Raw genomic sequence first — 127181 nt, 5'->3', positions numbered from 1 at the left:
TCCTTGTAAAAGACATTATCTTCTTTGTTTTCATCTTCCTAGAACCCCATAGATATTTGTTAAATGAATGAATAAAATCTACATTAGATTCTCAAAAGAGTTTTACCCTAACAGCTGTCATTTCAATATAGATCACTTTTAATCTCTGTTTTTGTCATTCTGAAGTCATTTTTGGTGAGAGGATAGCATCTAATGATCCAATATTCATATAGAGCAAGACACAGCAAGCCTGAAATTTCTCATACTGCTATTTGGTCATGTCTTGTCCCTCTCAGATGTCTGTCCTGTTTTTAGTGACACTGTGTAATAACCCATGATGAGAAGCTGTGTTGCATCCTAATGAGACTTCCTGACTAAAACATCTGAGGTTTGAATTTATTTCCCATAAGTACCATTTCAGCTAAAAGTTTGCTTTCCCTATGGCATGAATGTGTTATTATTTGTCATCTGCTAAGTGCCCCTACCTTCCCTTTATCTGTATTAATCTCCTTTGCATTCAAATACTTTGGAGAGCTGACTTATTAGTAAGCTTTTCTATACAATTTTCTTCTTAGAATGCCTAACTCTTCCTGACTTCATATCTATTGTTCCCAAAATAGAATAGTTTACTGCTTCAAATTTCAGCTTTACTGTCTTCAGTGATTTAGGACAAGTTTCTGCTCTTCCTCAGAATGATCAAATTCCATACAATTCAAACAAACAAACAAACAAGCAAAACCCCAAACCTGCCCTGTCATTTTGTATGGAGTAGTGTTTTAAAATTAGATGTTAGAAGCACTTCTTTTGTATACCAGAATACAAGTAAATTGACAATTTTAATGCCTTTGTATCAAATTAACTGAAAGCAGTGCAGGTGGAAAAAATAATGCTGGTCTGGGAAACAGAAAAAAAAAAAAGGGAGGGGGTTCCAGTGCTGTTCTCCAAATCCCCTCACTCTTCAGGCTGCAAAAGAAAGGAAAGGAGTGGGACAGGATGACCTTCAAGTCCTCTTTCAGATATAAAATGGCATGGTTCTGGGCTTCCCTGGTGGCGCAGTGGTTAAAAGTCCACCTGCCGATGCAGGGGACACGGGTTCATGCCCCGGTCTGGGAAGATCCCACATGCCGCGGAGCGGCTGGGCCCATGAGCCATGGCCGCTGAGCCTGCGCGTCTGGAGCCTGCGCTCCGCAACGGGAGAGGCCACAACGGTGAGAGGCCCACATACCGCAAAAAAAAAAAAAAAAAAAAAAAATGGCATGGTTCCTTAATGAACCTCCAAGTGGTCATTCATTCAACATTGTTGAGTGCCCTCCTATGAACTTATGCCTTTTGAAGTATAGTGATTTAAACATCAATCCAGACTGGATAGATAACGGAATGTTTTGGTTAAGGCAGTATTATTATACTACATAAACTGATGACATGTTTTTAATATTCAAGCTCTAGTTAATAGTGAACTATAATGAAGACAGTTTCATTGAGACTTTGGTGAGCCAAGATTCATGGACTGTTGGAGTATTGCAACAAGACCACTAGGAACATCCATGCCAGCATTCGTGGTCAGCTGCTTGTAGAAAAGCAGTGCCCTAGAGTTCTAGAACCTAGTTCTGTCCTTAACCTTGCCACGTGGCTATGGGAAAGTCACATGACATCTCTGGGCTGCAGTTTACTCTTTTGTAAAAGGAGGGAATGATACCTTGTAACTACCTTAAGGAAGTAAAATATTAAGTCAGAAAGAGGTTCTGCCGTTGTCTGAAAAAGAGACTGGGTGATTATCATGAGGATTATATTACCTCTTGAGGACAAGTAAATTAACAACAAGTATATTACCTCTTGTTGCCCTACAGGGAGAAACAATGGCATAACAACAACATGTTCTTACTCCCAAGATTCTAGGACACAGAGGCAGACATTCACTGCTCGCATCTTAAAAATGAATTGTCCAGTTCACTGTAAAATACTAAGAATAGGGAGTTAGGCTAGAAAGTCCATTGTCTGTGTGTTAGTGAAGAGAGATCAATCTCCCAGTACTTTCCAAACCTTACATGATCACCTGTCACAGTCATTCTCTCAAAGATGACCCATTTTTCCTTTTGGGGGAGGGTGAAGGGTGGAGGTGTGGAAGACACATCTTTCTTCTGGATTGCTTCCTTAGATCTCATATAAGCCTTGCCTGCTTAATTTCTTTTCCTGTTCCTAATTACATTCTCTGCTCCTTGATAAAACTGGTATTCTAATCTATTGCTAATGCAATAGACTTAATGACTTGGTTGGAAACAGAGGAAAAGGATGGGATATTTGCATAGGGTTGGGAATGGTTATCACAATTAAAAAATATATATTCGAGATCTTTATGTCTCCTCTCAGATGTTTTTATCTCATTCCTTACCTGATAAATCTTTCAGTGTTCTGAGGGACCGCTTTGAAACTATATGAGTGGCTTTAGCATCTTTTACTCTTTCCTTTTTATCTCTTTTTAAAATTCTCTTTTCTTCCGCTAGTTCAGCCTTTGAAAGATCAGCTCCTAAGAAGAAAGCATGCCCTTGAGGTTGTGGCCAGTGTCTGGCATGGCCCTACTCTGGTCTTGCCAACTATGTCTGCTCCAATTCCCAGAGGCTTGATCCTGCTCTGAATCTACTGGATGACTGCAACTTCACACCACCGCTCTGCTCCCCATGGCCCCAGAAGCGGATGCCACCATCTCTCCATCACCATTTTAGTCATCTCCTTTACCTTTTCATTGCACTTTACCGTTTGCAAAGCACTAGACAGAGCAATCGTCTCATTTTATTCTCTCAATAGCTCCTTGAGTTATGGAAGACAAACATTATGATCCTCGTTTTACAGACAAAGAAACTAAGACAAGCTCAGAGAAGTCAAATGATTTGCATGAGGTCATAGAGCTGGTGGTAAATGGGATCCAAGTTCAGGTTTATCTGGGTAATACGGCTCTATCCTATGGGGAAAAATGATGACTGCAATAGAATTTTGATATGGAAAAATTTCCTAAATGATCTTAGGATGACTATCCAAGGGGATTCTCTAAAGATGGGGGCTTGCACCTAGAGCTGACACTGTTTCTCTCGCTCAGCTCTCTGTAGAAGTGACTCAAACTGTGAGACATACAGTGAATAGAGAGGGTAGGATGCTAGGGCCTACAGCTGGCACCTAAAGGAAACCTCACACATCCTGGGGAGACCGAGCCAGTGCAGGACTGGTGAAGGATGGTGTCTCTGCCACACTGTTTAAAATTGCAGGGAGGACCAAGGCCCAGGAACCTGGGAAGTACCTGCTTCACTAGTGAGCCTGCCACAAAGGCTTTCAATTCTGAAGCTACCTGAGGGGCCCAGCTGGCCCCAACTGAATGGGACCCCTTAGCAGGTGAGGAGGAACTGTCCCTGCCCACTTCCTGCACATAACCCTGAGTGAAGGCCCCGATTCCACTGGGGCTCACCTCCCTAGAAGGGAATGCCACAGGTGGGCCAAACTACCCCTCCCAGGGCCACTACTAGCTTGTACAGCATCTTAATGTAGATTAGAAAAAGGCGTCCCCTTCAGCTGCTCTTGTGCAAATGAGGAAGTAATGTTTCCTTCTTTCAGGCAGATGTAGCTCCACACCAGGGTAAACAGCTCAGCAAGTAGATTTTAGCTCTTAATATTCTCTCAACCAGGTACCCTTGTGTGGCAAACAACTTACACATTGACATACAGCAGCCCAACCCTTTCCCATTCACACCGGGAGTGCCTGAAGATCCTAGAAGCCTCTCCCACTGTCACCTCAGCCTGAGGGACCCAGCTGACCAGCTTTGTTCACCATTAGGTCACTGGAGAAAAGGCATCTTTCTTTCCTTTCACAATTGCTCAGCTGTTGCTATCCAAGAGGCCACAAGAGCCTGACTTGCCCAGGTGCTGGTATGAGTAGCCAAAGCAGATCAGAGATCAGTTAAGGGGCTCAGTTGCTTAAAGGAGAAAGACCAAGCTAGATAACTAAAAGAGAGGACTCATGTTCAGACAGATTTAAAATAAGAAAAAGTAAGCTTTGAAAATAAGAGTTTTAAGGAGATTCAAGTAGAGATTGGGGGAAAAGTGATAACAATGAGGGAAAATGGTTTTTGGAAGTAAAAAAAAAAATTTCTAAATTTAAACATTTCAATTGTGGAAGCAAAGAATAGAATGAACACCACCAAAAATTGATTTAATGGTCTGAAAGATGAAAAAGGAGAACAATCCCACAGTACCAATCCAAAAATACAAAGAAACGGAAATTATGAGGGAAAAATTTTTTAAAAAAAACCATGGATGAAGTATCTAGGAGATATGCAAATAATAGGAGTACCAAATGGAGGAAAAATAAGAAGAGAGCAATGCAACAACCAAAGAAATAATAGGAGAATTTTATAGACTTTCAGAAAATTGAATTTTCAGATAGAAAAGACTCATTAAATGCTACAGAGTAGTAATTTAAAAATATACATCTAGGAATTCCAGTTCTGGACAAGATGCAGGACATACATTTCTCCCTATTCCTCCTGAATCCCTAGACATAACATATAAAACAAAGGTAAGAAAACTCTGAATGATGGAGAAAGCAGAGCAGTTAGGGACCTCAGGACTCAATGAACAACATGACCATGAATTCCCTAGATTTTCTTTTTGCCTCCTATACATCCCAGACTGGGCACTAGAGAAGCCCACAGCTAAGAAATGCCAATAGGTACAGATAAAAACAGCCTCAAGAAAAGTCTGATCTCCATTGTCAAAGGAATGTGAAAGAGCAGCCTAATAAGACAGAAGCCTTTGTGATAAAACCAACCCTATTCCAGACAAACACCCCAGAAAAAAATGACACAAAACACTCCTACTCTCCTACCCCTGGTCAGTAGAGGCTAAATGGGGAACATAGACTTTCACTGCTGCCCATGAGGTAATGAGGCAGTGTTCCCTCTCCCCACCAGTACAGTGTCAATTGAGGCTTGCTAAAATAGAAGATGCAAATAAGATCCAGAATCCATAACATGATACCTAAAATGTCCAGGATACAGCTTTTAAAAATCACTCATCATACCAAGAACCAGAAAAATCGCACCTTGAATGAGAAAGAGACAATCAACAGATGCCAAAATGGAGAAACTACAAATTTTGGAATTATCTGACAATGCTTTTAAAGCAGCCATAATAAAAATGCTTAAACAAGCACTTATTGATTCTCCTGAAACAAATGAAACTATAGAAACTATCAGCAAAGAAATAGAAGTTATAAAAAATAACCAAAATAGATATTTCATAACTGGAAAATGCAATAAAAGGAGTGAAAAACTCATTGGACAGGCTCAATAGTAGAGTGGAGATAACAGAGGATAAAAGTCAGTGAACTTAGGACAGATTAATAGAATCTAACCAGTCTGAACAACAGAGTGAAAACAGACTGGGGGAAAAAATTGAAGAACAAAGTTAAGCTAAAATTCATATCATCAGAGTCCCAGAAGGAGAGGAGAGAGAGAGAGAAGGGGAGAGAGGGACTGAAAAAGTAGTTGAAGAAACAATCTCTGAGGATCCCCCAAATTTGGCAAAAGGCATAAGCCTAGATTGAAGAAGCTGCACAAACTCCAGAAGGGAGAAGCTCAGAGAAAACTAAAGAAATCCACAGACTTAAGTCCTAACATTTCAATAATTATAGCCATCGTAATTATACTTCTAAAAGCTAAAGACAAAACAGAGTCTTGATAGCAGAGAGAAATGACACATGACTTAGAGGGGAACACCAATTCAAATGACAACAGAATTCTCATGTGAAATCATGGAGGTCAGAAGGAAGTGGTGCGATGTTTTTCAAGTGCTGAATGAAAACTGATGTCAACTCAGAATTCTATATTCAGTAAAAATATCCTTCAGGAATGAAGGTGAAAAACTAATATAATTTGTGACCAATAGACCTACCCTAAAAGGATGACTACAGGAAATTCTTCACACAGAAAGGAAATGATAAAAGAAGGAAATTTGGAATATCAACAGTGAAGAAAGGATAACAGAAAAGGTAAAAATATTGGGTAATATAATAGATTATTACTTTCCTCTTAAGTTGTTTTTTTTTTTTTTTTGCGGTACATGGGCCTCTCACTGTTGTGGCCTCTCCTGTTGCGGAGCACAGGCTCCGGACGCGCAGGCCCAGGGGCAATGGCTCATGGGCCCAGCCGCTCCGCGGCATGTGGGATCTTCCCGGACCGGGGCACAAACCTGTGTCCCCTGCATCGGCAGGCGGACTCTCAACCACTGCGCCACCAGGGAAGCCCTCCTCTTAAGTTTTTAGATTTATGTTTGGTGGGAGCAAAAATTATAATATTGTCATAAGTTCTTGGTGTATATAGAGGTCATATTTAAGACAATTATATTTAAAAGGAGAGAGAGTAAATAAAGGGACCTAAATGCACTTTTTACTTGAAGTGGTAAAATGTCAGCACCAGTAGACTGTGACAGATTGTGTATGTATAGTTTAATACTTGACCAACAACTAAAAAACTATACAAAGAGATATACTCAAAAACACCACTGATAAATCAAAATGGAATTCTTAAACATGCCCAAGTAATCCACAGGGAGGCAGAAGAAAGAAAAGAGAAGTGGAAAGTGGGGAACAAACAGAAAATAAGTAATAAAATGTCAGACTTAAGTCTTAACATTTCAATAATTACATTAGAAGTAAGTAGTCTAAATACACCATTTAAAAGACAAAGATTGACAGAATGGATTTTGCCATGTCCTGGTAAATTTTCTGAACTCCAAGAATAAAGTGTAAATGTCGTAAGCTTCTAGACAATGTAAATAGTTTACTTGGGACAGAAAGAGAGCTCTCCAAAATTATTTTGTTGACCCTACTGTCCTTGTTAAGACTTATTGAGACCTAATATTTGTTGGTCATAAGCAGTTTATGTTATCTCATGTTAACATAATTCTATGAGGTATATATTATTAGTAACTTTATTTTATAGATGAGAAAACTAAGGCTAACTTTCCCAAGGTCACTTAATTAGTATGTGTGGCAGAGCTTAGATTCTAACCCAAGGAGTCTAATGAAAGAAACTAAAGAATAAGTACAAGTTAGCTCCCTGGGGAGAAGAGAGAAGATAGACCTCATAGGCAGAGAGAACAGCCTATAGGAAGGTTCTGAGGATGGGAAGGAAAACCTATTATGTGCAAGGTGTTTTAAATATAATATTAGGGCTTCCCTGGTGGCTCAGTGGTTGAGAATCTGCCTGCCAATGCAGGGGACATGGGTTCGAGCCCTGGTCTGGGAAGATTCCACATGCCGCAGAGCAGCTGGGCCCGTGAGCCACAGCTACTGAGCCTGCGCGTCTGGAGCCTGTGCTCTGCAACAAGAGAGGCTGCGATAGTGAGAGGCCCGTGCACTGCGATGAAGAGTGACCCCCGCTTGCCACAACTAGAGAAAGCCCTCGCACAGAAATGAAGACCCAACACAGCCATAAATAAATAAATTTAAATATAATATTAATAATCACAAAACTCCAATAAGCAGATATTAGGGTGTCTGTTATGCAGATGAAGAGACTCAGCAAGGTTAAGTAACTTGCTCAAAATCCAGCTAGTAGGCAATGAAGCCAAAATTTAAATCTGGGTCAGCCACCATCCCCTATTCGGTCAACAAACTGGAAAGGCTCTTGGAACATACCTCCCATGGTGATTGGCTTTGTCACCCCAATAGTTACCCTGTAGTAACCCAGCAGTTAAAACCTTAAAGAGAAAAGAGTCTGTCCTACCTTTCTGGGTGATTTTGTTCAAAGCTGCTCTGGGTCTGAGTGTCTTCATCTATAAGAGAGAGAATCGGGCTACATCAGTGTTTGTCTAACTTTGGCGGAGGGGAGACAGTGGAATCCTTCATTCAGTGCAAATCCTATTAAACGGAGCCCAATGTGGAAGACAGGTAAAGGCAGAGCAAACCTGATTGAAGGGGCAGTGCTAGCCTGGACACTCTTCAGTTAAAACACTCCTACAAACCTAACTTCTGGAAATGGTGCATGGAGAGGCTCCAGGCACAGGGGAAAGTCTTGGAGGCATTCTCTTCCATCTTTAGTGTAGGCTAGGGAGAGAGATGGATGACCTAGATTTTCCTAAAAACAAGGCTTTATTCATGTTTTGTTACTATGTACTGTGTACTGCAACATTGCGTTTCAGTCTGTTTTGAATCACAGGGATGTTCTGGGAAGGATGTGTGGTAGAGGCTTGAATTCCCAATTCTGTCCCTTGCTAGCTTTGTGACCTTGGACAACTAATGTAACCTTTCAGTTTTCTCATAAGGAGGAGATAATACTGACCTTGAAGAGTGTTGTGAAGACTAAATTAAATAATAAGGAAGGACAGAGTATGTAGCATATGATTAGGGGTGTTGTAGACATTCAATAAAATGCAGCTATTATGCACATTGAAACTCCCAGATCCTGATACTTTAAGTCTGCTGTGGAGCATGGGTCTGTGTTTTTTCTTTTTTCCTTTTATATGAAAAAATTTTGATATGAAAAGAGATATACTTTTTGCAAAGGAATACTGGAGGTAACAAATTTAAGGTGGTGAATTATGAAAAACTGTACTTGTTAATGACACTGAAGATATGTGTATTTTCATAAGCTGGACCCTGAGTAATGACTGTTACACATGCTAATTAGCTTGAAACCAAACAGCAAGAACATTCACAAAATAATCCATTATTAAAAAATACATTTTTTTAAGTAAAAGATGACTTTATGAGCCTAGAATTGACAGACAAGGATAACCTGACTTTACAGACTTTGTCTTATGCATCATCATGTAGTTGGGGGCACGGTCTGACCTCCCAGAGCCTAGGAGATCTAGGAGTGTGTTTTACTAGAGTCTAAAGTCATGGCAGGTTTCCTATAATGGACCATGAATTCCTGCTATTTCCCATGGAGCTTAATGGGAGAACATTTCAGAGCATATGGTACTTTGTCAACTGATACTAATGTGTCCATTAGTGTGGCTCCAGAGGGAATTTCAGTTTATGCCCAGAGAATGAACACTTGGGGAACAGAAATATCTACTTATAGCCCCTGCCTTCCCCACAACTCTGTCCTCTGTTCAGCCTCCCCCTCTTCTTTCAGTCCTACCAGAAAAAGATGTTTAATAGGGGTGTGCTACTAGTGGTATCTGCAGTATCCACACTTGAACCATAATCCCTTAAGGCACACCATCTTGATGTCCTTCGGAGCCCTCATGCGGACAAATTCTCATTTGACCCTCACAGTACTCCTCTGAGCTATGTATTGTTATCCCATTTCACAAACAAGGAAAACAGAAGCTCACAACAGTTAAACTATTTGCCTTGAGGTCAGAGGTAAGTGGCAGAGCTAAAGCTTAGTCCACTGTAATAGCCCAACCCCATGCTGGATGTGCAGAGGTATCAACTTGGCCTGACTGGATCCTACGAATTGCTCACCTGAATCATATATGGCCCAAATTAAGTATATGCAAATTTATTCATTTATTCAAATAACATTGACTGGGAGCTTTTGGGTAAGGCACTGTGCTAGATAAGGGGGAGTATTGTCCTGGCAAGTGCAAGGGCTTTGGAATCATTCAGCACAAGGACATCCTGGCCCTAGTAGGTGCTCATTAAGTGCTAGTTATTATTAGTCAGAGACATTTTGGAGCATAGAGAGATGCATCAGATGTGGTCCTGACCTTCAAAGGCTCTAAAGTTTAAATAAATTCTATGACCATCTGAAAAAATTTAAAAACTGAACCCCTTACTTGCTATATCTTACACTTTATTCCTAAATAAAAGCCAAATGAATCAAATATTTAATTGGTGAAACCATAAAAGTACTAGATGAAAATATGGGAAAGGTTGCAAGCATTAAACAGAAGATGAATAGATATTATTACATAAAAATAAAAAATCCCACGTGGAGGGGAACACACTATAAACATATTCAAAAAATAAATGAAAAACTAGGGGGACTTCCCTGGTGGTCCTGTGGTTAAGAATCCATCTTGCAATGCAGGGGACACCGGTTGAATCCCTGGTTAGGGAACTAAGATCTCACATGCCGCGGGGCAACTAAGCCCACACACCTCAACTGGAGAGAAGCCTGCCTACCGCAACAAAGAGCCCTTGCGCCACTGTGAAAGATCCTGCATGCTGCAACTAAGACCCAACACAGCCAAAAATAAAAGAAAAACATTTAAAAAAGAAAAATTAGGAAAAATATTTGCAATACATGTGCCAAACAAGAGGATAATATCCTTATTATATATCAAGTTTCTAAAAATCAATAATAAAATACCAACAACCCAGTGGAAAAATAGGCAAAAGATAGGAATAGATAATTTATGGTAAAACAATTATAAATGGCTCTAACATCGATAGAAATTCTCAATCTCACTTGTGAGAGAAATTCAAATAAAGATAACATTGAGATGTCGTGTGTTACCTATCATAATATCAAAGATCAAAAATGTTCATAATACACTGTGTTGTTGAAATGTGAAGAAACAAACTCTTATACTTTATTGGTGGAAGTATAAATTGTTACAATCTCTGTGAAGAGCAATCTGGCAATATCTATGAAAATTTTTAAAATGTGCATTTTAAACAACCTAAATGTCCATCGTTAAAGGACAGGTGAGTTATGATACTTCCATTTAATGGAATGCCGTGTAACCATAAAAAAAAAAAGAAAGCTCTTTCGTACTACTGACTGAGAACGGTTTTCATGATATATTGTTAAATTTTCAAAATGCAAAGCACAGAATCATGAATATAACATGGTACCATATGTATATGAAAAAGGAAGGAAATGTTTAAGAATAGATATGAAACTGATAACACTGGTTGACTCAGGGAATAGAACTAGAAGGCTGAGGACAGAAATGAAAGTTAAACTTTTCACATATACCCTTTGAATATTATGAATTTTTTTTTTTTTTTTTTTTTTTTTTTTGGTACGCGGCCCTCTCACTGTTGTGGCCTCTCCCGTTACGGAGCACAGGCTCCGGACGCGCAGGCTCAGCGGCCATGGCTCACGGGCCCAGCCGCTCCGCGGCATGTGGGACCTTCCCAGACCGGGGCACGAACCAGCGTCCCCTGCATCGGCAGGCGGACTCTCAAGCACTGCGCCACCAGGGAAGCCCGAATCTTATGAATTTTGAACTGTGTAAAGGTGTTAAATATTTTTAAGTTTTGTTTGTTTTCCTTTTTTCTTTGTTTTTGTTTTTTTTTTGGTTGCACCGGTTCTTATTTGCAGCAGGTGGGCTCCTTAGTTGTGGTTTGCCTGCTCCTTAGTTGTGGCATGTGAACTCTTAGTTGCGGCATGCATGTGGGATCTAGTTCCCTGACCAGGGATCAAACCCAGGCCCCCTGCACTGGGAGCTCAGAGTCTTAACCACTGCACCACCAGGGAAGTCCCAATATTTTAAAGTTTTAACGCTGAAAAAAAATCTTTTAACTCAGGAATTCAATTCTAGGAACTAATTCTATAGATGTATTTACACGTGTTCCATATGTACAAAGATATTCACTGAAGTATATTATATAATGGCCAAAGATTGGAGACATCCTAAATGTTCGCTAATAGAGGAGGGCTTAATAAATTATAGTACAGTCACACAAAGAGTTGCATGCATTCATTAAAAAGAATTTAAAAAAAACTTGGTAGCACTATGTGGGCTGATAGAGAATAATCTTAAACAGTTTTGAATGAAAAAAGACTGTCGAATAGTCTGTATTATCTGCTTATGGTATGCTTGCATATGCATAGACTATTTATGGAAGAATATACAAGAAATTGCTAATCTTGGTTGACAGGGAGGGGGACTGAGTGGCTGAAGGACAGATATGGGAAGACAATTTTCTTTTCACTGTATATCCCTTCGTAGCTTATGAATATTTTACCATATGGCAAATAAGACTCAATCATCAAAAAATGTTTAAGTACATCATGTTCAAAAATAGGGGAGTGTCTGCGGGACTTCCCTGGTGGCACAGTGGTTAAGAATCCGCCTGCCAATGCAGGGGACACGGGTTCGAGCCCTGGTCTGGGAAGATCCCACATGCCACGGAGCAACTAAGCCCATGCGCCACAACTACTGAGCCTGCGCTCTACAGCCTGCATGCTACAACTACTGAAGCCCACGCACCACAACGAAGAGTAGCCCCCGCTTGCCGCAACTAGAGAAAGCCCACGTGCAGCAGCAAAGACCCAATACAGCCAAAAATAAATAAATAAATAAATAAAATTAAAAATTAAAAAAAAATAGGGGAGTGTCTGTATTGAGTTGAATCTTGCCTCCCTGTGGGTTCTGCTTGTTGATTCAGATTCTATCATTAGAAACATATGTAAACCAACTTTAACCCCTCTCCTACTAGACTCTCTTGAGATAGCTGGACACTCTGAGTCTTCACTTCCCCGGCCAAGCACCCTCAGAGTCCCAAACTGTTTGTCCTACGAGAGGTCCTTCCTCATCCTACTCTCCATCTTTGGACTCTCTCAAGTCCTAGGGTTTCTTGGAAAGAGCATTACCCAAAACCAAGCATGGCTCTTCATGCAATGTAGTGGGCTGCTAATTTTGTAGGTAACAAAATGGAAATTTCATTTTTTAAAAAATGCATTTACATTTATTTGATTGTAAGTGAAGCTTAAATAAGTTTTCATGCATTTATCAATATTTAATCAATAGTTATTAGTTTAAGTTTGTGGTCTTGGGTCCTATTTGAATATTGCTCAGATTTCAGGAGAGTTGGATCAAGTACCTGCTCAATATTATTGCTGTTAGAACTTAAGTTAATCAGGCAACATTTTGATTATTATGTTTTTATATAAGCACTTCACCCAGCACTTGCTTCTCCATGGAGCAGCAGCATGAAACAAACAAAAGGTGTCTAAACAGCTGCTCATATATTTAAAAATATAGACTTCCATTGCCCTCCATTATCTTATGAGACTAATTGAGCCTAAAAGGATCCTGGTATGGAATATCAGCATTACAGAAAATGAATCCCCATGTTCAGAATAATTGTTTTATAATACATGGTTCTCGGGCTTCCCTGGTGGCGCAGTGGTTGAGAGTCCGCCTGCCGATGCAGGGGACACAGGTTCGTGCCCTGGTCCGGGAGGATCCCGCGTGCTGTGGAGCAGCTGGGCCCGTGAGCCATGGCCGCTGAGCCTGCACGTCCGGAGCCTGTGCTCTGCAGCGAGAGAGGCCACAGCAGTGAGAGGCCCGCGTACCACAAAAAAAAAAAAAACAAAAAAAAAACATGGTTCTGTAAAGGCAAGGAAGGATTCTTTCTATTTCATTGTGTGCGTGTGAGACCAAGCTAGGAGGCAAGAGGCACATGCCTGGCCCTGGGCTGGGAGTTGGAACACCTAGAATTCCTCCATCAATCTCTGACTCTAGTCTCACTTGCCCTGGATCTTGAAACAGGTCCTGGGTATCTTGAGAACATCTCCCTCAGCCAAGGTGATGAGTTTCTTTTCCATGGGAAACAACTGTTTTGAGAAGGGAAAAGAATGGGTTATTTGGTCTCTATGATTGGTTAGAGCAGCTGGTGTACTAGAACAGCTATGGATGTAACTATGCATCATTTTCTCATCCAAAGAGCACCCAGATGATCCCTGGGGTTTCTTCTAAGCTCTGATACTCTGTGAGTCAGTTATGGGAAGGTTATCTTTGTGTCCCGTGCATGGGCTGAGTCCCAATCTGGGATAAGAGATTTCACAGACTGTAAGTCTCTGGAGGAACTAGTCTGTGGATGTTTGGATATAGCTTCTCACCATTACCAGAAAAACAGATGAAAGTTTCTGTTCGTCTCATGGTGTGCCACCCTCACAGTGTACGGTGAGCACTTTTAGATTGCTTACAAACTTCCCTGCAGCTTTAAAATCTGGACCCAAATTAGCAAAGGAAGCCTGTTCAGCAAACCCAGAAAAGTATGGGGGCTCTCCATCCATGGGCCTTCAGCCTCTGCAGAGGCTGCTGCAACATTAGCACCCTCCATTCATGAGGATGTGCTCCTAGGAGGTATGTAAAGTGACAGTATTGTATCAAACCCTGCAGAGGCTGTTTCAATCTTCAGTGAACATCTGCAGATGTCCTCTGTTATGGAAAAGCATTATTTCAGTCAGAGGGGAAAAGTCAGAAATATGAGGGAAGATGATGGCTGTTTTCAACTCTTTGGAGTCCCATATGGTACAAAACAAAATTATGTTTGTTCTATGAGCCTCACAGGGCAGAGCCATAACCAATGGGATGAGGCTGGGAAGTGGGGCTGGAATCAATGGATGGAAGACTTCAGGAGTTAAGTCAGCCTTCTGTGTTCCCCAGAGCATGTTCCTTGATGGGGCACATAGAGAAGGCCACATCTTGCTTCCTGGGCCTCAAGCTCAGGCACTAATAGCAATGCTCTGAGAATGGGGGCTGTGCTAGGGCTCCTCCTCTCATAGACTGGCAAATTTTCAACCAACGAGAGCAAAATGGGGCCCCATCAACTGCAGTGTTGGTAGACACAATAGAGTATTAGCCCTAGAGGGGAGCAATTTGATAGGCATCCACCTCTACTCAAACCTGAGTCCCCAGGAATCCCTGACTCTATTTCCTTCTCTTACAAGGAAAACTGATGATGTGCAAGGTCCCCCTGAGCCCTACCGTTCTCAGTCTACAATTCTGTGTGCTTGTAGCTACACCATCCATCCCCATCCACAGACAAATTACTGTATTACCCTAATACTGCTGCATTCCTGAAACACTTGAACAATACTACTCTAATAATCTGTGTCCAAATTATTAAAAGAATCTCTTGCCTCAAATTTTTTGATGACAAAAACCAAATCATTATGGGAGATGGGGAGAGAAGGTGTAGAACATTGTTCTTTCCTAAAGCCAGATGGAGAGCTTTGCTCAATTGTTTACTTTTCTATTAGATTTCAACACTGAATTTTCTTCACAACATAAAAATGTGTTTTAGAAAGGGTCAGAAAGGAAATTTCATTAAGGAAAAATGTTTGCTAGTTTGTCTTTAAATTATTAAGAAGGGGGCTTCCCTGGTGGCGCAGTGATTGAGAGTCCGCCTGCCGATGCAGGGGACATGGGTTCGTGCCCCGGTCCGGGAAGATCCCACATCCCGCGGAGCGGCTGGGCCCGTGAGCCATGGCTGCTGAGCCTGCGTGTCCAGAGCCTGTGCTCCGCAGCGGGAGAGGCCACAACAGTGAGAGGCCCGCATACCGCAAAAAAAAAAAAAAAAAAAAAAAAAAATTATTAAGAAGGCAGAGAGATAAAAGTTTTTTTGACTAGGAACTCTTAAACTTCCTTAGATGTTGTCTAGTCCAACTGCCTGCTTTTTCAGATGAGGTCTTAAGAGGGAATGTAAGTTAAAAACTGCTCATTGCCTACCCAGTATCCATTCTGTACTTTCTCCTTAGTAGCAGAGTCCTGGGTATTGTGCCTAACCAAAACCTTACATTTCCTAGCCTGTACCTCAGATAAAGGTCCGCATTAGGATTTAAGAAGAAGTCATGGGAAGAGAGTCCTAGGAAAGATCTTTAATGGCATGCTCCCTTTTGCCCTTCCCCCTTTCTCCTTCCCATTGCTCGGGATGTGGATATGATAGCTGGCACTCTAACAGCCATTGGGACCATGAGGTGACCTTGAAGTTGGAAACCTATGCTAAAGACTGTGGAACAACAAGATAAAAGAAGTCTGGATCTATAAGAAGTCGAGGTTATATATTATAATCTCTAGAGTAGTCACTAAAATGAAAGAATGTATAATTAAGATATTCAAAGAGGGAAAAAAATGGATCAATAAAAAATAGTTGATTAATCCAAAATAAGGCAAAGAAGAATAGGAAAAAGAATATAACAGGTGGGGCCAGTGGCATAAGAATAGTAAAAAGGTGGCAATAAACTCAAATAAATCACAAGCCTAAATGGCTGGAGCTATCATACCTACACACGGACGTAAGATGGGATAATCGAGCCTCAATAAGGATAATAAAAGCACTGGGTTGAAACTCACTCAATGTGTTTAAATCCATGAATTCATAATGATATATTTTAAAAACCTATTTGGTCACCTTTGGATGATGTTGGAGTAAACAAAGAGGAAGAATCAAGTACTTATCCTGCCTTTCCTATATGAACTGCACCAGTTATATGCTGGTGAAGGTTTAACAACTAGCTCTCTAGGGATGAAAAGCCCTCATTTGCATCATGCCAATTTCCATGGTGTAAAGGCTACCATGGCCAATTTCGAGCTAGCAATGTGAGACAGGTGAGCACGGGGTTGGGAAGAGATGTGTACAATCTGGTCTCATGAGCTGGCTGACTCTATCTCTGAGTAACAAAATTCTAGTCAGTGAAGGAAAACATCCTTTATCAAAAATATTCCAACCTATAAGTGAAAAAGAAATGATGGAGTTAGAACATCACCATTTTGCAGCTTCCAGTGAATTAGTGGATCTTGGCATTTGGCTCCCACAGCTGCTAACATCACACTGGGAGACACAACTGAACATTACATGCCTCCTGATGAAAGAATCCTACACTGCTTAGGGTCTTGCCAGTGGGAACAAACCCAAGTCTGTAGAGCCTCTGGATCCAGCTGCCAGTTTTGCAAGGAATGCAAAGAACATTGCATACGGGAATACATTGAACTGCACCATGAGTATGCAATAGGCAAATCTAAGCTGTGGGAAACTCGATGGGTCAAATGGTCTAGGTTCTTTAACAGATAAATTGTTAGAAAGAGAAAGGAATGGAAGGGAGGCTGGTAGATTAAAAGAGATTTAAATGACATAACCAACTTCTTTTAATGGGCAAGATTAAAATATAGTGTCTAGGGATGCAGAGTTGGGTGACAAAACTATAGGAAGTGCAAGGACATGGTCATTCTAAAATCAGGAGATTGATTATTTATGGAGGAATGGCGTTCAAACTGCAGCAGGGCACAGGGAGGGCCTCTGGGTTGGCTTGCAGAGTTCTATTTCTTAGCCTAGGTCATAAGAACTCATTGAACTACATATTTGTATGTAGTTTTCTGTAGCTATGTATGGTTTTACAATAAAGAGGTTAAAACAGAAGCCAGACAAAAATAGCACATACTAATAATTTCATTTAATGAAGTTCAAAACCAGACAAAACTAATTCATGTATGTTAGAGGTCAAGAGAGTTGATACCCTTGGGCAGGGCTAGTGTCTGGCAAGAGGCATAAGACGGGTAATGTTCTGCTTTTATATCCGGTTGCTGGACACATGGGTGAGATCATTTTGTGAAAATACAAGAGAAAATTAATCCATTGTGTGTTAATGCCACTGTTATTTTGGAATGTCTGTTATACACAGCTGAACCTAATCGAAAATCCCAGGATGAGTTAATTGCAGGGTATACTCTCTCCACCACTATCATTATGATGCACCTGCTCTGCAGGTCCTAAATGACTAAACACAGCCCCAGTTGCTAGGGTTTGCATCAGTCTCCTCTCCGGAAAGCAGAGCACCAGGTCTCCCACTGCCTCTGAGAATCACTCAGTAATTCCACGAGTATTACCGAACCTGGACTTCTAGAATTACAGAGGTGAGTGACAGAGTCACCGTCCTCATGGGCTCAGGAGTTAGTATAAAGAAATGCAAAATCCGTGACATTATTATTTTAAACTGTGCTGTTCAAAGACCCTGATATTAAGATACACTTTAGAAATTCCTTAGAGTTTAGTACTAGGAACACAATTTGTCTCTTTTGAAAAACTGACATACTTCCCTTTATCAGTTAATGAAAGCTATCTAACTCACCATGCATTTCTTTCTGCCCGGGCTGCCAAGAAAGTTAGAGTTACATTTAGTGCTAAATGACAGCAGCTTTTCCTGCCCAGTAGCAACAACTCCCACAGCTTCACAGACCATCCTGCCTACTTCCAATCTCTGTTTTCTACTCAAAGCTCTCTCCTAAATTTCTGTCCACTCAAATTTCTTCGTAAAACAGATAAAACTTGACAATCTCATTAACAACCAAACGTTTTGCCTCATCTCTTACCGCTCACACAAGCACCCTCTTTGCTTGTCATTTCATGATTTTCTCGTCATTTCTCAAATGTATCCTGCACTTGAGGCTCTAAGCACTTTCCTTAAAAAAGTTTTTAAACAGCTTTATTGTGCTATAATTTACATACCATAAAATTCACATTGTCAATGTACCCAAGTGCTTCTGAACATGCTGTTCTTTCCTTCCTTTTCCATTTAGTCATCTCCCATTCTTCTTGAAGACCTGGGCAGTGTCACCTCCTCTGTGAAGTCACACCCAGCAAACCCAGACAGACTAAATTTCTCCCTTCTGTAGAAGTTTATATTTGCCTCTATTATGTCATTTAGCCTATGACATTATTATTGTTTGTGGACATTGATGTTGTGTCCACTAGTATGTGAACCCCTCGAGAGCACGCTGGGTGTCAAGGCCTTTTCCACCCACTACACTGTCTTCCAGAACAATAATCATTCCCCAGAAGTGGTCAAGTTGCCCAGAGGAAGCTGCTCACCCAGGACTGAATATCCTAGGGGCCACCACAGCCATGGAAGCTTTACCAAGAACCAACTGGATACCTTCTGCTTGAGTGCAGGATGCCTGAACTATGGTGCACACTGCACATGAATTCTAATTCCAGACACAGGGGTTATAAGAGAGTTTTAGACTTCGGAAAAGGATAGGGGTGAAAGCCTGACACAGAATGACTTCTAATGAACATCAACAGTGCCAACAATATACTATATTTCATCGGCTCTAAGGCACCATCAATCGTAAGACACATCCCAATCTCAGAGGTAAAAAGATGTGCTTTTTAGAGTCTGAAAAGTATGGTAAGTTACTTACTGCAAACCTCAAGGAAAAGCAAAGAGAAAGGCAGGGCAGGATGGAGAACTTTAAATACCCTAAACTTTGAAAAGTTTATAAAGAGCCCACCATGTCCCCATCCCTACCTTGAGAATTTCAAAATTAAAAAAAAAAAAGCCCTAAGCACCAAACTAAATATAAAGAGGTCTTAACAGTGTTCTGATCTTTTCCTATGAGGACTATGTACTTAATGCTTTTTGGAAAACTTGAGATATCAAATTTTCTAAACAAAAATAACATTGGTGGGTGCTTTGCTAGTGCCCTGGGCATGCACTTAGTGTGCCTGCGATGGGCCATCTGGCACTGGAGGGAGGGAATGATGGGGCTGTGACTCATACACAGCAGCCTCACGACACTCCACAACCAAGCAGCTGCGCATTGGCCTAGAGCACCGACATCTGCCTCAATTGCCTGCATCTGCTTTGCGTGTGCTTCAATTACTTCATTTACAGAAACACAGAATAGTTAGTCCCGTGGGTCTCAAACTTGAGCACGCATCAGAATCACCTGGTGGTCTTTTTAAAAGACATAGCTGGGCCCCGCCCCAGAGTTTCTGATGAAGCAGGAATTCACATTTCTAGCAAGTTCTCAGATGATGCCAAGGTTGCTGGTTCAGGGACCACACATTTAGAACTACTGACATGGTCTAAACTACTCATCTTACGCAGAATAAACTGGAGCATTACGAAGGGAAGAGGCGTGCCGAAGATCACACATTAAACCACGGTAAAGCCAGGCCTGGACCTTACCCCCTTCTCCTTATTATGCAAACGCCATGTGACTGCCCCTCACGTAGCTACATTAGTTGCCAACCCAGAGAATTAACGGTTCTGATAAGCACTTTGTATCTACGAAATTTGTTTTATATTTAAAGTTTTAATATAATTGCTAATAATCAAATGAGACTCCTGTGTCATTAGGTTTATTAGTGAAACAAACACATCCAGCCTAAGCTATTATTTCTGTTTGCTTTTAAAACTTCATTTCTTCTTCCTTGCCCTTTCTTTTTCTCTGTCCTCCTTCTCTCTGTATACATTCTTCAGAGCACTTTGCAGTAAGATTTCCCCCAAGACCAATATGTTTACAAATTCTCTTTTGTCTAGATTCCAAGTGTCTCCTTCACATTTTCCAGTAAAACTCCATCCTGCCGCAGCCCCATCCATTATCGCGGAAGTGGAAGGAAGACAACCAGGTCTGGAAGTAATGGTGCACACAGCCTTGCAACATAAAGCACTACAAAAACCGTTCTGTGAAACCCAAATTCACAGCAACAGATAAAAAGACATATAATTGAAGGCATGTTAGTCTGAAAGTTATTTTCTTCGTTTAACAGAGATTTTTCTTAAGTGACTACTATGAGCAGAGGAGCAAGCCTCATTAGTAATTAGGATCTACCCGTATTGGGTTGTCCTTTTTGTCTGAGCTTATGCAGCTTTTAACTGCGCCATATGTCATGGTCCTATTCCTGAGCACCTAATAATATACATCCTGTTCGTTGTTTAGGCTCTCAATAATGTTTATTTAATTGAGTTGAGCTTAAGCCTGGTTGGACTCTGCTGATAACTCTTAGGAACCTCCTATTCTTCCCATTATTTTGAAGCCAGAATAGGGTATATATTTTCCCAACCAAAATCTGGCAACCTTGTGATAATGCCCGAGTACTTATCCTCCTCCACCCAGCATTCCCAAACTGGAGAGATTAGAAGTCACCCACTTTGGGGGAAGGCATGATGAAATAAAATGAGTTGTTTAAAATGGAAATGATATAGCTGATTCCTAACACAACATTGTGAAGCAATTATACTCCAATAAAGATGTAAAATAAATAAATAAATAAATAAAATTTTAAAAATGGAAATGATGACTGGAGATGAAAGGAGAGGACTCTGAATCCTAAAACTCTCGTGGACAGTGATGTGGGAAGATGCCACCAATATAAAAGTAAGAAATAAAATTTTGTCAGGAGAATTATTATTTCAGAAATTGAAGAAGGCAGAAAACAGAAAAGAAAAACTTAAAAGTTTCTCACGGATTTAATGCAGCTCTTTAGACAGGAGAAAGACCAGGGAAATCCTGAAACCCAGGGAATTGAGATGAAGGGATTGGGCTGGAATTCAGAGGACCTTGAGACTGCAGCTTCAAACTGGGGTTGAAAGCGTGGAGAGTGGAAGAACTATGCTTTTTGGGGACCATCGGAGCTGAAATAAACAACTCTGGGCAAAGGTAAGAAAAACTGGATTAGCAAAGATGGCCTGGAAGATGGAAGAACGGACAATAACAAGCCCAATTCTGTCTGAATCTCTGTTGCGCTAAAGGGAATGAAGACAAACTTACAGTCACCTCTCTGCATATGATTTTACCCTCAAGATCTTCACACTCTTGGGCAAAGCAATCTCTACACCCTCAACCCATGCTTCTCAAACTTTAAAGTGCACACAAAACCCCTAGGGGCCTTGCTCAAACACAAATTTCAGGGCCTCGTCTCCCAGGGATTCTGATACGGTAGGTCTGTGGCAGGCCCGGAATCTGCATTTTTAACAAACTCCAAGGTGATGCTGATGGTGCTGATGGATGGACCGCATTTTTAGCAGCACTGCTCAGACAGCCAACTTAGTGGGGTGGAGCATTCTGGGCTTGGAGGGCCAAAGCTGTGGGCACAAGAAGTTGTCCTCTCTTTGCGGGCCTCTCACTGTTGTGGCCTCTCCCGTTGCGGAGCACAGGCTCCGGACACGCAGGCCCAGCGGCCATGGCTCATGGGCCCAGCCGCTCCGCGGCACGTGGGATCTTCCCAGACCGGGGCACGAACCCGCGTTCCCTGCATTGGCAGGTGGACTCTCAACCACTGCGCCACCAGGGAAGCCCAGAAGGTGTCCTCTTTGAGGGAGACAGCCCCCTCACGTCCCTCATGCCCAGAGATGGCTGCAGGGTGAAAACCACATCATCCTAGTTATCTCCCACACACACCCCATCTTCATGCTCCACACCTGCAGTTCCTTTAGCTACTTACACGTTTTCTCCAGGTCCTTTGGCTCTGGAAGCAATGATATCAATAGGCCCTGGGGCAGGTCTGTGGCCAGGAGACCCCGTAAGCATTTAGGAGCTGCCCAGGGTTCAGGAGGGGTTTATTCGTGCTGATGCCGGAGACCAGCGATGGGGAGCACTCCCAAGAGTGCAGGAGTCTCCCGACGCTTGCTGGGCCAGCAGTCACAGGCCTTCCCTTAAATGACTTCTTGGCAGGCAGTTGCCTGCCTGCATTTCATCCAACAGACTTCAGCAGAATCAGAGCTCTGAATGCAAAATCATAAGTACTGGAGATGGAACCAGCCTAATATCTCATCTAGGGTCTATCCCTGAGGGCCAGACTAAGAAAAGCAATTACAGTACAAGAACTGAGTCTTTTCACACATGGGATTTAGAGATTTCATACTGTTTTGAAGGACTTTTCATCTTTCAGACTGTACCTCCTCCAAATCACAGTGTGTGCAGCGGTTTTAGGCTGTGAAAGGAAACTAGTAAATTCAGGAAAGGATTCCTATGTCCAGACCTGGGATCCTTGGTCAAAGCTACTAACAATACTCACTCTGAGAACATATGAAGGAACTTTCCCTTGGTGGAGTGAAGTTAAATATTTTTTAATCATTTTAATTCTGAATGGCCTTTTTTTTTTTTTTTTTTTTTTACTGAGCTGCATGGCATGTGGGATCTTAGTTCTCTGACCAGGGATCGAATCCGTACCCACTGCGTCCTAACCACTGGACCACCAGAGAACTCCCCTTCGTTTTTTCTTGACAGGTTATTAGAGGAATAGAATATGTTGAAGAAGGTAAAAAGTCCCACAGTAACAAGGTTGATTGAAAGAGATTGTGCATGAATCACGGGAGAAAAGGAATGTGTTCAGAATTCAAGTTAATTCAATGCTGTAAGTGTCAATGGAGCAGCCCCCTGGGCCAGACACTGTGCTATGGAGTGGAGAGCACCAAAACTGAAAAGGAACGATCCCAGATGATAAGAACAATCCTTCACATCTTTCAAGTGATTTATGTCAAAAATTAATTTAAAAAACACTTTTACAACCTTTATCTCACTTTATTTTCATAGTTACCTTACAGAGTAGGCGAGGCAGGAATTATCATCGTTCTACAGATAAACTGAGAGTCAACAGTTAAATTATATGCCCAGGCCCTCATCTTCCCTTATTTAGATTTTATTACCAGCTTTTCTTATCAAGTGTGTAGTAACGATCATAGTGAAATCAGGTTTCATAGTGAAACCCCTCTGTTTGAAATCTCTAGGATTTAAGAAGCTCCAGGACACTAAATATCACCTAACATACAATACAGTTTAGCACTGTATGTTATTCTCCACTTGTCCCCCCTACTATCCCCCGTCATTATTTCTGCCCATGTTTCCCCCTGCTCTGTGCCCTGAGAGGTCCACACCTGTAACTGCATTACCTAGGCACCTTTTCAGTTGAGTTTGGCCAATGAAAGGAGCCAGCAGACTGAAGTGCAGCAATGGGGAGAGGTAAGGGTATTTCTTTCCTGCTCCCTTGTTTCTCTTTCCTCCATGGCTGCAGCTCTCATTGGAAACTGGGAATACTATTTCCTCCCCTTGCCCTTACGGGTGTTAAATCTTCCTACTCTTGCTAATCTCTGGGTGCCTCACCACCTCTTGTTGGTTCCCTTAATCCCACCCACCCCTCTGCAAGTAGTGCCTTCATTAAAAATCTCACCTCAGTTAGATACTGTTTCCCCCTGGGACCCTGAATCATACATACCTCTCTCCCACATAGCCCTAACCTGTACAGATAATTTTAATGCCCAGAGGAACACAGCGAGCCTAAAACAACCACAGTCACAAACTCATGGATTTTTCCCTTTGAATAATTAATGTTTGTTTCTCCAGTGCTTACTTGCCACAATCCTACCTTGGGTCCTTCTTTTTTCCTGGCCTGAACTTTTGCTATGGTCTCTAAAGCCTCCCACCTCCAATCAATTCTAACTAGAGCCTGCTAATGGGTAAAATTTCCTGATGCACAATTCTGCTCATATCATCCCTACCATGCTTCCCAAGTGCCTATGGCATAAAGTTCAAACCTGGCACTTAGCATGTTGAACCTCTCAGTATTGTAATGGGTGTCTATCTGATCCCACACCCTATCCTAAGCAGCTTTCCCAGCAGAGGCTGTCTGGTTCATGGTGGTCCCCTAATGAAAAGCATGGGATACAGCACAGAGTAGGTCTCAGCAAGTATGTGTTGGATGAATGACGCATGAATGGATTCAATTTAACATCCGCTCAGCACCTGTGTGGTTAACCTTTAAAATATTTGAATAATCAGCTGAACAAGCTGGCTAATTTATGCTAAATGTCCTATATAAGATGCTGTATACAAACACATCTGCACATTTGCCGATTTTATATGACTATCTCTTAATATGGATATATACATTTTATCATATGCCATTTTAAAAAGGATCTCTCTTTGGAGAAAGTGGTACCACACACATAGGCATGTTTTAAAAAAAAAAATCCTAAAGGTTCTAAAGCTGAACAAGGTCCTAGAAGAGGTTTCTGAAGGGCAATTGAATGCGTGCAGCTTTGAAATATTCTACTTCTCTCTCATTTCCTATCAGTCAGCCCCATCCTCTCCTTGCATCCAATTTTGTTTAATGAGGCTACTGCAATGTATTTATTTTGGGGTGATTGAATTTAGAAAGACATTCATCTAACACTCAATTGCTGTCACAAGCTGAATGGCTGAATCATAACAGGGGTGATGGCATTAATCCGAGGACAGCTGTTTCTTATCATTTCTGACACACAAAAGAGCTCAGGCCAGGCAGGAGGTTTTGCCTCAGTTGCAAGGTAAGACTGATAGGATCTGAAGCAGAAATGCCTCTGGACAGGTGGAAGTAGACAAGGAGAAAGAAAAAATACCTCGTGAGGGACTAAATCTTTGGTTTTCAGAACTCTGTCTGTTATGATGTATGAGTTGCTTCTGTCCCTTTGGGATGCTCAAGAAATTCCAGTCAAAAGGAGATCATTTGGTAAGGACAGCAAAAGCATCTCTGTGGGTAACTAATCTTTTAAGAAGAGCTTACAAGTCTGTTGTGAGTAGCTGCAGCTATTAAAGAATAATGATAATGCTGGCTCACTTTTGCATGGTACGTTATAGTTCAGACCACGATTTCACATTCCTCATCTCAGGCAAGTTAAGCTGGAGTATGGTATGTACTTGGGCAGCCGCCCATGTGTGCTGAGACCAGGTTCCCAGGATGCTGAGGAGCCCCTCCCCAAAGAAATCTTGGTCAACATTTGCCTTCTGCAAATGCCCCAAATCGTGCCACCATGAAGGCATCACTTCTTTGAACTCAGCCATTTCTACTACTAAAGCAAAAATGCCCCTGGAAATAAGCATGTAGCCAACTCCTGACTCTTCTACACCTGAGTGTGAATGAATTCTCCGCACCTTCTCAGCAGAACAGCTGGCTAAGGTTTTGAGCAGGAAATGAATGTAGTAAGAGAGTAAAAGGAGGTGAGGGACAGACATTGGTGACCCACTTCACTTGCTACAGCTTTTGAGGTAACAGGAAACAGGTAGGGTGGTGTTAATTTCAATACAGGACCTTAGTATAGCTAAGAGCTACAGTAATCTCCACCTACAACCATACACCTTCCAAAGGTGATAAAATGTTACAAGAATTCAATTTTTAAAAACCCCTAAGTTTGAACCATAGTGCATCCTAATATAAACTTATCCGAATATAAACTTATCCATTCATTTTATTCATCTGTTCATTTATTCATTCTGTAGCTGGTATGTTGAATAACCAGAATTCATGGAATCTAACAAAAACACTATTTTAAATCTTCCACCGCCCTTTAAACTTATCAGGGGTGGAATGGGGACAGAGCTTCCTCTGTCACTAGATATAAACTTAAGCATGCCCCTAGACTTTGGTGGCCACTCCTAAGTAGACACAAGTCCTAGTTCACTTTAAGTCACAGTTATAAACAGCTTCAATTCAGTAAATTAAAATATCCACATCCATGTAATAGTAATAGAAACTTCTAACTTCATTCAGGGGGCTTTCAAGTGGGAAACCAGGATCTAAATCTTCTCCTCCCTTCCTGTTACACTCCCATCTTGCCAAATGAGATTTCTGACTCCTCCTGGAGAAAGAGAGGCGGAGAGGGAAGGTGGGCATAAAGGGCTTGCTTGATTGGGACCCTGGTGAGATGGTGGTGTCATACTCTCTAGGCCTGGCAGTTGTCTCAAACTGACTTTCTCTTATGTGATATTATTGTGAGTTCCTCAGAGACCTTCTCTCCTCCCCCAGCCCTGGTGGTCTCTCACTTGAGAGGGTCCCTTAACCTGAGCAAAAACATTCTTCTCAGGCAGGAGTTTCTTCCCCCAGCCCTAGAAAATGCTGCAGCCCTCATCCAGCTTCTCTGCTGGGGCCTCTTCAAACTCCCTACTAAACGGGTCTAAGGGGCATCCCACACTGGCTCTCCCCTGCGGGGCCCATATCTGCTCCTTGGAGCATTCTTTGCCTGAACCAATTCTGGGAGTGTTGGCCAATCCGGAAGCAGCAGCAATCTCCTTTGCTCTGCTGCCAAAGCATCAGCCAATCCTGCTCTTTTCCTGTAAATTTATAGGGAGGGAGTCAGACCCGGTCCCCGGGGCCCATAACTGCAGGAAACACAGCTCAAGTTCTGAGTGGTCTTGTTGCAGCGAGGTGAGGGGGGCACCCACATCCCTTAACCCCTGGGGCCACAAGTGGCACTTATACTCCCTGCTCCCTCCAAAGAAATCCTCTTCAAAAGCTTTCAAGAGTGGCATCTTTGGACCCTTGATGGCAGTGACAGTGCAAGAGTCATGAAACCACTTTTCTGCTAAATTTTTCTGTTGGTTCTTCTGGATGGTCTGCCCCACAACTTTGGATATCTGATAGCTATTATGTCTTGCTTCTCTGTGGGAACTTTCAGTCTAATGCTCTGTTACAATTCATTCACGTATCCAGCCAGCAATTGTTGAAGGTCTACCCCAGTGTAGACTCTGCTGTTCCCTACGTCTTTCCCTCTTCATTTATTCTCGTCTTCACCTTCCTGCTATCAAGTGTTATGATGTTATATCGATTATTCTCTTTCTCCCTTCTTCCATCCCCACAAATTTCCAGCTATCACTGTACATACACGTGAGAAAATGTTTTCACTTTCTGTACCAAAATGGTTAACAAGCAAACTGAGAAAAATTAAAATGAAAAACTGCAATAATGAAAATACTGCATGTCAGATTATCTTACAAGCATAATAATGTTTTTAATGCAAAGCGTAGAATGTTGTCTATTTGGATTGGAGTTCTTCAAAGTTCAAGTTGCAAAGTTCTTGCAAAGCTCTTGTAAACACCCACTCTTAAAAATGTTATAGAAAGAAGGTGCTTTATCATGTGTTCCTAGTAGGGGCTGGAGTAGGGAAACAAGATGAGGATAAACCGGGGTCAGGAAGGAATTTAATTATTGCTAAAGACACAATGTAACTGTGCCATACTTTCTGTAGCATATAAATACAGGCACAGGAATGGGATAAAATAAAAACCGGGGGTGAAAGGAATACCAAGGGTTCTAAAACGACCCCACCAGACAACTAGAACATCTAACAGGATTTCTGAAATATAGAACAGCTGTCTACTTCATTAAGCCCTTGAATCCTTACCCCAAATAGCTTTTTAAAATAATCATGATGATCAATAGCTAACATTTACATCGGGCTTTCTCTATTGCAGGTGCTGGACAAGGTATTTATGGTACGTGTTACTTAATTCTCCCAACAGTCCCAAAAGAAGATAGTATTTATTCCTATTTTATAGATGAGGAAAATAAATAAGTTTCAGTGATTAAGGTACTTTTTTTTTAATAACAGTGAACATTCTTTCCTTTTTTCTTTTTTAAATTTATTTTTGTTTTATTTTTTTTTGGCCGCGTGGCATGTGGGATCTTATTTCCCCAACTCGAACCCACGCCCCCTGCATTGAAGTGCGGAGTCTTAACCAATGGACTGCCAGGGAAGTCCAAAGCACTTGTCTTAAGCTGTGTGCCTTGCAAGTGGTGAAACTGCTAGTCATGCCCGGCTCCCAGCAATGCCAGAGCCACTGCTCCTTCCACTATGCTGTGGCCCTCTGACTGGAGGCAGATAAAAGTGAATGTTCCACTCCTAATTTTGCCTATTTGTGTAAAAGCGAAGGGAAAGGAATTTCAGCATCAACTGGAAGCGGTTGATTTTTTTTTTTTAAGAGCTACCTTAACTTTAATGGCCATTTGACTGGTCTTTGTATTAGTGAAAGCTCCAGCAATCACAACGACCCTCTGTTACAGAGCAGGCATGGACTGCAGCTGCCAACAGCCTCCTAATTATCTTCTATTGAGGAAAGTACCACAGTGCCAATGCCAGGATGTGGGGAGAAGAGGGGGACAAAAGGATCTTGGAATACAGGTTGGTTTTTTTTTTTTTCCTTATTTACTCAGTGCCAATTAGCACCTACAAAAAGCAGTATGTGAGAAGTGAGCACCTTCATTATAGTATCAATCTAATCCACCAAGACAATTTGGCAGGGTCCCCACATATGACTGTATCCCTTTGGATTCAATTTCTTTGTAGCCTTCACCTTCCCCCATCTCTACATGAATAAACCCTCCCTTCCCTCTCTCCCACCCTCTTTTTCCTCCCCCTACAAATATGTATTGAGCACCTACTATGTGCCAAGCTCTGGGCTTGGTACAAAAATATAACAGGGATTAAGCCTTGGTCCCTGCCCTCAAGGATCTTCTAGTCTAGGAAATATATCAGACATATAAGCAAACAATTACAATACTGGGTTGTGAATACCACCATGGGGGCTGGGGGTGGGAGGTGCAGGAAGGACACAAGTCACAGAGGAGGAGAGATCACGGAAGGTTTACATGAAAAAATGAAAACTTTCCCAGTCTTTCCTGCTTGGAATATATTCATCCCCACTCCAACGCGAATTTTATTCCACTTTGGAGCTCTGTCATAGAACCTTGTGGCATTTTGGCTTACGTTAGTCACTTTGGGCTGGGTTTATCTCCCCCATTCCATTCAGTATAATTCACTCTGCATGAGGATCATGCTAGCTATGCTGTGGGAGAGGAAAATGACAAAGTCAATCCCAGGACCGGTTCCTCGGGAGACTGGCTGGAGGAAAACTCAGACGTGAGAGAAGGATAAACCAAGTGCAATGCAGGATAACAAGGGATTGATGACGTCGCAATAGAGGAAGCCAACATCATGGGATGCTTTAGGGAAGAAGTGGCACTGGAGACAAGTTTTGAAAGGTGGGCAAGATCTCTCTAGTCAGAGATGGGAAGGGAAGCCATGCTGTGCCTTGTAACAGATTCAGGGAAAGAGGAAGATGAGGAGAAAATAAAGACAGTGTGTTTCAGGAAACTGTAGTAGACCAATAAGGCTGGCATGGAGGAGAGCAGTAAGTTAGAGGAAAACCTGGAAGGGTTAATCTGGGCCAGTCTGTAGGGTCTTTAATATCGGTAAGATATTTGTACTTAATGTGTAGGCAGTGGGAAGCCATTTTGAGTGAAGTGTTATACAACCAAAGTTTGTTTGTATGGATTGTGGCTGAGGAAACACAGGAGATGGGGAGACCAGTTAAGAGATGATTACAATAGTGCATGTGAGAGGAACTGTAGGTGCCGATAAGAAGTGGGAGTAGAGATGGAGAACTGACACCCTGAGTGTCACGTATTTGTGTCTCCATAATGTCCAGCACTGTTTCCTGCCCTAATTGTTTCACAAATATTTCTGAAATCGAACTGTATTAAAGATTCCATTTGAAAGTATGAAGTTATATCTTGCAGGTGGTTGTCCTTTTTGTTTTAATCCTGTCACCTAAGTTATCCAGTTTCAAGTCATAGAAGGTTCCGGCCCAAGGCTGTCATTATCCGGCATGTACTGGCACCTCAGGGAAGTGGCACCTCGTTCACAGTCCTTAATTAGCTTATGCACCATTTTAATTGGTCTGTAGCTGTCTGTGTGGACAGACCTAGTTTCCTTTCTGGACTCAACTGGGGCTGCCCCACCCTTTCCTGCCAGCTCAGGCATCTGGAATGTCACTGGCTGAGAAGACTCGGGAGTCTGCTGAGCTACAAAGCATGCAAGGAATGGGCTCTCTGGGGAGCACTAATGACCTGTGGGCTGCTGGCACCACGTCAGGGCAGATCTCCAGTAAACTCACCAGTCCCTTTAGACAGGCATTTCTAGGAAAGGAGGGAGGAGGGTACAGCAGAGGCAAACTGTAGGGACTATCCATGGTATGACCCTAGAATTCTAGATGAAGTCTGATATTTACGTCAGTAGGGATCTGTTAAAATGGTTAAGATGATCCCTTAAAATCGTTCAGATGACCCATCTAGAAAGTAACCCACCCCAACAGATGGCTGAGAATTATGGAATTAATGAGGCTGCAGTGTCTTCCACATCCAAAGAAGGGGTCAGACTGGATTGAGGTCAAGATCTCAACTTAATCAAAAGATATTAATGGCTAATTTTATTAAGCATTTACTATGTGCCAGATACTTTTCTAAGCACTATAGTTATATTAACATATTTGATTCTCACAACAATCCTATAAAGTGAATACTACCATTTTTTTTTAGGTAAGTACTATTATTTTCCTCATTTTACAAGTGAGGAAAAAAGGCACAGAGAGGGTATGACTTGTCCCAGGTGACACAGCTGGCAGGTGGTAGAACCTGAATTTGAGCACAGACGGTCTGGCTCTAGCATGTAATGAATGCAAGACTTTTCCTGCCTTTCTTTTGTCTCTTGTTCTCACACTCTGACCAGCAGGATTGGAGGACAAAAAAGGCCTGAATTATAACAGCTCATCTGAGACATGAATGTATTGAGGGTCAGCATGGCACAATGGGAAAAGCTTGAGTTTTACATCAAACCAAACTGCCTTAGAATCCATTTCCAACATACATTAGTGAGTGACCTTGGTCAAGTTACTTAACCTCTAAGGGTTATAGTTTCTTGGGTGGAGGTTGGAGGCAATACAATCTTCAAGCTTGTTAGGAGCAAAATAATATTCCTAGCCCCGACCTGGCACAAGGTGGTACTCATTAATGGTCATTATCACAAAGGGAGGTGTTCTCTGTAAAGTCTGGGGCAAGGAAGCAAAGAGTGAGAATGTATCCTCCTATATCCAGCAGTGCTTAGAGGAAAGAGTGTTTTGATTCCAGAAAGACTAAGAGAGGCCATTCATCCCATCTTCCCTGTGGCTTGGTGGCAACATCCTCAGGGATACCAGCCCCCTCTTTTCCAACTCTGGGCTCACCCATGGGCCTTCCAGTCTGTGATCTGGTCTTTGTTCCTATTCTCCTGCCAGCTCTGCCCACAGGGGTCTGTCTAATCCCAGTGTTCTGCCTCCTTGAGGTAGGGACAGGATTGGGCATTTCTACTGCTAATCAAGCCCTGGTTCTGACACTAGAATTCTCCATCATGGTTTTCATGCTAAACCTCAACACTTGACTTCTCTGCGTGACCTTCAAGTGGATAAATTAAACATTAGTGTAATATGATTTTTCTTTTCAATATATGTGGAATTTAAAAGAAAACCCTTCTATTACATGGTGAAGGAGTGGAATATACTAGAAAGTGGCCTGGGATCTGAGCTCTGTTTCTGCCTCTTGTTAACCTCTTGTTTACCTCTTGAGGTAAAGAATTTCATCTTAGAATGATAACAGACATGAATGTGTGTTTTGATCGCAAAAAAGCACATGAATGGAATGGAAAGGTTATTATCACTGAGGCTTTATCTAGTTTGTGACAATCTGACAGTGTTAAATATAAGATTGTTCTAAGCCATTGGAGGCTTGGTGTGCCCTAGAATCTCGAGACTGGAAAGTGTTGTCAGTACTAGGGGCAACAGTGAATGATCCTGAAAGAATCAGAAATGAGATTGTCCTCTTAAGAGTTAAACTGGGACATCAACACATGGATTACAGCAGAGATTTGCTAAGTCATCCTAAAGAAACAGAATGGTTCTCAGACCAGGAGAACTTGATGAAATCCGATTGGAAGTGTTAATATAGTTAAAGAAGGCAAGTATCAGTCAGAAGGGAGGTTGACCAGCCATGAAAATGCAAGGAAAGGAGGTCAGACAAGCAAACCTTATCACTGTCCATCTAATACCATCCAGGGAAGAGGGGTTCTGGTTTAAAAGGTGACCTAGGTAATTATGGTGACAAGTACCTGCCTATTATAGAGGACTAGGTTACATGTCTCTAAACATTCTTTTAATGAGTTCCCCTTGTCCTAAACTCCAAGTTTATCAAGGAACTGATTATAGTGTGGCTTCTCGTGTAGATCCACCTATAGGAAATGACTACCTAGCCATTGGACTTGGGCATCCTTGGGCAATATATTTCTTGTGAATTAACAAACAGACACCTAATTATAATATGACTTCTTATGTGGTCTGCTTACAGGGCTCTAGTCATAGGACTTGAGCATTTGATACCTTTAGCAATGCTAGTTTTCCTTGTGAATTACTAAATAAGCATCCTGGTTATATACAGTAGCCTTGTGAGATTAGGTTAACCTTTGAGTGTGGATAAACAGATTTTCGAGCCTGACAGACAAAGGGCCAGAACCTGGACCCTATGAGATCCCTGGTAATTACACCCCACTGTGAGGACCTTTAGGAAGACAGCCAGCTGGCCTTCTCCTGGAGTCATCCAGTCCTTGTCACTGTCCACGCTCTATCTTTTGGAACACTGTGAAAGGAACTGACCCCCATGCAATGCAGGGATCCCCTCTATGGCAAAGCTTACCAACAGATGAAGAAGTCCAAACACTTTATCCTGCCTGTCTCAGTGGGATCCCAGCCTGCTTTCCCCATGTTACGTCCCATCACTCCTCTACATTCACTCTGAATTCAAAACTTGGTATCTTTGTTCATGCTGTTCATCTCTGGCTAGAATAACCTTTTCACCCTCCACCCCTTAGTTCCACATGCCAAATCCCATCTTTGATTTGGTACTCAGGTCAGGTGCCCTCTCTTACATAACCACTTCCACGATTGCTATTCCATCTCTGAAGTCCCATAGCTCATTTCCTGTTCACTTGCATTTCTACCTTATGTTAGAATCCTGCTGTAAGTGAGATCTCCAAGAATTCCAGAAATAAAAGTCATCTCTCTGCTCAGGGGATTTTTCCCTTAGGGAAAAATCTTCCTGGGAAATCAGATTCATTCTGTCTTTCATTTATTTATCCAGTCGTTTAACAAATATTTACTGAGTACCTCTATGTGCCAGGCAATGGGTTACAGGGATGAATAAGACTGACACGTCTTCTATCCTTATTCAGCTTCTGGTCTAGTGAGGAAGAGAGATGCTAAGAAACAATAAATTACAGCTGTGATAAGTGCCGTGTAGGAGAAGTACATAGTACTGTGAGAGTACAGGTGAGGCTTTTCCAGGAAAGTTACATTTAAGTTAAAACCTGAAGATAAGTAGGAGTCAGGCAGGAGAAGAGGAAGAGGTTCTTGAAAAGAGTATGAGTTAAATGATCTCAATAGCCAGTGTCACTGAGCTTTGAAAGCCTGATGTCCTCAGTCCCTGGTCCATTACCTTGTATTCAGATCATGCTAGGAACGAATTCACAAATATTTTTCCTTTGACTCCCTGTCTTCTAGCTCCATGCAGACCACCCGCTTTACACTAACAGTCATCACAGTTGCCAAAGCATGTTATGATTTGTTATACTTAAGCTTTCCTACTTATACTTATATCCCCATTAGCCAATTGACCTTGTTTCATGTTAACTTTTCCTAATTTCAGTCTCAAAGGCTAACATTAACTTCATGCTTTAGGAGTTCTTATTGGCAATCTCATATACCACCTGTAAGACACGTAAGTCTTTGCTTTGTTCAGTACTGTAGAGCACTCAGTGCTATGATACCTCAATATACAGTCAGCCCTCTGTATCTAAGGGTTCTGCAGCCACAGATATGGAGGGCAGACTATACTATTTTATACAGACTGTACTGTCCTATCTTATACCAGGAACTCGAGCATTCTCAGATTAGGTATCTGTTGGGGTGGGGTGTGGGGCAGAGGTCCTGGAACTAATCTCCCATGAATACTGAGGGATGACTATATATTCATTGGATGGATGGATGGATGAATGGATTTTATCTTCCCTCTTACATCTGTGCTAAAAGCACAGTCCTTGTCTAGTTCACATTTGGGTTCCTCCAGCACTTAGCATAATGCCCCACATAGGGTAGGTAATCAATCAATAAATTATTTGAAAATAAAAAGTCATCTGGCCTTTCCTTGAACTTTTCCATGGCCAGGAAGAACTCCCTTTTTTTTTTTTTTCAGGCATTGGTTCCATAGTTGAACTGCTCCAGCCGTTGAAGTTCTTCCCACTCTTGGGCTAACGTCTGCCTCCCCATTTGTCCTAGTTATGCCCTCTGGGCCCATGAAGAACAAATCAGCAACTTCTGCCCCACGGCAGCCCTTCTAGTGCTGGAGACAGAGACCAGGTTCCCTGCAATCACAAACAGGACACCTTTCCAGTGTGAAATCGAGTGCTTTACGATTCTTTGGAGTACTCCTAACATACATCAAAGGAGGACACAACCCTCACAGGTTTGTGGGGTGCTCTGAACCCACACAGAGGCCACTGTGCGAGCAGGTTCTCTCTCCAGGTCAGGAACCCAGACCAGAACTGACCGTGAAAACAATAATTAATGTTTACTTCACAATTAATTATAGTTTACTGGTTAATTCACACAACACCCCTGGGATATAGGTCAGGTTTCTAGTCTATAAATGGTCAAGGGAATGATGCAGAAGACAATTGAGTGCTGGGGTTTCAGGGACCCAAGAGCCCATATCCAGGCTGACTCACCTGCAATCACTGCTGATCTCTCTCCTTGGCAAGAGAATCACTTTGGGTCCAATCTCATTTCACAGCTTGCTGATCTGTGAAATGCTACAAATTCTAGGATGAGGGGTAAGGTGAGAAGAGCATACAGAGACAGACATCATTACTCTATGTACTGAAACATGTAAAAAATGTTTCCAAATATAATACCTTACACATAACAGGCCCCAAACTGTGCATATAGGTTTGCTATTATTTAAAATAAGAGAACTGTTAGCTAGAGGCTCAAACATCTATTTGTTACACATAGATTTTATTGTAGCCTGACTTACTCTGAATCCTCTTAGAACTGATACACTTGGGTCACAAAGAGTCTGCTAAAATAATTAAATATATTTAATTTCATTGTATTGTGAATGCACAAGACATTTTCAATGATTCCTTTTGTTAAATAAAGAATCCTTTCCGGGACTTCCCTGGTGGCACAGAGGTTAAGACTCCACTCTCCCAATGCAGGGGGCCCGGGTTCAATCCCTGGTCAAGGAACTAGATCCCACATGCATGCCGCAACTAAGAGTTCACATGCCACAACTAAGGAGCCTGAAAGCTGCAACTAAGGAGCCCCTGAGCCGCAACTAAGGAGCACACGTGCCAAAACTAAGAAGCCCATGAGCCGCAACTAAGGAGCCTGCCTGCCGCAACTAAGACCCAGCATAAACTAATTAATTAATTAATTTTTAAAAATAAAATAAAGGGTACAACTCAATGGTTTTTTTTAAAAAAAATAAAGAATTCTTTCCAAATCATTTTATAATTTGAATAAATGCCTTCTTTAAATTGGATTTTCAGGTATGACGTTTCCTCCAAGCAGTGATTCTTAAGCTTTTGGAAGATTTTGATTCCTTTGAGAATCTGATGACCACTACATAGACTCTCCCAGAAGAACACACAGATTCACATATGCACAAAACACTGCATAAAATTCAGGGTGTGCAAACTCAAAGTAAAGATCAGAAAAGAAGCTGGCCCCTCGTGAGGCTTTGTAGCCATTGTAAGGGCTTTGATTTCCACTCTGAGTCAGATGAGAAGCTGCTGGAGGGTTCTGAACTTTCATTTTAACAGGGGCAGTCTGGCTACCTGGAAGAGAATAGACTTGAAGGGGGCGAGGGCAGACGGAGGTCACAGCAGCCATCCAGCTGAGAGAGGACGGTAGTTTGAACCAGGTAGTAGCAGTGGAGGAGTGAGAAGTGGTCAGATTCTGATACAGTTTGAAGGTGCAGCATCAGAATTTGCTAACCAGATGGGATGTGGTGTGTGAGCGAAAAGAGAGGAGTCAAAGACAACTCCCAGGCTTTCGGCCTGAGCATCGTGAAGGCTGGAGTTGCCATCACCTTTGATGAGGAAGACTGAAGGGGTGGAAGTTTGTTGGAAGAAGGGGAAGGAGAAGACGAATGTTAGCAGCCAAGTTTTGGACACTTTAAACTTGAGATGCCTATTAACTATCCAAACAGAGAGGTTGAGAAGACAGTCGATGTCTGGTCAGAAATTCTAGAGAGAAGTTGGGCTGTAATAATATTCATCTGTAAAATTAGAATAATAATATAATAATGCCTACGTAAGAATACTTATTATTGGGAGTATTAAACAAGACAATGCATGTAAAACTCAGGGCAGGACGTGGCACACAATATGCCTTTGATACCTTTTAACTATTGTTTTTATTCAAACTTAAATACTCTCAGTATTTCTATCATTACTATAAAGTTATGAGTGTTGTTGCTTCTCAGATTGACAAGTTGTTTCTGATGACATTTCCCGGGCATGATTTGCAAACGAAAACAAGGTTTTGCGCAATGGCAGTGCCTTGGGATTTGTTTCTACCCCCAGAGTTTAAAATTTGGAAGGCTTCTGCACACATTCAATAATCTTCACAGGTAGGTTATGTCACGTTTCTTAAATGATCAGTGTGTTATTTCATCAACCCAGAACTTACTTCATTTTGAAGAGGATTTGATGAGAAGAATGAGGCAATTTATCAGAGGAAATTGAGTATCAGCAAGGACCCTGCAGGGAAACATTCCCAGCCCATTCGTGTGGCCCCTGTGACATGAAGGAAGCATGAGAATTGACTGACTACCCTGTCTTGACTTCAGTACCTACAGATATTATCACTGGTCATAAGCTCATCTGGCTCCTTTAAAGCTGATTCACAAAACCCACAACCCATGTCTTCCTGAAATGGCGAGCTTCTTAGGGGAATTTTCCTTGAGGAAGCACACCCTTGCTATCTCTTATTAATTTATTCAGTGATCTTTAGCTGTTTTATGTTGGGAAGGTGGAAACAAGAGCTGGCATGGTTTTCTAGAAAAATGGTACAGATGAACCAGTTTGCAGGGCAGAAATAGAGACACATATGTAGAGAACAAACGTATGGACACCAAGGGGGGAAAGTGGGGGTGGGGTGGTGGTGGTGGGATGAATTGGGAGATTGGGATTGACATATATACATTAATATGTATAAAATGGATAACTAATAAGAACCTGTTGTATAAAAAATAAATAAAATTAAAAAAGAAAAGAAACAAGAAATAAACACGTTAAAAAATTTTTTTAAAAAGAGCTGGCATGGTTTTATCACACACTCCCAGATCTTTGAAACAATGAGCTTCTAACATCAAAACCTAAACAATGTCTCATCCTTTTCACGTCTCTTTGAATTTTGACTATAATTTCTTGACCCTGTAATTCCCTTCAATATCTATGACAGGCCTAATGCTCAATAATTGTCTATTTACATTCCTCCTAATCTGCATGTGTATCCAAAGGAACGAGGTGATGAAGCCATTCAAACAGTCCAAAAATGCTTCTGTAACAGATGACTAAGGTTGAGTACAGTCACAGGTCTCGTTTGATGGCTTTAGCAATAGCAGCACAACAACACAGACACAGGTAGATGGACCAGTGAGGGGAGAGAGAGCAAAGGACACACAAGAAAGGCTCCTTCCCCAAATCCTTGTTTTCCTCCATCTGTAAATGTGGTCAGATAAACTAAAGAGCAGGGCAATGCTCAATTAAATTTCATGAAACGCCAATTTCATTCCTTCTCCTTGATTCTTTCGCAAGTTTCTACTAATCACTACAGTCACAGCGACTATGTTTCAAGCAGATCTCCAGGGATGAGAAAACGACTCTCCTCCCTCCCTTCCCTCAGGAGTCAGAAGATGATACCTCAAGGACTAGGGTCCTATAGAACAGCAGGACACGTGAGAGGCTGACAGGCTCCCCCCTACATCTGTGGTTCCCTACCAGCACCCCACTCCAGCCTCTGTCTGGCTGTGTGCCCCAGAACTCTAGGTGGAGGAAAGCTAAAAAATTCAAGAACTGATATCTCTAAATGGAGCCAGTCAAGTAGATCTATGGCAAAAACTTAATGAATTTGTACCCTGTGTCTGTTTTTCTATTTTAAAGGAGATTGGTGGTGGTGATGGGGGGTGTTCTATTAATTTTTAGAGTAAATTTTAGTTTTATATTTTCCAGCCAAGCTAAGGGGGAAAGGATTGACTTTTGTCCATATTCAGGCATGGTGGTAACAGAGGAAAAGGCTATCTAGCAAGAGATGTTTATACTCCAACATCTCTTTCGGTTTAAAACTCAGAACTCAAGCCCACCAGAAAAATGCAGGTGGTTTTTTGTCCTTGGGCAGCATGACTATAAAATTTATCATCCAAACCAGGATACTTTTTAGAGTGAAACAAGGCAATTTAAATAATGCCACCAGTATAACAAGCATAAACTGGGACTATCCAGGCAAACCAGGCATCACCTTCATTGCTCATCACCAAATGAATCCTAGCCTACCAAAATTGCTTCATCACTCAAGAAACTTGACCCCAAAGCCGGTTCCATGGCTAACACAGAGAATAAATGTTCTCTCCTCCCTACTGGAATAAATAGGTCCTAGTGTTATATGAACATAAGAACAGATGTCTTTCTTTTTCTCCTTTCTCTTATCCAGCAATCTCTCTAGCCATTTCAATTGCAGAGTCCTTTCCCAAGTTCTGTCTACCCAGCCTTGCCACCACTTTAGCCCTACATTCTTTTTTTTTTTAACATCTTTATTGGAGTATAATTGTTTTACAATGTCGTGTCAGTTTCTGCTGTATAACAAAGTGAATCAGCTATACATATACATATATCTCCATATCTCCTCCCTCTTGCGTCTCCCTCCCACCCTCCCTATACCACCCCTCTAGGTGGTCACAAAGCACCGAACTGATATCCCCGTGCTATGCGGCTGCTTCCCACTAGCTATCGATTTTACATCTGGTAGTGTATATATGTCCATGCCACTCTCTCACTTCGTCCCAGCTTACCCTTCCCCCTCCCTGTGTCCTCAAGTCCATTCTCTACGTCTGTGTCTTTATTCCTGTCCTGCCACTAGGTTCTTCAGAACCATTTTTTCTTTTTTTAGATTCCATGTATATGTGTTAGCATACGGTATTTGTTTTTCTCTTTCTGACTTACTTCACTCTGAATGACAGTCTCTAGGTCCATCCACCTCACTACAAATAACTCAATTTCGTTGTTTTTTATGGCTGAGTAGTATCCCATTGTATATACGTGCCACATCTTCTTTATCCATTCATCTGTCAATGGGCACTTAGGTTGCTTCCATGTCCTGGCTATTGTAAATAGAGCTGCAATAAACATTTTGGTACATGACTCTTTTTGAATTATGGTTTCCTCAGGATATATGCCCAGTAGTGGGATTGCTGGGTCATATGGTAGTTCTATTTTTAGTTTTTTAAGGAACCTCCATACTGTTCTCCATAGTGGCTGTATCAATTTACACTCCCACCAGTGGTGCAAGAGGGTTCCCTTTTCTCCACACCCTCTCCAGCATTTATTGTTTGTACTTTTTTTTTTTTTTTTTTTTTTTGCGGTACGCGGGCCTCTCACTGCTGTGGCCTCTCCCGTTGCGGAGCACAGGCTCCGGACGCGCAGGCCCAGCAGCCATGCCTTACGGGCCCAGCCGCTCCGTGGCATGCGGGATCCTCCCAGACCGGGGCACAAACCCATGTCCCCCGCATCAGCAGGCGGACTCTCAACCACTGTGCCACCAGGGAAGCCCTGTTTGTACATTTTTTGATGATGGCCGTTCTGACTGGTGTGAGATGATACCTCACTGTAGTTTTGATTTTCTTTTCTCTAATGATTAGTGATGTTGAGCATCCTTTCATGTGTTTGTTGGCAATCTGTATATCTTCTTTGGAGAAATGTCTATTTAGGTTTTCTGCCCATTTTTGGATTGGGTTGTTTGATTTTTTGATATTGAGCTGCATAAGCTGCTGGTATATTTTGGAGATTAATCCTTTGTCAGTTGCTTTGTTTGCAAATATTTTCTCCCATTCTGAGGGTTGTCTTTTCATCTTGTTTATGGTTTCCTTTGCTGTGCAAAAGCTCTTAAGATTCATTAGGTCCCATTTCTTTATTTTTGTTTTTATTTCCATTTCTCTAGGAAGTGGGTCAAAAAGGATCTTGCTGTGATTTATGTCATGGAGTGTTCTGCCTATGTTTTCCTCTAAGAGTTTTATAGTGTCTGGCCTTACATTTAGGTCTTTAATCCATTTTGAGTTTATTTTTTGTATGGTGTTAGGAAGTGTTCTAATTTCATTCTTTTACATGTAGCTGTCCAGTTTTCCCAGCACCGCTTATTGAAGAGGCTGTCTTTTCTCCATTGTATATTCTTGCCTCCTTTATCAAAGATAAGGTGACCATATGTGTGTGGGTTTATCTCTGGGCTTTCTATCCTGTTCCATTGATCTATATTTCTGTTTTTGTGCCAGTACCATACTGTCTTGATTACTGTAGCTTTGTAGTATAGTCTGAAGTCAGGGAGCCTGATTCCTCCTGCTCAGTTTTTCTGTCTCAAGATTGCTTTGGCTATTCATAGCCCTACATTCTTAATCCAGAAAGTTCGAGAGATCTGAAAGTTATATAACCCATCTTCTGAATCCAGTTAATGGCAGTGAGCTGAATTTTAAAACTCCACAAGAGAGACAATAGAATTGAGAATTAATCTCGTCTGGCCCTACAAAGTAGGACAGGGGTCCTAAGGCAATTTTCTGGCTCCTATCAGATAGGTAGCCTTTCCCAGTACTAACATGGAGCTCCTCCAGGGCATGGAATGTGGACAATCCAACTCTGTATCCACAGTGGCCAGTGCCCAGTACAGGGGCTGGTGGCAGTGAGTTCCCGTAAATGCTATGGAACCAGCAGGCTGCTTCTTCACACCCCCAGCTCTGGGCTCCTGTGTACCCATGGTTTTCCTTCCTGTTTCTGTTCAGTGAGAGGGAATCCTGCCCACGATCCCACATCAGCTGGCTGGACTGGGCTTCTGCTGCCAGCCCCCAGGGACTGGCTAGCATTCTGCTCCTCTCAAGTACTGTGCTGAGTCAAACAGAGCCTCCCACAGACTCCAGGTGGGCACAGGCTGAGTCTGCTTGGTTCCATTCAGTTCAGGAACACTCAACAAAGCCCATTACCTTCCCAGCCCCAGACCGGATGCTGGAGATATAGAATGAGAGTTGTATATGACCTTGAAAGGTTAGAGATGCACCAGGGCACAGGTAGTTAACAGCAACGACTCTGCAGCCCAACTACCTGAGTTTGTATCCTGGCTCTACAGTTACCACCTAATTTTCCTTGGGTGAATATTTAACCTCTGTACCTGAGTTTTCCATTTAGAAAATGGAAATAAGAGAGCCTGCCTCAGAGGGCTGGTGTGAGAACTATTAATAGTATAATTCTGATTATGATCATTATGATTTGGAATCCTGCTTGACACAAAGTAATACTCAGCAAATTTAATTATTACTATTTTTGTGTTTTGGCTCCTCTTCCTGGAGGCCCATTTCTGCATCTGGCTGGTCCCCTCATTTCTCAGGAGGTGCTTTTCTTTGCTCCTGGCCCACCTCCATTCTGAGAGCTAAAAATGGCACTTCTCCACACCAACATTTGGCTTGTGCTTTGTCCACTAGGATTCAAATCCAAACAGCTTCAAGAAGTTAAGCGATTATGCATCTATCTTTTCAGAACCAAAGTGAATCATTACACAAGCATTTTTCTAAGAAGCTGAGGAAACTCTTGGTCAACACAAAGGAAGGACCAGATTTGAAAGGAGTCACCTTGAGCCAGAAGCTCGAGTTCCTGAGCACACCTTGTACTCATGTATTTCCAGTTCTTTCAGGGACAAAGATGGGAGTTTCCATACACCTCTCAGAAATTCTGACACCAGTGAATCATGACCAAAAAGAATATTCCCAGGATTTTTAAAAATCATAATGTTATTTTTTTCTTTATCACCCTAAGTTCTCTGCCAAGTACTAGAGCTAATCAACTAGAAACAGTTGGTTATGAGTATTTATTCAATTAAACACACATATATATATATACTTTTCTTTATGCTTCCCAAGGAGTCTTTAATACAATTATCAAAGCCACTACCACCCATTTAAGAATTCAGAATAAACTGGATTGTTTTACTTGGCTAAGGCAAATCTGAATTTCTATGACTTGATGGTTCATAGCCTCAAAAAATCTCAATTCACCTACTTAACAGTTCCGTTCAAAAACACTGCACTGCTGTCATGCCTGCCTCAGCTAAGTTCCAGGTGGTACTCTTTGAATCATTTCCAACACTTAAACTTTGGATAATTTCAATGCAAAGAAAATGATCAAAATTATTGGTCAATAAACATAAAAACTTTCCCTAAATGTGGTAATTTTACTGTTAAGTGAAAATTAACACTTCTCTGCCACCCACCTACCCCCACTCCAATCCTTGGAAACGCTTCCTTCTGACAGACCTGACTTAGAGCCTTAAGACACAATGGTGAGCTACCGCGCCCCAGAGGTCTCTACTTCCAGGGTGACTTAAAGCAAATCTCTGTCCTAGCTTGGCTCCCTTTTGCTGAAGACTGCTGAAGGCCTGGAACCAATGGGTCAGTTGCCACATGCTCCTAATACACACTTACCTGCTTCCTTCCACTGAGATCTGCAGTCTTCACACTGATCACAAAATCCCAGAGCATCAATCCTGGAAGGGATTTTGGAGCCCAGCCAATCCAAGCCCTCATTGACAAGTATGGACACTGGAGCCAAAAAGAGGAAGACACTTGTTCAAGGTCACACAGCTCATTAATGAAAGAGCTGGGACTAGAATTGCTGAATGGGAGATTCATCTCCCTGTGGTGTCATTCTTCTTCCAACCGGTTCCCATGCTCTCTGCCCTAGTTGGCTTTCGTGCACTTGACACACAGTCCGCACTCTCCTGAGGTGTGCCAGCAGCCTGTAAGGCTCACCCAGAGTGAACTAATCTAGCTCAGCTGGCCCAGGGCTCTTTACCTGCAGAGGAATGAGTGTCATGTGACGCTCTTGGAAACACACACTGTGTTGGGACGCATGCGATGTTCATGTGTATCCATCATTGCATGTCTGCCAAGTCCATCAGGTTGAGAAGCAAGCAGAGCCTACGAGTCATTTATAATGTCTGAGACTTTTAAGTTCCTTTTCCAAGCCTATAATTTCAGGTTACCCTACAACAAAAGCTTTGGTACTGTTTCCCAAAATCAACTTATTTAACAATAAACATAACTTAGGAGATACTTACTGAACAGTTCCCATTTGCTAGGCAGTATGCTAGCATCAGAGATTTAAAAATGAGCAAGACATGACTGCTATCCTTTTTAAGTGGCAGGGAAGTACACAATGGCAAGATATTGCGCTAAGTGCTTTGACACCTTGATGGGAGTAGGAACAGGTCATGTAGACACATAGAAGCAGCAGCTAAGCCAGCACAGGAGAGTTAGTGGAGGCTTTTTAAAATTTTATTTATTTTTAATTTATTTCTTCCAATTTTACTAAGATATAATTGACATATAGCACTGTATACATTTAAGGTGAACAGCATAATGATTCGACTTACATACATCATAAAATGATGACCACAATAAGTTTAGTGAACATCCATCATCTCATGTAGACACAAAATTAAAGAAATAGAAAAAATATTTTTTCATTGTGATGAGAACTCAGTATTTATTCTCTTCACAACTTTCCTATATAACGTACAGCAGTGTTAATTATATTTATCATGTTGTACATTACATCCCTAGTACTTATTTATCTTATAACTGGAAGTTTGTACCTTTTGACTGCCTTCATCCAATTATCCCGCCTCCACACTCCACCTCTGGTAACCACAAATCTGATCTTCTTTTCTATGAGTTTTTTTGTTTGTTTTTGAAGTATAATTGACCTATAAGACTACATTAGTTCCTGTTACACAACATAGTGATTCAATATTTCAAAATGATCACCACAATAAGTGATCTGTTCACATACAAAGACATTACATAATTATTGACTATATCCCCCACTTTGTACATTTATACCTGTGACACATTTATTTTACAAAGGAATTCTGTACCTCTTAATATCCCTCACCTATTTCTCTCCTCTCCCAAACCCCCTCCTCTCTGGAAGCCACAATTTGTTCTCAGTGTCTGTTTTGTTTGTTTTGTTTTTTTGGATTCCACATATAAATGAAATCACATGGTATTTGTCTTTTTCTTTCTGACTTATTTCACTTTGCTTAATACCCTCTAGGCCCATTCACATTGTCAGAAACGGCAAGATTTCATTCTTTTTATGGCTGAGTAATATTTCATTGTGTATATATACCACTTCTTTATCCATTCATCTATCAATGGGCACTTAGGTTGCTTCCATATCTTGGATATCGTAAATAATGCTGCAATGAACATAGGAGTGGATATATCTTTTCTAGTGTCTTCATTTTCTTCAGATAAATACCCAGAAGTGGAATTGCTGGGCTGTATGGTAGTTCCATGTTTAATTTTCTGAGGAATCTCCATACTATTTTCCATAGTGGCTGCACCAATTTATATCCCCATCAACAGTGCACAAGGGTTTCCTTTTCTCCATATCCTCACCAACACTTGTTATTTGTTGTCTTTTTGATAATAGCCATTCTTTCAGGTGTGAGGTGATAGCTCACTGTAGTCTTGATTTGCATTTCCCTGATGATTAGTGATGTTGAGCATCTTTTCATATGCCTGTTGGTCATCTGTATGTCTTCTTTGGAAAAATGTCTATCCAGATCTGCCCATTTTTTAATTGGGTTGGTTTTGCGGGGGTGGGGGGGATGTTGAATTGTATGAGTTCTTTGTATATTTTGTATATTAACACCTTATCAGCTACATCATTTGCAAATATCTTCTCCCATTCAGTAGATGGCCTTTTCATTTTGTTGATAATTTCCTTCACTGTGCAAAAGATTTTAGTTTGATGTAGTTCCCATTTTTTTTTTTTTTTTTTTTGCTTTTGTTTCCCTTGGCTGAGAAGACATATCCAAAAAAATATTACCAAGACCAATGTCAAAGAGTATACCACCTGTGTTTTCTTCTAGAAGTTTTATGGTTTCAGGTCTTATATTTAAGACTTTAATCCATTTTGAATTTATTTTTGTGCATTGTATGAGAAAGTAATCCAGTTTCATTCTTTTGTATGTAGCTGTCCAGTTTTCCCAACACCATTTATTGAAGATATAGTTGATTTCTAGTCTCATACTGTTGTGGTCGGAAAAGATACTTGATATGATTTCAATCTTCTTAAGATTTATTGAGACTTGTTTTGTGGCCTAGCATGTGATCTATCCTGCAGAATGTTCCACGTGCACCTAAAAAGAACGTGTATTCTTCTGCTTTTGTATGGAATGTTCTATATATATCTATTGTCTATTTGGTCTAATGTGTTGTTTAAGGCCAGTGTTTCCTTACCGATTTTCTGTCTGGATGATCTGTCCGTTGATATAAGTGGGGTGTTAAAGTCCCCTACTATTGTTGTGTCACTATTAACTTCTGCCTTTAAGTCTGTTAATATTTGATTTATGTATTTAGGTGGTCCTATGTTGGGTACATATATATTTACAATTGTATATCTTCTTCTTGGATTGATCCCTTAATCATAATGTAATGTCCTTCTTTGTCTCTTATAACAGTCTTTGTTTTAAACTGTATTTTGTCTGATATAAATATTGCTATCCTGGCTTTCTTTTCACTTCCACTCGCACTGAATAGCATTTTCCATCCTCTCACTTTTAGTCGTGTGTGTCTTTAGATCTAAAATGAGCCTCTTGCAGGCAGCAGTAGCATACTCTCCAGAACTCTATGCTCCAGGGGTGCTCCCTCTGTGGGCTGCACGGGCCCTTCTGTCATGACAGGCTGACTGCTGTTGTGGGGGGTGTCTGTTAGGCATGGCTGGCCCCCAGTCCAGTTTGTTGCCAGGCCCTGCCTGTGCCATCTGCCAGCTACTGGTGGGTGGGGCCCAGTCATGAGGTGGCTGACTATAGAGCCCCCGGGGGTCCCAGGGCTAGTGCTGGCCCAATGGTGGGTGGGTCCCATGGGTGGGTGGTTGTAAGGTTGGGGGGTTCCAGATCTAGTGTTAGCCAGCTGGTGGGCAGGGCCAGTTGCTGACATGGCTGGTTGTGAGGTCTGGGGTGTCCCAAAGCTGGTGTTGGCTCACTGGTAAGTGGAGCTGATTCCCAGGGTGGCTGGCTGAGGAGCCCAAGGTGTCTTAGAGCTGGTGTAGGCCTGCTGGTGGGTAGAACCAGGTCCTGGGGTCTCTGGTTGCATGGCCCTGGGGGTCCCAGAGTTGGGGTCAGCCTGCTGGTGGGCGGGGCCAGAGCCCTGGGGGTCCCGGGGCTGGTGCTGGCCTGCTGGTGGGTAGGCTGGGTCCTGACATGGCAGGCTATCACGCTGCAGGGCTGCAGTGTTCCTGGGGCTGGTGTCCACCCACTGTGGGGTACAGCCAGGTCCTAGGGTCTTTGGCTGAAGGGACCTGGGGGTCCTGGAGTTGATGTTGGCCAGCTGATGGGCAGGGCTGGGTCCCAATGGCTGAGTGTGTGGCCCTGGAAGTCCTGGGGCTAGTGCTGGTGTACTGGTGAGTGAGGCCAGGTCCTGGGCATTGTGGTGTACAGATCTGGGTTCTGAGGTAACTCAGGGCTCAGGGAGTCCTAAGGCAGTGGACCCGCTGATGGGTGGGGCTTTAACCCCTCCCTGCTAGCTGCTTGGCCCGCGGTGTCCCAGTACTTGTTCCTATAGGCTGAAGGGCAGGTCTGGGTCCCGTGCTAATAAGCTAGAGAGAGGATTCCAAAATGGCACTTGCCAGCACCAGTGTCCTTGTGATAGAAAGAGGCAGGGAAAAGAATTTTAATCAGAAAGAAAAGCATGTGCAAAAGACCCAGAACTAAGAGTTTGGTGAGTTCAGGTAACAGCCAGTAGCAGTATGTGCGGATGGAGGTGGGAGATTTGGAGCGAAAAGAGAAGGGTAGGGAAAGAGTAAAGAGACACCAGGTGGGGGAAGAAGAAGGGAAAGAGATGAGGTTAGTGAGGAAAATGGGACAAGATCAAGAAAAGGCCTTCTAAACAGGGCCCAAAGCATTTGTACGTTTTCCGAGGGCAACAAAAAATAAAGAATTTTATACAGGAGACTGACATCATAAACATTATATTTGGAAAGATCACACAGACTGTAGGGTGGCAAATGTGCTATCAGGGATAAGACAGAAGAAAGAAGACCAGCTGCTGGATGGCCTGAGAAAAAGCAGTGGTGGAAGGTATAGAAAGAATATAATGAATTTCAGAGATATTAAGGAGATAGAATTGATAGAACTTGGTCGTTAAGTAGATATAGAGCCTAAGGAAAAGGGAAGAATCAAGGTTGACTCCCAGATTTTTGGCTTTGGCAACTGGAGGGAGTGTATGGTGGTGTCAATCATTAAGCAACAGAGCATATGAGTTAAGCTCGATTAGAGGGGAAGATAATTGGTTCCACTTTCAACAGTAGAGTGTGAAGTACCCATGGGACAACCAAGGAGACAGTGAAGTCAAGAGGTTGGTTGGATATACAGGTCTTTGTTTCTAGAGAGAAGTATTCACCACACATATGTGGTGAATTATTAGCTTAAGGATGGCAATTGAAGCCAGATTAAATTGCCCATGAGCCTAGAAGAGAAGAGGGTCCAGGAAAAAGCTTTAGATTATGCTACCGTTGAGAAGATGACCCTAGCAAGGTGTGGAAGGAGGATATGGAGCATCCAGAGAGGAAAACCAGAAGAATGTGAAATCTCTTAGGAGGGGAGAGCTTTCCTGAAAGGGTTGTGTGACCAATAGTGTCAAGTGCTGCAGAGTGATGGAGGCCTATTTGGGTCCCTTGGATGTGGCAATAGGGACTTCCCTTAAAGGATGCAGTTTCAGATAATAGGTGAGGCCAGAAGGCTGATCTGTTCTCGGGCTGCAGATTGAATAGGAGGTGACAGAGTACTGTGGGTATAGGCCATTCGATAAAAACAGTTACCATGAATCACAGGCCAGAGATAATTCAAATGGGACAGACAACTGATAATAGATACTGTTGTAGTAAAAAACTACTTGTTCCACTTAGAGTATGACTAAGCCACAATTTTCCTAGTGAAAAATTATTTCTTATGATTAGCAGCAGCTATCATTTATAAAATGCCCACCGTAAGCCAGGCACTTGAAGTACATTATTTTATTTAGCCCTTAACATGACACTCTGCAGTAGATATTAGATGCCTCTGTTACAGACGAAGAAAAAAAAGCCCAGAAAGTTAAATAACTGGCACAAGGTCTCAAAACAACTTCATAGAGGAGCTGGAACTTAAACGTAACCTTCACTCCAAAGCCTATGCTTTTTCTACTGCAGCCACGCTGCCTCTCCTAAATACTTCCTAGAGCTGCCCTTCACTTCATAGAGCAAAAGCCAGGATATAACATGGATGGTCAGGGAATTCCATCCACCACTGTGAGAGACCTGAGGGAACAGACAGATAACCCAGGCACACACTTCTTGTTCACTGACAATCTCTGAGTAAGGAGTAGAGAGTATCTGGCTTTGAATCCTATAGGTCCTTGCCAGGGACCCAATATGTTCCCTTTGGTTGTGGGGAGGGGGAAGCGGGAGGGGGGGCGGGACGTAGGGTCAGAGAGCTCAGAGTAAATCAGTCCATCATTGCTAACTAGAAAAGTGAAGGCTGTGGGTAAGGGAAAACTGCAAAGTTTTAAGAGAATTTTTCAAAAATTATTTTTATCCTGGAGAAAACAAGTATCAAAGAAGACCCAAGCTGCCTTTACATATTCATGAGGAAGAATGATCAGATTTGCTTTTGACACTCTGGAGGACATTACTGGGACCAGTGAGAATATGGTATGGAGCGGCAGATTTTGGCTCTAACAAGAAGAGCTGCCTATCCAAAGATGAATGGAACTGCCCATTAAAGTAGTGAGCTCTTCATCACTAGAGATGCTCAAGCAGAAGCAGGATGTTAGAGGTGGGGGCCCAGCATCTGAGAAGGCATGGATGGCCTTTCAGGCCATTCCAGACCTGAGATTTTGAGACTGTCTGGAGAAAATGGTTAGGATAAGTTTTCACAGATTAAGGCCTGGCCTTTATTCTCCCCAAATGAATTCTAAGTATTACACATGGGTAGATTGGCATGTTCCTTCAGTCACAATTTGTACAAACAACATATAGCAATTCAACTTTGATATGCGAGAACAAAATGTATTCCTACCTTCAGGAAGCTCTGTGTTTTCTAAGATGAGAAAATATGCTTGTAGGTATCTACTTGTTGGCTTTGATCAGTCATGTGTGTCATCTTGAAAATGCCGGGGACAGGGTGTGGAGAATGGATATTGGTAGCCTCATCTTTCTTTCCTGCAGGGGTTAAAAATAAGGAGTTCATTTCCAGCTTTTGCAAAGGTCTTCTGATATGGGAAGAGGGCAAATCCAACAAAGGTTGATCTGTGATCACTGAATCAATAAAAGATTCTTTCTTCCCTTCTACCTCTTTCTTTCACATGATAAATATTAATTGAGCACCTATTATACAACGGGCTCTGCATATTTATTGATAGGCAAGAAACTATATCCAGCTGTGTATAAGCACATTTCTACGACATACTATGTGTGTTTTTGTGTAATGGGGATGAGGTGGGAGTGGTGGCAAAATCAACCCTCAAACCTCTGCAAGGAGATGGCTGGTAATTATTATGCACTCTAAATACTGTCAATGCAAACTAAACCCTTGAATACATTTTACTTTTCCTGCTGCAAAATAATAAGAACTTATAGCACAAGGAAGAAAACCTCTTCTGAAGACAAACAAAATTTCCCATCCCATGTGTGTAGTTCCCAGAGGTCTAGAGATCTCACACATACACTCTTGGCTACAGAGTGCTTTTTTCCTTAGAAAAAAAAAAAAGGGTCACTGGGAAAAATTGAGAACTCTGAATTTAAGGTAATAATTATAATGATCAAAAAAATTTTTAAGGGTGCACAAAGATTGTGTTACAAGGATGTTCCTCAGAGTATTATTTATAGGGAAAATATGGACACAATCTAAACACTCAAAGGTAGAGGTTAATTAAATAAATTATGGTACTTCCATATAAAGAATACCATAGAGCCATCATTGATGATATTTAGAAGAATATATAAAGATATAGAAAGATAGTCAATACAGCTTAAATAGAAAATGTAAGTTAAAATAGTATGTATCCTCCTCCTTCATCTTTGGGATGTGCATTTTGCCCAGTTTCCACAGTGGGAGCTACTTCAAGGAGGCAGCCCTGAGAGAGCGCTGTGGTGTTGAGACCATCTGGACACAGTACACGTGCCTCAAGGCAGCCGTGTGGCTGACAGGGTCTTGGTGATCCGGCCTGGTGTCAGGCCTGAGCCTCTGAGGTGGGAGAGCCAAGTTCAGGACATTGGACAACCAGAAACCTCCCGGTCCCATGTAATATCAATCGGTGAGAGCTCTCCCAGAGATCTCCATCTCAACTCTAAGACCCAGCTCTACCCAATGGCCAACAAGCTCCAGTGCTGGATGCTCCATGGTAAACAACTAGCAAGACAGGAGCACAACCCCACCCATTAGCAGAGAGGCTGCCTAAAATCAGAATAAGGTCACAGACACCCCCAAAACACACCACTGGACGCAGCCCTGCCCAGCAGAAAGACAAGATCCAGCCTCATCCACCAGAACACAGGCACCAGTCCCCTCCACCAGGAAGCCTACACAAGCCACTGAACCAACATTACCCACTGGGGGCAGACACCAAAAAGAACAGAAACTACGAACCTGAAGGCTTTGAAAAGGAGATCCCAAATGCAGTAAGTTAAGCAAAATGGGAAGACAGAGAAATATGCAGCAGATGAAGAAGCCAGGTAAAAACTGACCAGACCAAACAAAAGAAGAGGAAACAGGCAGTCTACCTGAAAAAGAATTCAGAGTAACGATAGTAAAGATGATCCAAAATCTTGGAAATAGAATGGAGAAAATACAAGAAACATTTAACAAGGAACTAGAAGAACTAAAGAGCAAACAAACTATGATGAACAACACAATAAATGAAATTAAAAATTCTTTAGAAGGAATCAATAGCAGAATAATGGATGCAGAAGAACGGATAAGTGACCTGGAAGATAAAATAGTGGAAATACCTACCACAGATCAAAATAAAGAAAAAAGAATGAAAAGAATTGAGGACAGTCTCAGAGACCTCTAGGACAACATTAAACGCACCAACATTCAAATTATAGGGGTCCCAGAAGAAGAAGAGAAAAAGAAGGGGTCTGAGAAAGTATTTGAAGAGATTATAGCTGAAAACTTACGTAACATGGGAAAGGAAATAGTCAATCAAGTCCAGGAAGCGCAGAGAGTCCCATACAGGAAAAATCCAAGGAGAAACACACCAAGACACATATTAATCAAACTATCAAAAATCAAAGACAAAGAAAAAATATTAAACGCAGCGAGGGAAAAGCAACAAATAACATACAAGGGAATCCCCATAAGGTTAACAGCTGATCTTTCAGCAGAAACTCTGCACGCCAGAAGGGAGTGGCAGGACATATTTAAAGTGATGAAAGGGAAAAACCTACAACCAAGATTACTCTACCCAGCAAGGATCTCATTCAGATTCAATGGAGAAACTAAAACCTAAACAGACAAGCAAAAGCTAAGAGAATTCAGCACCACCAAACCACCTTTACAACAAATGTTAAAGGAACTTCTCTAGGCAGGAAACACAAGAGAAGGAAAAGACCTACAAAAACAAACCCAAAACAATTAAGAAGATGATCATAGGAACATACATATCGATAATTACCTTAAATGTACATGGATTAAATGCTCCAACCAAAAGACATAGACTGGCTGAATGGATACAGAAACCAGATATATATATATATGCTGTCTACAAGAGACCCACTTCAGACCTCGGGACACATACAGACTGAAAGTGAGGGGATGGAAAAAGATATTCCATGCAAATGGAAATCAAAAGAAAGCTGGAATAGCAATTCTCATATCAGACAAAATGGACTTTAAAATAAAGACTATTAGAAGAGACAAAGAAGGACACTACATAATGATCAAGGGATCGATCCAAGAAGAAGATATAACAATTGTAAATATTTATGCACTCAACATAGGGGAAATCGACAGTAACACAATAATAGTAGGGGAGTTTAACACCCCACTTTCACCAATGGACAGATCATCCAAAATGAAAGTAAATAAGGAAACACAAGCTTTAAATGACATATTAAGCCAGATGGACTTAATTGATATTTATAGGACATTCCATCTAAAACAACATAATACACTTTCCTCTCAAGTGCTAAAGGAACATTTTCCAGGATAGATCATATCTTGGGTCACAAAGCAAGCCTTGGTAAATTTAAGAAAATTGAAATCATATCAAGTATCTTTTTCAACCACAGTGCTATGAGACTAGATATCAATTACAGGGAAAAAAAACTGTAAAAAATACAAACACATGGAGGCTAAACAACACACTACTTAATAACCGAGAGATCACTGAAGAAATCAAAGAAGAACTCAAAAAATACCTAGAAACAAATGACAATGAAAACACGAACACCCAAAACCTAAGGGATGCAGCAAAGCAGTTCTAAGAGGGAAGTTTATAGCAATACAATCCTACCTCAAGAAAAAAGAAAAATCTCAAATAAACAACCTAAGCTTAAACCTAAAGCAGTTAGAGAAAGAACAAAAAATAACCAAAGTTAGCAGAAGGAAAGAAATAAAGATCAGATCAAAAATAAATGAAAAAGAAATGAAGGAAACAATAGCAAAGATCAATAAAACTAAAAGCTGGTTCTTTGAGAAGATAAACAAAATTGATAAACCACTAGCCAGACTCAGCAAGAAAAAAAGGGAAAAGACTCAAATCAACAGAATTAGAAAAGAAAAAGGAGAAATAGCAACTGACACTGCAGAAATACAAAGAATCATGAGGAATTACTACAAGCAACTATATGCCAATAAAGTGGACAACCTGGAAGAAATGGACAAATTCTTTGAAAAGCACAACCTCCCGAGACTGTACCAGGAAGAAATAGAAAATATAAACAGACCAATCAGAAGCACTGAAATGGAAACTGTGATTAAAAGTCTTCCAACAAACAAAAGCCCAGGACCAGATGGCTTCACAGGTGAATTCTATCAAACATTTAGAGAAGAGCTAACACCTATCCTTCACAAACTCTTCCAAAATATAGCAGAGGGAGGAACACTCCCAAACTCATTCTACGAGGCCACTATCACCCTGATACCAAAACCAGACAAAGATGTCACAAAAAAACAAAACTACAGACCAATATCACTGATGAACATAGATGCAAAAATCCTCAACAAAATACTAGCAAACAGAATCCAAGAGCACATTAAAAGGATCATACACCACGATCAAGTGGGGTTTATCCCAGGAATGCAAGGATTCTTCAATATATGCAAATCAATCAATGTGATACACTGTATTAACAAACTGAAGGATAAAAACCATATGATAATCTCAATCGATGCAGAAAAAGCTTTCAACACCCATTTATGATAAAAACTCTCCAGAAAGTAGGCATAGAGGGAATTTACCTCAACATAATAAAGGCCATATATGACAAACCCACAGCCAGTATCATTCTCAATGGTGAAAAACTGAAACCATTTCCTCTAAAATCAGGAACAAGACAAGGATGCCCACTCTCACCACTATTATTCAACATAGTTTTGGAAGTTTTAGCCACAGCAATCAGAGAAAAAAAAGGAATCCAAATCAGAAAAGAAGTAAAGCTGTCACTGTTTGCAGATGACATGATACTATACATAGAGAATCCTAAAGATGTTACCAGAAAACTACTAGAGCTAATCAATGAATTTGGTAAAGTTGCAGGATACAAAATTAATGCACAGAAATCTCTTGCATTCCTATACACTAATGATGAAAAATCTGAAAGTGAAATCAAGAAAACACTCCCATTTACCACTGCAATGAAAAGAATGAAATAGCTAGGAATAAACTTACCTAAGGAGACAAAAGATGTGTATGCAGAAAATTATAAGACACTGATGAAAGAAATTAAAGACGATACAAATAGATGGAGAGATATACCATGTTCTTGGATTGGAAGAATCAACATTGTGAAAATGACTATACTACCCAAAGCAATCTATAGATTCAGTGTAATCCCTGTCAAACTACCAATGGCATTTTTCACAGAACTAGAACAAAAAATTGCACAATTTGTATGGAAATACAAAAGGCTCCAAATAGCTAAAGCAATCCTGAGAAAGAAAAACAGAGCTGGAGGAATCAGGCTACCTGACTTCAGACTATACTACAAAGCTACAGTAATCAAGACAGTATGGTACTGGCACAAAAACAGAAATATAGATCAATGGAACAGGATAGAAAGCCCAGAGATAAACCAATGCACATATGGTCACCTTATCTTTGATAAAGGAGGCAAGAATATACAATGGAGAAAAGACAGCCTCTTCAATAAGCGGTGCTGGGAATACTGGACAGCTACATGTAAAAGAATGAAATTAGAACACTTCCTAACACCATACAAAAAATAAACTCAAAATGGATTAAAGACCTAAATGTAAGGCCAGACACTATAAAACTCTTAGAGGAAAACATAGGCAGAACACTCCATGACATAAATCACAGCAAGATCCTTTTTGACCCACTTCCTAGAGAAATGGAAATAAAAACAAAAATAAAGAAATGGGACCTAATGAATCTTAAAAGCTTTTGCACAACAAAGGAAACCATAAACAAGATGAAAAGACAACCCTCAGAATGGGAGAAAGTATTTGCAAATGAAGCAACTGACAAAGGATTAATCTCCAAAATATACCAGCAGCTTATGCAGCTCAATATCAAAAAATCAAACAACCCAGACCAAAAATGGGCAGAAAACCTAAATAGACATTTCTCCAAAGAAGATATACAGATTGCCAACAAACATATAAAAGGATGCTCAACATCACTAATCATTAGAGAAATGAAAATCAAAACTACAGTGAGGTATCACCTCACACCAGTCAGAATGGCCATCATCAATAACTCTACAAACAATAAATGCTGGAGAGGGTGTGGAGAAAAGGGAATCTTCTTGCATCGTTGGTGGGAATGTAAATTGATACAGCCACTATGGAGGTTCCTTAAAAAACTAAAAATAGAACTACCATATGACCCAGCAATCCCACTACTGGGCATATACCCTGATAAAACCATAATTCAAAAACAGTCATGTACCAAAATGTTTATTGCAGCTCTATTTACAATAGCCAGGACATGGAAGCAACCTAAGTGTCCATCGACAGATGAATACATAAAGAAGATGTGGCACGTATATACAATGGAATATTACTCAGCCATAAAAAGCAACGAAATTGAGTTACTTGTAGTGAGGTGGATGGACCTAGAGACTGTCATTCAGAGTGAAGTAAGTCAGAAAGAGAAAAACAAATACCATATGCTAACACATATACATGGAATCTAAAAAAAGAAAAAATGGTTCTGAAGAACCTAGTGACAGGACAGGAATAAAGACACAGACGTAGAGAATGGACTTGAGGACACGGGGAGGGGGAAGGGTAAGCTGGGACGAAGTGAGAGAGTGGTATTGACATATATACACTACTAAATGTAAAATAGATGGCTAGTGGGAAGCAGCTGCATTGCATGGGGAGATCAGCTCGATGCTTTTTGACCACCTAGAGGGGTGGGATAGGGAGGGTGGGAGGGAGATGCAAGAGGGAGGGGATATGGGGATATATGTATACATATAGCCGATTAACTTTGTTATACAGCAGAAACTAACAAACATTGTAAAGCAATTATACTGCAATAAAGATGTTAAAAAATAATATAATAAAATAGTATGTACCATATGATCCATTTTGGTAAAAAATAGGTATGTAAATAAGTATATATACACACACATACACACATATGTATAAAGAGAGACAGAGAGATAGCTATATATGTATATGATAGAAGAAGAAAGCTTGAAAGGATTATTACCAATGTCAAAGGTGGTTGTGGGATCATGGGGGATTATTACTTTCTTTTTTTCTCTAATTCTGTATTTTCTAAATTTTAGGATAATAAACACGTACTTTTGTGTGAAAAGTTATGTTATAAACATACAACATGGGTTTAATATAATTCTATTGCTAAAAATAAATTAAAGCAAGTAAATCTTAAAGTTCATTCTTCAAATTTCCCTATGATATGTTAAAATTATTTAAATGATTTTTATGTAGCCAAACAAAAGCAAGTTGTACTGACATAATGAGAAATAAGTAACTATATAAAAATATGTAGAATTTTGGGTAAATTTCTTTTGCAGACAGTTTCCTTTCAATCTAATATTCAAAGCTACCAATTTTTTAATTCTAAAGGTTAGCATATATGAAATTTACTCATTCTTTCATTCACTCAGGGGGTACTTGCTGAGTTTTCACCATGTATAAATACCTGTCCTGAATTGTTTGGAGGCTTAAAGTGCATGTTGCTTGTTCTTGAGGTGCTTGCATTCTACTGGGAAAGAGATCAACAAAGTCCAGACAACAAAATAATAACAGACAGAAAACAGGGTATGATAGGAAGCAAATACCAGTGAGGTGAAGGTTATCAAAATTCTACTCATCTTTGAGGCTCAAAAGGCCTCTCTTCCTGAAGATACCTCTTGCTGCGCAGTAATTCCTAGAAGTCTTATCTCATCTGATGGGTGAGGACTCTGGTTAGCATCTGTCACACAGCAGAGGGCCCAAGTGTCCTTTCCTTTTCCTGACCTTTGTTTCATTTATTGTGGGTCCTGAGTGGACTTCAAAGTCAAGTTTATTTTGGGAACACCAGACCACGTTCATCTCCTGAAGGAATGAGGAAGGTGAAGTGTGGAGCTAGATAATAACACAGCCCAGATTAATTACTGGTGATGGGTGTGGAAACATGGAAAGAAGGGCTCCCTTCAGCCTGCTGATGAATAACAGCCACCCCTTATCCTGTCCCTTCCAAATTGGTGTTCAACAACATCCCATTCTTCCAATCCTTACTCCTGAGGGGAGGATTATCAGCGAGAATATCCTCAAAGTATCGAAAGCTGCAAGGCATGATAGGGAAAAGTGCTGAACTGGGAGCCCAGACTCCTACCCTAGCTCCAGCTGGCTCTGCTTCTAACCAGCTTCTCTCTGGACCTCAGTTTTCTCATCTGAAGGGGTTGAACTGTTCAATATGTGAAACCTACACATTCCCTATAAATTAGAAACCACAAGCTTCCTGGGACTATATGTTGGAATTATTCCCCAACCATGAGTTCATCTGTCAATCTCTGACCTTGCAAATATAAATTCGTCTCCAGTGATAGAAATTAAAACACTTAATTCTCTTATAGGTAGGTTGTACACACTGAACGCTTGTGTGTAGTACTGTCTGGGAAGTTGAGGCAAAGGAAATGGCTCCTAAACTCCTCCTGGGATTGAAATGGAAAATAAGACAGGCTATGACATCAGCTACCATCTCCTCTGTGATCAGACTAAATAATACAAATATCAATATTAAATTATGCATGCATACTTTTTATTTTTGCCTTTCATGGCAAATCACAAGGAATCTTTTGCTTTTAGCCTTTAGTGCAAGGTTATGAAGGAAGAACAGGAAAGGATCTCAGCATTTTAGAGCTGCAAGTGATTTTAAAGATTAGACCCAAGGGCTTCCCTGGTGGCACAGTGGTTGAGAGTCTGCCTGCCGATGCAGGGGACGCAGGTTCGTGCCCCGGTCTGGGAAGATCCCACATGCCACAGAGAGGCTACAGCAGTCAGTAGGCCCGCGTATCGCAAAAAAAAAAAAAAAAAAAAAAAAAGATTGGACCCAAGTCCTTCATCATTCCAACGAGGAACAAAATGAGGGGTCCAAGATGTGAAACAACTCACTCCAGTGTTAACTTCCTGAAGTATGTTCTCAGTTTGCTTCAGCTAAGCCAACCATAACTGGACAATACCACTACCTACATGCTAAACAAACAAACAAACAAAAACCACTGAAAGAAAAGACAAAGAAAGTAGTCAAACCTCTTATAAAGTTTCCTCCATTACAGCTAGAGGAACCATGCAAGGGGAAGAGAGCTCATCAGGATGAACATTTCTGAGACAGGAACAGTTCACCTCCTAGACTGCATCCAGAATCAATTCCTCACCCCAAGACACAGCTGTGCCATATTTCCACCCACTACTTTCCTGTCTCTCTATAGGGAGGCAAGCACCAGACCTTTTGAAGAGAACTGTTACAAGAATCATGTTGCCTTTAACAAATCAGCAATTTACAACCATATCATCAAGTAAACATTGCATGAATGAAATTCAAATGCTAAAAATCTGTTCTATTTCACCAAGAAACATGATTTTCTATTAATTTCTCCCCTCTTAGGTTCCCTATGAATCCAGGGAAGTTACTTAAGAGCATCTTAGTAGAGAAAAAAAAAATTGGTAGTTCCATATGAGAACTGTTTACCTAAACTCGGTCAGCATTGGGGATCTAGGTTACTGGGATCACATAAGAACTCATTCCTTCCCAGTCCGTTTTGCCTCACTATTCAGATGGATGCAATACGTTACATCCTTCTTATCATGGAAAACACACACACTGGTCTTTTGATGTTTCACCACATTTGATAATATTTTGACATCCATACACTCCAGACCAGAATGTCCTAGATGACACAACTAGAATTCAAATGCATAGACTGTTAGAACTGAAAGGGACTGCAAGAGAACTGAATCATATCTCCTCCCTTTACAACTAAAGAAACATAGTTGCAGCTAAACAGAGACTTGAGCCTCATCACATGGCCAGATAATGGCAGGGCCAGATCTGAAGGCTACATCTCCAGTCTTCTTGTTCAAGTTCTTTCCACAGCCTCCACTGCTTTCCAGCATCAGTGCAGGCTTTCTAAACACTCTTGAAGGGTTAGATGGAGCTATTCCTTGGGAGTCAGCCCCTCCCATTCCAGAGCTGCCTCTGCTATTCCACTACATGAATTATAGATGCAAGAGGTTACTAAAGCCTGAATAGGCAGATGAGCTACCTTCCTTGACCTAATGTGTTACATTCTGTCAATCAGGAAGGTGGGCAGCAATACTTAGTTATCAGTTGCTCCCATAGTAAATTACTCTTCGAATCTACCTAAAATCCATTGTTGCTATGCAATGCAGGAGCATTCTGATTTTGAATTATGTGAGCAATTCAGTCATCTGGTTCATGTCTAAGAATTATACATGGCTAGTTGGCATGCATAATTTGGGGCAGCAGCCTTCTAACAACTGTTTTGATGACTCTGTGACAGGAAATCTGGTTGCATTAAATTCCTACCTTCTGGCTCCAGGGATGCCCATCCAAGCAGGCACTAATGTCTAATAAAGACTAACAGGTGAACAACAGGGTTCAGGGGAAAGAGAATTCAACTTGACATTATAATTATTTGCATTAGAACCCCACCTCTGCCCATCACTAGCAGAAGGACTTTAAGCATTACACTTGGTTTCTAAGCCTCTCTGTCCTTATCTGTAAACTTTGAACAGAGCTAAATTTCATTTACATATACTGTATTACTGGGCCAATACTACAATTTGTGACGACCAGTTAACCCCAGAAATGAGAAGACGACAATAATACGGAAAATGTTAAAAATTCTGTGTCTGGGATGCTACCGGTCTAACTAGGTATAAAACCCTGCTCAGCCACTTACTAGTTGTGTAATCTTGAGCAAATTTCATCATCTTCGTCCTTTTCTTTTCGTTTATCATTCATTAAAAAGTTCAAAAATCCTGAAAATAGAAGACTAGAATTAACTAAAATGATACACTAATTACCAGTTTATGCAATTTTCAGTATTTTGCTAATATCCTTTCATCTCTCTTTCCCAACACTTTTTTTTCCTCGAGGTATTTTAAAGCACATTTGGGCAAGTTGTTGTTTTAAAGATGTCTGTGCTTCAATTTTCTCATCTAGGAAATGAAGATTATAATATCGAATTCATGGGGTAGAACTGTACTTCGTATTCAATAAATGTTAACTATTATTATTTATGGTGATACCTATGTGCACCGCCCCCTCTGAGGCGTAAAAGCACTTTGCAGCTCCGAGCGCGCCTCTCAGGACAGAGGTTGTTAAATAAACAACCTGGAAGAACAGCCTGGAAGAGCCCGAGTCCTGCGTGGCTAATATTACGTGCACCCCCTTCAGGCCGCCTTCGTTCAGAACAGTTCAGTTTAAGGATGAAGTTTGTCCTTCGCAGGCTCCCGTCGCCACGCGTGAAAATGAGGGGCGGGAACAGGAAATGGGGTTAGGCCGAGTGCCGGCGCTGGGAGGCAGCTGAGAAGAGCAGAGGGCGGCCGCTGGAAGACGTGAGGAAGAGCTACGATGTTCCGGATCGAGGGCCTTGCGCCGAAGCTGGACCCGGAGGAGATGAAACGGAAGATGCGCGAGGATGTGATCTCCTCCATACGGAACTTCCTCATCTATGTGGCCCTGCTGCGAGTCAGTGAGTGTCCTTCCAGGCTGTGGCCGTGAGACTAGCAGGGAACTCGCCGACACTGCCCGCCCAACTCTGGTCTCACCGGCCTTTTGGGGTCCCTGGGGCGGAGCTAAGCGGTCGCGGGGTGCAAGGGACGTGCACGTCGAGGGCAGCGGGCGCATGCGCGCGTTGCTTAGGCTCTGCGGGTCTGGGTGGGGGTACCGGAGTGCAAGCGGCGGCTGGGACCGCGAGGTTAATCACCCAGTCCTGCCCTGTCTTAAGAGCGTTTGAATTGAAAGATTCTGTAAGCTCATCCCCCAGAGCAAGTCTCTCGTTTTGCAGACAGAAAAACTGGCATCTAGAGTGGAGAAATGGCTGGCTCAAGGTCACTCATCGATTCGGTGAATGATCTTGGCCTAGAATCCAGAGTTCTTAACTGACTGCCAAGTTTCCTTACATCAGGGCTTACTTCTGAAATCCAAAAGCTTTTGTTCCTTTTATTTGTAGAGGGTGAAGTAAATAATTACCTTTTTTTCTTTCTTCTTTTTTTTTTAAGAAGAATAAAGGATATGAGTCTATAGGATTAATGATAATACCTGAGGGTTTAGTTGACTTTTACGTTTTGTAGAAACTTTGCATTGCCTGAGTTTGACAATAGCCCTTTGAGAGAGGCAGGGCCTAAGTCTCTGTATATCCCCTTTGCAAATGTGAACTCGACTTTCAGAGGGGACTTATGCAAAGTATTAGAATTGCAAGCACACAATATTAGAGCTGGATGCAGTTTTATAGATTAGTTCTCTATTTTTACGGATAGGAATCTCAGAAGTGAATTGCCCCTTCCATTTGCCGCTTCATTTTCATTTCAGCATTCTTTCCATTGTTCCTTGCTGTACATTGTTGACAGGTCTGGATGGAGAGGCAGAGATGATTCAGATAGATGAAGACCGTACCAAGTCTTCATGAGACTCGTGGAAGGCTCATGTTGGGTCTAAGGCCAGAGCTCTTGAGGTCTAGTCTCCCTTATTCTGCCCCTTTCACTGCCTGTGGTGTTAACTATGGTTTCCCAGAGGAGGGAGCCCTGGTGAACAGAAACTCCCAAATCATCTTGCTCCTTCAGCAGCTTTTTACAACTCCCAACTTTACTTATTTCCTCCTCTTACCTTTTTTTGGTTGACTTAGCTACCAGTAAAATATTTGCTTCTTCTCAGTGACCTTTGTATTTAAGATGAATCAAAAAAAATTTTTTAAACAATACTGTTCCTTATCCCTTTTTAAATTGAGATATAATTTGCACGTTATTCAATTCACCCATTTAAAGTGTACAATTCATTGATTCTTAGTATAGTCAGAGTTGTGCAGCCATCACCGCAATCTGTTTTAGAATATTTTCTTCCCCTCTGAGAGAAACACCATGCCCATTAGTTGTCATTCCCCCATTTTACACCGTCCCCAGCCCCTGGCAACCACTAATTGACTTTTTGTCTTTATAGATTTCCCTATTCTGGACACTTTATATAAATGGCATTGTACAATATGTGACCATTTGTGTTTAGGATAATTTTTCAAGGTTTGTTCACACTGTAGCATGTATCAGTATTTCCTTCCTTTTTATTGCTGAATAATATTCCATTGTATGGATATCCTACACTTTGTTTATCCATTGTTTTGATGACTGTTACTTTTTTTTCTGATAAGAATTAGTTTTAAAAAAAAAAGCCTGGGCATACTGCTGACTTGGTCAGCTTCTGACATATTTCAATATCTTCAGTTTAATATTAACAAAATGTTCTATTAATTTAATATGGGTATTGAGAAATAATCTGGCAGCTTTTTTGGTCACAACCTTTTTTTTCCCAATATTTTTAAGTTTGATAAAATACATATAAAATTTACCATCTTAACTATTTTTAAGTGTTTGGGTTAGTGGTATTAAATTCATAATATTGTATAATCATCACCACCATCTCCAGAACTCTTTTCAGCTTGTAAAACTGAAACTCCGTAGCTATTAAACAGTAATTCCCCATTCCCCACTCCTCCCAGCTGCTGGCAGCCACCATTTTTTTTTTTTTTTTTTTTTTTTTTGAGGAACCACTATACTGTGCTCCATAGCAGCTACACCGTTTTACATTTCCAGCAACAGTGCACAAGCATTCCAGTTTCTCCACATCCTTGCCAAACAGTTCTTTTGTTAGTAGCCATCCTAGTGGGTGTGAAGTGGTATCTTGCTGTAGTTTTCTTTTGCATTTCCCTAACGATTAATGATGCTGAGCATCTTTTCATGTGCTTATTTTGGCCATGGCACTGTTACACAAGGCAGTAATATCACTTCTTTCGATCCCTGTGACAACACTTCTTTGTTTTCTAGACATTTATATCTTCACCACCCTACTCATAATAACTGACGTAGGACTGTATCAGATGTGAACAGGAGCATGTAAATGTCATATAACTAATCAGTGGGGGAACCAAAATATGTGTCCAGCTCTTCTGGATCCCTACTTCAATGTTTTCCCACACTCTCTGTCTTTCAAATGTGTTTTTAAAAGTGAAAAATGCCATTTTGTTTCTTCTAGAGTTCTGTTCCTTTGACGGTTAAATCACAAAGTAAAGGCTTGTCATTTGAAGGAGGATTGGATTTCCTCTTTATCGTCCTAAGAGCGAGAACTACCTGGAGAAAAGATTTTATATAGTGAAAAATGAACTTTGTAATAATTCTAGCTGCATGATGGTGGGATGGGCTACCTTGAAAGACAGTGATTCCCTTTGGCTGGGTGTGCAGGCAGAGGCTTGGCCACATTTGGAGTTGTTTTGAAAAATATGTTGAACTATAAGGTTTATCTCCCAATCTTGTAATTCCATATGTAACTTGTGATTATCTGGATCTAAAAACAAATTCTGGATTTATTTTTCTTCCAGCTCCTTTTATCTTAAAGAAATTGGACAGCATATGAAGAGTGGGCTTCACGTGTGAATGCATGATATGAAGAACCTGGTTACAGTTTCTACTGCTATCTGCAGATGAATAGACCCAGAAAAATGTAAGAGACTCTTTGATTAAATGGACATAAAAATTCTACTTGTTAAGAACAAGTTTGGCTCTGGTAACTGACCTTTATAGCTAAAAGATAAAACTATTTGGGAAGTATGAAGAGACGTACCTGTGATATTCAGCCTCGGTGAACGTTGGTGTTATTGTACATGATGTCAAACTCCGTTTTCTAGCAAGTATTAATTATAAGGGAATTATGTCTGCAATGGCACTGTCGTGTGAGTCATTTCCGTGTACTTTTTTTACTTCTGTCTGGAGTATATTTGTTGAAGAGTTCCTTTCCATTAGTTATGTTTTATTGAAGCCAGCACACACCATGTCATTTAAGCACAGGACCATTAGTCTCTCTCTCTCTCTGTATATATATATATATATATATATTTATTTTTATTTTATTTATTTATTTATTTATTTTTGCAGTTCGTGGGCCTCTCACTGTTGTGGCCTCTCCCGTTGCGGAGCACAGGCTCCGGACGTGCAGGCTCAGTGGCCATGGCTCACGGGCCCAGCCGCTCTGTGGCATGTGGGATCTTCCCAGACCTGGGCATGAACCCGTGTCCCATGCGTTGGCAGGCGGACTCTCAACCACTGCGCCACCAGGGAAGCCGTATATTTTTAATAAATGTACCAACTAAGAAAAATAGGGCTTTTATTTTTCTTAACCCACTTTTTGCTGCAAACCAGCAGTCACTGGTGAGACTACTATAATGTTGTGACTATTACAAACTGCATTAAATTGAGTTCCTCTTGTTTTGGACTGGAGAATTTGCTAATCCTGATAAAACAACATGGTTTTATTCTTAAGCAGTCTTTACGAAAGGCAACATTACTGCTTGATGCTGAGAATATGTAATACCACCAAAGGGGGAAAACGCTGTATTTTTAAGTCAGGTAGTTCTCCAAGTTTGTTGGGAGAAGGGGAAAGTCCTTAACCTTCTTCCCAGGTACAACTACATTCACTTCTTTTTAGCTAATTATATTGAGTTTACCTTCTTGTCCTAAGTAACACGATTATGTTGTTACTTTATGATTTTTCTGTTTTAGACATTGCCTACTGACTTCTCCATGCATGTAAGGATTTGTGTCTCTTCCCTCTCCTTTCCTCCATCTCTCATGCATGTCATTTCTACTTCCTTCCAGTGTACTTATTAGTGTTGATTTTGATTAGATTGATTTCATTAGGACTCCAAATGCTGTTTGTTGTTTTCTTTTCCTGCACATCTTTTTGACTTTCCTAGGCTTAGTTTTCTGTGAACTTATCACACTAAATCAGCTAAACTTTTTGCCATTTATCTAAATCGCTGATAATCTTCTATGCCTGACGCGTGGCTGTATTCTCAGGTCTTCCTTCAGCATCATCCTGGGAATTCTTTTTCTCTCTTCTCCCATATTGGGTCTCTTGTTTTCCATATCTCGTGTCCCGTATGTGTCTGTTCACTGAGTCTCTATATTGAGTACAGTACCCGTACCCATAACTGCCTGGTATCTCAGAATCCAGAGAACTCTCTATTTTACCCTTTTCAGAAAATAAAATTCTAATCTGGGGAGGGAGTTGGGGAAGAGAGGCTACTTAACTGTAGAGTTGCAGAGAGCATCCAACTACCTTCAACCAATTCTTTTCTTCTTAGTGTGTATGCCTTCGTGCCCTACTTCCAAAGGTACATGAAACCACCAGTTCCTGAACCTTTTAGGAATTCTGTGGTGTAAATTGGGTGTTGTTTGTTTTGCTTTTCCTATTGCTGACTCAGAATTCGGTTTTCTACCAGGTTATTTACTACTTGTCCACCTGCTTTCCAGCTTCTTACTTTGTTGCTATTGTCTCCTCTCCTCCTTTTCCATCCTTTCAGGTTTATACCTAGACAGTCTTTAAACAAACATCTTAAAAATCTTTGATGTTGTTTAATGGAACTTCCGGAGGGAGTGGAAGTAGTAGCGGGTGCTCAATCCACCATCTTTGCCCAGACAGCATGTATTTTAACCCTGTGATGCTGTGTTTCATGTTGGTAATTTATATCCATCCTTGACTTAAAGGGGTGCAGTATATAGTACTGTGATCATAAACACCTTATTTTGAGTCCTGGCTGCGACGCTTATGAGATGGATGACTTGTAGCAACTGAATGTCTGTATCTCATTTTCTTCATCTGTAAAATTAGCATAATAGAAACATTTATCTACTTCAGTGTGTTGTAAGGATGAAATGAGAGAATGCAAGTAGAGCACAGTGCTGACGTTTGGTAAACACTAGTTGTTATCAATGGTTCGTCTTTGGTATAAGGTGTTTATAAGTGATTTGCGCTGGCATTCACTCCACTAATAGATTTCATTCATATTTCCACATGCTATGAGATAGCATGCTTATCCTCTAATTATATACAAACTTCAAAATTACTGAACACTAAAAAAAAAAAAAAAATTACTGAACACTTAAAATTCATTACCTAAAAACAGCCTTAATCCATCAGTGTTAATGCCATTTTACAGATGGGGAGTTTGAGACTGGAAGTTTCAGTGGCTAATACATAGCAGCTGGCCAAAGTTTAGGGCCTTTTAATGTTTATTTATTTATTTTGTACCCTGTCCTTTAGTGTTTTTCTTTGTGGGGGGTGGTGATTGTTACCCTGGTTCCAGCACATGTTCAAGTTACAATAAGAGAAAATGTGATGGTGCAGTTTTTTACAGCTGACTTTTAAAAATTCAGGCCATAAACTCCACCAGGGGTGTCTAATGCTTGTAATTAACAGTTCTGAAATAGTAATTAGAAAACAGAAGTAGGAATTTTGCTCCTAAATTAGGCTAGTGTTCTTCTGCTACCAGTGAATTTCATTTTCAGACTGCTTTATCATTGCTCTTTGTAGTTCTTCTGTGAAGTGAGTTAGCATTTCAATTACAGTGTGTTCCATAGTTTGTAGGTGGGTAAACTTGGGCCTAGATTTGGAGTGAAGAACAAGTGAGGAATCAGCTTCTCTTTCTCTTCCCCCTACTTTGCTTGGGCTGAGTGTCTCTCTTTACCTATAAGATCCAAGCACCAGAGAGTGTTGTAGATAGTATCAAAAGGAAATCGGCCAGACATTTTACTCTGTTTTGCTATGACTTGATCACTGGATAAATTCTGCTTGTAGCTTAGGTCATCAAAGAAGCCACTAAAGCAGGAATTGGCGAGCTTTCTGTTCACAGTCAGATTGTAAATACTTTAGGCTTTGTGGGCTCTGTGGTCCCTGTCAACTCTTCAGTTGCAGTGTGAAAACAGCCTTAGACAATATGTAAGCCAATGAGCATGGCTGTGTTCAAATAAAACTATGCAGAATTGTGGCAGGCTGGATTTGGCTTTTAGGACACCTGCTCTGAAGTGAAGGGCAGAATTTGGCAAAGTGTGAAATGGCCTCCAACATTACAGAACTGTTTTATTATTTTAAAGGTGAGACGTTTGTTCTGTTGCAAATTATATAGGGAAAATGATTTCACATAGGGTCTGGCTTTTTAAAGTCCCAGAGATTAATAATTCATTGATCGGTTACTGAGTTTCTGTTATATGCCATGCTCTTGTGCCAGAAGCTGGGAATGGACAGTCATGGGACAGCCGTTTTGGTCTATAATTCATCGTAGGATTCCATACAAGTGGACGTCTGGAGGACCTCACCTTGCTGGAGGTTTAGACTTGAAGGATTAACTGTGGTTGTCTATGAGAAAAGGTTAGAGAAGGGAGCGCCAGGCAGGAATCATATTGATTAAGGTGTTCAAATCATATTGATCAAGGGGAGTTCAAAATTGCTTACTTAAACCTAGATGCAATGTAGGGACTAGGTTTGAAGGGGAGATCAAGGAGGATGAATGAGCAGACCAGTATTGATTCAGATAAATGTAGTGTAGGGGAAAGAAGGAATTCAGGGAAGGCTCTGGAGGTGTAGAGATTATTTCTGGATGGACCCAGTGTAATCACAACGGTCTTATGAGAGGGAGAAAGAAGGTGCAAAGTCAGAGAAGATATTACAACAGAAGCAGAGGTGGGAATGATGTGGCCACAAGCCAAGGAATGTGGGCAGCCTCTGTGTTCCAGAAGCTGGGAAGGGTGAGGCACAGATTCTCCCCTAGAGCCTCTGGAAGGACCACAGGTCTGCTGACACCTTAACTTTAACCCCTTAAGACCTGTTTCAAACTTCTGACCACCACAACTGTAAGATAATTTGTGTTGTTTTAAGCCACTAAGTTTGAATAGTTTATTAGAGCAGCAATAGCAGACTAGTACATTTATAGCACTTCTTCCTCCATCTCCTGTTATCATGGCCTCATCCTCTTCATATCTAGGGTAAATCCCTTACCTGTTCTACCATCTTTTGCAAACTTTATTATTCACTGACTATGTGATCATTCTTGAAATACTTTCTGGTCCTGGATTATCTTCTCTTTATAAACTTCCAGCCCATTAAAGACCATGGCATTAATTACCATCTATTTAGAAGAAACTCCCAATGTTTATTTCCAGTTGAAATGTTGGCCATGTTTGGATATCCATATGCTCACTCAGCATCTCCATCTCACCAATATTTTCAGCTTAGCAGATCCAAAACTGAACCCATTATTTTTCACTTGAAACTTGTTGCCTAATTCAGTAAATGGTACCATCAACACAGCTGCTTAAACCAGAAATCAGGGAGTTTTCCTTGAATCCTTAATTATACATCTCCAAAGTCCCTCTTGCCATCTAAGCTACGTATTCAGAGGTTTGGAGATAAGGACACAGACATTTTGGGTGGGGGCATTCTGCCTACCACGTGTAATAAAGCGTTAGATGTGGTGGGGAAAAGTTGAAAGAGTTTCCTTCTGCCCAGATCTGCTTTCTCTGGAAAGACATTTGCTGACCTCAGTCCTCCTTAGTCTTAGTCACTCAATCCCACAGCCATAGCCTAGATTTAATTTCCTTCCTCCAATACAAATAACTTAGCCCCACCAGACTCTATCATGGATCTATTCACCCTACCACCTAGTTTCTGTGCTTCATTGCCCTCATGCCTCAACTTATACCCCATTAGCCATCATTGTAATCATTCTTGCATACACCGTCAACTCTCTTCCCTCCCTCTAGCTTCATAGTACTTTTCTGGCAAAACCCCACCTTGGTTAAACCCAGCTCTTTGCCTACTCTGTGCAGTGGAAAGTGTTTGTAAAGAAACATCCTGACAGGTTCTACCTGGAAAATAATGACTGCTGAACCTCAGTTGGGTCCTGCAGGACCACTATGTTTCCTTAGTTCATTCTTCTCCAGTAGATAAACATTTAATACCTTCTCAAACCTCCAGGATCTCCCCTCATCTTCAAGCTCAGCTGATGATGTTGCTTCTTCTTTCCCTGAGAAAATAGAGGCATCCAGAGGAAAGCTTCCATAAAGTTACCCCTTGATAACCCACCCACCAGCATTTGTTCCCTCCCTCCTGTTAGGAAAGTCTGCTCCTACTTAAGGCCAGACCCATCCCACATGCACACAATCAGTCCCACCCGCATCAACTACCCAAGGATCATGATCCAGCAGTTCTCCCTTACTTTTCTTTCTTTATTGGATCATTCCCAATAGTATTCAAAAGGGCTGTGATTTCTTCTATTTTAAAAAGAATTTTTTTTTAAAAGCCCTGTTGCCAGTCTGTTCCCTGGAGCAGATGCTGAGATTTTGTGCAGGAGGTTTTGGGGGGAATATTTTTGGGAAAAACACTTTAGAGTGCACGTGAAACAAGTTTGGGCAGGAGAAGTTGAACTGTGGTGCAGCTGCAAATATGGACACCTAGGACTGTCCCAGTTTTAGCACTGAAACCTCTCAGTCCTGGGCAAGCCAGAATGTTTGGTCGCCCTAGTTGCAAAAGCACCTTTAGTCAGTCCCACAGGTAACTGATGCTGGGATGGCCCTTCAGAGAAGTCCTGAACAAGGCAGGAGGGCAGGGCCTTTGGACCCTTGCATCAACTAGCCGTTGTGTAGGGGCTGGTGGGCAGGTGTATTGCAGTGGAGGCAGCTTCCTTCAGCTGACCTGAGGGGGATGCAGCTGTGAGGTGTCAGCAGCTAACACTCCTAGCCGCTGGGGGAATGAGTTTCTTCGTCCCAAAGTTGAGATCTGGGTGGTTCAGTACAGCATCTACCATAGTCCTCTTGAATCCTCAGCCCTCTCCATCTGCCATCCCATTTCTGTGCTCTCAGTTAAATGCCTCAATAAGGTGGCTTTTATTTTCATTCCTTCCTCTCATGGTCTCCTGAACCCACTCCAGTTAGGTTTGCATCCCCACGAATCTTCTGAAACTGCTCTTGTCAGGGTTAACACTGACCTGTCTTACCCTGTCAGCAGCATTTAACACACTACCTCTTACTATTTTAACCACCTTGTGGGCCTTCTTAATTTTCCTCTTATCCACCCTTTCTATTCCACTTATCCACCCTTCCTCAGATTCTTCTGCTGGTTCTTCATCTCTAACCTCTGAAACTTGCAGTGCCCCAGGCTTTACTCCTCAGACCTCTTTATTTACAGTATAGATTCTGCTCTGACTCTTGGTGATCTCACCTGATCTCTTGGCTTTAAATGACATTTATGGGCTGAGAACTCTCAAATTTATATCTCCAGCCTACACGTCTCCCCTTAATTCCAAACTTGTCCAATAACAAACTCCCAGTCGTCCCCTTTCATGAAACCCACTCCTCTCAGTAACAGGAGATGATAATTCTGTCTTTCCAGTTGCTTAAACTAAAACCCCAAGTGTCAGCCTTGACTCCTCTCTTTCATGTCCCACACCAATCCTTCAGAAAACCCTACTGGCCCCTGAGTCAGAATCAGAATCTGACCTCTTCTCACTAACTTCATTGCCACCACCCTGGTCCAATACACCATCATCACTTTTCTGAATTATTGCAACAGCCTCCTAACTAGACTCCCTGCTTCCACCCTTGCCCCTCTGCAGTCTGTCCTCAACACAGCAATCAATGGTTCTCTGAAAATTTAAGCCAGAAAATGTCACTACAGCTGAAAAACCTTCAGTGGCTTCCTGTTTTATTCAGAATAAAAGCCAAAGTGCTTCTGGTTGCCCATAAGTTCTGTACAGTCTGGTCCTCATTACTTCTCTGATCTTATCTTTTATGATTCTCCTCTCCCTCACTGCACTCTGGCCATACTGGCCTTCTTGCTTCCTCAAACAAACAGACATGCTACTGCCTCAGGGTCTTTGCACTGGCTGTTTCCTTTGCCTAGGATGCTCTGTTCTTTTAGATTTCCAAGTGCCTCAGTCCCTCTCCTTGGGTCTCCGCTTAAATGGCATTTTTCCATTGAGGCCTTTACCAACTCCTTTAAAGGTTATAAGATGTTTCAATTTGTGAAAACCCAGCAAGTTGTAGACTTAGGATATTTGCATTTTTCTGTAGTTACATTATATTTCAACATATTTTTTTTTATTACAAGCTCTTCGGCACTCTATACCCCCCTTCTTTATTTTTCTTCCTGGCACTTACTTTTTTCCTAATTTATTTTGTTAATTGTCTCCTTTCGCTAAATATATGCTTGATGAGGACAGGGGTTTTGTCTTACTATGTTTCACTGTAGTATCCCAGTACCTAGAAGAGTGCCTGGCACCTAGTAGGCACTCAGTATTCATTGAATAATAGAATGGAAGTAGAGTGGAGTTGTTTTTTTTAACTAGTTGTGGGAAGTGTGAGAGTGAGCTAACTAGAAAAATGTCAGATGGTATTAGAACCCCAGTTAAGATAGGTGATCATGAATTTGCAGTGCTTGGATGTGGGCTTTTTCTCTAGCACTGCTCTGCTGCCTAAGCTCAGAGAAGGTGGAGGGTTGGATTCTTCCGGGGGTGGGGCTTGCCACGTGGATAAGGTGATCTGACAGGGTCAGGGAGTGACTGAAATAATGCACAAGGCATCTAAGCTTGGATAAGGAGGAAAAAGCAGGAGGGAGCTGATGGCCAGGAAGAAAACAGAAGGGTCAGTTCCTGCTGAGGGCAGCTGTAGGAATGGGAAGTAGCCCTGAAGACCTGTTATGCCCAAAATACCTTTCCTTCACTTTCATTGGAGAGAAAAGTTCCTATCCTGAAAAACAGAATCCATTCATTTTGTTTTCCGAAGCGAGACGTAATCTCCAACTTGTGGCCTTTCAGGCTGTTAGTACAAGATCAGAGTTTGTCTGTTTCACAGCTAAGCATATATGGAGTGATCTGACAAGGACCACATCTAACCTACTACCACAATTTACCCTCCCCCAAGTTATATGTTTATTTAGGAGGAAAGAAAGTAGCTAAGTGCAGATATGTTCATGATACCAAGAGACTGAAGACTAATTTTTATGGGACAATGCGAAACATAATGAAGACTACTGCTGGGTGTGATACGTACGGCAATGGGAGATTATATGATGCTTTTCTTCCCCAAATTCAAATTGCATTGTCTCTGATTATTTGAGCTGATAGAAGGGAAGCAATATAGAGATTACTTAAAATAATAAAGATATTGCAAAAAAAGGTTTTAGAAATGTGGTAGATAAGAATTAAAGCCAGGAGATGATCAAATAAATTGCTCATCTTAACATCATTAGTAAAATTCAGCATTTATATGTTTTCAGTGTACTTTTGAGTAAAATTTAATAAGCTTACTATTGAATCTTTACATCAATTGTAGAATTTCATACTCAATTTTTGTAATATCCATTGTTTTCATTGGTCACAAGCATATGAAACAAATGACAAGGATTCTTTACTGAACATAAAAGTGTAAGTAAAATCTCAAACCTATTAAATCAAAAAAAAATCATTCTTAGTAAAATACTGTTGTTAGCTTAGTGAAACAATGATGCTGTTAAAGAAGTTGAAGAGAAAGGCACTTAGTTTAACACCTACTTTTCCCTCTTTAACCTAACCCTGTTAGCAAGCTTTCTACTACTGTTTAGAAATTCATCACCATAGGGCTTCCCTGGTGGCACAGTGGTTAAGAATCTGCCTGCCAGCGCAGGGATCACAGGTTTGAGCCCTGGTCCGGGAAGATCCCACATGCTGTGGAGCAACTAAGCCGGTGCACCACAACTACTGAGCCTGCGCTCTAGAGCCCGCGAGCCACAACTACTGAGCCCGTGTGCCACAATTACTGAAGCCCGCGTGCCTAGAGCCCATGCTCCCAACAAGAGAAGCCGCTGCAATGAGAAGCCTGCGCACAGTAATGAAGAGTAGCCCCCACTCACCGCAACTAGAGAAAAGCCTGCCTGCAGCAACAAGACCCAATGCAGCCAAAAATAAATAAAATAAAATAAAATAAATTAATTTTTTAAAAAGTTCATCACCATAAAAAGAATTTGTATTTTTTACATTGTTGTTCCCTAAGTTGCAAGGTGCTTATTCCTGATCTGACAGAAAGTACTTAATTTTTTTCAGCCTGTTAAGTGTATTGAACTTAGATCACTCTTAATTATCTCACCTTCCTTGAGTTTACACAGAATAGCAGAGGAAGAACTGGGGGGAGCCTAGAAACTGCTAGATACTATAGACTCAGACTATCACTTATTTCCTTCTTCCCAATTCCATGCGTAAATAAGATGGTAAAATAGCATATTTTTAATACTTGTTTCTTGGTAGGAAAGGGGCTTAAGATAAATATGTCTCCATGTTTATGGGTAACTGATGTTCTTTTCACACAAAATTTTAAGAGTAAATGGGTGCTAGGTGTCATGTACTTGGGAATTAAAGAATGCATACTAGGGGCATTTGGGAGCATTTTCATGCACAGATACCTGCCAAAGGAGAAGTTCAAGTATAATAGGGAAAAGAACACTGGCAGTGTCAGGCATCATGTGCAGAGGGCTTTTCGAAAACAAGCTGCAAACCACACAAGAAACTTTTAAACAAAGACCTACTGAATCAGAATTGCTATGGATGGAGCACAGGACTCTATTTTGTAAAGCATCCAGGTGACTTAATTGGCCCAGGCTCTGCTTTGGGTAACCAGACCTTAAATTAAGGTCTTTTCAAATCTGAAATTCTGGACTGGTTTAGGAATAAGATCAAGCAAAATTAAAGATGAAAGGAATTTTTTAGCTTGCATCAGTAAAATTACAACACTAAGGTCTCCAGGTCTAACAGACTCCTCAGGAGTTGCCCCCCTTGGCAGAGTAGAGTTTGGCAGAGTACTGAAGGTGTCTGGAAACCATGCTGCTAGAGAGATGATTGAAAGAATTAGAGGTGGTTAGCCTTGAAAAGACCTATAGTAGGAGTTTGAGAGCTGTTTTTTAAAAACTAAAAGGGTTGTTATGTCAAAGAAAGTAATGGTCCCAGAAGGCACAATAGGATAAAGGTTTGGAAGCCAAGAGGGAAGATTCCTTCTTGAACTCACTAACAACTACTGTGACCAAGATGAGCTGGGTCACAGAAGGGGCACTTCTTCACTGGAAATGTGTAAGAAGCTGAACATGGATACCGTACAGCAGGGAAGGGATTGCCACTGTGAGGGAAAAGTTTTTGTCATTGTCTTTTCCTCTTGAATACAAGTATTATCCCACATTCTTCTGCCCCACATAATATCTTTACAAAGAAGGGGCTGAATTGAAGGCGGAAAGATTGGCTTTCGGATACTACCTGTTGTCCAGGCCTCCGAAAAAATATTCCCAGTCTACCTGGTGGAGGTGTTCACAATCACAGATATTTATTTATTTAGTGACTACAGAGGACCAGGCACTGTGGTACGTGAGGGATACAGACGAGAAGAATGCGGTCATTGTACCAATCCTTAAGAGGCTTACAAAATAGCAGGGGAGTTGCACATTACCTAAGTTCATCAATAATTATGTCATTATATAAACTGCTAGGAGAGTGAAGTAAAGGTAGCTGTGAGAACATGGAATAAAGGAGCCTGGCCTGTTGGGTTGGGGAAGAAGCAGGGAGGGCTCCCTGAGGAAGTGACGAAGTAAGATTTGGATGAATAGGAACTGTCCACATGAAAGTGGGGGGAGTGGGCTTTGAAAAAGTGTTAAAGCATATATGTTTAAGGAAGAAGAAGGCAAGTGTGACTTAAGTGTGTTGTACACAGAAGAACAAGAAGAACTTCTGTTCTTTCAGGAACTCCTGTTATTTATTGTGTTTTCATACTTCAGTCTTAAGAAAGAGATCCTATGCTGACATCTGCTGGCTAGTATATACACTAAAACTCCAAAATATACTACACAACAAAGGCTTAGTAACCTTATTTTTTAAAGGCTACAATAATAAATTAGAAATAAAGTACCAGGTCTTTTCCCTACTCTATTATAGATGTCACCCAGGAGACCATGAACAGTTGCTACTTCTGTGCGCTCAGTTTTACAGCTATGCTTATGTGGTGTCATTTGCCTGCTTTTGTGCAAGTTCATGAAAACACAGAAATCACATGTATAAAAGTTGAACAGACTTGTTACTGAGAGGTAAAAACATTACACAACCACTTACACACTTTGTCTTTTAAACACGGTATCTTATAAAATATTTTCAGAGTTATAAAAGGTTCTTAAATTGTTTTCTTCAGAAACACACAGCTGGCTTTAGTCCAATAAGCATTCTGCTAAGGCTAAAGATCTGCTTTAAGCATGTCTGATTATTTTCAGCTTTTTCTCAGTCACATTAGTAGTAGTATTTTCATTTTCCATTTTATGCCTATAACGGACAAAAATACAAAAAAAATTTCAATATTACATAAACTGTACAGTGATACTGCTACATCTGAAACTGAATGTTCCACTGGCAGCTGCCTCACCATACAATTGCTTAAAATATTCATTAATCAGCTGACATTAAAAGATAAATTTGGTGAACAAAGGGTGATTTAGAGACATCGATATGTAATGTAGAAAGTGTGGGTTGTTGGAGAATATAGATTTATGTTAGGAAGGAACACTAGAATTAGTTCAAAGTCCTCAGCTCTGCTGTTATGTGACTATATGAGTCAGATTTTTAACTTGTAAACACCATAATCCAGTTTTAGTAGATTTCAGGAGAAAAGTAATTCATTAAAAGGATTATAGGTAGTTTAGCATCACCAGGAGGCCTGGAGACTAGGCAACTGGAATATCACCCTTTGTCACCTGGTCACTCCGTACAACTGGTGCAGTGAAGACACCATCTCTGCAGAAGATTAGATGCCACTGCTCATTACCAAGGCCACAGCTCCCTGGACTATGATAGCAGCCAGTATTGCTCAAAGAACTTCATCTTGCTGCATTTGCCATGGTCACCAAAGAGAATTACTCCAAGATACAACTTTGCTGTGTCTCTGGCTCCCAATTCAAAGTCCGAGGAATATTTAATTTGTAGTGTCAGGGTCACGTGGAGAAGTAGAGAAAAAAAAAATCAATTTCAGCTTCTGTAGTGAAAGGCATGCTCTGATTCCCAACAAGCTCTCATAAGATGGGGAATTCCCAAATGGTACTGGACAGCCAAAAAGGAATGACAGATGTCTACTATGTTGACCCTGCGCAAATCACTCTGAGCCTCCCTTTTCCATAAAACAAGGTAAGTAAAGATCACATGACTGAGGAGATGCTTATATGTACTTACTCTTTTTATAATAAATACCAACTATGTATCAGAATGCAAAAGATGAGCAGGTCCTCTCCAGTCTAATGGAGGAGAGAAATCAGTAGACCTCAAGTGGTAGGATAGAGGCAAGCACAGGTGAGATGAGGGCAGAAAGAAGAGGGGACTCAACTGTGGTTTACAAATGACGTTCTTATAGTTAAGTACTTATATTTAAAAACAAATTTTCTATGTGACAAGTGATGTTTGCACCACTAATGAGAAAGACAGACAGCATGCTCTTATAGAAAGCGGCTGTTGTACTCCCTTGAAAGGCTTAGCTGTTTTATACAAATGCCAAAACAATAATGTTGGCTGACACAAATCCGGAAACTCGGGCTTTTGATTGCTTTTTGACAGACATCTAGACTACCAGTTTCATACAATGGGACACTCTTCAAAGGATTAAACATGTTATAGCTTTGCCAGTCATACATAATGAGATAAATCATCATGCTCATTGTAGCGTGAACCTCCCCTGTTCTCATCTGATCTGACCTAAGTCAGAGTGGTCTACTATTTGTATCTAGCTACTGTGTGTACAGCTTTGTCTTTGCTTAAAATAAATTGTTGGCCTTAGGGTGTGTGTTTGTGTTTTTTTCCATTTATAAAAGAGAAGCTGCATAGTAACTTGGGCCTCACCTGAGTTTACTAATAATACTAAATTCATCATATGGTAATAATAGATGTAATATATTTTTATAGAATACATTCTGTAGAACTAAGGACTGAGATAGGTCAATGGGATCATATAGATCAGCTATTACAAACCTCAATCTGGTGCAATGATTTCTTTTTCACAGCAGTCTTAAGTTAAATTTCTGAGGCTTACATTCTCTTCTAAAATCCAGAGGTCTGTATCCAAATGCGTTTTAATCTCATTTGGATGGCACACAGGCATTTAAAATTTAACAAGTCAAACACTGAGTTCTTGATCTTCCACCCTCCTCCCCAATATATTCCCCTTACAATAGTTCACTAAATAGCACTTTCATGGGCCCAGTCAGGAGGTTAAGCTATAACACTGGGGAATCCCCCTAATTTCCCACATCAAGCCAGGTTGACTACCTCAAAAAAGTATCTCAAATCTATTTCTCCATCTTCACTACCATCACTACCATTACTCCAGTCCAAGTCTTAACCAATCTACTTGCTTCCACTCTTTCTTCTGTCTATTCTCCACATAGTAGCTGGCATACTTTTTTTTTCCAATTTTTATTTTCAAAATATCATACTTTAAAAAGAAAAAAAAAGGTGTCAAATCACTTACACCCTCCATCCTTTCAATGCCTTCCTTTTATATAAAATTTTAAAATCCTTATTGTGACCTAAATGTTGCATGATCTGGTCCCTACCTGCCTTTAATTTCACTTACACTGTTCTCTGTCAACACAATAAGCTTCAGACAAACTGGACATCTTCCATTTACCCAAAGAGCAATCTTCTCTCCTCTGCCCCACCCCGCCCAAGAGCTTTCACACAGGCTTTCCCTGCCTCTCTTCCAGCTGGCTAACTCCTTACCTTTCTCTGAAAAGTCTTCCTTGACCACCCTCCCTTGCCCCCTAGTTTTAAATCTGGGTTCCTTCAATGCACTTACCACAAATTAAAATACATATTTATTTAAGTGCTATCTGATTAATGTCTACCTTCTCCAATCAAAAATTGAGGACAGAAACCATATCATCTTTGTTCACCTCTGTGCCCATAATAATAACAGCAACAACACTTAGATAACATTTACTATGTGGCAGGTATTGTGCTATACATAAAATTATTTAATATATACTCCCAGAATATTGTTTGGACCATAGCCAGCGGTCAGTTTGTTGAATGTGTGAACCCAGCCCCTATGTGCACACCTACAAAGCTGCTCACTACCTCCTGGAACATCCCATTACACTGATAGATAACTGGTGATTGGAAGAATCTTCTTTATATCGACCCCAGCTGCCTCCCTGCAATTTCCACCCAGTGATTCTATTTCTGCCCCTGTGGGGCCACGCAGTACAAGCCTTAATTGCCCCTTCGCAAACTCGACTTCGCAGCATCTGAAGACTCATCCGCCGCCGCTGCGCAGACTCCGCAGAGTTCGTTTCCGCGGCGGTGGTCCGGAAGCCCAGCCCTGCCGCGCGACCGCCGCTCCCGGCATCCCCCGCCCTGCGCGTCACGTGACAGCGCCGCCTCTCAACGGCCCAGCAAATACCTGCCCAGCAAATACCGCCCCCGGGCGGGGCTCAAGGCGTGACCGGCAGCCCGTGACCGGCAGTCCGTGGCCGCGCGCCGCCGTCTTCGCTGCGGCCCCGGCGCCCGCGGCTGGCACGTTTGTGGGCGAGTGTCCCGGAGAGCTCCCGGCAAGGTAAGGGGAGACAGCGCGCGGAGGCTGCGGGCAAAGTCGTTCTGCCCGCGTCCCCGGGATGCCCCGGCCCCGGAGCGGGGAGCGGCCCGGGGGAGGGGGCGCGGGCGGCCGGGGGCTGCCTCCCGGGGACCTAGGGCGCTTTGCGAGGCGCCCAGTCGAGGAGGTCCGGTTCGGTCCTGCCGGAGGCTGAGCACCTGGCCCCGGCGGGACCAGGAATGGTGCTCTCAGGCCGCCCTGGGCCCCGCGCTCCCGCTCTCTGCTGGCACCTGGAGGCTCAGCTGCGCCGGAGAACAGCTGTGCCTTGGTTTCTCCTCCTGTGAAACGACCGGGCCGGGAAGGTGGGTCTCTGCGGTTGCCTTCAGCCTTGAGGTTTCGCGAGTGTGTTAGTGAAAGTGGAAGAGGAAGAAGCAGACTGGAGATGGGAAGAACCCTCACCTAGGAACGCAGGAGCGAGTGTCTGAGGCCGGGCACCTTTTAAGTGTCTTCTGTATTTTGTGCAAGTCGCAGACCTCTCCCGAGACTCGGTTTCTCCATTTTTAAAGTAAAGGTGATAACCCCTCACCTCCCTTGCTCACAGGACTACAGTGAAGAACAGATGGAAAAGCCATTTGAAGAGCCAGAACTCAGGAGTCAGTTACACCTGGGTTCAGATCCTAGTTTTGCCACTTACTGTGCGTTCTCGAGCCAGATAGAACCCTCATCTGTTAAAAGAAAATAATAACCTTAACAGCTCATGAGATTGTTGTGAGGATTGAGTGTAATAGGACTTAGCACAGTGTCCGGCAGAGAAATGCTCAGTAATTAGTGCTGTTAGTACAAGTATTAATAAGCTAGAGAGACATTCACGTGAGGGATGTTTAGAATAATCACACATCCGTTTCTGTGTATTTAGTCCTAAAAAGAGTGCTGTTTTGATTTCCTAAGAAAGGGACCAAGTGGAACCCTTTCCCCTTTTTTCTGTCTGGGTCCCCTTTGCCTTCTCATTTACAATTGGCATGTGAACCCGTTGTTTCTACCAAATGAGTCAGGCAGGATGGGAACATTACTGGAGCAGACGGGTATCAGATTCCCACTGAGGGGAAAGAAAAGTGCCAGGCATGTGCTGCCACCAAAAAAAGCACAATACAGTGATTGACTGTCAGAGCTGGAAGATGCCTGAGAAACCATCTAATCCAGCTGTCTCCTTAGGCAAATGGAGAAACTGGACCCAGAATTGAGGACAGGACTTTGATTTTCTCAGGACCCAACAGAATGTTGGCACTGGGTGGTGGAAAGAACACACACTGTTTACCAGACGCTTTGCTTTCCGTGAGTTCTAGCCTGTTTCTTCATTTATTCAACAGGTATTTATGGAGCACTTCGTGCTTGTATACCTGCTAGGAGCTGGAGAGGAAATACGCACACACATTCCTCTGCTGGTTTTTGGTACAATTTGAAATAATAAGTTCCAGCTCCCAGTGAGCCTTCTTCATAGCAGCTGGCCCCAAGGGACAGAGAAGCACACAGAGAGGCCTGAATTGTTTCATGATCAGTCACAGCAGTCCCAGAGCCCTTGTTGAAGCCTGGTGAGATTTTAGAGACTGGAGAAAATGCTGCTTTGTCAGGGCTTTTAGTAAAGGATTTCCTCTGGCCTGCAGTGCTTGGAATTCTTTTTCTGATTTCAGACCTCTTACTGTTTTTAGATTCCTGAAAAGAGCCACCCTCACCACAGTGCCTTCATTTTGGTTTCCATGGTTATCAGATGAATTGTATTTTTATGATAGCACAAGTAGCTGTTAAGTAATACATGGTCAAGAAGTCCCCGTTCCCTATGGGTTTGTTTTCTGGTGGTGGTTCTCTTTTTTTTTCAGTTGCAGTGCAGTCATACTATTCTTTCCTCCCTCCCCACCTGTTTCCTTTAACAATAGTGCATCAGTGGCAGGGCCAAGAGGAGTGGGAATAAGTAGAAACAGAGATAAAAACACGTATAGACCCTGGTTTAGGTATCTCAGAACCTTTGGAGGAATAATCCAAAGGCATTACCACATGCAAGGGGCAAATCAGTGGGACTCTGATAAAGATGTAGATTGCAAGCCAGCGAGAGCTTTCAGAGGTGGGAAGGATCCTGTCTTGGGCAACCAAGAAGACATCACATATTGAGAAGCTTTTCAGGGAAGATTTAAAAGAAACAAGTTCCTTTTACGTATGTCAGTCACATAGTAATAAATAGACAGTACAAGAAGCATTTTGTTCTTTCAGTTTGCCTTAATGAATGAACCTTCTCTTAAGTCACCTATCATGGGCTTTGTCTGAGATGTTTCCTTATTTCTCTCTTTACTCTTTCTGTTAGCTTAGTGATGTATTAGTTTCCTACTCATACGCATGATATTGTGTACATGAAGGTAGATAAGCAGAGACATTTGGTTAAGATTTTGTCTGTTTCATTTTGGATGTTTAACCTGTGTGCCTCATTTCACCAGTTGGGTTCTAAGCAGTCACATGTTTCTTTATTTTTCCAAATAACCTCCCAAGTCCCCTTAATACACTTTTTAGTGAGAATTCTGATGTCTCCCACTTCCAAGCCCCACGGGGGCTCAAACACTCCAAAGAAGTCAGTCTTTCACTCTCCAGAGGGGAGAGAACTGCAGAGTCTGAGCCGTCCACCCACATTGTTATTTCTGACACAGCTGTATCATATCACAGTTGAAGAGCTGCCCTGCACGGTCTAAGGATGTGTGGTCACTGCTGCTCAGTGCTTTTATTGGACCATGTTCCTGCCAGCTTGATGCCATGCTTGGCTTCCAAGTTTAGAGCTTTTTCAGTTTGTGCTGACGTGATTAACCATTCTCCCAAAGCACCGCACTCTGGGCCACGTGTGGAGCTTGTCACCAGGCTGGGTTCCTCCAGTCTCCCCTGTTTGGGCGGCCCATAGGGCCCTTTCTTACTAGCAGCCTTGGTCAGGGTCACTCCAGATCACCCAATAGATATCCCTATTTTCAAACCTTTTATCAGGGTTTGGAGGCTGAATCCCTTCTCTGCCTGACCCTAACCCAAAGCTTTTTGGCACATTGCTTCTACTCCTCTCCAGGATACTGCCTACTGAGGATACTCAGGAATGCTAACCTTTAACCAAGATATCTACTCCAGGACTTTGGACGCCTACTCATCTCACTTTTCATAGGTAAGAGGAATCCTCTGGTGACTCTTGGGAAAGCGTATATCTGTTCCTGAGAGACTCTGTCCACCTATAGTCCTAAGAGAAGTAGGCATTATTGAAAATTTACTTGACACGTATCCTGTTAGGGATTTGGGGGTGCCAGGTTTTAATTTAAAAATGAAGGATTTTCAGTTCCCTCAACTTGCCTAAGAACCAGAAAATAATCAGTATGTCTATTTCATTGTCTTTGTTTTAAACTTTTAAAAATATGAGATACAACAAGAATGCAAGTGAGTAAAGCCCATAAATGTATAGTTTAACAATTCTAAGGAAAATACACATGTAACCACCACCTATGTCAAGAAATAGAACATTGCCAGTACTCAGTACCCTTTCCAAATCATAAGCGCCTCCCCAGAAGAAACCACTATTTTGACTTTTATGATAATCATTTCTTTGCTTTTCTTTGTAGTTTTGTCACCTATGTTTGCCTTCCCAAACAATACAGTTCATTTTTACTAGTTTTTTAACTTCATACATATAGAATCATACTGTGTGCGTTTTGTGTTTGCTTCTTTTGCTCAACTTATTTGTGAGCTGAATCCATGTGTTGACCACACTTATTTTTATCGCTAACAGTGTTTTATGTTATGAATGTCACAATGTAGTTATTCATCCTATAGGTGACAAATTCTTGGTATTCAGAAACTATAAGCAACACAAGAGCAGTGCAGCCAAGAACAACATCCTTAGACATTTTCTATTGTGTATGTGAATGAGTTTATATATGTTGAAGTGGAATTGCTTTGCTAGATAATGCCAAATAGTTTTCTAAGTGATTGTACCAATTTACTTTCCTACCAGCAATATATGAGAGTTCTAGTTGTTTCTTATCCTTGCAAATGACTCGGTATTGTTGGTTTAAATTTTTTAAACTATTCTCATGGGTGTATAATGATATCTCTGTGGTTTTAATTTTCTTTCCTTGGTTACTACTGATGAGCACTTTTTTGTTGGTTAATCAGATGGCCTGTTTTGTAAACTGCCTATTAAGTCTTTTCCCTGTTTTTCAGTTTTCTTATTGATTTATCGGAGTTCTTTATAAATTTTGGTTAGTGGTTCCTTGCCAGTTATATGTTTTAAAAGTATCTGTTACTCTGTGACTTTTTTTTTTTTTCCCGGTGTGCGGGCCTCTCACTGTTGCGGCCTCTCGCGTTGTGGAGCACAGGCTCCGGACGCGCAGGCTCAGCGGCCATGGCTCACGGGCACAGCCGCTCTGCGGCATGTGAGATCTTCCCAGACCGGGGCACAAACCCATGTCCCCTGCATTGTCAGGCGGACTCTGAACCACTGCGCCACCAGGGAAGCCCGCTGTGCGTCTCTTTTCATCCTCTTAAATGTTGATATCTTAGACCCTATTCTGTAGAAGCAGGACCTGAAGTGGGGATTCATGCTCAAATGGTATACTGAGAGAAGTGCTCAGGAAGAGAATAAGGGAAGCAGGATGGGAAGAGGAGAGGAAGAGAACTAGTTGAGGTGGCAGTTTTCTGGAGAAGGGACCTCTGTGTGTTGTTATCAGCTGACACTTCTATCTGGGGAATGGATGTGCTAGCCAGTAAAGAGGATCTGGGTGGGACACCGATGGTTTTCTCTATAGTCCATCTGATACATTCCCTTCTATGTTAAATTCACTCCATCCAGATACAACTTCTCCAGGATTCTGGTTGGTCACAATTTCTGGGGAAACTTACAAGAGGAAGGTTAGTGGGACAAACTACAATCCCTGCTGCTGCGGTTAGTCCAGAGATCAAACTAATGCCCATCTTCTTCCACCTCCACCATCCATATTAGTTTCCCCTCCTTTGTCCCTTGAATATTGGAGAGAACTCAGTGATGAAGCCACCTGGGTCTGGAAGTTTATTTTCTTATGTTATTTTTAACCGTAGATTCAACCTTTTTAATGGTGCTAGGGCAATTTTTTCAATTTCTTCTTAAGTTAGTTTAGTAAGTAATATTTTTCTAGGAATTTGTCTCTTTTAAGGTTTAAAATTTATATAAAGTTTATAATATTTCCTTATTATTCTTTTAATGTCTGCAACATCTGTAGCAATATCCCCTTTTCATTCTGATTTCATTTTTATGCTTTCTCTCTTTTTTTCTTCTTGAGCTTCAGCAGAGGTTCCTTTCAAAGAACCAACTTCTGTCTTCATAGGTTTTTTTCTGTAGTAAGTTTGTTTTCTGTCTTCATAGGTTTTTTTCTGTAGTAAGTTTGTTTTCTATTTCTTTAAGTTCTGCTCTTTTAAAAAAAAAATTCACTCTCCTTGTATATATTTTGGTTTTTCTTCTAACTTTTTGAAATGGATGCTTAGTTCATTAATTTTTATACTTTTTATTTTTATTCTTTCCATTTAAGGTTAAACATTTTTCTCCAAATACCATTTAGCAAGAGCTCACACGTTTTGATATGTAGTATTTTAATCATTTATTTCTAAATATTTTCTAGTTCCCATTGTGATTTCCCCTTTGACTCATAGGTATCTTAGAAATGTGTTTCTTAATTTCCAAACATGAGTATTTTCTAGTTATCTTTTATTAATTGATTGTAGTCAGTGAGCTTATTCTGTATAATCTTAATCTTTTAAATTTGTTGATATTTCTGTTAGGGTTCTGTTTATGGTGAGTTTTTATAAGTGTTACATGTGTGCTTGAAAATAATATGAATTCTAAAGTTATTGGATTTTATGTAATGGTTCTATGTAATGCCACTAGATCAGGTTTATTAATTATATTCAAATCTTCATCCTTACTGATTTTTTGCCTATTCTAGCTATTATAGAGAGAAATGTGTTAAAGTACACAACTGTGATTATGAATTTGTCTATTTCCCCTTTTTAATTTTTTGCTTTATATCTTTGAGCCCAATTATCAAGTGCATACAAGTACAAAGTTGTACTCCCTAGTGTGCTAACCTTTTATCATTATGAAGTTGCCCTTTTTATTTCTAGTAAAAGAATTTTTTTAGCCTTTTATCTGATATCAGTATAGCTACGCCATCTTTTTTGGTTAATCTATGCAGGGTATATCTTTTTCCATCCTTTTAGTTTCATCCTTTCTGTATATATGTGTTTTGGATATGTCTCTTATAAATAGCATATAATTGGGTTTTGGTTTTTTATAGCCTTTGTCTCTTAACTGGAACATTTAGTCCATATTCATTTAATATAACCACAGATGTATTTAGGTTTAAGTTTGTCTTCATATTTTATGCTTTCAGTGTGTTTGTCCTGCTAGAACTCCATTTCATTTTAGCTCTTTTTTCCCTTTTTTTTGAGGTGGGTGGGGCACTATTTTTAATCATTTGCTTTTTTCCTTCTAGTTTGGACATTATGCACTAGCTCTTCTTTAATGGTTACCCTTGAAATTTTAACTTAACCAAAGCTGATAAATTATGGAAGTGATAAATAGCACTACTCTTCTTTTGGACAGTACCAGGACATTAGACTTTTCCCCTTGACGCTTAGTGGTAGACTTGTTGTAATACAACGTGTCAGCTTTGATTAGAGTCATTTAAGCACCCACAAATGGAACAAATGAGATGAGGGAGGAAAAAAGTGAGAGAGCAGAGAATTTCCTTGAGAAAACTATGTGTATATTTGTCAGGACTCTTGGTTGCAAGTGACCAGCTTAGGCACTCTTAACTTTAAAAAGAAAATCTATTGGCTTATAAAACTGCATAGCTGGAAATAGGGGCTCAAAAAATATTTTTAGGGTTCTCTCTCTGTCTCTCTCAGTCACTCAACCTTGCTTGTCTTAATTTGGCTTCGTTCCTCAGATGGACTCTTCTGAGTTGTCCCTATCTCTGGCAAGGGGGAGGGGATATTCTGATCACCTACTTTGGGTCAAGTATCCATCCTTGGTGGATGGAGGACTGAGGCACTCTGAATGACAGCCCCACCAGGACTAAATGAAGTGGGAGTGGGGTTCTTCTAAGAAACCAAAAGAGGGAAGGTGTGCCAGGCAGACAAAAGTTACAGCTACCAACCATCCCTACACTGAGTAATGGCTGAAGGAGAGTTACAAAGAAAGAAGAGGTTTAGAGAGGTTGCAGTTGGAATTAACTCAGTTAATCTGTACAAGAAGAAAAAGGGGAGGACATTACCTGTTCATGAGCCCACTGACAGGGAAGGAGGAGGCCGGTCAAACAACCACCTCCTTCACCCACCAGCCACTGGGCACTTCAGCACTGTTGGCTGAGGACATCTTGGTGGTCCACAGCAGCAGAGGTGTGGGGCTCTCTAGTATGTGGAGATGTTTTCAACATGTCAGCCGTGGTGCTTGCTATTCCCCCAGCCTTTTCTAAGAGAAATTTCTACATCCACAACTCCTGTTCATGGAGGGGCAGCCCGAGACATCCATGTTTCTACCATAAAATCTTGCTCTATCCCTGCCCCCTGGTCAGAACTTACGGAACCAGGGATGGACGTCAGACCCAAGAACAGCCAATTCATAGTCTCACCGGGGACCTCTGATGTGACCTAGTGGAAAGAAAGATGCATGTTCTCTTAGAAATTTGAACTGGGGACTACAGTTGGACATAGCTATAGAAATCGAAGCTGAAATGGTATATAGAAAGAAGCCATGAGGTAGAGTCAAGCCTTTGAGGAGTCTTGGCTAGTGATCTTAGGAGGAAGCAGAAGCAATGAGGTAGAGAAAATTTTGTGTAGCCTCCAGGCAAAAAGAGAATGGAGCAGACCCTTGGAGAGTGACTGAATCATGCGATGAGTGAAGACCCAGACTCCAGCTGCTGAGGGCCTTGGGGCTGCCATTGATCCAGACCTTTCTAGACTCTGGGAAGCCCAGACCTACTATGGTTCTATTCTTTTTTTTTTTAATTTATTTTATTTATTTATTTATTTTTGGCTTCGTTGGGTCTTCGATGCTGCGCTCGGGCTCTCTCCAGTTGCGTCGAGCGGGGGCTACCCTTCATGGCGGTGCGCAGGCTTCTCACTGCGTTGACCTCCCCCGTTGCGGAGCACGGGCTCCAGGCACGCGGGCCCCAGCAGTTGTGGCCTGCGGGCTCCAGAGTGCAGGCCTAGCAGCCGTGGCGCACGGGCCCAGCTGCTCCGCGGCATGTGGGATCCTCCCGGACCAGGGCCCGAACCCCTGTCCCCCGCATCGGCAGGCGGACTCCCAACCACTGCGCCACCAGGGAAGCCCTATTCTTGTATTTCCATAAAATCCTGTACCCTTAATACCACATATACTCTTATGATAAGCTCTCCCTTATTTGTACTTGTAGTCAGAAGACTCAGTAGAACAGACATTCAGAACTTAGGGGCAGTGCCTACATGGGTGGATTGCTATTGCTGCCAGTGCTCTTCCAGTACTACAGTTCTGAAAAGAAAACTCACACTCTTTGCCATCAGATGGTCGGCAGCTACAAACGTTGTTAGCTCAGTTACAATAAAGAATCCTGTACACCCAGCGCTTGGCCTGGTGGGACTATCTGGGGTAGTTGGTTCGGGTTGGTTGGGGCCGGCTTAAGGTCTGTATTCGTTCCTCATTGCTGCTGCACAGCTCCCTGCTGGGCGCAGGTCTGCTGCTGGGCACAGGTGCCTTGATTTTCCCAGAATCTGGCTTGAGGTCCTAAATCTTTGGGCCAGGCTTCCTAACAGAGTACTGCTGTGTCACATCCAACTCAGACACTGTGTGATACTCTACTGCGTAACAGTTGCAGGAGTAAACTCATCCTTATTTCATGATCTGTGAGTTTATGTGTAATGGTGAGGATAGAAGGTCCTTGACTATCATGTCACAAGTTAGGAACCCCAGAACCTCAGAAAGGAAACTAGGAAGCAGGAAACTAGGAGGCAGGCTATTGTAGTGGAAAGAGCAGGGGCTTTGGATTCAGTCCAGGCTGGGAACAGAAGCTGTGCTGCTTACTAACTAAATAAAAAACGGTTTATCCATTTATTCCTGGAATTGGGCATAAGAAGACTACCACCTCTCTGGTTGTTAGAAGTGCTTATTGAGATGACATACAAAAAACACCTGGTATTTAATAAGCTCTCAACACATCTTTCCCTGCCCCCTCAAGGTCACCCAGTGAATCAGAATCAGGACTAAAACCCAGGTTTTGGGTTTCCTGACCCAGGGCACTCTCCTAGGTGAGAATGAATGGGCAGTGCATTGAAGGAGGGAGAAAGGGTCCTTACAGCTCCCAGCCACAATCAGAAAGCACTATACGTGCATCAGAACACAGCATTCTGGTCTGTGTCATCAGATTTCAGAGCGGAAAATAAGAAAGTGTTTATCTCTCAGGCTGAAGAGAACTGAGATTTGAAGAAATGATAGAAAGCCTGGATGAGATTTTTGTCATCTTCAAAATTTTAAGTTTTGTTTCATTTTCCAATAGTGTGTGTAGGTGTAGGTATATGTATGGGGCTCTTTCATGGTTCACCGTATTTTAATCTCTGTACTTTCAAACTAAAATCCACAAAACTTTAGGAAATGTACTTTGATTTGAAGAAAAATCTAAAATCCTTAACCCATTACAGTTCCTCAATGAATGCAGTTTGTATAATAGTTATTTGCACTGGTGTTTAGTATGTCTCATAATGTGGGAGGAAAATATATTTTTTTCCCTTGAAAATATTAAATAGAGTTCTGAACTGTCCTGGTTTTCCCCCCGCCCCTTTTTTATTAAAAGCAAAATTCCCACCACTTTGATACTGATGTGGCCTCCCCTAGGTAGGAAGTAAGTGCATTCTTTTTTATTATACAAAGGTGGGACTTGAATGCAGAGTTAAGTCCCTGCCTTCAAGATTACCCAGTGAGAGAGAGGCAGAGCCCCAACTAGAAGCCATTTGTGTCCCTTTTGTCTGACTCATCTCAGTATGGGGTAGGGCCATCTGCGCTGGGTCTCGAGGCAGCTCGTCACTGCCCCCCAGGTTAACAAAAACTGTGTGAACTGATCCAGCTGATCTCTCTCCCTGACCCCTTCAGGCTCTCAGAGCTTCGGCCAGACGGAGCTTCTCCTTACTGTGTCCTCAGCCCAGCTGGAAGTTTCCTGCTTGGAGGCTTGGCTGACACTGTTTCCTCTGCCCACAGTCCCCCTTCCTGCATTCTCTGGATGCACCAATTTTACCCATATCTCAGAGTCCAGCTCAGATGCCAGCTCTCCCATGAAGCTTGGCTTAATGGTTAAAAACCCAGACTTTGGGGTCAGGTCTGGCTTCAAAAGGGGGCTCTGCTACAGTCTAACAGAGTGATTTGGGGTAAGCCGTTTGTCACCTAAGTTCTCTCACTTAGTTTTTTTATCTGTAAAATGAAGACACATACTTTAAATCAGTGCTTCTTAAACATATGGTACATATGGATTCTCTGGTGAAATTGTTAAAGTGTCAGTTCTGATCCAGTAGGTATGGAATGATGCCCAGGAGTTGGCGTTTCTAACCAGTTCTTAGGTCCTGGAAACAACATTCTGAGTTGTAAGGCTTTGAAGAGATGTTGAGAGAATGAAAGGAAATAACGCATGAAAAGTGCTTAATGCTGTTCCCTTCAGACAGTCGTGCTAAGTAAACAGTAGCTCCTGATGTTTTTGTTGCCTTCTATTATAACTGGCTGATTCCACTAGCTAAGGGTCACATTTTTATTCACACACATTTTTATTTACAAACGGGCTTTCCCTCTTTTATGGCACTGAGCACTTTTCCCCTGTATTGTGGGGTGTTCTGCAGGGGTGGGGGTGGCGCGTTGGGAGTGATATCTTTGTCTCCTACCAGACTTGACGGTGGGGTCTTTATCTGATTACTGACTCCTCGCAGTGCCTACCACGCAGTCCTATACATAGCAAGTGTTGACTACATACTTGGGTTTTATTTACTTTTTTTTTTATTCCACAAGGATCTATCTCGCAGTATGGATTCTATAGCTGAGGCTATTCAATAGTCTCAGCTGTTCTAATATACCAGATAATGATGATGGTGATCATTCATTCATTGTTTATTGAGCACCTACTGTGGGTCAGGCATAGTTCTAGGCATAATACAAAGCAGTGATACAGAGTTCCTGCCCTCAAGGAGCTTATATTTTACTCAGGGGAGACAGACAATAAATAAAAGTATTATATAAAATGTAAGCTCCTTGAGGGCAGAGAATGTCTAGTTTGTCACGGTGAATTTCTTCACAGCAGGTGTTCACCTGGCTGCCCTACGTCTGCATGTGCTGTCTCACTTCTCACAGGGGTGGTCCCTGTGCTGTAAACTCGGTCCTTCCTCACGTCCCCTTCACCCACACCACACATCCACTCACACAAAAGCGTTAGTGAGCTGCAGAGATGTCACTAGAGGTTTTATTCCTGACCCTAACTTGCCGACCCATCATAATGCTCAGTGACCTAAATGGGCACAGCAGCCACCCTCTCAGAAGCAGTGGCAGCCTAGACAGCAGGACAAAGCACAGCAATGCTTTGGTTCCGGTGCCTCACGTTGACCAGAGTTCTGTACAGTTTTCTCAGGGTTCAATCCCAATCTCTCCTTTATCAAGTCCTTTTCTATTTCATGCCCTTTAGATGTTAGGGCGGCAAGGCCTTGGTCATCTTCACTCTCTCTAGTGATCTTACGCCATGGCTTTAAATGTCATTCAGGTCTCTGTTCAAATGTCACTTCCTCAAAGACCTTCCTTGCCAACCCTATCTAAAATAGCACATGTGGGGGGCTTCCCTGGTGGTCCAGTGGCTAAGACTCCGTGCTCCCAATGCAGGGGGCCTGGGTTCCATCCCTGGTTGGGTTGCTAGATCCCATATGCATGCCATAACTAAGAAGTCTGCATGCTGCAACTAAGAGTCCAGATGCCACAAGGAAGATCCTATGTGCTGCAACTAAGACTCGGTGCAGCCAAAATAAATAAATAAAATAAATATTAAAAAAATAAAATAGCATATGTGTGCATGCCCACATACACGCCTTAGCCTGCTTTATTTCTCTTCTTAGCACTTACGTTATTATTTTTTAAATGTATTGCCTGTCCCTGAGGGTCTTGTCTTATTTACTGCTTGTCAGAACTTGGAACAGTGCCTAGCACAGTAGTAGACAATCGACGAATATTTGTTGAATAAATGATTTTTTTCCTTTGGAAATTCTCAAAATTCTCATGAGGGGTAGCAAGATAGCCATCATTAGCCTCTTTACAGATGAGGAAATAGGCTAACTTTAACCTCACTTGAGGTTAAAGGATTTGCCTCAAGTCACGGGGAAACAGTAGAGCCTGCTTGTCGAGAGCCAAGTTTCATGGGACTCACCTCCCAAGAGAGTGGCCTCTGCCTTCCCCACTGAGGCTGGGGCCACCAAGTGGCCCAGAGGCATGCGGATCCCTCCACTGTGCGGTTAGGTAGAGGCCACACAGAAGCCCTGAGTTCTCACACTCTTGGGAACACATTAAAAAAGGAACAGCTTGAGGTCTGCCTCAGAACCTGCTCCCTCCCATCCAAACAAGTTCCCACTGTTGTTTCTTTACAGGCACAGGCCGTAGGGGGTATTTGTTACTTTTAATTCCATAGCTCAGAGGCCCCAGTGGCAAAAAGAAGGGCAAAACTTGAATACATTTTTTAAAATTGAAGTAGATTTACAATATTGTGTTAGTTTCAGGTATACAGAGTGATTTAGTTATATATATTTATTTTTTAGATTTTCCATTATGTTATTGCAAGATACTGAATATAGTTCTCTGTGTTATACAGTAAATTCCTGTTGCTTATCTACTTTATGTATAGTGTAATAGTTTGTGCCTGTTAACCCCATATGCCTAATTTACTCCCCCCCTGCCCTTTGGTGACCATGAATTTGTTTTCTGTGTGAGTCTATTTCTATTTTGTGTGTAGATTCATTTGTACTATTTTTTTAGATTCCACATATAAGTGGTATCATATATTTGTCTTTGTCTGACTTACTTCACTAAGTATTGTATAATATTCTCTAGGTCCATCCGTGTTGCTGCAATTGGCTGAATAATATTCCATTGTGTATATATACTGCATCTTCTTAAACCATTCGTCTGTTGATGGGCACTTGGGTAGCTTCCTTATCTTGGCAATTGTAAATAGTGCTGCTTTGAACATTGGGGTGCATGTATCTTTTCGAATTAGAGTTTTCTCTGGATATATACCAAGGAGTGGGATTGCTGGATCATATGGTAGCTCTATTTTTAGTCTTTTAAGGAACCTCCATACTGTTCTCCATAGTGATTGTACCAATTTATATTCCCACCGACAGTGTAGGAGGGTTCCCTTTTCTCCACACCCTCTCCAGCACTTTTTATTTGTAGACTTTTTGATGATAGCCATTCTGACTGTGTGAGGTGATACATCATTGTGGTGGTTTTGATTGCATTTCTCTAATAATTAACAATGTGTGGCATCTTTTCATGTGCCTGTTGGCACATGTCTTCTTTGGAGAAATGTCTATTTAGGTCTTTTGCCCTTTTTTTTTTTTTTTTTTTGTGATACGTGGGCCTCTCACTGTTATGGCCTCTCCCGTTGCGGAGCACAGGCTCCAGACACGCAGGCTCAGCAGCCATGGCTCACGGGCCTAGCCGCTCCACAGCATGTGGGATCTTCCCGGACCGGGGCATGAACCCATGTCCCCTGCATCGGCAGGTGGACTCCCAACCACTGCGCCACAAGGGAAGCCCTTGCCCATTTTTTGATTGGGTTATTTTTTTGATATTTAGTTGTACGAGCTGTTTATGTATTTTGGATATTAACCCCTTGTTGGTCGCATTGTTTGCAAATATTTTCTCTGATTCTGTAGATTGTCATTTCATTTTGTTGATGGTTTTTTTTCGCTGTGCAAAAGCTAAATTTTGCTTTTGTTTCTTTTGCCTTGCGAGACCTAAGAAACCATTGCTATGATTTATGTCAGACAATGTTTTGCCTATGTTCTCTTCTGGGAGTTTTGTGGTGTCATGTCTTACCTATAGGCCTTTAAACCATTTTGAGTTTATTTTTGTATATGGTGTGAGAGAGTGTTCTAATTTCATTGAGTTTACGTATAGCTCTCCAGCTTTCCCAACACCACTTGTTGAAGAGACTATCTTTTCTCCATTGTATATTCTTGCCTTCTTTGTTGTAAATTAACTGACTATAGGTGTGTGGGTTTATTTCTGGGTGGTGTAATTTCTGGGCTCTCTAGTCTGTTCCATTGGTCTATATATTTTTGTGCCAGTACCACACTGTTTTGACTACTGTAGCTTTGTAGTATAGTCTGAAGTCTGGACGGGTTATACTTTCAGCTTTGTTTTTTTTTCTCAGGATTGCTTTGACAATTCTGGGTCTTTTGTGGTTCCATATAAATTTTAGGATTATTTGTTCTAGTTCTGTGAAAAATGTCATGGGTATTTTGTTAGGGATTGCATTAAATCTGTAGATTGCTTTAGGTAGTATGGCCATTTTAACAATATTCATTCTTTCAATCCAAGAGCATTGGATATCTTTCCATTTCTTTGAATCATCTTCAGTTTCCTTTATCAGTGTTTTATAGGTTTCAGCATATAGGTCTTTCACCTCCTTGGTTAAATTTATTCCTAAGTTCTGTTTTTGGTTTTTTGGTTTTGTTTGTTTTTTTGACATGATTTTAGACGGGGTCACTTTTTAACTTTCTCTTTCTGATATTTCATTGTTAGTGTAAAGAAATACAATAGATTTCTGTATATTAATCTTATATCCTGCTACCTTGCTGAATTCATTTATTCTAATAGTTTTTGTGTGGAGACTTTGTGTAGAGAGAGTATCATGTCATCTGCAAATAGTGACAGTTTCACCTCTTCGTTTCTAATTTGGATACCTTTTATTTCTTTTTCTTGTCTGATTTCTGTGGCTAGGACTTCCAGTACTATGTTGAATAGAAGTGGTGAGAGTGGGTATTCTTGTCTTGTTCCTGAATTTAGCAGGAAGGCTTTCAGCTTTTCACTGTTGAGTATTACATTGGCTGTGGGTTTATCATAAATAGCTTTTATTATGTTGAGATATATTCCCTCTATACTCACTTTGGTGAGAGTTTTTATCATGAATGGATGTTGCATTTTGTCAGATGCTTTTTCTGTGTCTATTGAGATGATCATGTGGGAATACATTTTTTTAAAGTGTTAGCTGGGTATAGAAATCCCTGTTGCTCTGTGGATCCCCATGGATTAGTGTTGTAAAGATATAGTAAATAATGCCAAATGGAACAACAGAGAATAGGACGTTTTCATGAAAGGAAATCCTCTCTAAGTTCAGAGGGCTCTTGAGGGGAGAACTGTCAGCCCCAGTCTCGATCTAGCCTTGGGGTGTTGCCTAGAGTTGGGGACATGGGAAATTTTGGAGGAAGACAACTGCTGAAGGATGGAAAAATCCCCTGCTGGGAAATCCTTCTTCCTGCAAGAGGCCAGATCCACTACCCTTTGCTTCCCACTGTGGGGTGAGCTTCTCGGAATCCCAAGAAAACTGAAGCCCTAGTAGTTTCTGTGTCAGGGACATTTGCCCCAAATCCTCCAGAGACCCTCACATCATCCTGAGGGAAAGAAGCTATCATTTAATATTTGCAAAGTTGTGAGTTTCTTCCCTCAGTGTTCCACCCAACGTTACTCTCCTGGATGATCTCCTTAAAATGCAGCTCTAATCAGGCCACTCCCTCCTGAGGAACCTACAGTAGAGTACAAGCTTCTGAGTTTGTCATCTAATGCTTATATCAAATATGCAACATATATAAGAGAGCAGAACTCCAGTGACCCCAGCGGGATAGAACAGGGACCAACTGAGGAAGTAACTAGGATCTAGATTTCAGCTCAGTATTGGGAAATATGATATTGAATCACTGCAGACAAGCCATGGAATGGGTGGTCTCCAGGAGCTTCATAATAGCACTCTTTAGAGTTTCACATGCTCTTATCAGTCAGGAAGGGCTAGGTTATGCTGTAGTAATAAACAGTCCCCAAATTCTATTAACCCAACACACAGGATTATGTTTCATGCATGGTATCCATTTTGGGTTGGCAGGGGGACTCTGCTTTTCCTAATCACTCAAGGACCCAGGCTACCAGAGTAGCCATCATCTCAAATGTTGCCAGTTGCTGTGCTGGAAAGAAGAGAGCTCTGGATGATCTTGCACAGGCAGTGAAGTGCTCCAGTTAAGAAGTGACACACATCCCTTCTCAAAACTCATTAATTAGTACTGGTCACGTGACCCTACCCAACCAACCACAGGAGGGACTGAGAGTGCAATCCTGTCATGTGCCAAAAGGAGGGGAAACTGGAAATAGTTGGTAAAGAGAACTAATTATCAACACAATATGCATTAGATCTTTTAATCCACACAGCAATCCTTTGGGGTGGTATCAAGCTCCCCAATTTACATAAGAAGAAACCAGGCCCAGGGAGGTTAAGTGACTTGCTCAGGCTTTCATACCACTTAATCCTAGGTCTTCTGACTTTGCAGGATACTGGGAGAGCCACTCACGGAAAGGGTTGAAGCTCCCAATAAAGGGTTGAGAGCCCTTTGTTGGGAGTGCTGCATCAAAGTGGGGAAAGGGGGCGCTTTTCATTACAGTTACCAGGGATCTTGGTAAAGTTGCAGGTAATTGGTTCCATTCCAAAGATTCTTTTTTTTCTTATATTTAATTTAATTTTTTTTTTTATTGAAGTGTAGTTAAGTTACAGTGTTGTATGATTATTAGTTTGGGGTGTACAGCAAAGTGATTCAGGTATATATATATATACACACTTCTTCAGATATATGTACTTCAGATTCTTTTCCATTATAGGTTATTACAAGATACTGAGGATAGTTCCCAGTGCTATACAGTAGGTCCTTGTTGTTTACCTATTTTATATATAGTAATGTGTATATGTTAATCCCAAACTCCTAGTTTATCTCCGCATCCCCCCACTGTCCCCTTTGGTAACCAAAGGTTTGTTTTCTTTGAGTCTATTTCTGTTTTGTAACTAAGTTCATTTGTATCATTTTTTTAGATTCCACATATAAGTGATATCATATGATATTTATCTTTCTCTGACTTCACTTAATATGATAATCTCTAGGTTTTTTTTCTTTTTTTTTTGCGGTACGTGGGCCTCTCACTGTTGTGGCCTCTCCCGTTGCGGAGCACAGGCTCCGGACGCGCAGGCTCAGCGGCCATGGCTCACGGGCCCAGCCGCTCTGCGGCATGTGGGATCTTCCCGGACCGGGGCATGAACCCGTGTCCCCTGCATTGGCAGGCGGACTCTCAACCACTGCGCCACCAGGGAAGCCCTACCACATCTTCTTTATCCATTCATCTGTCAGTGGACATTTAGGTTACTTCCATGTCTTGGCTGTTGTAAATAGTGCTGCTGTCAACATAGGGGTGCATGTATCTTTTCACATTAGGGTTTTGTCCAGATATATGCCCAGGAATGGGATTGCAGGATCATATGGTGGTACTGTTTTTAGTTTTTGAAGGAACCCCCATGCTCTTCTCCATAGTGGCTGCACCAATTTACATTCCCACCCCAGAGATTCTGATTCTGGAGATCTGAAGTGGGGCTAGGAACAGGCCCTGGGTGATTCTGAGGGGGAATGGTCAAGAGCCATGTTTTAAGAACCTCTGGGGTGATTCTGAGGGGGAATGGTCAAGAGCCATGTTTTAAGAACCTCTGGGAAGTCCCACCAAGTCTGGTTTAAAGATTTTCTTTCCTCTTGAGCTCTGTAAGCTGCAATTATGCTTAATACTTTGTCTCTCAGGTTGTTATTAGCTGTGTCCATTTCCTGTCAACTTCTTTCTCATCCTAGAATCCCTCACACTCTGTAAGGGCTATGTTTGCAAAACAAAGGAACGAGAAATAAAAGGGATTTTTAATTCTCTAATTTTTTTAATTCACAGTGAAACTTTAAGCATTTCTATGTAAGAATTTCTGTGTAGATGCAGGAATTTTGTGGGGGGGGGGAGGGCCCTTGAAGCTGTGTTTATATAGTAAATTTATATAAGTTTGCAAGAACTAATTATTCACCAAAAAATTGGGGTAGAGGCATGATGGCATTTCACTTCTGTTTATTCATTTACTTAAAGTCATGCTTTGTGCTAGGTATTAGATGGTGTGTTTGGTTCTTGCTGTATTCTCTATAGCTCAGTTTTGGTGGCCCAGTGTATTCCTTATTGATGGGCTGCTGTGGCGACTCATCTGGGACAGGAGTTGGCAGTGCTGGGTACTGTGGGATGTCACATGGAGCATTCAGCGGGTTGACTGGGTTGAACGCTAATAGTGAAATAGGTTCAAGTCAGCAATGAGGTTGGATGCAGTAATCAGGCTTGGTGGTTGTAGTTTGAGTAACTGTGATTTGGGTCTCTACATCCTCCTGAGGATTGGAGTAGTGACCGTTAGCATTGGGTCCCAGAGAGGGCCCTCCTGGGCAGACTTGTATGACGCCATAGGGAAGCCTGTCACCTGGAAGGCTGTCGAGATTGGGTTTCGAGATTGCGTTTCTTTAGGATTCTCTGATTCACTCTTGAACACCTGTCAGAGTTGTCCCTTGTAGAAGGAAAGAACATTGTGGATAAGGCACGTTGGAAAGTACACATTAGATGGTGCCCCTGGAAGAACAGCATACAGTTATAATCAAAGATGCTAATAAATTGGAAAGTGAGAGGTAGGGATGAGGAGAGCAAGGAGTCTGAGAAGTAGGTCAGAGTTCTTAATAATGACTGAAAGATACTCCTTCCACATGCAGCGAGTGGTCCTTCCTGGTATGGGATCACCGTCTGGGTAGAAATGTTTGGGTGGTTGACAGTTTGTATTCTTTTCTATAGGAACTTGTTAAAATGGTGATAACAGTGTTCTTCTGGTGGTTTTAAATTGAAGTAGCAATATAATAAGGAAAAAAGAAGTGAAGCAAGGACAGAGAAGAATATTGTAAATGAGCTCCTCTTAATAGGGATATAAAAAATTTACAAAGATAAATGTGAACTGTGTGGGACACAGGGTAGTCAGAGGAGGCATCTGTTATGTGGAAGAAGGAGGCTAAATCTGAGGTTTCAGGAAGGGACTGTGTGAAGGGTCAGGGTTAGAAGAAATGTGACGTATGAAGTCACTGAACTCAGAGAATCATGTACAGGTCACCAAGACCTGATGGACAGGCAAAATAACATTTTAAATTAAATTACCTCATAAGTGAGCCAAGAACCTAGTTGGAGGAGAGGCCCACCTGAAACTGAACTGCATTCAACCCACTCAGAGTCCTGGCATCAGAGCTCCTCCCTCCTGCAAATGACACTGTAATGAGAAGAGCAGCAGTCAAATTAGGAAAGGGGCAGAGCTGCAGAAGGTCTGGGAGATGTTTGGGAGGAATGTGGAGTGCAAACATAAGTTGTGAGGGAAAGAATGAGTTATGTGAGAGTTGAATATGAAAGAGTTAACTTAATCTTACTAGAGGTACTGCTGACCTGTTTTTTTCCCAGTGACTCTGGTCAAGTCACCTGTAGGTAATAATAAATCATGTACTTGTCTCCCTTGGTTTATTTATTGGCAGCATTTCCTGAAAGAACTTAGAGCCTCAGAAAAGGCAGAATCCCACTCTCATAATACCTGAGACATGTGGACCTGGTGTTGGAATAATCTGGGCACTCTGTTGCTTAGAGTGATTTTCTTTTCTGTTGCTCTGAATAATTGGAGTAGAGAAAGGGGGTCAACACCAGGTATTGGGTCTTCAGAGAGCAAGGTATCCAGTCCTTGCCAAAGAAACCCACATTCTGGTGGAGGAGACAGAAGTCTGCTGAAAAGGCTTAGAAACCATGACCAAACCTAGTAGAAATAAGCATCTCTAATACCCAAATTGTGGTCTTGAAATATTGCTTCCACTAAAAGAAACCAGAAGAATAAGCTCAACTGATTTTTGACAAAAGTAAAAAAGCAATGCAGTGGAGAAAGGATAGCGCTTTCAACAAATGGTGCTGGAACAGCTGGACGACCATAGGTCCAAAAAAAATGAACTTCAAACTAAATCTTATACCTAAATCAAAAATTAACTCAAAATGGATCATAGACTTAAACGTGAAGGGTAAAACTATAAAACTTTTAGGAAATAAAAAACAGGAGAAAATATTTAGGATCTAGAGCTAGAGCTAGGTAAAGGGTTCTTGGACTTGACACTAAAAGCCCAATTTATCAAAGGAAAAGTGTAAAATTGTACTGTGGTGCTGGCATAAGGATTGACAAATAGTTCAATGAAACAGAATAAATCACCCAGAAATAGATCCACGCTACTGTCATTTGATTTTTGACAAAGGCACCAAAGCAAGCCAATAGGGAAAGGAGATTCGTTTTAACAAATGGTGCTGGAATAACTGGATATTCACATAAAAAAATTAACTTCAACCTCCACCTCATACCATAACAAAAATTAATTCATGATTGTATCATAGGTCAAAATACAAAAGTTAAAACCACAAAGCTTTTAGAAGAAAATACAGGAGAATATCTTCATTGTGTGGGGATTAACAAAGGTTTCTCAGGTAAAAGAAACCAGTAATCATTTTTTAAAAAAAAAGTATGTTCAGCTTCATCAAAATTAAAAACTTCTCATCAAAAGATACTATTAAGAAAGTGAAAAGACAAGCTACAGAGTAGAAGAAAATATTCACAGAACATTTATCTGGCAAAGGATGTATAAAGAAGTCCTATAATTCAATAATAAAAAAGACAACCCCATTTTTAAAAAAATAGACAAAAGATTTGAACACTTCAAAAGAGATATATGAAAGGCCAATAAGCACATGAAAGTGTTCAACATCATTAGTCATGAGGGAAATGCAAATTAAAACCAAAATGAGATACCGATTTCGAAAAAGATCCACGCACCCCTGTGTTCATAGCAGCATTATTCACAATAGCCAAGACATGGAAGCAACCTAAGTGTCCATCAGCAGATGAATGGATAAAGAAGATGTGGTATATATATATATACAATGGAATATTTCTCAGCCAGAAAAGAGAATGAAATATTGTCATTTGCAGCAACATGGATGGACCTAGAGATTATCATACTGAGTGAAATAAGTCAGAGAAAGACAAATATTACATGATATCACTTATATGTGAAATCTAAAAATAATACAAATCAACTTATTGATAAAACAGAATCAGACTCACAGACATAGAAAACAAACTTACAGTTACCAAAGGGGAAAGGGGAAGGGGAGGGATAAATTTAGGAGCATGGGATTAGCAGATGCATGCCATTATATATAATATAGATAAACAACAAGGACCTACTGTATAGCACAGGGAACTATATTCAGTACTGTATCTTGTAATAACCTGTAATGGAAAAGAATCTGAATCTGTAACACTATATTGTAAATCAACTATAGTTCAATAAAAAAATGTTTTTAATGAGGTACCATTACATATCCACCAGAATGATACAAGACCGACAACAATAAATGTTAGTGAAGTTGTGGAGCAGTGGTGTTGCTTATACATTCGTGGTGAGAGTGTAAAATGTTCTTTGGAAAAAGAACCCAGCAATTTCCCTTCTAAGCATTTTTTAAAATATTTTTTTTACATCTTTATTGAAGTATAATTGCTTTACAATGGTGTGTTAGTTTCTGCTTTATAACAAAGTGAATCAATTATACATATACATATGTTCCCATATCTCTTCCCTCGTGCGTCTCCCTCCCTCCCACCCTCCCTATCCCGCCCCTCCAGGCGGTCACAAAGCACTGAGCTGATCTCCCTGTGCTATGTGGCTGCTTCCCACTAGCTATCTACCTTACGTTTGGTAGTGTATATACGTCCATGCCTCTCTCGCGCTTTGTCACAGCTTACCCTTCCCCCTCCCCATATCCTCAAGTCCATTCTCTAGTAGGTCTGTGTCTTTATTCCTGTCTTACCCCTAGGTTCTTCATGACATTTTTTTCCTTAAATTCCATATATATGTGTTAGCATACGGTATTTGTCTTTCTCTTTCTGACTTACTTCACTCTGTGTGACAGACTCTAGGTCTATCCACCTCATTACAAATAGCTCAATTTCGTTTCTTTTTATGGCTGAGTAATATTCCATTGTATATATGTGCCACATCTTTATCCATTCATCTGATGATGGACACTTAGCTTGTTTCCATCTCTGGGCTATTGTAAATAGAGCTGCAATGAACATTTTAGTACATGGCTCTTTTTGAATTACGGTTTTCTCAGGGTATATGCCCAGTAGTGGGATTGCTGGGTCATATGGTAGTTCTATTTGTAGTTCTTTAAGGAACCTCCATTACTGTTCTCCATAGTGGCTGTATCAATTTACATTCCCACCAACAGTGTAAGAGGGTTCCCTTTTCTCCACACCCTCTCCAGCATTTATTGTTTGTAGATTTTTTTGATGACTGCTGTGAGATGATATCTCATTGTAGTTTTGATTTGCATTCCTCTGATTAATGATGTTGAGCATTCTTTCATGTGTTTGTTGGCAGTCTGTATATCTTCTCTGGAGAAATGTCTATTTAGGTCTTCTGCCCGTTTTTGGATTGGGTTGTTTGGTTTTTTGTTATTGAGCTGCATGAGCTGCTTATAAATTTTGGAGATTAATCCTTTGTCAGTTGCTTCACTTGCAAATATTTTCTCCCATTCTGAGGGTTGTCTTTTGGTCTTGTTTATGATTTCCTTTGCTGTGCAAAAGCTTTGAAGTTTCATTAGGTCCCATTTGTTTATTTTTATTTCCATTTCTGTAGGATGTGGGTCAAAAAGGATCTTGCTGTGATTTATGTCATGGAGTGATCTGCCTATGTTTTCCTCTAAGAGTTTTATAGTGTCTGGCCTTACATTTAGGTCTTTAATCCATTTTGAGCTTATTTTTGTGTATGGTGTTAGGGAGTGATCTAATCTCATACTTTTACATGTACCTGTCCAGTTTTCCTAGCACCACTTATTGAAGAGGCTGTCCTTTCTCCACTGTACATTCCTGCCTCCTTTATCAAAGATAAGGTGACCATATGTGCGTGGGTTTACCTCTGGGCTTTCTATCCTGTTCCATTGATCTATCTTTCTGTTTTTATGCCAGTACCATACTGTCTTGATTACTGTAGCTTTGTAGTGTAGTCTGAAGTCAGGGAGCCTGATTCCTCCAGCTCCGTTTTTTGTTCTCAAGATTGCTTTGGCTATCCGGGGTCTTTTGTGTTCCCATACAAATTGTGAAACTTTTTGTTCTAGTTCTGTGAAAAATGCCAGTGGTAGTTTGATAGGGATTGCATTGAATCTGTAGATTGCTTTGGGTAGTAGAGTCATTTTCACAGTGTTGATTCTTCCAGTCCAAGAACGTGGTATATCTCTCCATCTATTTGTATCGTCTTTAATTTCTTTCATCAGTGTCTTATAATTTTCTGCATACACGTCTTTTGTCTCCTTAGGTGGGTTTATTCCTAGCTATTTTATTCTTTTTGTTGCAATGGTAAATGGGAGTGTTTTCTTCATTTCACTTTCAGATTTTTCATCATTAGTGTATAGGAATGCAAGAGATTTCTGTGCATTAATTTTGTATCCTGCTACTTTACCAAATTCATTGATTAGCTCTAGTAGTTTTCTGGTAGCATCTTTAGGATTCTCTATGTATAGTATCATGTCATCTGCGAACAGTGACAGCTTTACTTCTTCTTTTCCAATTTGGATTCCTTTTATTTCCTTTTCTTCTCTGATTGCTGTGGCTAAACTTCCAAAACTATGTTAAATAAAAGTGGTGAGAGTGGGCAACCTTGTCTTGTTCCTGATCTTAGTGGAAATGCTTTCAGTTTTTCACCATTGAGGATGATGTTGGCTGTGGGTTTGTCATATATGGCCTTTATTACGTTGAGGAAAGTTCCCTCTAGGCCTACTTTCTGCAGGGTTTTTATCATAAATAGGTGTTGAATTTTGTTGAAAGCTTTCTTCGCATCTATTGAGATGATCATATGGTTTTTCTCCTTCAATTTGTTAACATGGTGTATCACGTTGAATGATTTGCGTATATTGAAGAATCCTTGCATTTCTGGAATAAACCCCACTTGATCATGGTGTATGATCCTTTTAATGTGCTGTTGGATTCTGTTTGCTAGTATTTTGTTGAGGATTTTTGCATCTATGTTCATCAGTGATATTGGCCTGTAGTTTTCTTTCTTTGTGACATCCTTGTCTGGTTTTGGTATCAGGGTGATGGTGGCCTCGTAGAATGAGTTTGGGAGTGTTCCTCCCTCTGCTATATTTTGGAAGAGTTTGAGAAGGATAGGTGTTAGCTTTTCTCTAAATGTTTGATAGAATTCACCTGTGAAGCCATCTGGTCCTGGACTTCTGTTTGTTGGAAGACTTTTAATCACAGTTTGAATTTCAGTGCTTGTGATTGGTCTGTTCATATTTTCTATTTCTTCCTGATTCAGTCTTGGCAGGTTGTGCATTTCTAAGAATTTGTCCATTTCTTCCACGTTGTCCATTTTATTGGCATAGAGTTGCTTGTAGTAATCTCTCATGATCTTTTGTATTTCTGCAGTGTCAGTTGTTACTTCTCCTTTTTCATTTCTAATTCTATTGATTTGAGTCTTCTCCCTTTTTTTCTTGATGAGTCTGGCTAATGGTTTATCAATTTTGTTTAGCTTCTCAAAGAGCCAGCTTTTAGTTTTATTGATCTTTGCTATCATTTCCTTCATTTCTTTTTCATTTATTTCTGAACTGATTTTTATGATTTCTTTCCTTCTGCTAACTTTGGGGATTTTTTGTTCTTCTTTCTCTTATTGCTTTAGGTGCAAGGTTATGTTGCTTATTCGAGATGTTTCCTGTTTCTTAAGGTGGGCTTGTATTGCTATAAACTTCCCTCTTAGAACTGCTTTTGCTGCATCCCATAGGTTTTGGGTCGTCGTGTCTCCATTGTCATTTGTTTCTAGGTATTTTTTGATTTCCTCTTTGATTTCTTCAGTGATCACTTCGTTATTAAGTAGTGTGTTGTTTAGCCTCCATGTGTTTGTATTCTTTACAGATCTTTTCCTGTAATTGATATCTAGTCTCATAGCATTGTGGTCAGAAAAGATACTTGATACAATTTCAATTTTCTTAAATTTCCCAAGGCTTGATTCGTGACCCAAGATATGGTCTATCCTGGAGAATGTTCCATTAGCACTGGAGAAAAATGTGTATTCTGTTGTTTTTGGATGGAATGTCCTATAAATATCAATTAAGTCCATCTTGTTTAATGTATCATTTAAAGCTTGTGTTTCCTTATTTATTTTCATTTTGGATGATCTGTCCATTGGGGAAAGTGGGGTGTTAAAGTCCCCTACTACGAATGTGTTACTGTCGATTTCCCCTTTTATGGCTGTTAGTATTTGCCTTATGTATTGAGGTGCTCCTATGTTGGGTGCATAAATATTTACAATTGTTATATCTTCTTCTTGGATCGATCCCTTGATCATTATGTAGTGTCCTTCTTTGTCTCTTCTAATAGTCTTTATTTTAAAGTCCATTTTGTCTGACACGAGAATTGCTACTCCAGCTTTCTTTTGGTTTCCATTTGCATGGAATATCTTTTTCCATCCCCTCACTTTCAGTCTGTATGTGTCTCTAGGTCTGAAGTGGGTCTCTTGTAGACAGCAAATCTATGGGTCTTGTTTTTGTATCCATTCAGCCAATCTGTGTCTTTTGGTGGGAGCATTTAGTCCATTTACATTTAAGGTAATTATCCATATGTATGTTCCTATTCCCATTTTCTTAATTGTTTTGGGTTCGTTATTGTAGATCTTTTCCTTCTCTTGTGTTTCTTGCCTAGAGAAGTTCCTTTAGCAGTTGTTGTAGAGCTGGTTTGGTGGTGCTGAACTCTCTCAGCTTTTGCTTGTCTGTAAAGGTTTTAGTTTCTCCATCAAATCTGAATGAGATCCTTGCTGGGTAGAGTAATCTTGGTTGTAGGTTTTTCTCCTTCATCACTTTAAATATGTCCTGCCAGTCCCTTCTGGCTTGCAGAGTTTCTGCTGAAAGATCAAGCTGTTAACCTTATGGGGATTCCCTTGTGTATTATTTGTTGTTTTTCCCTTGCTGCTTTTAATATGTTTTCTTTGTATTTAATTTTTGACAGTTTGATTAATATGTGTCTTGGCGTATTTCTCCTTGGATTTATCCTGTATGGGACTCTCTGTGCTTCCTGGACTTGATTAACTGTTTCCTTTCCCGTATTAGGGAAGTTTTCAACTATAATCTCTTCAAATATTTTCTCAGTCCCTTTCTTTTTCTCTTCTTCTTCTGAAACCCCTATAATTTGAATGTTGCATTTGATGTTGTCCCAGAGGTCTCTGAGACTGTCCTTAGCTCTTTTCATTCTTCTTTCTTTATTCTGCTCTGTGGTAGTTATTTCCACTATTTTATCTTCCAGGTCACATATCCATTCTTCTGCCTCAGTTAGTCTGCTATTGATCCCATCTAGAGTATTTTAATTTTATTTATTGTGTTGTTCATTGTTGTTTGTTTCATCTTTAGGTCTTCTAGGTCCTTGTTAAATGTTTCTTGCATTTTGTCTATTCTATTTCCAAGATTTTGGATCATTTTTACTATCATTATTCTGAATTCTTTTTCAGGTAGACTGCCTATTTCCTCTTCATTTGTTAGTTCTGGTTGGCTTTTATCTTGCTCTTTCATCTGCGGTGTGTTTTTCTGTCTTCCCATTTTGCTTATCTTACTGTGTTTGGGGTCTCCTTTTTGCAGGCTGCAGGTTCGTAGTTCCCATTATTTTTGGTGTCTGTCCCGAGTTGCTAAGGTTGGTTCAGTGGGTTGTGTAGGCTTCCTGGTGGAGGGGACTAGTGCCTGTGTTCTGGTGGTTGAGGCTGGATCTTGTCTTTCTGGTGGGCAGGTCCACGTCTGGTGGTGTGTTTTGTGGTGTCTGTGGACTTATTATGATTTTAGGCAGCCTCTCTGCTAATGGGTGGGGTTGTGTTCCTGTCTTGCTAGTTGTTTGGCATAGGATGTCCAGCACTGTAGCTTGCTGGTCGTTGAGTGAAGCTGGGTGCTGGTGTTGAGATGGAGATCTCTGGGAGATTTTCACCATTTGATATTATGTGGAGCTGGGAGGTCTCTTGTGGACCAGTGTCCTGAAGTTGGCTCTCCCACCTCAGAGGCACAGCACTGACTCCTGGCTGCAGCATCAAGAGCCTTTCATCCACACGGCTCAGAATAAAAGGGAGAGAAAGAAGAAAGAAATGGAGGGAAGGAAGGAAGGAAGGGGACAATAGAAAATAAAGTAAGGTAAAATAAAATAAAGTTATTAAAATAAAAAATAATTATTAAGAAAAAATGTTTTAAAAAGTAGAAAATACAAACAAACAAAAAGGGACGGATAGGACCATAGGACAAATGGTGGAAGCAAAGCTATACAGACAAAATCTCACACAGAAACATACACACTCTCAAAAAGAGGAAAAGGGGAATAAGTCATAAATCTTGCTCTCAAAGTCCACCTCCTTAATTTGGGATGATTGGTTGTCTCTTCATGTATTCCACAGATGAAGGGTACATCAAGTTGATTGTGGAGCTTTAATCTGCTGCTTCTGAGGCTGCTGGGAGAGATTTCCCTTTCTCTTTCTTGTTCGCACAGCTCCCAGGGGCTCAGCTTTGGATTTGGCCCCGCCTCTGAGTGTAGGTTACCAGAGGGCGTCTGTTCTTCGCTCAGACGAACGGGGTTAAAGGAGCCGCTGATTCGGGGGCTCTGGCTCACTCAGGCCGAGGGGAGGGAGGGGCACGGAGTGCGGGGCGAGCCTGCGGCGGCAGAGGCCGGCATGACGTTGCACATGCCTGAGGCGCGCTGTGCATTCTCCCGGAGGAGCTGACCCTGGATCTCGGGACCCTGGCAGTGGCGGGCTGCACAGGCTCCCCGGAAGGGGGGTGTGGAGAGTGACCTGTGCTCGCACACAGGCTTCTTGGTGGCGGCAGCAGCAGGCTTAGCGTCTCATGCCCATCTCTGGGGTCCGCGCTTTTAGCCGCAGCTCGCGCCTGTCTCTGGAGCTCCTTTAAGCAGCGCTCTTAATCCCCTCTCCTTGCGCACCAGGAAACAGAGGTAAGAAAAAGTCTCTTGCCTCTTCGGCAGGTCCAGACTTTTCCCCGGACTCCCTCCCGGCTAGCCGTCGTGCACTAACCCCCTGCAGGCTGTGTTCACCCCACCAACCCCAGTCCTCTCCCAGTGCTCCGACCGAAGCCCGAGCCTCAGCTCGCAGCCCCGCCCGCCCCGGTGGGTGAGCAGACAAGCCTCTCGGGCTGGTGAGTGCGGGTCGGCCCTGATCCTCTGTGCGGGAATCTCCCCGCTTTGCCCTCCACACCCCTGTGGCTACGCTCTCCTCCGCGGCTCCGAAGCTTCCCCCTCCGCCACCCACAGTCTCTGCCCGTGAAGGGGCTTCCTAGTGTGTGGAAACCTTTCCTCCTTCACAGCTCCCTCCCACTGGTGCAGGTCCCATCCCTATTCTTTTGTCTCTGTTTATTATTTTTTCTTTTGCCCTACCCAGGTACGTGGGGGGGTTTCTTGCCTTTTGGGAGGTCTGAGGTCTGCTGCCAGCGTTCAGTAGGTGTTCTGTAGGAGCTGTTCCACGTGTAGATGTATTTCTGGTGTATCTGAGGGGAGGAAGGTGATCTCCGCGTCTTACTCTTCCGCCATCTTCCCAGAAGCCCCCTTCTAAGCATTTACTCAAAAAAAAATTAAAACATATGTCCACAAAGCACTTGTATAAGAATATTCACAGCAGCATTATTCATAATAGCACCAAACTGGAAACAGTTTTGCTTTCTACCAATAGGAGGATTGATTTTTTTTAAAACTGTGATATTTTAATATATAATGAACTACTACTCAACAATAAAAAGGGGTGAGCTACTGATACATGCAGCAAAATGGATGAGTCTCCAAAATGTTCTTCTGCGTGAAAGAAGCCTTACCCAAAAGAATACTTACTGCATGATTCCATTTATATGAAATTCTAGAACAGACAAAACTAATCTATGGTAGAAAAATCACAACAGTGGTTGCCTCTTGGGATTGGGGTTAGGGATTGACTAAGAAAAATCATGAGTGAACTTTCTGGGGTGACGGTAATATTCTGTATTGGTGGGGTTTGGATTAGATGTATGAATGCATTTGTCAAAATTCTGCAAATGTACACTGGTGCATCAACACTGTGGAATGCTACTCAGCATTCTAAAGGAACAAACTAGTGATACAGAGACTTGACTGCATCTCCAAGGAATAATGCTGAGAGAAAAAAGCCAGTCCCATCCTTACACACTGTAAAATTCCATTTACATGACATTTTTAAGTGACACAATTTTAGAATGAAGGACAAATTAATGGTTGTCAGGGATTAGGGATGGGAAGAAGAGTCAGGAGGGTGGTAGGTGTGATTATAAAAGGGTAGTATGAGGGGTCCTTGTGGTGTTGGAACTGTTAGTGTCTTGACTATTGATAGTGGATACAGGAACCTACACAGGTGATAAAAATTGTACAGAATGTAATATAGACACACAAAAATGAGTATAAGTAAAACAGGAAATCTGAATAAGGTGGTGGATTGTATCAGTGTCACTATGCTGGTTGTGTTATTATGCTGTAGTTGTGCAAACTGTTACCACTGCGGGTAACTGGGCAAAGAATACAAGAGATCTCTATTATTTCTTACAATTTCATACAGACCTACAATTATCTCAGTAAAAATTTCAATTTAAAATAAACACAAATTCTTTCTTAGAGAATCTGATACTATGTCTGGGCAAGAAATGTAAAAAGTGAGCTAGGAACATCTTGAAGTACCACATAGCAAGGAAACGATCAGAGATTACTGAGGTTGTGCCAGAAGCACTGAGGAACTAAATCGAGGCCAATGCTGGCTCAATTTGAGCTTCAGGAAGAATAGCAAATTCAAAGACTTGAAAGCCATACAATATGTTTAAATCCATGTGTTTATAATAATAGTTTAAACACATGCACACACAAACCCAAATTGGTTACCTTCAAAGTATAACGGGACAAATTCATCATCTTGAAACCTGGGAAATGAAAGAGTCAAGTTGGCCTTTCCTAAGTGGACTGTACCTCTGAGTAACCAAATGATGGATGAAGAGAAGACTCTCCTATTTGCTGAAAGTTATTTCAGCAAATAAATCAAAACAAGATGATCCAGTTGGAGTTTCACCGTTTTTTTACCTTCAGGGAAATGAATGGGTCTAGGCATTGGGTGTCAGTGGGCACTGACATCAAAAAAGTGACAGCCAGACTTGTGGACATCTCCTGATAAGAAGATACACCACCACTTGTAGACTTGCTAAAGGGATGGAACCTGAGTCTAGTCTAGCCCCTGATCCAGCTGCCAATATGCAGGAAATCAGCTGACAGGGCGAAAAAGTGAACTCTCCCACGAGAACATACACGGTCGGCAAAGTCCAGACTGAGAAACTTCGGTCAAATTGTTCAAGTTCTTCAACAGATATGTAGTAAAGAAAAGAAAAGGATGGAAGGGGAACCTGTAGGTGGAATGAGACTCAAACACTTATCAAGCTCAAAACCTAAGGACAAAACTAAAACTATACTAACGATGCATGCTTAGGTGATAAAACCACAAAGAAACCTAAGGAAGGGATTACTACAGAGTCAGGAGGAAAATGTTTACTCTGGGGGGCGGGATTGGGATGGGCACATGGAGAGGCTTCTGGCTGGCAAAATTGTTTTTTGACCTAGGAGGTGATTAACAGGATGTTTGCCTTATAAATCAATTCGCTAACCTACACATTTGCTTTGTGTCCTCTGTCCTGTTTTACATTTTAAACAGGCTGTGTGATAGAGCTGTTCTCAGGTTGCCATTGGAAGCCAGCGAGGCACTTCATATCTAAGGAGAGAGGATGAGGAAAGGCCATCTGTAGAGATATTACTGGGATTGTGAGAGTAGGGTGGGAAGAATGTCAGGGATGAGACCAGAGAAATAAGCAAGCTCATGACCTGTCTTCTGTACTAGACTTTATCCTAGAAGCCATGGGGGGCCACTGAGGAATTTCACACTAAGCGACCAGACCAGATTCATATTTTAGAAAGATTCCTCTGGCAGCTGAATGTCAGATGGATTGGATGGAGGCAGGAGTGGTTCCAGGGAGACCGGTTAAGACTCTACTGTAGTAATCCAGACTAAAGATGGTGAAGCCAGAAATAACACAGTGACAGAGAGGGTAGAGAGCAAAGACTAATTTGAGAGTACTTAAGGAGGCAGAAACATAAGGCTTGAGAGGCTATCCGGGAGAGAGAGGGAGGGAAGGAGACAGAAGAGAAATTAAGGAGGTTTCCCTAAATTCGAGACAAAGTTTACACACAATAAAATGCACAGAACGGAAGCATACAGTCCAGTGAGGTTTTTTTACATGTATGTACCTATATAACTTACATACCAGTGAAGCTGTAAAGCTTTTCCTTTACTCCCAAAGTTTCCTCTTGACCCCCGCAAGTCAATCCCTACCCCATTGGCAGGCACTGTTCTGATTTTTGTCACCATAGATGATTTTATCTGTTTTTGAACTTCACCTAAATGGAATCATACAATATGTAGTCTTTTGTGACTAATTTCTTTTGCCTAGCACATTCTTTTTGCAATTCATCCATGTTGTGTGTTATCAGCAGTTCATCCCTTTTTGTTGCTGAATAGTATTCCATTGTACGAATACACCATTATTTGTTTATCCACTCTTCTGTTGATGGACATTTGGGTTGTTTCTAGTTTTCTGTCTGTTTGTTTTACTATTAGGAATAAAGCGGCTGTAAACATTCTAAAATCAGTCCTTTTGTAGATGTACATTTTCACTTATCTTGGGTAAATATCTAGGAGTGGAATTTCTAGGTCACAGGATAGGTATGTGGTTTTTTTGATTTGTTTGTTTTTTTAATATTTATTTATTTATTTATTGGTTGTGTTGGGTCTTAGTTGCGGCACACAGGATCTTCCATTGTGGTGCATGGGCTTCTCTCTGGTTGTGGCTTGCAGGCTCCAGAGCGCATGGGCCCTGTAGTTGTGGTGCGCGGGCTTAGTTGCCCCACGGCATGTGGGATCTTAGTTCCCCGACCAAGGATCGAACCTGTGTCCCCTGCATTGCAAGAAGCATTCTTAACCACTGGACCACCAGGGAAGTCCCGGGATAGGTGTATGTTTTAACTGCAGAAGAAATCGCCAGTTTCCTGAAGTGCTTCTAGTATTTAATACTCCTACCAACAATGTATGAGAATTCTGGTTACTTCACATCCTTGATGCTTTCAGTGTTCTTAATTTTAGCCATTTTAGTGTGTGTGTGAAACACACATTTATCTCATCATGGTTTTAATACAAATTGAGTAATAATGAATACTAATGATGTTGAGTATCTCTTCATGAGTTTATCGGCTGTTCATTTTTCTTTTTGAAGTTTCTGTTCAAATCTTTGCCTATTTTTTATTGGGTTTTGTTATTACTGAGTTGTAGGATTTCTTAATATATCCTGGATTCAAGCCCTTTGTCCTGTGTATGTTGTATTGCAAATATTTTTCCCCGTTCTATCATTCTTTTCCTAATGATGTCTTTTGATAAACAGAAAATTTTAATTTTGATAGACCAATTTACTAGGTTTTTTTTAACGATTAATGCCTTTTGTGTTCTCAGAAATCTTTGCCTACCCCAAAGTTGCAAATGTATTTTCCTATATTTTCTTCTAGGAGCATTATAGATTTAGTTTTTATGTGTATGTCTATAATCAATCTTGAGTTACTTTTTTTCATGTATGGTGTAAGGTATGAGGCAAAAGTTCTTTTTTTTTCCATACGGATATCATTTTTCCAGCACCATTTGATGAAAAGACTTTTCTCCATCCACTGAATTGCATTGATGTTTTGTCAGAAATCAGTTGACCAGTATACGTACAAATCTATTTCTGGACTCTCTAGTTTTCTTTTTTTTTTTAGTTTCATTTTTATTTTGTATTGGAGTATAGTTGATTTACAATGTTGTATTAGTTTCAGGTGTACAGCAAAGTGATTCAGTTATACATATGCATATGTCCATTCTTTGGCAGATTCTTTTCCCATATAGGTTATTACAGGATATTGAGTCAAGTTCCCAGTGCTATTCAGCAGGTCCTTGCTGATTATCTATTTTGTATATAGTAATGTGTACATACAGACTGTATATATGCATTTATCCCTCCCCACTGCCACCTTTCCCCTTTGATAACCATAAGTTTGTTTCTGAAGTCTGTGAGTCTTTCTGTTTTGTAAATAAGTTCATTTGTATCATTTTTTTAGATTCCACATATAAGTGATATATGATATTTGTCTTTCTCTGTCTGACTTACTTCATTTAGTATGATAATCTCAGGTCCATCCATGTTGCTGCAAATGGCATTATTTCATTCTTTTTTATGGCCAAGTAATATTCCATTGTATATATGTACCACATCTTCTTTATCTGTTCCTCTGTCGATGGACATTTAGGTTGCTTCCATGTCTTGGCTATTGTAAATAGTGCTGCAGTGAACATTGGGGTGCATGTATCTTTTTGAATTATGGTTTTCTCTAGATATATGCCCAGGAGTGGGCTTGCTGGATTATATGGTAGTTCTATTTTTAGTTTTTTAAGGAACCCCCATACTCTTCTTCATAGCGGTTGTACCAACTTACATTCCTACCAACAGTGTAAGAGGGTTTGCTTTTCTCCACACTCTTTCCAACATTTATCGTTTGTAGACTTTTCAGTGATGGTCAGTGATGGCCATTCTGACCAGTGTGAGGTGCTACCTCATTGTAGTTTTGATTTGTATTTCTCTAATAATTAGCAATGTTGAACATCTTTTCATGTGCTTTTTGGCCATCTGTATGTCCTCTTTGGAGAAATGTCCATTAAGATCTTCTGCCCAGTTTTTGATTTGTTTGTTTGTTTTTGATATTGAGCTGCCTGAGCTGTTTGTGTATTTTGGAGATTAATCCCTTGTTGGTTGCATCATTTGCAAATATTTTCTCCCATTCTGTGGATTGTCTTTTCATTTTGTTTATGGTTTCCTTTGCTGTGCAAAGCTTTAAAGTTTAATTAGGTCCCATTTGTTTATTTTTATATTCATTACTCTAGAAGGTGGGTCCAAAAAGATATTGCTGCAATTTACATCAAAGAGTGTTCTGCCTATGTTTTCCTCTAAGAGTTTCATAGTATCTAGTCTTACATTTAGGTCTTTAATCCATTTTGAGTTTGTTTTTCTGTATGGTGTTAGAGAATGTTCTAATTTCATTCTTTTACATGTAGCTGTCCAGTTTTCCCAGCACCATTTATTGAAGAGACTGTCTTTTCTCCATTGTCGTAGATTAATTGACCATAGGTGCATGAGTTTATTTCTGGGCTTTTTATACTGTTCCATTGATCTATATTTCTGTTTTTGTGCCAGTACTATATTGTCTTGATTACTGTAGCTTTGTAGTATAGTCTGAAGTCAGGGAACCTGATTCCTCCAGCTCCATTTTTCTTTCTTAGGATTGCTTTGGCTATTCGGGGTCTTTTGTGTTTCCATACAAATTAAAAAATTTTTTGTTCTAGTTCTGTGAAAAATGCCATTGGTAATTTGATAGAGATTGCATTGAATCTGTAGATTGCCTTGGGTAGTAGAGTTGTTTTGACGATATTGATTCTTCCAAACCAAGAACATGGTATATCTTTCCAACTGTTTGTGTCATCTTTGAATTCTTTCATCAGCATCTTACAGTATTCAGAGTACAGGTCTTTTGCCTCCTTAGGTAGGTTTATTCCTAGGTATTTTATTCTTTTTGATGCAATGGTAAATAGGATTGTTTCCTTAATTTCTCTTTCTGATCTTTTGTTGTCAGTTTATAGAAATGCAAGAGATTTCTGTGCATTAGTTTTGTATCCTGCAACTTTACTGAATTTATTGATGAGCTCTAGTAGTTTTCTGGTAACATATTTAGGACTTTCTATGTATAGTATCATGTCATCTGCAAACAGTGACCATTTTACTTCTTCTTTTCCAATTTAGATTCCTTTTATTTCTTTTTCTTCTCTGATTGCCATGGCTAGGATTTCCAGAACTATCTTGAATGAAATTGGCAAGAGCGTACATCCGTACCTTGTTCCTGATCTTAGAGGAAATGCTTTCAGCTTTTCACTGTTGAGTACCATGTTAGCTGTGGGTTTGTCATAGATGGCCTTTGTCATGTTGAGGTAGGTTCCCTCTATACCCACTTTCTGGAGAGATTTTATCATAAATCAGTGTTGAATTTTATCGAAAGCTTTTTCTGCATCTATTGAGATGATCATATGGTTTTTATTCTTCAATTTGTTAATGTGGTGTATCACACTGATTGATTTGCAGATATTGAAAAATCCTTGCACCCCTGGGATAAATCCCACTTGATCATGGTGTATGATCCTTTTAATGTATTGTTGAATTTGGTTTGCTAGTATTTTGTTAAAGATTTTTGCATCTATGTTCATCAGTGATATTGGCCTGTAATTTTCTTTTTTTGTGCTATCTTTGTCTGGTTTTGGTACCTGAGTGATGGTGGCCTCATAGAATGAGTTTGGGAGTGTTCCTTCCTCTGCAGTTTTTTGGAATAGTTCCAGAAGGATAGCTGTTAACTCTTCTCTAAATGTTTAGTAGACTTCACCTGTGAAGCCATCTGGTCCTGGACTTTTGTTTGTTGGAAGTTTTTAAATCACAGTTTCAATATCAGTACTTGTGATTGGTCTGTTCATATTTTCTATTTCTTCCTGGTTCATTCTTGGAAGATTGTACCTTTCTAAGAATTTGTCCATTTCTTCCAGGTTGTCCATTTTATTGGCATATAGTTGCTTGTAGTAGTCTCTTATGATCCTTTGTATTTCTGTGGTGTCGGTTGTAACTTCTCCTTTTTCATTCTAATGTTGTTGATTTGAGCTCTCTACCTTTTTTTCTTGTTGGGTCTAGCTAAAGGTTTATTAGTTTTTCTTATCTTTTCAAAGAACCAGCTTGATCTTTTCTGTTGTTTTCTTCACCTCTATTTCATTTATTTCTGTTCTGATCTTTATGGTTTCTTTCCTTCTACTAACTTTGGGTTTTGTTTGTTATTCTTTCTCTAGTTACTTTAGGTGTAAGGTTAGGTTGTTTGAGATTTTTCTTGTTTCCTGAGGAAGATTGTATTGCTTTTACCTTCCCTAATTGAACAGCTTTTGCTGCGTCCCATAGGTTTTGGATTGTTGTGTTTTTGTTTTCATATGTCTCTAGGTATTTTTTTATTTCCTCTTTGGTATCATCAGTGATCCATTGGTCGTTTAGTAACATATTGTTTAGCCTCCACGTGTTTGCTTTTTTTTACTGTTTTTTTCTTGTAGTTGATTTCTTATCTCATAGCATTGTGATCAGAAAAGATGTTTGATATGATTTCAATTTTCTTAAATTTACTAAGGCTTGCTTTATGGCCCAGCTTGTGATCTATCCTGGAGAATGTTCTGTGTGCACTTAAGTAGAATGTGTATCCTGCTGCTTTCGGGTGGAATGTTCTGTAAATATCAGTTAAGTCCATGTGACCTAATGTGTCATTTAAGGCCTGTCTTTCCTTATTGATTTTCTTTCTGGATGATCTGTCCATTGATGCAAGTGGGGTGTTAAAGTCCCCTACTATTATTGTGTTACTGTCAGTTTCTCCCTTTATGGCTGTTAGCATTTGCCTTATATGTTGAGGCCCCCCTATGTTGGGTGCATATATATTTACAGTTATATCTTCTTGGATTGATCCCTTGATCATTATGTAACCTCCTTCTTTGTCTGTTGTAACAGCCTTTATTTTAAAGTCTATTTTGTCTGACATGAGTATTGCTACTCCAGCTTTCTTTTGATTTCCATTTGCATGGAATACCATTTTCCATCCCCTCACTTTGTCTGTTTGTGTCCCTATATCTGAAGTGAGTCTCTTGTAGACAGCATATATACAGGTCTTGTTTTTGTATCCATTCAGCCAGTCTGTGTCTTTTGGTTAGAGCATTTAATCCATTTACATTTAAGGTAATCATCAATATGTATGTTCTTATTGCCATTTTGATAATTGTTTGGGATTTGTTTTTGTGGGTCTTTTTTCTTCCCTTCCTCTTTTGTTCTCTTCTCTTGTGATTTGATGACTGTCTTCAGTGTTGTGTTTGGATTGCTTTATTTTGTGTGTGTATCTATTGTAGATTTTTGGTTTGCAGTTACCATGGTTTTGGTATAGCAGTCTATATATATGCATGATTGTTTTAGGTTGCTGATCTCTTAATTTCAAATGTGTTTCAAATATCCTGCATTTGTATTCTCCTCCTCTCACAATTACTGGTTTAAGTATCATATTTGTGTGTGAATGATTTCCTACCTTAACTGTATGTTTCCCTTTACTGGTGAGCTTTTCCATTCGTAATTTTCTTGTTTCTAGTTGTGGCCTTTTCTTTTCCATCTAGAGAAGTTCCTTTAGCATTTGTTGTAAAGCTGGTCTGGTGGTGCTGAATTCCCTTAGCTTTTGCTTGTCTGTAAAGCTTTTGATTTCTCCCTAGAATCTGAATGGGAGCCTTGCTGGGTAGAGTATTCTTGGTTGTAGGGTTTCCCCTTTCATCACTTTCAATATATCATGCCACTCCCTTCTGGCCTGCAGAGTTTTTGCTGAAAAATCAGCTGATAACCTTATGGGGATTCCCTTGTATGTTATTTGTTGCTTTTTCTCTTGTTGCTTTTAATATTTTCTCTTTGTCTTTAATTTTTGTCAATTGGAATAGTATGTATCTTGGCGTGTTCCTCCTTGGGTTTATCCCCTATGGGATTCTCTGCGCATCCTGGACTTGAGTGTTTCCTTTCCCATGTTAAGGAAGTTTTCAACTATTATGTTTTCAAATATTTTCTCAGGCCCTTTCTCTCTCTCTTCTCCTTCAGGGATCCCTATAATGTGAATGTTGGTGCATTTAATGTTGTCCCAGAGGTCTCTCAGACTGTCCTCATTTCTTTTCATTCTTTTTTCTTTATTCTGTTCAGCAGTGATTTCCACCATCTGTCTTCCAGCTCACTTATTCGTTCTTCTGCCTCATTTATTCTGCTATTGATTCCCTCTACTGTATTTTTCATTTCAGTTCTTATATTGTTCATCTCTGTTCTTTAAATCTTCTAACTCTTTGTCAAACATTTCATGTATCTTCCCAATCTGTGCCTCCATTCTTTTTCCGAGATCTTGGATCACCTCTACTATCATTACTCTGAATTATTTTTCAGGCAGATTGCCTATCTCCACTTCACTTAGTTGTCCTTCTGGAGTTTTATCTTGTTCCTTCGTCTGGGTTATATTCCTCTGCCATCTTGTTCTGTCTAACTTTCTGTGTTTGTGGCCTCCATTCCTCAGGCTGCAGAATTGTAGCTCCTCTTGCTTCTGGTGTCTGCCCCCTGGTGGATGAGGGTCCAAGGGCTTGTGCTGGCTTCCTGGTGGGAGGGACTGGTGCCTGCCCACAGGTGGGTGGAACTGGGTCTTAGGACTCTCTAGTTTTCTTATGCCAACATCACAATATCTTGTAGCTGACATGTTGAGGGAGTCTAGATTATGTTGTCCTTTTTCTTTTTTAGGACTGTTAAATTTCATTCTAGCAGGCATAAGTTACTGGAAGAACCCTTTGATCCTATGAAGCTTGACTTTATTCTTCCGATTTGAATTTATTCCCATGGCACATCCTTTCTGAGTCTCAGTATGAATGCTCCATATTCTGGGTGGAATTCCATGATCTCCCAGCTCTGCCTGATCTCTAGTATCACCACTTACCCCAGAGAAGGCAATTTCTACTAGGTCTTTGGAAGTCCCACCCTGTACGCGTGTGGTCCAGCTTTCAGCCAAGAAACTGCCCGCCAAACCCACCCCCACGCTGTGTCGCTCACGCCCTCTGGATACCCTGCCTGGCAGATTTCAGCCGCTTCAGCCCAGAACTCAAATCTGCCTGCTCAGTAGACTGTCACTCTGCCTGGGCTCCATCTCCCTACCCCACAATGAGAAGGTGCCCCAAGATGACAGCTGGAGCAGTCATGCACTTTCCTCCTGTTTCCTTGCTCTCTAAGATCACAGTCCTTTGTGGCTTGCTATTCAGTGCCTGAGAGCATGGATTCTGTTGCCTTGTTTGTGGCAGGCAGGAGAATCCAGTTCTAGGAATTCTGTCATGGCCTAAATTGGAAGGTGAGGTTCCATTTTGGATATGATGCTGAGTTTTTAGTGTCTGTGGAACCTTCAGGTAGAAACGTCTGGCCAGCAATTGGGTATTCATGTACGGAGCTTGAAAGAGACAGCAGGGGCTGGAAATTCAGATTCTGAGATCCTGAATTTACACTGGTAGTTGAAATCAAGGGAACGAATGTGATCACTTAGCTAGAGAATGGTTAGAGAAGGGATAGAAAAACATTCTTCTCCTTAAAAGGCTGGGAAGGTGTAGCTAAAGAAGGGATGAGGAACAGGAGACACGGGTGTCACAGAAACCACCATGAGTAAAATTGCATTTGCCTGGGGCAGTTGCAGTATCAGGAGCCCAGCCTTTCTTTCCTCTCTACATCATGCTTACCAGTCCAGAGCCAGTTCTTCTCCAGTGCTACTGAGAACTTCATAAAGCCTCACTGGGTGATCATGATGGAAGAACCTGCATATCTGGGCTCTGATACTAATCTGTAGAGTTAAAGCCATACCTGTCTGGAGGAGGCTTAGAATTTCTATCAGATGTAATCACACATCTGTGTTTTTAGCCTTCTTGGGGCTAATGGCTGACAAGTTTGATCATCATTTTTATAAAATTGAGGGGAAAACTAAGGCCCTGGAGAGGTGGACAACTTGATTATTAAAGTCAGTGATGGAGTCGGCCCTGTTTCCAGTTTTAGTTTCTAGTTGTCTAGAGACCTTACAGGGTTCAGACTTGGAAGTTGCTCTAGGTCATCTAATTCAGCTGCCTTGTTTTTTAGGTGGGGAAACTGACACTGATAGAGCTTAAACTAGGTGTAAACAACAGAAATGCAGTGAAGCCAGCTTAGGCAAAAAGGAGAATTTGCTAGAAGAGTACAGAGGTAGCTGAAGGGATTCAAAAGGCAAGGATGGAGCTGAGCTTTGAGAGTAGACTGGAACTGTGACCTGCAGTGCTGGAGAAACACTGGGATGCCCCTTGTTTCTGCCCTTTTCTCTGCTTTTTTCTGTGCCTCTCATTCATCCTCCTCTCAATGCAGACCAGCTTCTTCTGCTTCCACCCTCCCCTGCCCCCAGAGAAAATGGTCACCAACAACTGTTCCTGAGTTTATAGCTTAGGAAACAAGCCACTCATTCCCCTCCATTCAGGAAAGAAGTCAATCTGATTCTAGAATTGCAACTCACATTCCCCTAAAGATCTCAGTGGCCCAGTGGAGCCATCCAGAGTCCAGTCATTTGCAGCCAGGGGTCTGGGTAGTGTTATTCCACACACAGGGCTGCGGAAAGCCCTACCTCTATAAGCAAGTGGTGTAAACTGTTGGTGGGGGGAGGGATATTTTCCCCAAAAAAATCATGGGAGCAGATGGTTGGGCAGCTAGCCCAGTAGATGCTTGGGACACTAGGGTTACATGAGTAACCAGTGGCAGAGCCAGGACCAGAAACCTCAGCAGCAGTTTTCCTGAGGTTGCCTCCCATGAGGATTTGATCCGTGATGAGTAGAGAGAGCTCTAGGACAGTAACAGCCAAAGGTGGGTTCCCTCTGTATTAGTCCAAATTAAACCTAGTCTAAACTAGGTCATATCTTTATAGTGTCTTTAAGAGAAAAGAAAGTTTTCCCTGCTGATTGCAGGTAGAAAAATCCCAGGGAACGATTCTGACTCAGTGGGTGGAGTCCTGTGATTGGCTGGGCCTAGGTGCCTGTTCACCCCTGGGGTCAGAAGGCAGGGGATATTTTAAGAAGGGGGACTGTAAGCAGCGTAGACAAAAACTCTTTTGTTCTGTGTCTGTCTCCCAGGTGACGATGGAGGCTGGCAGCCTCCCCCTGGAGCTGTGGCGCATGATCTTAGCCTACTTGCCCCTTCCCGACTTGGGCCGTTGCAGCCTAGTGTGCAGGGCCTGGTATGAACTGATCCTCAGTCTTGATAGGACTCGCTGGCGGCAGCTGTATCTGGGCTACACTGAGTGTCGCCACCCCAACTGGCCCAACCAGCCTGATGTGGAACCTGAGTCTTGGAGGGAGGCCTTCAAGCAGCATTACCTTGCCTCCAAGATGTGGACCAAGAATGCTGCGATCTTGGAGACCTCTGTCTGCTTTTCTCTGTTTCGCCGGAGGAGGACACGTCGTACCCTGAGTGTCGGGCCAGGCCATGAGTTTCACAGCCTAGGCAGTGCCCTGGCCATGTCCAGCCTATTTGACCGAATCCTGCTGTTCCCAGGTCTGCACGAAGAGCAAGGTGAAATTATCCTGAAGGTGCCCGTGGAGATCGTAGGCCACGGGAAGTTGGGCGAAGTGGCCCTGCTAGCCAGCATTGACCAGCAGTGCTCAACCACACGCCTGTGCAACCTCGTCTTCATGCCAGCCTGGTTCTCACCCTTCATGTTTAAGGTGGGTGTCTACCTCAGATGGATAGCCTCTCCCGGCCTGACCCTGGGCCTTGCCCTCTTCTCAGTGGGTTTGTAACCCTTTTTTTGTTGGAATTAGAAAAAGAGAGAGAGTTCAGTCATTAGTCCTATAACACACTCCTGTGAGTTCTGCACCAGTTGAGAAAGAGGCACAGGGATCAGTAGAGATCAATATTCTGCTTTATTCCTGAAAAAGCTGTACTTAAAAAAATGAGCCTTGCACTGGAGGCCAAAATTGCTTTGTACTTCTTCCTTTCCAACCTGGACCAACTGGGACCACAGGTAGAGCAGCCAGGTTCCGGGAGCATGCCACATGCCACATGGTGACAGGAAGCAGAGAACAGACAGCGTTCCCAGAGAGATGGCCAAAGAGGGGGGCTCTGCAGGCCAGTGACCTTCAGCACATTAGCCCCACTCTGCAGAGGGTCAAGGAAGGTCAGGCTTTTGCCAAGGCTGACTGGAGAGAGGGTCAGGAAATATCAGGAGAACACATTCCTTCTAGGAACAGAGCAGTTGTTTCCAAAGAAAAGCATGTGTTGGGATGTTGGTAGCTTCTGGCAGAACAGTCTAGAGCTAATAGCTATAGACCGCCAGGAGCTGCATTACCTAGAAACTGATTGTGATACATGGATTTTGTACCTAGTCAACAAAAATTATATTGCCACTGTTCTACCAATAACAACCAAATTGTCTCTCACGTTCGTAATGATCATTATGCCACCAGTCACTTATGATGCACTTACTCTTTGCCAGCCACGTGCTTTACAGCCATGATTAAGATGGGCAGTGTCAGCTGGCTTTATTGATGAGCAGATGGAGCCTCAGCAAGGGTCTCAGACTTTGTAAGGGACAGAGGTAGGGTCCAAAGCCTGTAATCATAAGATAGGTGACTTTCCATCTGTGGCCTCATTTGATCCCCACAACAAACAGTTGTGGTAGACAGAGTAGGTGTGTCCCCATTTTGCAGATGAGGGACACTGAGGCTCAGAGATGCTGAGTAACTTTCTCAAGTGGATAATTAGTGAGGTTTGAACTCAAATCCAGGCCTTTGAGTCTAACCCCTTTTGAAATTACATTGTTCTGCATTCCCTGGAAGCTTAAAAGGCTGTTCGCTACTTAGAACATTTCAGAAGAACCGATGGAGTCCTTCTGTGCTCATCTGCAGATCTGGAAGAACGGTTCGTTTCCATACCTTCCACATTTCATAGTCATTTATTCTTCAGCCTCCACTTCCCCCTCACAAGTGCAGCTGCAGATCCTCAAGGGGTGGGTCCTGGCCGTAGACCTTGTAGCCCAGCCCACCATCTGGCTTTGTGCTTGGCATATATTAGTGCTCAGTCCATGCTTGTCTTTTAAGTAAAAGCAGGACAGGGGGCTAGGATGACCTTGCCTGAAAAATGCAAAGGCCAGGGTGACTTCACAGCCGTTTTTTATGACTTCTGAGGAGAACTCTAGCAATGACTCTGCGTCTCTAGAGAGCCAGGGTTTTTCTACAGAGAGGACCAAGTAAGAGAAAATAGACTTAAACTGCAGCAAGAAAAAGTTAGGTTAGCCATAGGGAAGAACTAGAGAGGTTAAGGGGAGTTAAGTTCTGGGACAAGCTCTCAAGGGAGGTCACTGCTAGAGAATGTAAAATTGTCCAGGGATTACTAAGTGGGATCATGAGACACTACTACCTCATTTTATGGTTCAAGTACATCTCATGGAGCTTGGTGTGGAATCCAGAAGCAGCTCTTTTTCAGGAATGCAGAGTGGCTGGTCTTCTCCGTCAGGCCTGGAAGGCTGAGGGTCTCAGGTGGGCTGTTCCGTAGGGCTGAGTAGTACCCCCACCCCAGAGAACTCTCTGCTCTCCACGTCCCTTGACCCCAGATGATAACAGCTGGCTTTTCTCACGTGCCAGCTTTGTGCATGGCTCCGTGCCTGGTGCTTTGTTAGTTCGTGAGCCCCGTGTTGCAGACAGAGAAACTGAGGCTTAGAGAAGTGATGTGTTTATCCAAGATAACACACCTGGAAGAGGCAGAGCTGGGAGCTGGGCCCTGCAGCTGGACCCCCAGAGCCCGCACTCTTAGCCACTGCTCAGGGCACTCACCCGGTCACGGCAGTACACCTTGTCCCCCTCTTTAGGGACGTGGCCTGCTGTCTCCTGCCGTAGTTCTGCACCAGCACCAGTTCCCACGCAGACTTTCCCAGCACCTGTGTCTGGGCCTCCCACTGCTGGTCCAGCCCCAGCAGAGCTCAGCCCCTCCTGGCCCACCCTGGCCTCTGTCAGCCCTCTGGCTTTGCCCAGCTCTGTCCTGACTCCGCACTCCAGACTGGCCTATGTGGTGAACCTCAGGGCTGCAGGCTCAGGTGGAGGCAGGCTCGCAGGGCCAAGGGAGGATTCGAATGAAGGGATAGTGCTTTGGAAGGAGAGACCCGGAGGAACACCACCTGGTGGGACACAGTCTCCGTGTAACCGAGACACCACGTGGGACCCTCACCCATCAGAGGGCTTGGTAAAGTTGGGCTCACATCCCAGCCAGTTCCTGTGTTTGTGAGAATCCAAAGCTCTCCCTCATCATTTCTCCCTTGAGCGACCGTCTCCTGGTTCATCTCCAGTATTGAGTCGATTCCATTTCACGTAGCATCCCTCTGAGCATTCAGCATCTTCCGCCTTCTCCATGTTACCTCCCACCCCCCACGCCAAACTCTTTATTCTCATTAAGCGCTTCATGAGCACTGGTGGAATTTACTTGAGATTTGAGGGTTTGGGGAAGGGCCCTGCTCCAGAAAGTGAACTTTTCTGCCATTATCCGTTTCCACTCTTGTCTCCTGCCCTTTGGGATTGGAAGGAGGGGAGGGAAGGCAGCTCTGAATGATCCTCCTTCTGATGCACAGCAGCTCCTGGTTCCTCCTGGGGCTGGCAGGACCCTTGCCCTGTGGGGAAGGGAACATGACCAGCAGGACAGATGGCCTTTCCAGGTGCCATCCCCTTACGGAACAGTTAGAGCTCTGACTAGCAAAACAGATCTTACCCCTGTTACACCCACTTTCTCTCTTTCGTTCCCCAGACAACTTCAGGTCACGTCCAGTTTGACAACTGCAACTTTGAGAATGGACACATCCAGGTCCATGGCCCGGGCACCTGCCAAGTGAAGTTTTGCACCTTCAAAAACACCCATGTCTTTCTGCACAATGTGCCCCTGTGTGTCCTGGAAAACTGTGAATTTGTGGGCAGTGAAAACAACTCTGTGACTGTTGAGGGCCACCCATCCTCAGAGAACAACTGGGCCTACACGCATCTCTTAGGGCTTATCAGGTCCTCTCCCAGCGTGCTCCCAACAGAGGACTCTGACTCTTTAATGTCCTTGGACCTGGAAAGCAGGGACCAGGCCTGGAGCCCAAGAACCTGTGGCATTGTCATTGAGGGTAGCCAGAGCCCTACCAGCCCAGCAACTGGCTCCCCCAAGGCTGGCTCACAGGAGGCAGAGGTGGGCAGCGATGGGGAAAGGGTGGCCCGGACCCCAGACAGCAGCGACGGAGGCCTGAGTCCCAGCGGTGAGGATGAGGATGAGGACCAGCTCACGTACAGACTGTCCTACCAAGTGCAGGGACCGCGGCCGGTTCTAGGGGGCTCCTTTTTGGGCCCACCACTGCCGGGAGCATCCATCCAGCTGCCCAGCTGCCTGGTGCTGAACTCACTACACCAGGAGCTGCAGAAGGACAGGGAGGCCATGGCGCTGGCCAGCTCTGTGCAGGGCTGCCTCATCCGCAAGTGCCTGTTCCGGGACGGGAAGGGAGGCGTCTTCGTTTGCTCTTATGGCCGAGCCAAGATGGAAGGAAACATCTTCCGGAACCTGACTTATGCGGTGCGATGTATACATAATAGCAAGGTGCGATGTATACATAATAACAAGGTGCTGTCATAAGGCTTACTGTACAGACCCATGAGGCCTCGCTGGGTCACAAGGAACATGATTTTGGAGTGGTGAGAGGGCTTCAGGGGCTGTACGCAGGAGGGCTTGGATGGTGCTAGTATGCATTTTTTAAAAAAATCATCTTTTAATCTTACAACACACACTTGCCTCATGTCCGTCATCTGATTTGGATGAGGCAGAAACTATTCTTCCCATTTTACAGAAGAGGAAATAGGCCTAGGGAGGAAGGTGACTCACTCAGGATCACACAGCAGGTTAGAGGCCAAACAGAATGGGGACTAGAACCCAGGTCTTCCACCTCCTTTCTCTATGTTATGCTGCTTCTCAAATACGTCACCCAACTCCTGGTAGAAGGAACAAGGGCTCTTTAGCCTGGATGCAGGATAATTTTGGGAGACGTGATCGCTGCCTGTGATCCAAACTGTGTGGGTAGTTGAGAAGGCTTCCCAGACGAGGAGATGTCTAAGTTGAGTAGGATGAGGCGAGGAGAACCAAGGAAAATGGGCTACGTGTGGTGAAAAGGAGGTGCACAGTGAGGGTTCAGGCAGCAGACATCCTGTGCTGGGGCCTGGATGTGAGGCCAAGTTCAGCAGTGTGGTGGGGACCGCTGGAAAATGAGCAGGGGAGGTAAGCAGAATCCACGTTGCCCAGGGCCTAGAAAGCCCCGTTGAGATGTATGGACTTCATACTAAGAATGGATCATCCTGCTCTGCATGCCATCAGCGCCTTGTACCTGCAACCCCCTCAGGCACCACAGGACAGTAACAGCTCAGGATGGGAGAGGCTTCTAAAAGGAAAGACATGGCCTTTTAGACGGAAGCATGACATAGCTCCTAGGTTTGAGTCTCACTTCTCCTCTAATTCACTGTGAACGTTACCTTCCTCTCATGTGAAATGGAAATACTGCCCCACTTCTTCGACTGGGGGTTTGTGAGGATCCAGTGCCATAATATTGGCAAAGCACTTAGAAAACTGAAGGGCACTGTACAGATGTCACATGTGAGTCTTGCAGGTCTCTGAAGGCTTCTAGAATGATTAATAGCAATTGCATCTTAATTGTATTTTACCCATTTCCAAAGAGGATTTCAGGTGGTGTTACCCTGGACACACAATATAAAACTGTGCTATGAACAGAGAATAAAAGATAAAGGTCAAATAAAAGGGGTGGGTGACAGCTTTGCTCTCAGGGGGACCACAATGAAAGGATCTGGAGTGAGCCCTCAAGGAGGGCTTTCCTCCTTGCATGGTTAGTAAGAGTGTGGCTTCTGAGTCAAATTCAGGCTCTGCCCCTTATTAGCTATATGCCCTTTGGACTAATGATACTATCTACTCCAAGGTGTGGTGAGGATTGACTGAGGTCATATATATGCATATATATATATATAAAGTGCTTAGCAGTGTGTCTGGTGCATAGCAAGTACTCCATAAATGTGTTTGGTGTTTTTTAAGACTTAAAAAAAAATCTTTCCCGGAGGACTGGTGCCTGGCCAAGCTGTCTAGGAAGACTAGGAGTTGGCAGGGTGAAGCTGTGAGGCAAAGGAGGCATGCGGGAAGGCCCAGACATAGGACGCAGGACACTCAGGGAGTCGCAAGTAACCTCAACAGCCAGAGCGTGAGGTGAGGGCTAGTCAGCAAGAGTCAGTCAGCTCAGGGGCAGGTGTCTCGTCAGAGAGATGGGAATTGTCTTGAGGGCAGTGGGAACACACTGAAAGATTTGAAGCAGAGAATTGTGGTCAGATCCGCATTTGGAAAGCTCCTTCTGTCAGCTTTGTGTGGAATGGAGTGGAGGGGAACAAGACTGGAGACACAGTCAGTGCGGGGCAGTGGATAATTAGGGTCCGTACATGGAGAGGAGGAACAGGGCAGTCTGGAGAGGTGGCGAGGAGAACCTCGGGAGGGGAGTGGTCGAGGTTATGTGGCCTAGATTTCTGGTGTGAGTGGCTGAGGCAAAGGCAGGAACTGAGAAGCCAAGAAGGCTAGGATGTGGAGAGAAAGATGCTGAGTGCAGTTGTGGGCACGTTGAGTTTGGAGCATCAGTGACATCAGGCAGAGGTGCCATCTGGTTACGGGGGGCTGGAGCTTTGAAGAGAGATGTGCCCTGACATGCAGACTTGGGAGCAGGTGGTAATTGGAGTCATGGACAAGGAGAGACAAAAAGTTAAACAGCTTTCGTTGTAGCCCTCTGGAACTGTTGTCCCCAGGGAACTTGTGGCAGGAATTGTGCAGCCAGCTGTTGCTAGTGAGTCTCCAAAAAGGAACCTGAAAAGCTGATTTTGGCTGGCTTTTGACTAAAACAACCCATGGTGTCTCATGAATACGCAGCTTCTGGGAACACATATATCAAATGGCATTAATACAAGTGGGGAGCTGTGGGCGGGAGTGCTGGCTTACTGAGCTGGTCCCTGTGGCCAGGAGCAAGCCCTTGATCCAGTGGCCAGAGGGCAACCGCCCTACCTCTGCCCTCCAGAACATTCCCGAGAGGGTAGAGGCTGGCAGAGGGAATGAAGAAAAGTATCACTGACCATGATTTTTTTTTCTTGCTTCTTTGGGTATCTGGTAATTTTTAGTTGGAAGTGAGGTATCTTGTATAGACGGTGGAGACAGAGGTAAATGGTGTTTATGTGTGGGAATGGGCATGCCTCTTTTGTGACGCTTGGATTTTGTTGTTACAATTACCTTCAGTGAACCACAGGCTCCTGATTCCTCCTGCATTACTTTGGCTGGTTTGCCAGTGGACTTTTCTGTTTTAGTTCTTCCCTTT

General features: G+C 41.7%; 2 protein-coding genes and 2 long non-coding RNA genes across 14 annotated transcripts in view; 3 read left to right on the top strand and 1 right to left on the bottom strand.

Annotated features, from left to right (window-relative positions):
* Positions 1-7748: 7748 nt before the first annotated feature.
* On the bottom strand, positions 7749-43052 carry LOC109552403 (uncharacterized). The gene is made up of 3 exons (XR_002179210.3): positions 42851-43052; positions 34839-34931; positions 7749-7800 (listed from the first exon to the last, which is right to left on the bottom strand). It is a non-coding gene; the product is annotated as an uncharacterized lncRNA (long non-coding RNA).
* Positions 29030-35613, top strand: LOC141278991 (uncharacterized). The gene is made up of 3 exons (XR_012332596.1): positions 29030-29236; positions 34307-34576; positions 35331-35613. It is a non-coding gene; the product is annotated as an uncharacterized lncRNA (long non-coding RNA).
* Positions 43053-60635: 17583 nt separating the features above from the next.
* TOMM5 (translocase of outer mitochondrial membrane 5) lies at positions 60636-64067 on the top strand. Its single transcript, XM_019948995.2, has 2 exons — positions 60636-60836; positions 63729-64067. The coding sequence occupies exons 1-2, from the start codon at positions 60716-60718 to the stop codon at positions 63761-63763; spliced, it is 156 nt and encodes a 51-aa protein (XP_019804554.1). The 5' UTR covers positions 60636-60715; the 3' UTR covers positions 63764-64067.
* A 14418-nt stretch (positions 64068-78485) lies between these two features.
* The window catches only part of FBXO10 (F-box protein 10), an 83500-nt gene continuing 34804 nt past the window's right edge, over positions 78486-127181 (top strand). For 3 of the 11 annotated variants that reach the window (XR_012332592.1, XR_012332593.1, XM_073806295.1), the window contains exons 1-4: positions 78493-78777; positions 81845-81937; positions 119896-120486; positions 123554-124399. Coding sequence is in view for 9 of the 11 variants with exons in the window: in XM_073806295.1 (XP_073662396.1) it covers positions 119902-120486; positions 123554-124399 (1431 nt within the window). In the remaining 2 variants the exon portion in view is untranslated. Of the gene's footprint in view, positions 78778-78872; positions 79116-80066; positions 80086-81844; positions 81938-119895; positions 120487-123553; positions 124400-127181 lie in introns of those variants that run through there. The other 8 variants (XM_073806299.1, XM_073806301.1, XM_073806300.1 and 5 more) reach the window with 7 other exon arrangements.

Source organism: Tursiops truncatus, chromosome 6, assembly GCF_011762595.2.
Source record: "Tursiops truncatus isolate mTurTru1 chromosome 6, mTurTru1.mat.Y, whole genome shotgun sequence".
NCBI classification, from domain to species: Eukaryota; Metazoa; Chordata; class Mammalia; order Artiodactyla; family Delphinidae; genus Tursiops; species Tursiops truncatus.
This window is presented reverse-complemented; position numbering and strand designations above follow the sequence as displayed.

What these genes read in the sequence shown, in the direction of transcription:
- TOMM5 (XM_019948995.2), top strand. Translation starts at nt 60,716, where the DNA reads ATGTTCCGGATCGAGGGCCTTGCGCCGAAGCTGGACCCGGAGGAGATG. An exon ending in TGTGGCCCTGCTGCGAGTCA is followed by an intron (nt 60,837 to 63,728) that starts GTGAGTGTCCTT and finishes TTTTTCTTCCAG; the next exon opens with CTCCTTTTATCTTAAAGAAA.